At 40.5% G+C, this 144,179-nt stretch overlaps 1 protein-coding gene across 1 annotated transcript; it reads left to right on the plus strand.

Annotated features, from left to right (window-relative positions):
* The first annotated feature begins 29,114 nt into the window (after positions 1 to 29,114).
* On the plus strand, positions 29,115 to 93,078 carry HECTD2 (HECT domain E3 ubiquitin protein ligase 2). The gene is made up of 21 exons (XM_045854653.1): positions 29,115 to 29,371; positions 43,471 to 43,600; positions 58,514 to 58,655; positions 59,372 to 59,474; positions 59,856 to 59,945; positions 64,776 to 64,840; positions 68,000 to 68,045; positions 69,150 to 69,259; positions 70,695 to 70,843; positions 71,402 to 71,525; positions 72,755 to 72,851; positions 76,812 to 76,919; positions 77,757 to 77,889; positions 78,818 to 78,906; positions 82,495 to 82,653; positions 85,638 to 85,712; positions 86,405 to 86,492; positions 86,579 to 86,685; positions 88,231 to 88,346; positions 89,163 to 89,306; positions 90,676 to 93,078. The coding sequence occupies exons 1-21, from the start codon at positions 29,234 to 29,236 to the stop codon at positions 90,794 to 90,796; spliced, it is 2,334 nt and encodes a 777-aa protein (XP_045710609.1). The 5' UTR covers positions 29,115 to 29,233; the 3' UTR covers positions 90,797 to 93,078.
* Positions 93,079 to 144,179: the final 51,101 nt, after the last annotated feature.

The following is a 144,179-nucleotide window of genomic DNA, read 5'->3' on the forward strand; positions in this document are numbered from 1 at the left end:
TCTTACTACGAAAAGGCACCATGCAGGCAGCTAAAACGAGCGGAGATCACGGAGGGGTAGGGAAGTTGAGAAACTATTTCTGGCCCTGTGCAAACTACCTTTACCGTCATCACTTAAACAGAAGTCTAGCTTCTCCAGTTCTCTACTTGGATTTACTTTAACACAATCATCAGAACTGACAAGGGACGAGTTCCAGCTCAGGATAGGAAAAAAAAAAAAACACCAAACCTTTGATTCTTTAGCCCAAGTTGCTAGGCAGCAGCTGTTCCCACGCCAAAGGAGCCAGCTCTTGCTTTTATCAGCAGTTGTCAATCATGCCCAGCATGCAAGAGCCTCCAGGAAAAGCTCGTTTTTCTCCTCTCTCTTGCTGGTCCCATCCACACCAGTTTTGTGGGATCTCTTCAGGACCACACTTAACTCTCAGGGTTCAGTGACTCCCACTTCACACCTACAACTCAGGAAGGTGTATCCCTTTCCCCAAACGATGCCTCTGCTCATCGAAGGCTGCCTGAAGTTCCAGAGGGCTTCACTCTTCCGGCCCAAAGACTCTGTTGTACATTGATATGCAAATCCAGGCCCTGTCATGAACCAGTTTGGGTAAATGGATTTATCAAATCATTTCCACTGAAAAGGAGGGCATCATAGATAGAGGTGGGGTGAGTGGTGGTGAGCAGAACAGCACCTGGCAAGAAAGAGAGGAGCAGGGAGAGGAAAAGGCAGTGACAAAGGGAGCAAGGAGGCCAGGAAGAGATGTTGGAACCACTGATGATAAACCAGCCAGCTCCTTAGTTTCCCCAATGGCTGGTCTTAATAAATGGCAACTATCCCAGTCTTTCACTAAATAGAACCCATGCCGCATCTTGCTGTCCAACCACATAAACCAGGAATGGGAACCAGAGGTCAAGATGAAGGAGGGTGTGGAGGATACTGCAATGCACTGCCAGAATCCTGAGAGACCTTTTATTTCCAGCTGCTGGGACTGCTACCAGCCCCTCACCCTCAGCCATCAGCCACCTGTGGGCATTGCCTGAGGCGGAGGAAACAGCCTGACCAAAATCACCTCTTCTTTGCAAGTGGTCCCACATCTAACTCAGAGGAATAAAGGCCCTGTCCATGGCACTTCTGCAGTTTCATCCCATCTTCTTAACTCCCATATGGTTGGCTGAAGCATCTACTAAGACTGCGCCACAGTCAGCTTCTCCCTCTGCTCAATCTTGCTTCCTTTCCTTCTCTTCCACAGGGGTTGATTTCTAAAAAATCTGCATGCCAATCTCCATCTCAAAGTCTGCCTCCTGGGGAACCTGAACTATGATGGCCAGGCCGGGAGGCCTCCATTTCCCAGAAGAAGCTTACCCCATCCCACACTGTTCCACAGACGCCAAGACCAGGGTGTCCTAGGCTGCTGTAATGGCTGCCTAATGCTCTGTGTAGGCTGCAACTGGGAGATCTGTCCCTAAGGGAGGCCCTGAAAGCTTAACTTCTCACACATCAAACAACAACAAACACAAAAAGGTGATTCACTTCATTTAATAAGCATTCACTGAGCATGAACTCTTGAACAAGGACGAAATTATTTGCTGCCATCATGGCCGTCATCTTCATGGTCAACGCTGTTACAAGTTCATATTTCAAATGCTATCTCCGGGTCTGGTGTTCTGGGAATTAGGAAACAAGTTGCTATCCACCCATGTTCCCGTTATGGTTTCACAAACTGAGGTGCTATCCCCATTCAGTCTTTGCATTTCCTGATCAAAGTATACTTAGTTTTCAAATTGTCCAGCTGTAGCTACGTCCCCATCTGCTTGATCATTCCCATTGCTTTCTCTGGAATGGCTTCACTTAAGCCGGGTTTTTTGAGTCACAGTGACCCTGTGTGTTTCCTTGTTTCCTAGATGTGGCTGGACCAGAGTTTGGAACCAGGTAAGATTATATTCTTTTGATTTGTTTCCAATGGTCTCATTGAAGATGTCCAACCAGACTTCATGGTAAAGCTACTGTATGTGGCCATGTATAATGCCCACTCTGTTTTTGTGTGCATTGTACAGGGGAATAGTATACCCATTGTTATACTCATGGTATGTAATCATTATACCCACGGGTAATGCCCATCCTTATTTTTCCCTCAAAATTTTGGATGAAATGTGAGCACTTTACATGCAAAATACAGGTATTCACTGGGTCAGGAAGACTTTAGGGCTTCTCTGAGCATATGCAACAGCTCAAAGTCCATCCCATGAGCAAAATTTTAATAATTATATTTCCTCACACACTGCATTATATTCACACTCATGGACATTCAGATGCTCATTTGAGTGCTCTGTGATTTTCTATGCTGTTTGACATTTCACTCCCTTAAACAATTTAACATCTTCTATAAACTAAGAAGCTTGACTACAGATGTGCTTTGCCAGGATGCTCCTAACCTGAGAAGTAACTGAATCTTCTCTGACTACTCAAGATTCCACTATTTAGACCTCCATGAAGTGCCCAGTTGCCTACTTTTCATTCCTTGCCTTTAATTTGTATCACTTTTCCTTTGCAAAATCATCCCACAAATTTCACGATGATGCATGCTGGAGACTGAGGCAATGTGGTGGCAAACATAAGGCCACCCTAAGATGTTCACTAATCCAGACATATCATGGACATACACCTGGAATGGCTTCCCCATTTTTCCCTTAGTGCTGCAGTGGGGTCGAACTCCTTCACAGCCCCTAAACATGCTCCACTTTCTGGTTGTGAGCTGACCATTTCCGCTGTCCTGGATATGACCTCTTTAGCCTTCCTCAGGTTGAATTCACTCCCTAGAGATTCCCAACAGACTCAGAATAAGAACAGGACACAAAGGTTCTTGGGCAAGTGTCGCCAATGGGACGTGGACAAGTTACCTTATAACTTCCGATGTAGACAGAATGACACCAGTGAAACCTCACTATTGCATTCAAGATGTGATGAGTTGGCAAATTCTGGGTTACTTCTCAAACATACTTTGGACAAAATCTTGGGATTCTGCTCCTTATCAGAGACTGTGAAGAATAATGTGTGCAGAATTTACAATATCACAAGGAGCGAAAGCACCTATTCTCTCATATTGATCTATGAAGAACTGGGAAATGGTGCATTTAATAAGGTATTATTATTAAATCTCTATTCTTCCTGGCTGTGAATCATATCTCTAAATATAGATTTGCGTGTGTGTGCATGCATGCAATTGTGGCATCTTCTCTGTTGACTCAAAGGATTTTATTTCAACTTTTCATTTCTAAGAAGTCACCGTGCTCTCCTATTCCTGTTTGCCTGAGTCACACCCCCCTCCTTTTGCTCCCTGTGAGATAACAGGGACAGATTTGCACGACTAAAGTACAGGGTATTTTCAGAAACAAGCTACTATAGTTAGCCTTCTCGGTGGGAATCAAAACCACCACATTATATTTCAGGACAAAGTGTCTCATCTAATGACTACTGACAAGGTAGCGTGCAGTTCATGCATCTTGAATCATAGATTTTGAAATTTTAACCAAGATTCAATGGTTTGCTCTTGTAAATTTCTAGATACACCACAAATATGTTTAGGTCATTGGTAATAATAAATGATGATGATTGAAGAAGACAATGACAATGATAAATAGATGAACCGATTAATTTATAAATTTGAATGCAGTTGCTTTAAATATTAACTTGGTTATCTCCCTGTGCTTAACCTACAGAGTGCCAACTATTTTTATTTCTTTGTAAGTATTACTTTATAGGACACTCAGTGCTCCATCATCACCCAGCCATGCAGCAAGTGGTGGAAAATTGGCAGTTCAACCACTTGGCATATAGCAATGTATGTGGTAGCACTGTAACAGAAGGAGACTGACTAAAAGCAGTGTTCAATCAAAGTGCTACATTTATGCAGGTCTACAGACAGGGAATTTTCAGACCTCTGAGTGATAAGAATGGTTTGCTTGTCTATGAGATTATTAACTTCACCACTAAGAGTAAGTTGTGAACATTTACAAGAACCATGCATTAACATAATTTTGTAGATAGTAGCACTGTCTTTCCCATTCTAGGCAAAGCCAGTTCCTACTCCACGCTTACTCTGGTAAACTAATGAGAAACGTAGACTCCCAGGTTGTGGGTGAACAGCAGGGTAAAACAGAGCATGGTCTGGGAATTCTTACTTTCTGTTAAAGCATGAGTGTCACAATTTAAACCGTGATAATGCATGATCAAAAATAACAAGGGGATTGTGTACTTCATGTTCATTCCACCTCATGCCATTTAGAAGTTTTCAATGACCATTTATGATATTTTCCTGTCTTCTATACTAAATAAGATGTTCTTTTTTCACTTTTCTCCTTTCCTTCTTTCTACCCTTCCTTTTACCCCCCACTCCCCTCCCCCTTTTCCTCCCTTCCTTTCTTTTACTGGAACATATATTATTTTTATATGATCTCCAATTGCTAACTCTTTCTAGAGAAAGACAGCTACAAAGAGAAGACTTCGTTCAAGCATGGACATTTTTTGTTACACTCAGAGCTGTTTGTTCTTTTGGCATTTTCTGAATAAAGCTGAAGAGACAGTGTGTCTACCGGCATCTGGTCTGTAGCAGATTGCCAGACTACAATGTTATTCCAAGGGTCTGGAGATTAGAGTAAATGAAAGAGCTTTCCCTTTCTAGTTATGTTTATTACCTTAATTATTTAGAAGGAAGAAAGGGAAGGAGCATACAGTTGCCATATGCCAGGCACTTTCACATGCGGTAAGACTGTCTTTTTCATCTTTGTTTGCTGCCTGGATATTTATTTGCTCTTGCTTTAAAGAATGAAAACTGACTTGTGAAAGCCAAATATTATTAAATTATTCCAGGCTTCCACAGGAAATTTGCCTATTGAAACAATTCCCCTAAACAGTCACAAGAACCACTTCTCGCCCATTTTGGGGGATCATCCCATGTATATAGTTTTTAAATCCTCTAAGCACCGGCTTTTGGCACCGGAACACATTTTGTTCTGTAGGTATGTGTACACGTGTCAGATGTCAGGGAAGGAAGTCAGTTGTTGAGGTGCAAGGAACCTCAACTGGGTGGAACTGAGGTTCCAGACTGGGTGGACAGACCTGGGTTTTAGGCTCAACTCTGCCTTCCTCTTGCTGTGTGACCTTGCGGGAGTAAGTTCACCTCACCGAGTTTTAGTGGTCTCATCACGCATTAAAGACTTTATGTCTACAGTGGTTTCACACACTTCTCATATTCCTCCTAACTTTTCTGTAGCTCTTCACTGGATGTCATTTGGCCCATAAAGATTCATGATTATATCTTCATTGAGGAAACTATACTTGGTCAAAATAAAAGTATTCCCTTTTTTTACCACATAATTGCCTTTTCTTTTGAATTCTACATTTATCTCATTACAATGACTCTTTTCTTTTTCTAACCATTTTGATTGACTCATTGGGGTATAAACATGGAACAGCTCTATCATACAAATAGTGGTTATCAGCTGAACTGAATAAACTGTTAACAATATTTTGGTCTGCTCTCATACTTTGCAGTCTCTCTTAGGTTATTGGAGTACCCAGTCAAAATAGTCGTCTCTCCCCTCCTCCAAGCACAGGCTAGAGCTGTGCTCCTCTTAGCTCGGGAAGAGAATCTGGGGCGGGGTAGGGGTGGGGTGTGGATCAGCAAAACACATGTTATACTCTCTGCCCGCCATGGTTCAATGCTTCTGTCTATGAGGTAGGGAGAGTAACTGCTACTCAGAGCTTCATTTCAAATAATATTACTTGAGAAATTACTACTGCTATTCATTTATTTGAATCACTTCCTATGTTTCCCAAAACAGTGGTGAATAATCTGAAAACTCCCCGTAAGCATTTTAAGCAAGGTAGTAACACAACCAGATTCATATTTTCAAAAGACTACTCAGCTGACAGTGTGGAAAATGAGTTTGAAGTGAGTTCAGAGTGAAAGCAGGAAGTCAGATTAGAGGGACACTATGAGAGTCCAAGGACACCATGGCAAGAGCTGGATCAGGGAAGCGGCAGCCAGTGGGTGACAAAGTGAAAGGTTTTGGAGGTAGAGTGACCTGAACGGCTCCTCCTGTGCTGAGCTGGTTAGTCGGAGGTAAACAGTTGTAATGGTGCCAAGTGGAGAAGTGGGAGCCGCTACAGGACTTCTGGTGGGAACACGGGGATGTTAAACTGTTTCACTTATTGGGGAAGGGACACTAATAGAGGAGATAAAACAACAATCCTTTTAACGTGTTTACAGCTTTTTCCTTGTTTGTTGTCAGTCCCTGAATATCATGTTAATTTAATTCTTCCACAGCAGGTAACTTTTCAGGAAATTTCTTTATTTTGTGATAACAAAGAGTGAATAGCGTTGGCTTGCCTGAGATGAAGAGTCAAAACTGGAGAAGCCACAGGATCAGCATGTGCTGTTGTCTAGGTTACCACCTGGTGCTCCAACTTCTGCACAGCAGACAAGTAGCCCTGAGGGTGTCACAACTCAGAGGGATCCTGCTGCTTGAAATAAATGCATGAGTGTCTGGTGCCCTGACACTCCAGTGCATAAAGCGAATGCCTGCCAGATGCAGTCCGATGAACTGCTGTGTGATTTTAAACCAGTGACTGCATCTGAGTAGGCCTCAGTCTCCAAAGCCATAAAATGTAAGGCCAGTGCTAGCTCATTTCTAAGACACTAAAAATGTTTAATAGTTCAAAGGCTGTGTGTGTGTGTGTGTGTGTGTGTGTGTGTGTGGGTGTGTGTGTGTGTGTGTTTCAAACAGGACAAAACAACCACCTGGGATGACATGTCTTCTTGCTTTAATTTGGTTGCCCGAATCCTCTATTGTATAGGTAACTCAAGGTTCTGTGAACGACCTCAGATTCTGAAAGCTCACATTCAGCAGTTTAATCTCATTCCAGGCTCCCCACTGCTTAGTGTTAGTTCATTTTGTAAACCCCAATGATTTTTCCAAAAGCTGAAACAAATAATAAAATAATATTATGTTGCTATATTCAAAATACTTTGGTTGGTCTTCATAAGTCACAGCTGTTATCTCCAAAATTTTAATTATTCATCCATGTCTGAAAAATATGAGCATGCAACTCCTATAATAATATATAATGTTAGTGATATATTTTATGTTGTTATTTGATTATAAGTGACTATTCTTGCACACTGCACTAATATAGTGATACAATAAAACTAATATAAAAACAGAAATGTTTAAAAGATGGGATAAAGGTCAAGTAAAATATTGCTATGTTATTTATGGATTTTAGAAAAAAGAAACATTTTGTTTTCACTAAAATAATATCCTGGTCCTTTTAAAATAAGGGAGAAAAGTCTTTTGCATTAGTCCACATATTTGTTATTTCAGGTATCCTTCATTCCTATGTATATCCAGATTTCCAGCTGGTTTCATTTTCTTCTAATTTAAAGACCTCCATTTGAGATTTCTGGTAGTGCTGGTCTGCTGGTGGTGAACTTTTTACAGCTTTTATATGCCTGAGAACAGTCTTTATGTTGCTTTCATTTTTGAAAGATATTCTTGGTGGGTGTGTATAGAATTCTAAATTTACAAGATTTGTTTTTGGTTTTGTTTTTAAGATGTTGACCCACCATCTTTTTTTTTAAACTTGCATTACTTCTAACAAAAAGTCTGCTGTAATTCTTATCTTTGTTTCTCTCCGTGTATTTTGTGTTTTTATTCTGGTTCTTTTCACAGATTTTTTGCTTTATCACTTATTTTAGTGAATTTGATTAGAATATGCCTTCGTGTAGTATCCTCCATCTTTCATCCGCTGTAGTCACTGAGATTAATGGATCTATAGACACACAGCTTTCATCAAATTTGAAAATGTTTCAGCCATTATTCCTTCAAAATATTTTGCCCCTTCCTCTCCTTTGAAAGTCTAGTTATGTATATAGTAAGCCATTTAAAGTTGTTCCAGAACTCTGATACTCTTTAATGTTTGAATGCAATAATATGTTTTCAGGTTCACTAATTTTTTTTTCTTCTACAGTATCTAATCGCTTGTTAATCCCATTCAGTATACTTTTCATCTTAGACATTATATTTTTAATTTCTAGAAGTTCAGTATGGATCTTTTTTATATCATCTGCATAGCTTCTAAAACTGATCGTGTTTCCCTTTATATACTTAAACATATGGAATATATAAATCATAGTTATGTTAACATTCTTTTCTCTTAATTCCATCATCTGTGCTATTTTTGAGTCTGTTTCTGAGTGAGTTTCTCTTAATTGTGGATTATCTTTCCTATATATTTTCATGTCTTGAATGTTTTGGTCAGATGCTAGACATGGTGAGTTGTATATTTTGGCAGACTGGATTGTTTGTGTTCTTTTTAATGTCCCTAAACTTTGCTCTGGAATGCAGTGGAGTGTGTTAGAAACAGTTTAACCCTTTCAAAGCTTACTTTTAAGCTCCATTAGGCAGGAACAGAGCTACCTTTAGTCTCAACAACTAATCTCAACCAAGGACAATTTTGACCCTAAGGGAAGGGGACACTTGGTAACGTATGGAGACACTTTCACTTGTCACAACTGGTGGAGTAAAAGTAGCACTAGGGTCTAGCAGGTGGTGGCTGGGCTTGCTGGGGCCGCATAACCTGCTCAAATGTGCGGGGCTGCTACTCCACCACGAAGAGACATCTCCCCTGTGAGACCATCTCCGACTCCCCCAGGACAACGTCACTCTCTTCTCCCTCTAGGCTCACCACAAACATGGTGGCAAGACCACAGACAGCTTTTTGGAGAACGTAGCAAGCAGGCTGTACTTCCCCTTGACTCAAGAAGCCCTCTTCGACTTTCCCATGTTGGGAGGACAGGTTCAGAGGAGGCATCAGAAGCAGTGACTGAGAACAAGGGCCAGCCTCCACCTGACCTCCTCCCCCTTACTAGTGACCTGCCTGGAGAGTTGCCTGAGTGGTCAGGCGTGGGTAAGGTACACAGAAGCGTAAGCCTTCTCTGGAGAGGATGGGAAAACTGAGCAGGAGGAAACAGCTAAGCCAAAACCTGGGACTGGCTAGGTGAGGTCCAGAAGTCATGGGGAAGTCAGGAGGAATCAATCAGGAAAGCAGAATTTCAATGTCATTCTAGAGGGGGTTGGGAACACTTCTGTTGGCACTGGCCCTCTTGGGGACAGTAGGGAAGGGGGAGGGACTCACTAGGTCTCACCTGTTTACCAGGCAGAGTTACCGTTTTTCCGGCATATGGCTGTCGTCTCTCAGTTCCTCGGGATCTGCCCAGGCATAGCTGACCCCATCCTCACTCTCCCTGCAGAGCCCTCCTTGTCAGGGCCTCCTGCCACTCTCCACTTTTAGGCCTGTGAAAGCCCCCAAATCTAAGTTCTGTTAGAGAGCTGGGAGGCCCCAGCCCATGCGTCCACCTGAGCCTGACCAGAGAGTCAGGCTAAATAAAACCAACACTTAGATCCCCGTTGACTTCCTATGTTGACTGTTCAATGGATTAAATAAGCAAGGAGGAGGGGCAAGCCATTGGCTTCCTAGACCTCAGACAGTCAATTGAACAGGGTGAAGCGAATCAACCAACGGACTTCACTTAAAGAATGACTGAAAAGGAAGTGAATGGTCAGCCATTTAGGCTTCATACATTTTATGGAGAATTTACTTAAAATGCATGCTCAGGGCCCCTCCTCTGAGAGTTTGATTCCTATAGATAAGCCTGAGATGACATCTGGGAAGCTGGATATTTTATTTCCCGGTGAACTAGGATGCAGGTATTTTCAGATCAGACTTTGAGAAACAGCAGCCTAGAAGATAAAAAGGGGGAATGTAAAGCATCTAACACTGCTTGGATCATCGAAGTCCTGCCTGGGAGACCCTCTGTGCAGGCTGCATCCCTGTGGAGAATCCTGTAGCAAACCCCCCGTGCTCTGGGTGTGGCTCATCTACAAACTTTCCATCATAATTTGACTTCCTTTGTCAGTTGCCCGCAGGGGGATAATCTACTGACAGATCTACTGACATGAATCTCTGCTCTGTCCACAGCTGCCTTTCTCATCGTACGAATCAATACACTGGCATTCACTTATGTTTTCATTTCTGTGGCTCTGCTTACTACTGGTCCCTTCTGAAAAGCAGAGCTTCTCTCACGTTGCAGATGAAACCGTCTTCTGTTATTGCAGAAACTGAGCCTCACTGTGAGCTGATCAGTCTCATGCACTGACACGTCCAGAAGAATGTTCAGAACAGTAACTTCCTGTTCAAACCATCTGCTCTCATCCCAGCAGCATCTACCCTACTCAGAGCTCCACCCCCACCCTCTCGGCCTTTGTTCTCAACTCCCAAGACCACCCACTCTCTCAGCCCTCTCCCAGAGCCTTGTGGAGCCCCCTCCTTTACCCAGTAGTTCTGAGTCTCTATCACCTCTTGCCTTTCAAACACCTCTGATCTCATCTCTTTCCCTCCTTGGCTTTTGGTCTGTGTTGTCAGTCATTTCAATCTAACTGCTTTCTGTCCTTTTTTCCCCACCAAGTGCAGAGCTAGAGCTTCCAGTCCCTGCTAGTAGTGGAAGTTCTGGAACAATAAAAGGCCCTTTTCGGTTATCCTTGATTAGTGCGTGTGTGACTCCAGAGAGGAGTTGGCTATGTGCCATGTTCCAGGGAAAGGGGAAGGGGAGGGAAGGGGAAAAACTCATCCACCAGCAAGACCCTGCCTGTGCTCAGTTCACTCAGTGAACATCACCCTGTGCTGTGACTTGGCAGCCAGCTAGCTTTGCTGGGCGGTACTCCTTGTGAATTGCCAGAACCCATGCATTAGCATCCACCCTGCATCTCCATTCAAGGAAAAGAACAGAAGAAAGGCTAAATGAGATTAGACCAATCTTCCTTCCCAGGGAGTCCTGGGCTCTTAATAGTGGCCTTGACTGACAGGTTGCTCTTCAAGCTGTTTACCTCAATAGATGAGGGACAGCCCCCACCAGCTCCTTTTCTTTAGCAACCTGCTATTTAAGCCTCTCCTTTGTTCCCTCTATGGAGTTTGTCATCCTGCCCTGTCAATTTCTCTAGCCACCATCATCGTTCTCATTGCTCGAATTCTCATTGTGACCCGTCCTGGCTACTTACAGGGCCTGATTTCTGAGTCGTCTCTTCTCTCACCTACGAGAGCAATCTCCATGATTGTCATCATCTCCCTTGCTGGCTCACAGTCCTCCTGGGGTGGTCGGATCCAGGGCCCCCTTCCCTGGTCTCAACAACCTCACTCCCCTGTAACGGACCTCACTTCCCAGCACAGAGTCCTCTGCATTCAAGCCCATCTGGATCCAGTGTCCCAAGGCTTCACACTCACACTCGCACCTGCCTGTAGTGCCCTTACCTGTGCTCTCCCTTTTCAAAATGCAACCTCAAACCTTGCCGTGTTTAGAGTGGGCTGCTAGGATATGAGGACACTGTGGTGCCACGGGGTCTAAGTTTTCAGCTCTGAGTCTTCCACCTTCCAGCCACGGGACCTTGTGCAGGTAACTGAACTTCTCTGAACTTCAGCATTACTAGACAATAATCATACTTCACAGGGCTTTGCCTTTCCAACAGTTTGTTAGAGACCTGCACTTGTTGAAGGATAAATCAGTAATTCCAGCTCCTGTCTTCCACTGTGTCACAGCAGCTTTCCTCTCCTGGTCCTTGAACAACAGGTTTCTAGGAACTTTGGACTAAAGAACAAATATCATTTCCAAACACTAAAATATGCAGCCAAATCTGAATACAAACCTAAAAGCTTCTCCCTCTCCCCTGCTCTACTCCCTCCCCACCCAATCAGGCTTGAATTATGGCTCTGGACCTGCTCTCCTGCACCCTGTCATGCCTTCTTGCTCTCCCACTCCCCTTTGCCTGCTTCTGGGTCTTCCAGAGTCAGGGCAGAAGGAGGGAAAAAGAGAAGAAAAGTGGCCAAGCCTTTTTACTACACTGATGCTCTATTAGCTGTTGATGCCCTCTGGCATAACAGAAGACTAAGGCCTGGCTATTTTGTGCGGTGCAGATGTGTTGATTTTTGGAGGCCCGCCTCAAAGACCTCCGCATCATACAGTTCCCCAGACAAGGCAATGCATGCTACAGTCGGCCTTTTGATCCCACAGCCCATAGCACACATCGCATAGCCTCTTCTTGGAAAAAGGCCTACTCAGTGGGTTCTCAATAGGATAGATGGAACCCAGTTATCTTCCCCAACATCTAAGGGGCCCAGGAAAATCATGTGTATCTTTACAGACGAACACCACGCACGCAGGCTGTCGCCCACACTGTCTCTCCTCCCCTGCCACTGTGGGCAGCTCCAGCCTTCAGAATCCGCAAGCGAAAAGCAGCTCAGCGTCTGCAGCACAGCCAGCAGCCAGCGGAGGCAGAAGTGGCCAGTCTCTTCTTGCTGCTGCTGCTGCACCCTAGTCATTTCCTGATCCCATTTCACTTCAGGAAAAGGTGGAGCACAGAGCTTACCCCTAGGTCCAGATGTCTACAACTCTTTTGCCTCGATGACATTTTCAATCATCTCTCTCGTCCAGTCTTTACAAAGGCTAAAGAGGGGCTATGGCAGTGAGAGATGACAGGTTAGTGTGGTGCCCTCTCAGTCTCGCAGGGATGTCTCTAACGACTCCAGGTAGAAATAAGGGGCTACTTAGTATCTCTTGTTCTCAGATTCGGAGGCCTTATCTAAAAGTCCAAGACCTCAGGAAAAGTCTCTTTCAACATTCAACCTCTGTGGAGCAAAGCAACGCCAAATTCCCTGCACAGAGCCAGGCACAGCACGCGCTCAGTAAGTGGTCATTATTGTGTGGCTGTCCTCTAAGAGTGGTCAAAGTAATATATACACACGAGGCAATCTGATGCTGTTCCTCTCCCAACTTTGTGTAATATTTATCTCCACACGGCAATATAAACCCATTATCTTATTCAATCATTCTTTCATATGCTTATGCTTTGGATTTTTAATTAAAAAGGAAACTGCCTGAAAGCAAACATTGTTTTTTCTTTATTCCCGAAAACATCAAAAATGGGGCTGAGCATGTCGTAATTACTTAATTATTTGTTGATTAACATCTTTTCTACTTTTTTCTTTTTTGATGTTCAATTATATTCAATTTAGAATTCTATTAAATTCTTCTTTGGTGATTATTTTATTGTTTTGTGGGCGCAGTCTGCTAGACCAAAAAAACTGTCAATTGGCCGAGTGCGGGTGTCCAGGTGCTTCCTCCTCTGCCGCCCCCTTTTCAGTTCAGTCCCAGGGCAAAGGTGAGCACACAGGAATGGCACAACACGGGTGGCAGGAGAAAGGTGAGGCCCCGTGAGGATCTTGTGTTTAATAGAGGATGGGGTCATTAGTGACTCTCTGAAAACCAGCTTAAGTCTTCGAGGCTCCTACAGGGGATATTAGACAGATTGAGGGTGAGGGCTCTAAGCCAAGGTCAAGCAAGTCCAGTTCAAATTTAAAGGAGAGTACCTGCAGGGAAATGCTGGGCCACAGAAGGAGAGGGAGTATTGGAGCAAGTTTACAGATCACAGAAAAGGCACTGATGTGGCGTGTCTTCAACTCGACAAGAGGTACCAGGATTGAGAGTTGAAGCAGAGACTGGCCTAGAACAAGCATTCTCCACTGGAAGTGATTTTGCCCCTTAGCAGACATTTGACATTGTCTGAAGTCTCTTTTTAAAGATTTTATTCATTTTTAGAGAGAGGAGAAAGAGAGGGAGAAAAACATCCATTGGTTGCCTCTTGTAGGCACCCCCTACTGGGGACTGAACCCGCCACCCAGGCATGTGTCCTGACTGGGAATCAAACTGGTGACCTTTTGCTTTGTGGAAAGATGATCAACCTACTGAGCCACACTGGTCAGGACAGGAGACATTTTCGATTGTTATGACAGGGGGAACTACGGGCATCTAGTAGGGAGAGACCAGAGATGCTGCTAAACATATTGCAATGCACAGGATGACCTGCCCACATCCCCCACCCCCTCAAGAGCAAAGGACTACCTTGTCCAAAATATCAGTAGTGTCAAGGCTGAGAAAGCTTGTGCTGGAGACAGGCAAAATGGGAAGTTAGCATGAAACAGACACCCATTAAAACTAGCACAAGTATTTCCACCCTCCCCGTTATTGTCCATGTGTCCTTTATATTTGTTCCTACAAATCCTTCACCCTTTTCCCCTGAAATTCTCTCCCCTCTCAAAAAGAATTAATTTTAAAAAAAGCTAGCACAAGTGAAAATTGGGAATTACTGATAAGATCAGGCGAGTTTTCCAGAACCCAGGTTTGGAGGTACGGCTCACAGGAACTAGACAGTGATTTGGGAGCCATTCCCTCTGCCTTGCTCACTCCAGGACCCCAGGCTTCCCGTCTGCCTTTGGCTCTCACTCCCCCTCCACACTGCCGCCCAGCACACAGCCCACCCTGATTCTGTGGCAGTTTGCAGTCCAGGTGTGAATAGCAGCATGCATTGCAATCACTGTGCTTATTTCACTTTTCAAAGGGAGACCCAGGTTGGCCAGACTGGCCAGTGAATGGTCTGGCTTTGAGTCAACAGTAATCAGCCGCAGCCAGAGGGCAAGATCTTGTGCATTTGGCAAGGCTGTGGCAGGCACGGCAAGAAGCTTTTTTGTTTCTCTGATAGCCATGAAGGAAAAGCACACGGAGGGAAGAGAAGTCTGAAGAGTTCAAACCAGGCAGCCTGAGGCCTTGATAGTTTCGATGGCCAATCACCCGCCAAGAGCAGGTTCTCTGAGCAGTGGGGGCACTGAGAACTGAAAACTTGCAGCCTTGGCCTAGTGACCACCTCACTGTGGCCCTGCTGCCATGGGTAACTTGGCATATTTTACCATGCAGGTATATAGAACACACATGCATTATACTCCCCATAAATAAATGACATATATGTGAAGGATGTGTGTTAGCAATGATTATCTCTATGCTATGGGATTATGGATCATTTTTGTTTTTCTATATGTCAGGAACTGAGACCAAGGAGAAGAAAAATGAATTCTCAAATTTTAAAAGATAATCTACTTTCTCCCATCTTTTAGAGATGAAAATTGCCCACGTTAAACTAGTACATGTCAGCAGATTAACTTTCCTCACATAAGTGCACGGGACTATTAAATTGAGTTATTGCATTGCTCTGGATTCCATGAAACACTCAGAAACAGATCGGTCTCTTCAAGTCTAATTACCGGCTACCAAGGACTATAGCAGCCCACCTGGGAGGACACTGTATAAGATATAGAAAAATACATTTTGTATTTCTTTCTCCACACTTGGGAGGTAGGAGGAGAAATTAAAAGAGGTGAGGAATGCAAATAAATATGAGTAATTATATCTACACATATGCACTATTTTTTTTCAGAGTGTTTCACTGTACCCTGGCAAACGTGTATTCTGTAACCACACAGGATGATTGGCATCTACCCTGAATCCATACCTTACCTGTCACGCTGCTCCTGGTGTTCCGTGTAGGAAAGCCGCAGGAAGGGGAGGGGGTGGGGCATTGGGACAGGTTGCATCTGCAATGGTAATTCTGCTGTAATACTTATTAAGCCCAAACTCTCTGCCCTCTTTTCTGTGGGTTAGAAATGTTTGTCTCTGGTGTCAAAGTAAATTTATTCCTTGGCATTTAAGAGAAATACCCAAATAACATAATCTCAATGCTTTGCATCGATTCCAGTTTTTGAGAACTGAAGGAGAGTGTGTGTGATCGTGTGTGATTGTGTATGTGGGTTTTATGTGCGTGTGTAAATTCTTTTTCAAGGCTCTTGAATTGTACTGAAACCATTGTTATTTCTTAAGAATAGATCCTTCCTAAATCAGCCACTCATACTTTGAAACTGGCCGGGGTTTAGAATAATTTGATGCATTTTTAGTGCCAAAGTTATCTTTGGAGAAAAGTTCTACACACCAAACGTTCACCCCAGAAAGGGGGGACTCTAAAAATACAAATTTTTGGTTGTTTGTGCCAAGAATCCAGGCTAGAGAAGTGAATGTATGCCTGCCCAAGTCAGAGAGAGAGGAAAATCTGTGGTGTCCCACAGCACAGCTCTACCACTGCCATCGTGGCTTAGACCCTGACCTTCATGCTGCCGTGTGCTCGCTGACCTTGCCGCTCTCCGAGGCACGCTGCCATGTGAGAGCTTCCTTCTCAGCTAAGCAGAAGGAGGAATGGACCCAAGACGGCCACAGCTGCCGAGGAGCTCGGTGCATGGATGGAACGGGTCAAGATGGAGTGAAAATTTGTATCATACTATTTGCCGAGAAACTTTTCCCACTTTTTAAAGCAGTTGTGTAGTCTAGAAAATATATGATTTTCTTCAAGAAAAAAAACTGTCAGGGGAATATCTGTGCATATCGACCAGGACTGGCACCGTGACGTCGCGGACGATTGCTGCTGCTCTGACTAGGCTGGGAGGCGCTGGGGACTTAAATAGTCATTCTGACTCAGCTTTATCGGGAACTCGGCTAAGCTGCTTCAGACAGAGGTTACGGTTTTTCTAAGAAGCTTTGGTTACCTGGGCTTCAAAGCCCATTCATTTCACAACACTGCATCCACAATACACACAAATAAATGAGCCAGATATGGAAGATTCATTTGATCACAGATGTGGATTTTGTCTTCCAGCCTCGATAATTTGTATTTCTTCTTTCTGGAAAAGTGCTCCCCATGCTGCCTCTCCTCCCCAGCTTCCCCACCCCCAACCCCCATGCACGTGTTCTCTCATTTCCCACAAGACACACTCTTACTCGTCTTTCCTGGCGCAGTGCGAGTGCCACTTCACCCCAAGGGCCAGCTCGAGTTCACTCCCTTCCTGGGTGCTCCTTCTTTACCCCCTCCTACCTCACAGCGCGTTCTAAGTTGAATTGTGGCTGGTTTACTCACCTGCCCCCTCCCACCTGACAGGCACTTCTGGAGGGCGGCGACTGAGGGCTTTACTCCCCGCATTCCCTTTGGCACAGGGTAGACTCTCCATAAATGATGGGAGAGTTGTCAAGATGCCCTTACCCACAAGGCTGGGGGAAGGTCCACTGAGAAGAGGCATATAAGGCTGAGTTTCAAAAGGGCCTTCCTATGTGTTGGGTAGCTCTGGCAAAACAGAATACACATATACCTTGTACTACTGTGTTTGTATCTTAGTGCACGTTTGGAACAGATGATGCTTGCCACAATGAACGAAGGGAGCTGGGAAGTGAATGCATATTCACTTCCTTCATCTGATCCAGGGACTTTTCATACAGTCTTATCAATCCCTCTGGCAATCTTAGAAGTACATATGAACACCTCCATTTCCAGATGAGAAAACTAGAGCTCAGAGAGGCCAAGACATTTGCCATGTCACACAGCAGGTAAGTGGCAAAGCCAGGATTTGACCCTAGTCTGCCTGCCTTCAGATTCCTACAGGATGGGATCTTTGCTTTCCTACAGGGTGCTGCTTTTGCAAAGGAAAGAATCTTGGGTCATAGCCAGTTACCCCACTTACACCTCCACCCCTGCCCTATTCCACAGACCTGAAAAGTGGGGGGTGGGCCACCAGGAGATATCACCCAGGGCATGCAGCCCAGTGGTGGCTGAGCTGGGGATAGCCCAGGACTCCGCACAGGTGTTGACTGGATGCCCAGAAGCCAGGACGGGGCTGTGTTCTCTGCACAGCAAAAGGAAAAGATATTCACCCTCAAAGTCAGACGGCAAATCCACAAGCCACTGAAGTCTGATAGTTAAGTGTATTTTTTCAAGCTCCAATTCTTTCCCCACAAGTGAGGAACATAAGAATTTAAAAAGGGATAGTAAAAGAAAATCAATATTATATACCCAGGAAGGGGAGGCTGGGTACTGTCCTGTGTGTTATAACAGTAAGCTAAATTATTATTAAGAAGCAGTCATTTGCTTAATATTGTATAAATTATATTTCACATTAGATATAATGTTATATATTGTTTTTATTATAATGATGAAGTCTTCACTATGATGTAAATGCCTCTTTGACTAGTATGTCCCAACCTTTCTAATATATGACCTATACATTTGTGAAGTGTTTGTGGGTACAGGTGGAAAAGCAGGATTATAACATCAGGCTGAAGCACATGTGAATCTCACATGGAAGGTACACTCACTCGTCACCTGAACACATCGTGCATTTCAATGGTTAACAAAGGACTAGCTCCCTTTACTGAGGCTGCTCCTTCAATCATGAACCGACACCTACATACATACACACACCCCTGGAAAATGATGCATTTTTCAAGGTCATGCTCAAGTGTAATGTGTTTCAAAAGTCCTGCCAGACATGCTTAAGGAAAATTAATTACTTCCTCTGCATCCTCACAGATCCTTGTACATACTTCTGCTGTGTTTTCTTTCACACTGTGCTATGGTAAATACCTCTACTCATAGACCAAGAAATTAACAAGGGTAGAAACTGTGTCAACATCTCGGTATTCTCAGAGCCTACCTCAGTGCTGAGCATACAATAGATGCTCAGTAAATGAACAGGACTGAAAGGAAATGTTTATTGCACTTTACACCCTCATTTCACCACTAGAGGGCAATATGATCAAGATTACAAACACCACTCAAGCAGTTCCAAGTGAATAAGAAAAGTAGCTTTTGAAAAGATGTATCTTATTTCTCAGATTCTTTGTATATTTTTGACATGCCTTTTATTCAATTTTGTATCTAAATTTGAGGAAACATTCCAAAAGTGTAAAAAGAACACTTGAAACAGAAGCTAAATGCCAGAGTGTCAAGGAGTCTAGGAATTAATTGCCTGGCATGGAGAGAAGAAACTATTGGCTACCAAGGAGACTGGAGATGCCCCTTGCTCCTCTCAGATACAAGAAGCTGCTATCTTAATAGTACTGCTGTATCTTTTCACATTTTAAAATGCCTGACCCTTCACATTAACCCCAAGGTGAATGAAGCATCATGGCATTTAAGAAAATACCGAGGGACAAGAGAAGAAGCATTTATGGGGTGAGTGCTGAGAGAATACAAACCAAGCACGACTTTCAGTCTAAAAAGTTTCTGCATGTCTCTTTCTGAGGCATAGCAATTCTGTGCCACAGCTGGTTTTCCTTCTGTCTAGATTTCAGGTCCTGGATGGGACAAGAACTCAAGGGGCAAGTTTCTAATGAGGCATCCATCTCCTTTGTCAATGTAAATCAACCTTGGAAGAGACTCCTGTCTCTTGTGGCACTGCCATGGTGCCAGATGGTGCTGCCTCCGCAAGACCCTTCCCGACCCTCCAGCTAGAGCTCTCCACCGGACTCACTCCCACAGTCCTTTGTGCCTCCCTGACCTCCTACCTCGTGTTCCGTTTTTGTCGGTGTGTGCCTTTACTCTCCTGGACTAGCACTCCTGCAAGATCAATGCATGTTTGTTCACCCTGATCATCCGAAGAGTGTCTATTAATATCTTTCACAGAGTAGGTGTTGAGTAAACGTTGTTTCATGAAACTGAGTGGAACTGAGTTTGTGTTCCAATACCCGTAAATCTCAAGGCTGCTTTATTTATTTATTTTTTTAGCCCGTTTCCACTTTGTTTTCACACACAGCTGATGTGGCAGTAGCACTTATCCGTTTTAAACTCGGGTAGGTTCTTATGCGACCAAGAACTTTCCTATCATAAACATTTCGAGCCCGTGCCACGGCTTAGCTCCCAGTGACGCACAGACGCACCTTAGCGACGCAGCAAGTTGGGCTCCAGGCCCCCTACAGTAGCAAGCAGTATCGCAATAAAAAGAGTCGTAATCTTTTTTGCTAATAGAGGGTCTTCGTTTATAAATTGTAAAAAAATGCAACACCAGGGAAGCGCAATGAAACAAAGTGTGCTTGCACTTATTTAACCTAACTAGTCCCCTCATCTGTATTTTCAGGGGTGGGGTGTCTAGGAAAATAATGATTTTTTGGAAACAAATTAAAAGCTAATGTCCCTTTTATTACTTTCCTCTGTCGACAAAGCCTGTGTTTTGAATGATTAAGCCAATCTAATTGCATTTATACATACAAATACGTGTATTGTTATCTCTCTAATGAATTCAAAACATAAATAATTGGAAACAGTTGAATATGATACTGAGTTGATCTCATTCTACACAAATTATTTATTTTTTTCAATAAATGTTTAGGTGCCTAGTGGGCATCGAGTTCTGTTCTCGGTGTTGGGGGTAAAGATAAGTAAAGAGATGTGTACCTGCCCACGTGGTCCTGAGGCTCTAGGGGGCTACAAACAGTGAGAGCCGATGGTTATCAAGCCCAAGTAAATCTGTGTAGCAGAGTTTGATCATAAATGTATGGCTTAACTTGGGCCTTTAAAAGTGCAAAATAGCCAGTAGTCTCACACTTCCCTGTGTCTATACCCCCTCCTCTGTCTAGGGAACTAGGAACTAGTGGACTAGAAGCATTCTGAGGACCCTTTTACCTTGAATATTTCAGTTGCATTTTTCCTAAGTATCAGTTTTCTACTGTGGTATAAAAAAATAGCACTGCTACAGACACCACCCATTTATTATCCTACTGTTTTGTAGGTCCGAAGGCTAGTGGCCTTGGCTGGGTTCTCTGCTGAGGGTCTCACAAGCTGAGGCCAAGGTGTTGGTTGGCCGGCTCTTCTGTGGAGGCTCTGGGAAGACCTCATTTATAAGCTCATTCAAGCTGTTGGCAGATCCGGTTCCTTGCAGTTGTAGGCTGAGGTCCGTTTCCTGGTTGGCAGTCACTGGGGACCCTCTCTCACTCCTTGCCTTTTCACGGCCTCCTCCGTCATCAAAGCCAGCAATGGCGTTTGGAGTCCCTCCTACACTGTGAGTCTTTCTGACGCCACTACCAGTCAGAGAAGGCACTCCACTTTTCAGGGCCCACCTGGACAATTGTGATTAGAGGCAGTCCACCTGGACAATTGTCCCAACTTTAGGTCAGCTGTGTCACATAACGCAATCAGGGGTTGAGCTCTCCTCACACTCACAGGGCCTGGATAGCAGGGCAAGGCGTCTCTGGGGACCTTTCAGAAATCCTGACTACCCTACGACCAGTGGCATTTCCACCTCAAGCGATCAGTCCTTTAGAGACCTCTGCTGCCAGACAGAAAGGAAGGTTTCAGACTCATGCCACAGAGAAGGTTTTTAGAATCATATGAGACCATTTTACTTAATCGACTGGGGGTCTTTCCCCTCACACTCACACACACACACACATGCACACACACGCACACAAGCACCCAATGGAGGTCTTTTAAAAGTTCACGTTGGAATTTTACAGAAACTTTTTTCAGATTGTTTGGTCCCTTTTCCTTCATGTCCTTTCCTTAGAAAACATCGTTTTAGGCTGACCACAGATACGATGAGCACGTTCAAGTAAAAAGAATATTACCATCAATGAGCTGTCATTTGCTGAAAACTTGTATGCCTAATTGTCTAAGATGTAGGATGATAAATGGTATGGTTTTTTGGCCATTTTTATCTCCTATTCATCAAATTTTAGTATTTCACTATTTCATCGACAGAATAAGTTATGATGAGCTAATATCTGAAAGGCCAAGGTGACATAATGGTGCATATCAATTTTTATACAGCATTATTTTTCACTTTCTATGGAGTTGAAGAATAAAGGAACTATAAGTTTTGTTTAAACTTTCTTATCTATTGACTATCTGAGGTGACAGTTCCATTTTCACTAAGAAATGATTACTTAAAGCCCATTTTCTTCACTTCACCACTTAAGAATCTTAACAATTGTCACCATGGCTGCAATGAAATCATTTCTATGATATCAAAGCAGAAAATGTATGATTTTAAATTTCAAGAGCATTTATCTATGGCAAATATATTATGAACAAATGACCCAAACCTTCAAAACATAGTTCATTAAATATGACTTAAAGTTTTCTTATGAAACTACATATTTTCCATAGGGGTTTTCCAGACTAAGTTTATGAGGTAACACTTCTACCCTCTGAAAATGATATCTCCCCAAACATTAGACGAAGACCATCACCACCTGCTTCAGGATCACTCAGAACAGCCTGTTTAAAATGAGGATTCCCGGGCCCTCCTCAAAGTCACATAACAGTGAGGACTTATTTCATTGCAAGTAACACAAAACAGACCGATAAAAGCAAACACACACACGCAAACTTTTTTCTAAAAAAAGAACAAGAGTTTATGTCAAAGGAGTTGAGTGGCTTGCCAATGTCATTAAGCCTTTGGGTTCTTTTTTCTTCCTTTCTCTGCAGCCTGCATGGTGTCAGCTTCATTTTGCAGAGAGGTATCCCTAGCTCCCGGCGCACCTGCTTCCTCTACCAGAGCTGGGCAGAGAGAGGAGCTTGTTCCCAAAAGTTCCCCACGTAAGGAAGCATCCTCCCCTAAAAGTTCCCAGAAAACATTTGTTGACCTCTTGTTAAATCAGCTTGGGTCATGTGCCATTCCTGAGCCAGAAACTGTGATCAAGAGATGGGTTTGTGCTGATTAACCCTGAGCCATGTGCCGACTCCTGCCACCAGACATGGAGACACAGTTCTGAAAGCACATTGGGTGGGAGTGGGGGGTTGTAGTCACCAGAAGAAAGGGAGATGGGTGTTGGGAAGACAGCACAGTGCCCACTGTACTCTCCAGACTCTGCAGTCGCAGGGATGGCACAGTCACATTCCAGACAGTCCCAGTCTCACAGAAGACAGTGTGAGCGCCTACCCTCTCCCCTCCACCCCACCTGATGATTTTGCAATGTGACAGCCCTAATCTCTGGGTGAGGTCTGAAAGTCTGCCTTTCAAGAAGCTACCCAGAGAGTCCGCTGCACACAAAGTCTGAGGACCACTGCACTGCACTGTAAACTTCTTGGGGGATGGTTTCATCCTTCTTGTATCCTGAGCACCTAGTCCAATCTGTTGCCTGCCACATAGTGATTAATAATGTTGGTTAGTTAGTGATGGAATTACTGATTCTGTCACCCGGATAGAAGTGGTCGGGAAGGCCTCCCAGCACGAAAACTTTCAGTGGCACAGTACCTACAGCAGGAGCATTGAGGGCGTCGACATTGGGTCTGGCTTCTCTGGGCTTACAGACAAGGGTCTCAGCAGCAGCAATCAACAACAGAATCTGCCAATACAACAGGACCATGGCTGGGAATACAGACTGGTCTTTAGAAATGGGTTTCCAAAAGAGCTTTGTAATGAGTATGATTATAAAAGCCCATGATTTTCAAGGTAGTCGTGGAACTTCATGACTTTCACTATGTGCCTCTTTGTTGATGGCATTTTTTTCAAGAAGTAGATGTTCTAGTGCCATTTAGTGTTCTGCCACTAAGCAAAGCTCCTTCATGATGAAGTAAGGATCAGAGATAAGAAACAAGGGCCCACGATCATCAGAATGCATCAGTGCAGACTATGAGGCCAGGAACTCCTAGATGTTCTGGAAGGTGTCCTCATACTAGCAATCCCCATCTCACAGGACACCCTTTCTTATGAAGAAAAATATGATAGAAATAGAGTTTCCTCAGCCCTAGCCAGTGTGGCTCTGCTGGTGGGGCATCATCCCACAAAGCTAAAGTTGCCAGTTCGATTCCTGGTCAGAGCACATGCCTGGGTTGTGGGTTCTATCCCAGTTGGTTGGGGATGTAGAAGACGTAACCTATTGATGTTTCTCTCCTCTCTTCCCCTCTCTCTAAAAACAAATAAATAAAGTTTAAAAATAATAATAAGTAGAGTTGCCCCAGGAAGTTTTGATGCACCTGCTTTGTTTCAGGAGGAGATTTACCAGGTATGTGCAGCCCATTAGTGCTAACACCTATTGCCTAACTAGTGACATTGGGAACCCCAATTTCATATTTGCCTGCCCTTTAAAAATCAGCTCTGTGTTTCAGTAGCACAGGATTTACTAAAATCTTTCCAGAATGTCCTCTGTTGCTCTCCTAATCAAGGCATGATCATCACACAGCAACATTTGCAGATTCCCAAACAGCAGGGTCTCTGAAGCATTTAACATGCAACCATTCAATAATGTTTTTTTCAGCCTGTGGGCCAGGAGTTTACAGAAGATGAGGGATCTTCTGTATCAGTCATTAAAATCCTCTGGGGGCAAAGGAATCATTAGGCAAAGATTATTAACTTGGATTGCAACCTTAATAAAGGGTGATTATTTCAGTATCTCTAGTAGAAAACATTCTATCAGGATGTCAGGCAATGGGGAGGTGCTGGATAGGGCTTCATTCAGTAACAGTCCTTTATTGTGACCAAATCTATCAGCTTATAACATCCTAATTGGTATACAATTACAGCTCCTCAAGAGGAATGAAATGCACGTCTATTCCTGCCATAAACACTTTTTGAGCAACTATTCTGTGCTTTGTGTGATGAATTTACAGTTTACTAGATATCATTCCTTGATTTTCCCATTTTGAAAAGGGGGATAAGTCCCTACTCTACAGCAATGTTGAAAGCAGGTTCCTGACAAGAATACGTGAATCAGTCCTTAGGAAGCACTTGCACTTTCCCGGTAAGTGCTCATCAAGTTAAATTTATTAAAATGCATCATAATCTGCAAAGCACTTTTGTATTTTTTTTTTCATTTTGTTTCATAACACTTATGCACAAATAAGGAAAGTAACTCAAAGACAAAGTGATGTTGCCAGGGCTTCATTAATTAGTTAAAAATGGAAGAACCAGAATTAAAAGCCAATTTTCACAACTACTAATTTTACTTTTCAAATATCTTGAGTTGAAATACTGGAGCCTCTTTTCTAATCCTGAAGAAGTTCATATGCTTTTACAGAGGTTATTATAATTTCTTAACTATTAATCCTAGAATTAAGATGGCACATTTTATGTGATTGCGGTTGTGTCTTTACAGCTGAAACAACAGGGTAAACCAGGCAAAACTCAACCACTTGACCGGTTCTGGGGCTTGTGCGCACGCACGCTGCGTGACAGGAACGTGCTCAGCTGCGAATGACAAAAAACCAACTAACGTGGATTTAAACAAGATCGGAATTTGTCTCACAAAATAAGAAACCCAGAGCTAGGCCGTCCCAGGTGGTGTATCGGTTCCATAACTTCAGAAAAGTCCCCGGATTCCTTCATCCTTCCACCGCACTGTCCTCCGTGGTTCGACATTTATCCTCACGCCTGCAGCCTCCTGGTTGCAGGGCTGCAGCGCCTCATCCGCACTCAGGCTCCTTTCAGGCGGGTCGAAGGTGGCAGAAACCAGACCAATCATCTGAATGAGTGACACCCATCCCTAGAAGCATTCTGGGAACTCTTCTCAGACACTGTCTCCAGAGACCCTTACTAGCCACGTCAAGAAAATATCTGATTTCATTTACTCTGAGCTCACTGAGTGCCTCCTGGACAGCACACTCCAGGTACCGTGCTGTAAGTGCAGATTCGAGGAGTGGTTAGACACGGCCCTTCCTCGCTATGCTATGACATGTTGGGGTAACAGACAGCTGAGATGTAATGTGATAGGTGTGTGAATGTGAGTGTGTGCAACATGCTCTGGCAGCAGAAACAGTTGATTCTAATCAGGACATTAGGAAAATGGCTTTTTTGTAAAGAATTCAAGTGAGTGCTATACTAGGAATTTCAGAGTTTTGCTATGAAAGATTATTGAAGTGTTTTTAAACAGAGGACTGTCAAGAAGTTATGTACTTTGAAAAGGTCATTCTGTTAACAATTGCAGCAGGCAAAACACTGAAGGCAAGACCAGCTGACAAGCTATGTAAATAATCTGGGTTAGAGATTTGAGGGCCTTGAGATCAATGGCTATGGGAATCCAAAGAAAAAGAATCGATTCAAGAGAGGTCTGATTCAAAATATAAAGCTTGATGATCATCTGTTCTTCCGTCTTGGCTGTATATAACATTGTGCAATGAAGAAAAATCATTCTCTGAAGTCAGATTTTCCACACCACTGGGGGTATTCTAAAGAATGAGTTGTGCAGATTCAGACAGTAGGTCAGCATGTTCTGTTTTCATAAAAACAAACCATGAAGCATTATGTGTGGATAGATAGGTGGACAGATTAGACAGATGACAGATAGATTTTGTAAAGATATGAACCAAGGTCTTAGTGATTATCTGACATTGGGTAGGATCCAGAGTTTATTTTCTTCACTTTGTCAATCTGTATTTTCTATCTTTTTATATCATGACAATGTGTTGTTTATGTAATAAAGAAAAGCTATTTTTAACAGTAATTTCAAAAAGCCACAGTCGTTAAACCTGAGGAACTGTAACAATTTTTTTTAACAATGTGGACATGGCTAAAATAAGTTTATTTCTCCAAGTTTACTACTTGGGGACAATGCTCAAGTTGAATGTGAAAAGACATTTTCTTTAAAAAAAACAAGTTCACTATTTCATTGCTATTCTGTCTATAGCTATTAGTTATAACGCACTCCTAAAAGACCTCTTGGAACTTACTTTGCTATTTATTGTTCACTAGATTGGCATCACTGTACATAACCACATAGAACGTTATCTATAATCTAGACCTTCCATTACCTTGTAATTTGGCCCTTCCTTTGCTCCCATGGAAATAACTGGCTCTCTAACTTTCCTATACCTGCCTCTCAAACCCATCTTCCCCACAGGTATAATGAATGAGTGCAGGTCTTCCATCCAGGCTTAGGGAAGGTGAACGGTTTCTCCTGCCTCACTCCCAGCGGACGCTTGCATGCCATCGCCATTGCACTTCTCTCCAACACCTGGCATAGCTGAAAAATATCTTCTCTACACTTCATACAGAACTTTCTGTCTGTCCTACTCCACAACCCTCTCTCCCCAACCTAGGCCCCCAGAAGCATGTCGGTGCTAGTAGGGAACGCATCTCTCCAATGCACTAGTTCCCTGGAGCCATCGCTGCAGCTTCCAGAGCCCCTCCCACCCTCCAGCTCCCACGCTGGAGTGCGTGTGCATGAAGGAAGGATGGGGTGACGCACTGAGAGCAATACATTTAGTAGGAAGTTAAAAAAAATCAACAAACCACTTATTTTCGGTATGTAACTCACAAGTGGATTTATTTAGAAATGGATTATCTCCTCTGATGCAGTAGCAGAAATTAAAATTTCTGACTTGCCTTGTTTTGCCAATATTTAGGTATTTTTTTCTATTGGATATGACTACAGATACAGACACACTTTTATTTTGTCTCACACTCGAAAAGAGAAAGCATAAGGCATATAATTCTTATCCAAACGTTATAATACGAATTACTAAATCCAGGTGAAAACAATAGGAAAGAGAATACTTTCTCCCCTAGGATTCTATCAGCCTAGCTTGGCAGCACAAATATCTTCAATTGTAGTTAAAATAAAGGTTTTTGTTTATAAAATAGCATTTGAGTTTTTACTGTACTAAAAGATCAGCATACTGACCTGCTAAAAGTGTGAAATAAGTGTACACTTCTCTGTCTAGGATGAGTATTTCTGAGGTTTAAGAAGGAAAGAAAATTCTAAAAAATAATTTTTAAAAATAGTAAGGAGGAGAAAGCTTCAAAGTAGTGCATGTATACATAATTTCCCTCCAAGACTAATTAGCAATAAAATACTTTTTTGATGACTATATGGCACTTACTCCCTACCAATTAACATTTAAAAAGTTATGACAGCAACTATATTAAAACTAGAAAGCTTTTTTATTAGTAAAAATCAGAATTTTTTAATTTACAAGGTAATCTTGAACACTGATTTTTATATTCATCACATTGTTTGCTTCAGATTTGCTTGTTTCAAATTCTGGGTTTGAAAACAGGCAACCTCATCCCCTGATGCACTGTGACTAGTATTCGGTTATGCTAGTAACAGAATTACGTCACCAATAGATTAACATCACCCTTCAGTTTGTTTCAGATATATTTGCTTCAGTTTTGGTTCTTATATTTGGATCTGGGTATCCTTGACCTGAGAATTCACCCAATCTTGCTTGGGGCGGAGGGTAGGGGGGAATGATTGAGCAAAACAGAAAAGGGAGTCATGGACATGGACAACAGTGTGGTGATGGGTGGAGGGGGGACGGAATGGTAATGGAATAGAAAAAAAATTCATCCAACCTAGAATCAAATGAAAAAAAAAAACACAACCTAAAAATCTGGAGGTTTTTGTCCAGGGATTTCCTATTTTTAATAGGGGATACAGCCCCTACTCTCTCCTTCCCCTTAGATCAGCAGGTGTCTCCGCCCCTCCTGCAGACGGAGAAAAGGAAAGCAGGTGGCAATAAAAAAGGGAAGGCAATTGTCTTGGTGGCTTTGGGGTGGGGGTGGGGCTTTGTTTTAATTTCATGATTAAAAGCTTTCCTCTTGAATTTTAAAGTTCTTACCCATGTGAATGATCTGACATTAAGGCTTATGCAGCAGAGTTTGGATCTGTCCATCTGTAACTTACAAAAAGGAAAGGAATAAGGGATGCAGGAGAGAACAAGATGTAGGCGCGTGGGAACGGGAAGAGAGAGGCGGACTTGGCAGTCAAACGGGCTCTGGAGGAACAGGAATGGAAAGTGTGGCCTGGCCGTCAGGCCCACTGATGGAGAAGGTGGAACCCACGACGTCTCAGTCTCCCTCCCCCTGCTTTTCCTCTGTAGATGGGGGCCCTCGGAGCCTCCAGACTGGGCCGGTCGCCTAAGAAAGAAAAGGCTGTCTCCTGCGGATGGGCAGGCGGGCAGTCAGGGATGGCAGAACGCGCAGCCGCCCCTCGGCAGACCGCTGGGCGCTGGGGAGGAAAAGACCCCAGCCCAGACCCCGCAGGTCTGGGCGCCCTCCGCCCCGGCGTTCCGCGTGGGGGAAGCTTCCACGCTCGCCCCGCCCCACAGGCGCCCCAGGGGCGCGCTCCGTCCCCGTCGGATCTTCGGCAGGCTTCGCCTCGTTCCCCGAGTCCAGACCCTCCAGTGCGGACCCTCCACGCCGTCCCCCCCGACTGACGGCAAACCACAGGGCGGCGCGGCGCCTGCCGCGGGGCCTCCCACCCAGGCCGCCGCGAGGGCAGCGGCGCCCCGCGCCCCACACCTTGCAGCGCGGAGCCGGGAGCCGGCGGGGGCGGCCGAGCGGCGTCAGCCGCCCGGGCGCGCGCGGGGGCGGGGCGGGGCGGGGCCTCCGGGCGCGCGGGGGGCCGGAGCGCGGCGGGGGCGGCGCGGCGCGGCGCGGCGCTGCGGTGGAAGCGGCGGCCCGGAGCCCTCTCGCGGTCGCGCCGGCAGCAGCGCCAGCCTCAGCCGCAGCCTGGCCGCCGCTGCCGCTTCGCGCTCCCGCCGCCCGGCCCGACATGAGCGAAGCGGATCGGGTGCCCTCGCCCGCCGCGCCGCCGGCGGGCGCGGTGGCGGCGCCGGAGGAGAAGAAAGGGAAGGAGCCGGAGCGCCAGAAGCTGCCGCCCGTCGTGTCGGCGGGCGTCGGCGCGACTGCGGTAGGTGCTGGGCGGGAGTCGCGGGGCGCCCCGACGGCGGGCAGCGGCCGGGAGGGCGAGGGACCCCCGGGGGCCGAGTGTCCTCCGGGGATCCCGGGCTACCCAGGGCTTGGCGCCCAGCCCCCTTTCCTGGGGCCGAAAGGAAGGAGTTGTGCCTCTTGGACAGCCGCGACCACTTCGCCAGCTGCACCTTCCACCCTCGGGAAACGAGGTGGCCGCGTCCGCCGGCTGTTTTTGGTTATTTTCTGGTTTGTGGGCAGTGCATTTTCTCTAAGGAAATGACCAGCGTCTTGGAGTCGGCGTTGTCTGCTGGATGAGGATAAGGTGTCAGGCAGGCGGGAGTGGGTTTTCCACCGAGCTGCCTGCCTGCCCGCCTGCCTGCCTGCCTTTGAGGAGCGGAGACTCTGCCTTTTTTTCCGCTTTTCTTTCCTTCCTCCTCCAAACTGAACGGGCTCCGCGGCGAGTTTCCACTTGTGACCCTCCGTTGCTGTGAGGGTAGTGGGAGGTAGATGCCTCGGTGATGGTTTTATTAACATTTTTCATATGGTACAGACATGTGGCTTAAGGTGGGGAGCCTTTTTTAACCTTTTTATTTAAATTCAAGTTAATCTAAGCTTAACAAGGCTGATTTCCCAGCCCGATTTTCTTTGATGATTATTTGATGAACACTCTCGGGCTTCAGACTACATATTGCCAGATGATGTAATGGCCCCCTACCTTATTTTTGCTGGTGGATAGGACTGGTTACTTTGGAAAACACATAAAAAATTAACCTCTGATATTCTGAGATTTTTGTTTGAAATAATATTTAAATACTTTCTGAGAGTTTGCTTCGGTACATTTAAAGGCCACTTTGTCAAGCAGCTGCGAGTGACAAAACAGTAAAAGTTAGAGAGCATGGTACATTTTCTTGATTCCTATGTGCAATTCATTTCTTAAAACCTCCTTCTTACGTGCCTAAAAACTTAAGAAAGTAACATTCTTCTTTAAAGTATCAGGAGTAATGTTTTGATTTGGTACATTTTTCAAAGATAGCTGAGGACTGGTACCTGGAAACCGTTAGAATGAGGTCTTTATGTTGCATCAGTGCAGCAAAGTAGACAGTAATAAAATGACCTTTTAAAATATAGGTACAGTTGATTGGAAAGTTGGGGTTATGGTTACATCTTTGGCAAATCCTTTGAAGGAATTTGTCACCCATCTGCTGGTAGAACCAGTTCCTTCTGTTGGTCCCCTGGGCTTTCAGAGCTCATCCAGGGAGTTCTTAAATTGCCAATAGCTAGTGTTTCCACAATAGCTATTCTAAGTCAGTTGTTTGGGACAATGAATGCATGCAGTTTCAGAAACAGTAATGTGAATGGGTTTAGGTCCTCAAGTGAGCACCCTCCCCAAAACATTCCTTTACCTCAGTGTAATTGAGAAATTGAATGTTTAGAGTAAAAGCTCGGAGAAATTGATACAGTGTGGACACAGGTCCATATGGACTGTTATCTGAAACCCTTGGGGCTTTGGAGGTCAGAGTTTTTCAGATTTTAGAAAGGTAATTCATATTACCTTTCAGTACATACATGTAATATCCACAGTGAGGTCCTGGCTAGTTCTCGGTAATCAAGTGTATTAATAGCTCTTCAGTGAACAATATGTGTGTTCACACTAAATGAAGTCAGATTATAAGTAGCTTAATATCAGTTCAAATCAGGTTAGATTGTCACCAAAAGAGCTACAAAAACCTTCTAGTTTCAAGAGCTTATAGGATTTGGAAGTGTGAATAAAGGATTATGGGTTTGCACTACAAGTCAAACAGAAGAAGAGAATTTAAGAAGTTTTTTTTTTTTTTAATCTTGACTTAAGCCTTGAAAAGACACAGGTTTAATTAGAGAAGGAGGATAGATAGAAAAACTTGAAATTTTGAAGGCAATTTCTGGTACCTAGAAGGTCTTTCAGGGTTGGTACCTGTTTTTTGTTTTGTTTTGTTTTGTTTAGTAAGACATTCAGAATTTATGGCTCTTTGGATTGACAGGTTTGTCATTGGCACTGAGGTTCTGAATCATGACAGGAAGGAAGAGGACTTTTTCTCAGATCTTGCAGCATGAGTTAAAAGAGCAAGGGAGCCCTGGATGATGAGTAGCTTAGCTGTTTGGAGCATCATCCATACGTGCCAAGGTTGCCTTGGATCCCAGTCGGGCACACACAGGAAGCAACCAATTAGTGAATGGATGGGTGGAGCAATGATTGATGTTTCTCCTGTTTGATGTGTCTCTGTCTCCCTCTCTAAGATCAATTAAAAAAAAAAAGAGCAAGGGGAAGGTGATGATGATGATGTGTGTATATGTAAATGTGTGTATATACAATATTTGTCAAAGAGAGATGTCCAGATCTGGAATTCTGAGTTATAGCAGTAAAAAGCGTAGGTCAAGGAAATATGTACTTGGTCGTCTAGAGCCGGGGTGTCAAACTCATTTTCACCAGAGGCCACATCAGCCTCACAGTTGTGCTGTGAGCAAAGGGCTGGATGTAATTTTAGGACTGCATAAATGTAACTACTCCTTAACGGTTAAGCGAGAGCTTGACACTGCCACTGGGTAGAAACAAGGTGCGGCGGCCGGATAAAACAAGGTGGGGGGCCTTGTGTTTGCCACTTGTGCTCTAGAGGGCGAGAAAGCCAGGATACTGGGATGATGACTGACTTCGCCCTAGGGTAGGAAGGCCTGGGTGTCGGGGCAAGCAAAGACAGCTGGTGGCTCCTTTGGTTGTTTTTCAGCCTCCACATGGATTAGAGTTTCTGGAGGTTTGCTTAGGAACCTGATTGCCATCAATAACTTTTTTCTTTGAGGCAGTTTAGTGTTCCTTCCTTTTTACCCCAGGTTAACAGCTCTATGTAGACTGAGTTCATGACTCAGATAATGTAGTGCTACAGTGCTAGCTTTTTCCCAAAAAATTTTTTAAAGATTTTATTTATTTATTGTTTTTTAGAGAGGGAAGGGAGGGGGAGAGAGCGAGAGAGAGAGAGAAACATCAATGTGCGGTTGCTGGAAGTTATGGCCTGTAACCCAGTCATGTACCCTGGCTGGGAATCGAACCTGCGACACTATGGTTCGCAACCCGCGCTCAATCCACTGAGCTATGCCAGCCAGGGCTCCAAAAATTATTGTGTCATATTTTTATGAGAATTTGGAAATAATTTAAAGTGATAGCTCCCTAAAATAAGTAGAAGGCCAGGTTATGAAGTTTAAAGACAGGTACAGGGGTGAGATTGAGGGTGCTGGAAAGAGGAGACCCAAAATGTTTGGTCCTAAGATCACTGAAGTGTGAAGGAAGTCCATTCTAGCCAGGAAGTACCTAACACAATGGTCTTAAATCTGATGGACCACAGAGTTGCCCTGATAGCATGTTAAAGTCTCAATTTCCAGATCTCACCCCAGAGAACCATTTTTTCAACCTTCGAGGCACAATAGAATCATCATGGGGAACTTCTAAAGCCATATTTGGCCAGGCCCATGTGCAGGCCCATTATACCAATTTCTGGGCATGGAGCTCAGGCATATTTTTTTTTAATTACCAGGTGTAGCTAAGATTGAAAATTGATGTTCTGTTTACTGAATAGAAGAATCTCTATGGAATCTGTATTTTAACCAGCCTGCCCCAAGTCTATACTTATTTTAGGGAGCAGCATTTGAACTGGACTAGTGAAAGTTATGGAGACACAGCAGAAAGCAGGTGTGGCAGGGGAATGGAGAGAAGCGCAGCTAAAGTGGTTCTGCCGGAGATCCCCCAAAGGCTTAAGATAAAACCCTCGAGGACTATCAGTGTCTGGGTCTGGTCTCTCAGCTGTGGAGAGGTGATGCAAGCCCACAGGGTTGAGGGTAAGGCACTGAAGTAGTGCATGGGTACGAAAGTCTAATGATGGAATATTGAATCTACTGAGGTTGACAGATTGGAGTGGAACAGAATATTATAAATTAGCTGCTGATGTAATACAGAAGCTAGAAAAATTTGTGAATGGGGAAGGAGAAAAATGGTCAAAGGAAGAGCAGGAATAGCAGTGACAAGTGAGGATGAGTTTGTCTACTTCAACCTGTACACCAGGTAAATAGGAAAAAGGGAGATTTTCCATGGGAGAGGGTAGCAAGGAGTGAAGTTGGGTTCAGGGAGGAACCGAGTTTTACTTAGGTCAGAGAGGTGAAGGGAAATGGATGAAACCAGTTTTGGATTTTAAAGGGAAGTGTGCCCCCAGTGAAGGCCAGGAGACTTGCCAAGCAGGTGGAATGTGAGGGAAATAGTTGAGGGAAAGCACAAGGTGTGTGGAGAGGAGTTGACAGGAAGTCAGTGATACGAATGAGAAGTCTGCATGTGTTATGTCAGATGTACAGAAATGGGCTGTGAAGCCACTGTGCCAAAATGTAACTACCAATTATTGAACATCCATTGTGTTTAGCTTCAGGGTAGATGTTACAGAAAACACAAGGACAGGAGTTTTTTGGTTTTTGTTTTTTCAGAAAAAGGTTCCAGCCTCAGGGTAGGCAGGGCTAACGTATGAAAACATCACAAAGCAAAGCAGTGTGTAAAAGCCACATTGAGCCCCAGAAACAATTTACACTATAGGAGATCAGAGAAAGGAAGTCGGTGTTCGCAGAACTCGTAGAAAGGCCTTGAAGTTAAGGTAGTTATTTAAGCTGGCTGGCCATTGAAGGATGATAGGACTTGGACGGGCAAAAGAAAGTGGGAAAAGCAACCCAGTGGGGAAAACAACATGAACAAAGCTTAACGGGAAGAACTGGGGAGCAATAACGCAAGCCCAATGGAAGCATGCTGGGAATGTGTGGGAGGTGAGTACGATTGCATGGGGCTGGAGCCAGATCACTAGGCAGACAAATTTGGACATTTTTTCCTGCGGTTAGTGGGAAGCCATTGGAGTTTCTTAAATAAACAACATAATGAAATCAGCGGTAGTGATTGGAGGTACTTAGACTGGAGGAAAGAGGAGGAAGAGAGCAGTGGAAGGAGCTTTTCGTTCATTCCAGAGATGAAGGGCACATTCACTAGGGTGGTGGCCATGTGTTAAAGTGGAAGGGATGGAAGAATCTACGTGATGTGGGATCTTGCTAGATAACAGGAATGAAAGAGAAGGAAGTTTTTAGAGAAGAGAGTGGAGCGTTTTCAGATGAGTTCTCTTAGAGAAAAATGTTTACATAAAAAGGCAATCCAGCCAACAGCACTCCAAATAAACACATGCATGTGTGAACTCACATAAACCATGCCTATCTAGGTGTCGGGAACAGCCTCCTACATGGAAAATCTTGTACACTTTGTCCATTATGTTCTCAGCAGGAGGTGGGATGGCAGAGAATGAAAGCTGTGGGGGCAAAGGTGTTTTAAGCACTTAAGGGAATCACAGATGCTACAAAAATACATCATATATGTGTATTTCCCTGCTTTTTCGCCTGCTTTCCCCCCCTAATATTATAACTTAGTTCTATGGGTGAAGGAACCCTTCTTACACTGTAGAAATGTTAGACCTATAAGCCTTATGTTAATAACTACTTGTTCTTCAGTTGATATTTGTCACGTGGTGACATTTTGTAAGCTGTCAGAAAACATTTTGGGGGAATGAATATAATAAATGAACATGCCTCTTAAAAATAGAAATTACTGACATTTTACTAGTGGAGTCTAATTGCAGTCAATCTAAAGTTTGAGCCTAATCATTAAGAAAGCTACATTTCAAATAAACTTGGTTTGAGCCATATGTTTTTATTAAAGAATAGGAAATTGGTCAAGGAATTGTGACTGCATCAAATCACACATTTTAAAAATAGTCCTTTCCTGCATATGGTTAGTCTGTTGATGCAATTTCTTCTTTTCCTATGTCATAAAGGAAGTGAATAAACTCTCCCATGCCACCGTGCCTTTCTGATAAATCCTGAAATTTCTGAAATCAGACCAACATTTCTTTTATATTAAGTCAAGTTCATTTTCAGTTATCTCTAAGATCGGTTGTATTGTGATTTCTTTTGGTGTCACAATTTTGTTTCAGAAGCCACTTCCTTATTCCTAGCCTCCGGTGACAGATGTGATTTATATCACCTAAAGGAGGCAGTTTCACTTGGATTGGTGTTATTTAGTTTGGGAGAGAAGTTCTCACCTTGAAAGTAGCTAATTTTTCACATCTTACTAGAAAGATGTAGAACAAAGTTAGCACTTCTAATTTTATAACCCAGCATCCTAACAGGGAACTGTGAAAAGAAAAAAAAAACATACAAGAAAGAAAAACAAAACTTTACCCAGTAACAGGGCCTAAAATAGCCTCCTTTGTAGCCTCTCAGTATAGTTGAGGCCTCTCATCTGATGTGGCCCTAAATGGTGATTTACGTCAGTTTATTTCAAAAGTTGGTAAAGCGGAGTATCTTAAATGCTTTTTATTTTAACTTACAACATAGAAGGATATATATTTTTTTCACCAGTCTTTTGATACAATAACCTTTGCCCAGTATCTCAGGAAGCCACTCAGTCTTTTGTAAAGTAGTTTTTCTGTGCAGCATAGATGGTCCCTGGACTCAATGAGACTGAAACAATTAACCTACCACTGAAATATTCAACTCTGGATTCAAAAAATAAATTTCAGTGAGGTGTGGCCAGCGGTGTTCAGATTGTCATTGTTACCTTTCCAGCAAAACCCTTCTTCCTAAACAATGCAGGGCAATTGTGAATCAGGATAATAATTCTATTCTTTTTTCCTGAGGGTGCATGTTGGGTTGGACCTAGTTTAGGAAAATCTAGATCAGCACTGTCCAGTTAGAAATATAATGTGAACCACATCTGTAATGTAAAATTTTCTAATAGCCACATTAAAAGGAATAGCAATAAAGAGATAAAATTACATTTATTTATTTATTTATTTATTTATTTATTTATTTATTTTTAGAAAGGGAAGGGAGGGAGGGAGGGAGGGAGAGAGAGAGAGAGAAACATCAATGTGTGGTTGCTGGGGTCCGTGGCCTGCAACCCAGGCATGTGCCCTGACTGGGAATCGAACCTGCAGTGCTTTGGCTCGTAGCCTGCACTCAATCCACTGAGCTACGCCAGCCAGGAGGAGATAAGATTAATTTTAATAATATATTTTATTTAATCCAGCATATCCAGAAATTTACCATGTCAACACTTCAATATAGATGCTTAATGAGATTTTTACCTCTTTTTATACTAAGTCTTTGAAAACTGTGTATTTTACACTTACTAGATATCTCAGTTTGGACTAGCACATTTCAAGTGCTCCATAAGCACACGCGGCAATAGCCATATTACACAGTGCAGATTTAAATGATATCTTTTTGTCCTTCCAAGGTTTCTCAAATTCATCCTTAGTTCTAACTAACCTCTGTCCATGTGTGGCAGTCCTCCAAGTGTGGTCCTCCACTTCCTTTTAGAGGACCATAAGGTCAAAACTGTTTTTCCAATGATATGAAGACGTTATTTGTCTTGTCTTCTTCCTGTCCGTTCTCTCATTGTTGGCAGTGTCACTTTCTGGAGGCCACGTGTCACATGAGGTCGCAGAAAAGCTGAGTGCAGAAGGAGGGATCAGAATCCAGCTGTCTTCCATTAAACCAGACACTAAAAATTGATTTACAAATGTGGAACAACACCATTCTTCTCACTAGGTCTTTTTTCTTTTGGTTTGGGAAAATAGTTGTTTTTCCATAAATGGTTTTGTTATTTTAAAAGGCATTAGTACAGATATACAATAATTTTTAAAATTGTAAAGGAGTCCTTAGACCAGAAAGTTTACAAACCCCTACCCTAATATATGTTGAATTTCCTTTCTACTATTACCATTAATGCTTTTTACTTGGTGTTAATAATAACAGGTATTATATAGAAGTGAATTTTCCAACTAACCAAGTGCTATTGGACATTTCAGAGTGCCTCATCATTATTTATTATATGGAACGTTCTCTAAAGTGCATGACGTACATTCCTCTCAAACTGAACATGTCCTGGTGACTGGATCCCCTGAGACATTTTGCCAGCAGAGCCAGCGGAACCAAAGTGGGGCCACTCTGCTTAGTGCTTGCTGTATGCTGTCTCTTCAGTAAATAAAACCTCTTTCAGCCTGACCTGTCCAATCACATAGCTAGAATGCAACATAATTTTCACTTTATATAGTTTAAAATGCAAGCATTTCCAGCTTGTTTGCAAAGCTAGTAGTTTAAAATGTTACAGATAATGAATTTCATAGACACAGAAATTCCATTCAAAATATTTTCATTCAGAGACTAATGTAGTGAGAGACTATGACTTTTAAAAGTTTCATTATGGAATAGAATCAACAATTATTCTTTTATCAAATTTGTTTAAGAATGTGAACAGAAATGTTTATCTCCTAAGGTGGCTTTTGGGGATAGAAGATGAACAAATTAAGTTTTACCAGAGTTTGAATATAATAGAACTTGATGTTTAATACAAAAGCCATCATGGAAAACCATGAATAGCCTCCTTATTGGCATTTGATAGAAAAATATGACAAGACTCAACCCTACTTAAAATGTAACTCAGATGTAGAATGTCCCTCAGTAAAAGTTGAAAGCAGGAACTCATGTATTACAATAAAATTTTAAACAAAGTCGGTAATATTTAATTATGTGTTAACAGGAACAAAACAGGTACTCTTAAGTATTTGCCTATTTAAATTCTTTGATATTATTTTGTATTATAATCTTACCTATAATCCATGTGATTATATAGTCAAAAGGACTTTTGTGGTCTGTGATAGGTACTTGTGAGATATGAACATGAAATTTTTCTGATGTTTACTAAACCCATGGTCAGCCTTTGATTAGAGTCAAGTCTATTGTTTACTATGCCAGGGTTACATATTTTGAGTTCTTTCTATCAGTGAAAGAACTCAAGTCTTTTAAGTCTTTCTTCAGTGAAAGTGTCTCCCCCACTGTGTTCCTTGTTTGTACTTATCTTCTATCTGTAACAGCTGGTTGGGTATCCTGCTACTATCTGTTCTCCAGCACATCCAGCCCATGTTGGTGGACTGGCCACGTTCCAGGACTTCTGTAGTGTTCTCCTTCTGTGGGATTCAGAGATAACACTTCCCAAACTCCCAGCAGACGAGATGTAATAACTGGTAGATACAATTCTTAGAAGACTTGTATAGTAATGTTCTCTAACCTTTAATTTAGTCTGAAGTTTGATGCCATATTAATACCCAATAACTTCTTGGTTTGATTCTTTAATTTTTGGTTAATCAGTTTACTGTCACACAATGTACTGCCCTGCTTTTCCTCACGAAAGTCTTAGGTTATGTGTAAGGTTTCTCTTGGGTGTGCTGGTATGGAGCAACTGCTATTTGGGGGGTTTGCTCTTATTAATCTGTAATGCACTGTCAACCTATGAAATGGTGCATGATTAACTTCATGTCATCTCAAGTATAAAGTATCAAGAGCACAGTCACATGACAAACAAGAAACGTAGTGGATGAAGGTTTTTATTTCATGTTGTTTAAGCTTTTTTGATCACAATGAACAGAAAATCAGGCCATTTATGCCTCCTTCCGGAAAAATGAGATTTAATGGAATAATGCACACAGCTTAGAACCAGAAAGCAAACGGGAACAAAAACCGTCTGTTCTCTGTGCCTGGGCTGTTCTCTCACTCTTGGTTGGTCACTCTTTTCCATGCACCTCCACCTAAGATTTGGGGAGACCTCCTCTAATTGACCTCCTGGGAAGAACCGTTGTCCTTCATGCCAGGCCACCTGTGTGGCCTGCAGAGGACTGCCTTGCAGCTGAGCGGCATCTCTGCTCCAGTCCGTAGCCATTCCTGCACAAGGAGTAGCAGTAATGCTCCGGGGACCAGAGAAGCAAACTTTGGATTCGGCAGCTGTGTATCTTCCCTCAGACCTCTTCCCCTTCCAGCCACTGGCCTGTCTCCCTTTCCATAAAGCTCCAGGGCAGAGCAACCCCAGCTCATTGCTTTCATCTTCTAGTTTCCCATTCATTTGCCCATCCATTTCAGAATAGTTTCTGCCACGCCATTTCTCTGCATCTGTTGTCTCCACTGTCCCTGTGATTTCTCAGTTGCTCATTCTTGTAGGCTCATTTGAGACCTCACCACTCTTCCTCATGTAACATTGTTGACCACTGTTTTTCTTGAAACTTCATCCTTTCTTAGTTTTTAACAGAGTACCTTTTTGGATATCTTACGTCTTTGGCCATTCATTCTTAATCTTTGTCAGCTCCAATTATACATGCCAATATTTCCCATGGTTCTGACCTTATATTCACTTTACATAACAACTGATACATAACAGTAGCATCATGATGACCCTATCAATTAGAAGAATATTGTTATTTTGGTATGAGAAGCATGCCTTTGCCTAGTGAACATTAGCTCCTTTTCTAGTCACTCACAAATCATATATTTATATAATCCACTCTAGAGTTTTCTTCAAGTTCTTACAGATTCTAAAATTATATATGCCCTATTTTGGGGGAGATATCTGGTATGTCTAGTCTCCTGAAATTTGAAATAAGTCATTTTACTTTGTTTATTCCATTTATTTTGCAATTTATGGAAGGGTTCTCTGATTCTCATTGTGCTTCACACTTGGACCTGAGCTAGCCGTTACCATTTTGCCATGGCTTTGGTCCCGGCGGTTTTTCTTCATTCCCTGTTACTGTTGTCTCAGCTAAGACTTCATTTCTTCCAAGACGCCTGGGTTAGCTTCTCGTATTAACTCCCCTTCCGTCTGCTCCCTACACCGCTGCCAGAGGGATTTTTCTAAGGTGGAGATGTGATCACCCCGCACCCTGTTTCAGTCCTCACTGATTTTTCTCTATCCCTTCCCAGGGTAAACCTTCAAGAAAAGTCCCTGCTTGCCTTTCTAGTCTCATCTCACTGGGCCGTTTTCAGTTTCTGATTCTATATTCCAACTACACTGCTCCCTGAATCTTATTGTTGATCAGTCTCAGATAACATCCAGGAGATTTATCAATGAAAAAAATGCCCTCGATATATTAAGTTATTGTAGATATTTACAGTGAAGAACAAAGCTCTGTCACTGAGGGGACACTCATCAACCTCGTTTCACACATTGGTTCCTTTTATTAATTAGCACATATAAATGAAGAATACAATGCATCAAATCTGGCATTTGTTTCCATTATTACTTAAGACATTCTAATAGAACAAAACATACCAATGAGCAAACTTGGCCCAGTAGTTAAAATCCTTCCTTAAGTGTTCTAATATTTATGGCAAGGAATGATTTACTTTTTCAAATGTATAGTTTATTTTGGTTTTATTTTCCTAATCAACGTTCTAGTTCTGTGAACTTGAGCATATTGCTTCAGTTTACCAAGATTGTGCAAATTATGTTATTTACTAAGACTGTTTTATAGAAAAGTATTGTGTATCATTATCTATTTATCTCTTTCTCCAATTTTCCCTATTCTCCTTGGGAATCTACATTCTAAATCTACTAAAGATTAGAACTGATGCTTGTTAAATGGCTTTGTTGATTCCATCAATTACTTGTTATTTTTTATTATTTGGAGCTTTCACAGGTGAGCTAAGCAATGCTCTTTGGGACCTCCTTTTATTAAGAAGGGGTAGCAGAAGGGGGAGGAAAATAAAATATCAAGCCTTTCCTAGATTGCTAGGACATCAGAGTTTCCCTAGCGTACTCTTAGTTTTTCTGCTTCTGTTAATTTTCTCTGGTAAGGTGAGTTGCTCCTAAAGTACACTCAGTATATATCTACCAAAGTTTAGAAGATAATATCAGCCACAAAGGTTGTGAAAACAGGCTGATATGTATAGCACACCAAGTATCCATGGAAACCCTAATGCGTGAGAGTTACTAAAGTAAGAGACCCTGAGATTTCGTTGTTTCAGTGCAGATGTCAGGGCCATTCCGTCTCAAGTTTGAATTCCCACCTACCAGCTCTGTGGACTTGGACGTGGAACTCTAATTTCCTCATTGTTAAAATGGGGTGGGGATACTTATCTCATAGAATGTTGTATTAAAGCACCTAATAGACCACTAGGCATACACCAAGTACTCAGTGAATGACTTGCTTTGCTATACCACAGGAGTAATCATTTATTGAGCGTCCATTGTATGGCAGGTTCTGTACAAGAGCCTGGGTAGGAGATATTGTCTATGATTCTGAAACTCAGATTTGTAACTAAAATCTATTAGAAGACTACTTAATTTCAGTTAGGCAGTATGTTTAACTTTTGTAGGCTGGATTATGTAGGCTAATCCTAACAGAAATATTAACTCAGGTTTCATTGAGCCTAAATTTAGCCAAGAAGCAAGCAAAAAGCAAGTAAAGCTGACAAAAAAAAATTCTATGAACAGGCAAAGATATCACACACAAAAAATTGCATATAGTATTTTCCTCATGGAAATATTCCTCAAGTTCTTATTTAGTATCTGCCACGTCTCTGTTGCTTGTTAGTTGAATGACTTCAGGTGAGTCTCAGATGATCCCAGTTTCCTCATCTATGAAATAAAGGAATTAGATAATCAATTTCTAACTTTTTCATTCTCTGTGTACAGTATTTGAAATTCATTCTTTCTGGTTCTTTTCTATACTAATCTCTGTTATAAAAAGGGAAAACAGAATAAATTTACTCTGAAGTGCAGGATCTATGCACAAGACTCACTGGATGTCATGTTCTGTGATGAGTAAGGAATTTTTATCCAGCATGAAGGGTCAGTATGAGAACAGTTATAATTTCAGTGGAGTAACTTTAGTGAATCACAAGCAATAAATAAGAGTAATTGATTTTTGTGGAAATGGGGACCACTAGAAAAAGCCTTGTGGAGAAGTTATGATAGGACAGCTTATGCTGCATTTACAAAGTAGCCCCAAGTTGCAGTGCTCGAAAACTTTAAATATTCATTGTTAATGGTGTACTCTAACATTGGTCAGAGTGGCTCTGCTCCACAGTCATCCAGAGACCCAGGCCAGTGGGTGCTCTAACATCTCAACTTGTATCCTCCACGGTGTCACAGTGGGGGAAGAGAGAGAGGAGCTCAAAGTTTGCCCACCTTCATGCCTTAAATGCATTAGTACTTCCTTGTCCCCAAAAGTTATTTCTATTTGTGGCCTATTAGAATTAAGCAGATGGCTCCACCTGTCTGGGAGAGAGTGGAAAATGTGGCAGAGTGACTATTTGGTGAGGGTAAATGTTTTTGATACACGGCATATAGCGGATTCTAAAAAGACAAGTGGAAATCAAGCTCATGACTGGGGAAGGAGGAGATGAAAAAGGAAGTCCCTCCTATTAAAGTAAAGAAATTACACTAATGGAGGAAGTGCATGTTGAGGAGTTAATTACTATATTCCATTAAGCATCTGGAAGGTAGAACGTACCATAATCTGGAAGGAGCTGAGAGCTGAGGATATGGATAAGGCAACTCTGCAGCTAAAATACAGATCGGTTATACCCTGTGAATTTTATACTTATTTTGTGGGAAGTGTGTTAATGAATAGATCCTATGCTGCAGGAAGATTGCTCCATATTTTTTTTTAATCCTAGTGCACCCAAAGTATAATCACAGTGCTTAAAAAGAAATGAACTCTTACGGGTTTATCTTTTTACCCGAACTTTTAAAATTGCATCAGAAGGCAAGAAAACCCTCAATGAATTGACCTGAGAAGTATCACATGTACGTTAACTATTGGAAATATTTGTGGAGGTCAGAAGAATAGTGTTTTCTAAATACAGAGTGAAAATGGCAGTCGACTGGAGTGTGTATGTTGTGCAAAAAGCTCTGCTAATTATTTTATACGCATTATCCCAGTGAAACCGCACAATAACCCTGTGAGGAAGTTACTATTATTATTCCCATTTCCAGATTTTATTAATTTGTAAGCAGTTAGAGTATATTATTTTTTTCATTTTGTACACTATAATAATTTGGTCCTAGGTAAGGTAAGTCAATGTTATATACATGTTTTATCTATTTATCCTATATCTACCATGAAATTAAAATCTATTAGAAATGTTTATGATTTCTACAATAAAATAATTTAAATATAGCTAATAGGAATTATGCTGCAATGTTAACTTTTCTGCTTTTAGGGTTTGGACAGAGGATCCAAAGGCCAAACTTCCACTTTCAGCAGTTTTGTTTCAACTGTCAGCCAGAAGAAAGAAGCCGCTGAAAACAGAAGTTCACCTACACATCTTGTTTTCCCTAACATCAAGAATGGTAAAATAAATAAATAAATAAAGTAATTACAGTTATTAGAAGTACACATAATCTGTATATCTTGACTAAAAATGTACTTGCAAACTATTGAAAAAGTAAATTTTGCCCTGACCGGTATGGCTTGGTTGGTTGGAGCATTGTCCTGAACCAAAAGGTTGCAGGTTCAGTTCCCAGGCTGGGCACGTACAGGAGGCAAGCATTTGATGTTTCTTTCTCACGTGGATGTTGCTCTCTCTCTCTCTCTCGTCCTCACTCTCTGAAAGCAATGAAAAAAATGTCCTCCAGTGAGGATAAGAAAAAAAAGAAAAAGTAGATTTTGATTATCCAGCATTGCTATGATTGTTTATGGTAGGTCAAGGTAATTAATAAAATGAGAAAAAGAAATAAACTGTGTAAATATTTACTGAAAGAAGCAAAGTCATGTAGAGTAAGAGTGAAATACAAAGCTCATGAATAATAAGAAAGTGTGGTTAGGGAGCCAGACACAATGCAAATACATGAACACTCAGTAGATTTCCTTTATTTGAGCAGCAGTCAATTAGCAGGCTTAATGGTAAATATATTAAATACTTAGAAATAAACCTAAAAGAAAGGGAGCAAAGAACCTATGTGAGAAAAACTATAAAACTATCAAAGACTAAAAGGTGGTATGAATACAAAAACTTAACATAAGTATTATAGTGATGTAAGATACACCCAGTTTGCTTTCTACCTTTAATAAATTTCAACAGCTTTTGGGGTGAAACTTAAGAAAATGATGATGTATTTGAGCTACAAGAATAAATATCTGGGAGGATTCAACAAAAAAATAAGGGAGCTCATTCATCATGGTACCATATATTATAAAGCTGCATGATGATAACACTACCACCAAGATAACCAAATAGGTGTAAATAAATCACTGAAGAATATTGTGCACAAATGGTATTAAGTTATTTAAAAAATGGTATTAGGCCAACTGGCTAAACTGTTGAATACAATAACTTCAGATTTTTAAAACACTGTAAAAGTACTAAAAGAAAACTTAAGGAAACTCTTTTTATAATAAAATTCTTGGAATAACAATTGCCAACAGCCATAAAACAAAAGCTCTGTCAGTTTGAATATAAAAGAAAACTTCTATAGGAATTTTTTAAAAATCATAAACAGAGTTCAAGAACAAGTATCTCATTAGTGAAAAACATGTCCTTGACTCATTAAGCTCATTAATAGATCTGTAAAATGAACATTCCAGTAGGAAAAAAGCAAAGGGTATAAACAGACTAATCAAAAAAGGAAATATGAACAATTAATACACATGTGAAAGGAAGCTCAGTCTCACCAGTATTAAAGAAATACAAATTAAAACAAGGAGTTAACATTCACCAACTCAGTTGTAGAGAATAAAAGGATTTGTATCTGCACTGTTGTGTGAAGAGTGTAAAAATTGGCACTTTTATGAGTGAAGGGTTTGAAAATTGATAAAACCTTTCTGGCAGGCAAATTATTGACATATATTCAAATTTTTAAATGTTTATATAGTCGGTGACTCAGTAATTCCATTTCTAGGAATTTATTCTAAGGAAATATCATAGGTACAAAGATAATATGGAAAGAATGTATATTATTTATAATAGTTATATTGAAAGCAAGCTCATTGAATAGGTTAACTAAATTATGGTAATCCGTATTGTAAATACTATATCTCTATCAAGAAAAATGTGGTATGTATATTAAGTATCAAGGAGAAATGCCCATAATACATTGTAAAATGAAAAATGCAAGTTACACACTAGAGGTACAAAATGACTCCAATTTTTTCAAGTGTGGGCAAATCTGTTTTACTTTTTTTGAGCATATAAAGAGGTAGCAGAAAACATTCTGTTAATGGCTTCCTCAGGAAAGTAGACTGGGAGTATATTACTAATGTGTTCTATTTCTGTATACTATTCTATATCATTTTATCACAGGAAACATACATTGCTTGCATAATTTCAAGTGCCTCTTGCTCTGTAACAAAACAAACCTGCAAAAGTTTAAATGTCCCTTACACCGAAACGGACCAAAACAAACCTAGAGAAGTTGAAGGATGTAGTTTCTGGTAAATTGACAGTGCCCACAGGCTGCATGTGGCATCAGTTATTTTGCAGAGGTTTTTCGTTGACATCCCAAATGAGTACTAGACCTATTGTACACTCTCTCGGGTTAGCATGTACATTATCTCATTTATCAACCTTTGCCTTTGATAACTTCTTTCCTGCTTTATGTACACACACAGATGCGCACACTTATTCCATCACCCCAGTCTTACCCCAGTGAGGCAGCAACGCCGATAGGTCATGGTCCCCCAACACACAGCAACACACCCTATAATTGTGATACCATTATAGAAATAAAGAAGATGAGCCTGAAGTAGAAATTATTTCCTCATTTTAAGGGTAAGGAAATTAAAGCCACAGAGAGTTTTAAGTGACTTGCCCTGGGTGAATTTACAAAGCTAATGAGTGGCAGAGATGGAAAAAAGACAGGAGAGCCAGGGTCATTTTGGGTAATGCCTTCATGAAAAGGAGAGTTGGTGAAAGAAGAGGAAGTAAGCCCTGACGGAGATAAGAGAACTAGGCCATTCTATAACTTGGAAATCGAGGAAAAAGAACATTTCAAGAAGACGATTTGGTCAAGAGTGTCATTGCCAAGAGAGGACAAGATGAGTAAGCAGTGGACGAAATAAGGATTTGTCACTGAAGAGAACAGTTTAATAGGGTATTATGAGGAGAACTCAGATTGCAAGAAGTTAAAGGGTAGATTAGTGTCGAGGATGTAGCAACAATGTAAGCCACCTTTAGAGTAGCTGGAACTGAGAGAAAGAAGAGAACAGTGGAGCCTTGCAGAGCAGTGTGGTCACAGGAAAGGATCTGACAGAGAGGGCGTGACTCAAGTTGTGTTAGGAAGGAACATAGGATGGTAAATGAACAGATGGAATAAAGAAGCGTTATGAGGATGTGATCAAGGAAGAATACTTGGACTGGAGCTGAGGTGCTGGCTCCACAAGGAGAAAAGCACACTTCATACTCAGACTGTGGAACAGAGAGAAGAGAGGCAGTAGCGGGTGGAAATGGAGGTGGGAAGAAACCCACTGCTTGCCTTGAATTCACTAGTCTCCTTGGGGAGTGTGTTAGTTTCCTAGGGCCACTCTGTACCACAAACTTGGTGGTTTGAAACAACAGAAATGTATTGTCTCATGGTTCAGGATGCTAGAAGTCTGAAATCCAGGTGTTGGCAGGATTGGATTCTTTTGAAGGTTCTGGGGGAGAATCTGTTCATGCGTCTCTTCTAGCTTCTGGTGGTTGCCAGAAATCCTTGGTATCCCGTGGCCTTTAGACACCGTACTCAGATCTCTGCCTCTTTTTTCACAAGGCATTCATTTTCTCCTGTATGACTTTTGTGTCCAGAGTTTTTTCTTCCTGCAGAACACCAGTCATTGGATGAGGGCCCACCCCAATCCAGTATAACTCGTCTTAAGTTGATTATGTCTATGTCTATTCCCTAATAAGGCCACATTCACAGGTCTATGGCTGGGGGGTCTAGGACCATAACATATCTTTTTGGCAGACACAGTTGGGCCCACAACAGAGGGTTAGGAACCATAAGAACCCTGAGATGTCTGGTGTAGATAAGGATAAGGAGGCAAGAAGAAGGGATGGATAGCCATAACCTTCCTTGTTTGGACTGTTCATTCAGATTCCTTAGTCTTTGATTCCCCACTGATTCCTATTCTCTCTATACTAATGTCTTGAACTCTGAGCCCAGCTTGCTATCTTGTATGTGCACAACTTGCCTGCCTCCTCCTGGGGTGGATGTTTTGACTCTGAATATGGTCCACTTGCCTGAGCTCCCACCAGGTGTCTGCTTCCCTCTCATCTGTGCTACTCCTGTGGAGTTGGGTCTCAGTCCCAACCTGAAATCGAAGTACTGGTATACACCAGTCTGGAGGCATAGACCTCTTAGCAGACTTCCTTTACCTTATTGGAACTTCTAGTGCAGACTTCTCCTAGCTGTTCTTTCTGGATGCCACCTGAATACAGGTGTGGCACGGAATTCATATGTCAGAGCTACTGTAGAAGGCATTCTTTTGTTGAATGGGAATTAGTCAACGAAGTCTTCCAAATGTAAGCATGTTTATAATTCCTTGATCTTTTGGGAAGCCTCTTTTACTTGCCAATATGATGGTTTTCTCAACGATGCATCATTCTTGGCAGTTAGTACAGTTTTCCTCCCTCTTCTCTAGTAGCAAGACCTATGCTGGGTATTCTCTAACAGCTTGTCTCCCCGTCTGATCTTCAAGTGGTATTAGAGAAGCTTCAGAAACCCAGCGTGGGCTTGCCTAACAGCTGAGGGATGCCTTTCCTCCCTGCAGATCACATGACTTGGTATGCCTGTCGAGTTGGCTGTCCTTTTCAAGATCAGCGCAGTGTAGGAGTTTTACCTACTATAACAGCTGCTGGGGATGACGCATCTCCAGAGAAACAATATACATGATAAGTAATGGTGGGGGGAGGGGAGCACTGTGTTCTCCCTTACTGCTTAGTATCCTCCTTTCTAAGTGATTATGCTCCTTTCAGACTTTTTCAAAACATCTTTAAGCAGCACAGAACATCTTTAAAAGAAATGAAGTGATTTCTCCCCAAACCTTTTAAAATATCTACATTCCTGGTAATTTGGGAAAGAGTAGACGGGGCCCTGGTTCCTCTCCCAGCTCAGGCCATTCCATGAGTTTGCTCTGGAAGAGCCCACCGTGATACAGTGAACAGTGCAGTTCTTGCACACTCCAGAGAAATGCATCCATGATCTCTGCTACTCTGAAACAGCCAAAGGGAGAACAGACTAGTTGAGCTCAAATAGTGATTGGATCTGTATATGGGGGCCTATAATCTATTCACAGGTGAAGTACCACAGACTTTTCACAGTTTCTCCAAGAGCAACTTGAGAGGCAGACAGGGAAGAAACCTGGCGCGGGACTTGCCACCTGGCAAGAGAAAAAGAATTGGCAGTATTTCTTTAAGAGTCCTATCCTGGAAGGATTATCTCCAAGGCCTCAAATGACCCCATCTCCAGGTTTCCTTGGAGAATGAACTGATTTTGGACTAAATCTCTAAGATGCTTCCCTAGATCAGAGTGAGTACCTTGCCCTTGGCTTTTCTTAACCATGCCTATGGAAGAGGTGTATCTGTCAGGGAGTTAGAATAGCTTGCTGTGTTTACAGTCATACCTCAGTACTACTCAGCTTCAGAACTCATCAAACCTTGTACTTGTTGCATTTTGATAAGAAAAAAAATATTTCAGCACTCGGTGCTTGCTCACTACCCAGCGCCCCTCTCTTGGGATGAAACAGAGGTAGACGTGAGTCTCATGGTAGCTCACAAACAGTTTAGTACTCATTGGCTTTAGCACTCATCATGAGTTCTGTAACGAATTAATGACGAGTACCGAGATACCACTGTGTTTATTTACTTATCTGTGTCTACTGGTCTGTAAGCTCCTTAAGCTTTTCTTTTGGAGAGAGAAAGGGCTATCCTTTTTATTTTTTATGTTAATTTTTTGAATAGGTAATATATTTACGTGTTTCAAATATCAAAACTATAAAACTATGTTTCAGATGTCTTACTTTCACCCTCTTCCCTGCTGTCTTTTGTATTCTTTCCTGTGTTTTTTATGCAAGTGAAAACAGATATAAATATATAGTCTCATTTTCCCCCTTTTCTTAAAGAAAAGGTAACTATATACACATTGCTCAGCACCTTGTTTTTTTAGTTAATGTATCCTGTACTTACTTCTATATCAGTACATAAAGGAGCTTCCTTATTCTTTTTTACAACGATGTTACATTGTATTGGACATACTATAACTTCTTTAATAAGGTCCTTTTAAAAGAAATGAGTTGTGTTCATTCTTTTGCTATTGTAAACTAAGTCACAATGAATGACTCTATACATATGTCATTTTGTTCATATGTAGGTGTATCTATAGGATATTCCTAGAAGTGGGATTTTTGGGTCCAAGAGTAAATGTATTAACAATCTACTTGAGTCTTGAATTCATCTCTGTGTCTTCAGGATCCGGCTCCCACGGTACATAGACTGTTTACTCAGTAAGTGATTTACTCTATGAGGAAACATTTGGGAGGCGCTTTCTCTGGGTTTCTGGCCAGTTTGCCCTGTTGGAATGTCAAACCGATCTCAAGGCTTTAATAAATTCTCTAAGATGTGCCCGGTATAAGGCATCTATTCCATTAGAGATAACCTTCTATGAAAAGGACTTGGGATATTTTTATAACTAGACCCATACAAACACACACATCATTTAGCTCTGTAAGAAAAAATACATCTTCAGAAACCAATGACTGCACCACTTTATTTGGCTCTGATGGCTAACGTCCTGTGAGTCAGAGTTTTGTCCTCCCTCTTTCTTCCTTTCTCTCCCACCTCAAGTTTATTTCTTTCCAAATGTTAAAAAAAGTCATCCTATAGCCCATGATGTAAACACCACCTGTTATGACTAATTCCCTCTGGTCTCTCCCGGTTTTAGCTCCCCACTGTGGCTGAAGTAGCCAAAAGCAGTGCCCAAGTGCTGGATTAACTACTACCAACAACTGTCGTTGTCACCTTAGACAAACTTAGCTCTCATTAGCTTTCATTTACTCAATTGTAGAAGGAGGAAATGGGGCATTAAAGTTGTAAAGTATCTTCTACACCTAAGGTTTATGATTTAAAGGATTAATTTTTCAACATACTGATTTTGTTTGATCCCTGTTGAGTTTTGTTTTCTTTGACATTTCATGATTCACTAGCTCCTACTTCCACATAAATTTAGGGTTCAGTTTTGCTACTTTTCTTTTTACGTGGTAGGTTTTGCATTATTTGATAGTGGAAATAACATGGGTTTTGTAACTTAACAGGGTCGTTTGAACCCTGGCTCTGTAATTTACCAGCTCAGTGATCCTGGAAAAGGTATTTGACCTCTCTGTGCTGGTTTTCCCCTCTGTAAAATAGGAGAGTAAAGTAACTACCTTATGAGGTATAAGGATAAATGGGAAAAAAAATTCTGGAGTATTCAGTGCCAGGCCTTATGAAATTCAGTAAATGAGTGACAACACATACTGCTGAGCAGTGACGTTGTGGGGGAAGGGAGTGTAACAGGTAGGCTTTTCCCTTACTCTTCACCCATGATCAACTGCACAAATTAAAAAATTTGGAACATGTCACACATGGAATGAACTAAATACTTTTATATGGTTTTAATAATAATAAAGTGAAAACTCATAAATTTAGCACTCAAATCAGGAAAAGGAGCGCTACCAGCCTCTTAAAAGCCCCAATGAATTCATCCCGGTAGCATCGCCCTGCCTTTCTGTCCAGAGGTAACTTCCGCTCCCTTGACTTGTTAAAGAAGCTTGGCACAGTGAACATACAGTACAGTGCGCAGATGATGTGTTGTAGAACTATGCACCTGAAACCTGTATAATCTTGTTAACCAGTGTCCCCCCAATACATTCAATAAAAAGGAAAAAAATAGTTTTGTTACCAACTAATAGACACAGACAATAGGATGGTGGTGACCAGGAGAAGAGTGTGGTGATTTGAGGGAAGGGAGGAGGGGAGGATGAGGAAGGCTGGAGGGTGAAATACATGGTGACGGAAGGAGACTAGACTTTGGGTGGTGAACACACAGTGCATCATACCGATAATATGTTATAGAATTGTACACTTGCAACTTAATATAATGTTATTAACCAATTCCCCAATGAATTTAATTTAATAAAAAATAGTCATGTTACCTTTGTATATTTCCATGAACAAATACTACTTGGTTTTGAAACTTAGTTTTGAAAAACTGAAAAGCAAGCACAAACCTAAATATGTAAGATACAGTACTTGCCACTATTAGGTGAAGATTCCCAGGAAATTATAATATAAACAGAATCTCAGGATGAAACCTGGCTCCATCTTTCCCAAGAACACATAGTCCATTCTGCGGAGGTCAGTGGACAAGGTCATGAGTAAGTCATGGGACTCAGAGGACAGCTACTGGGATAGCTGACAGACGCGCGATCTGGACTATGTCTGTAGTAGATGTCTGGCAGAAATATGGCCTCTCTAGCAGTCAAGAGGACCCTGCAGGGAAGCAGTGAAGTGAACTGAGTGTCCTCCGCTGATTCAGATAGCAGAGCAAAAAAGTGATTTCCTTGCCCACTGTCTAGACAAGCCGAAGTATAGATAATGTGGGATAGGCTCACCTTTCATTCTATCTTCAGTTAAAAAAGAAGAATACATGGGTAGTCAGAATCTTGGTGATAACAGGCATTAAAATTATTCTGTTCTAGTCTGTGTAGAGTATAGCTTTTATCTAAGGTCATTCTGATCCTAGTTCTTTATATCTCTCTACTTTTTACCTGTGTATGTCTTTGGAAACTTATAGAACCATCTCTTTGCCTTGGGGTTTTGAAATTGCACAGTGCTGTGCCTGCATCTGCATCTGTTTCCATCCTTTGTGCTGTGTGTTTGGTAGGCCCTTTACGTCTAGCAGCTCATGTCCCTGACTTCTAGTAAATTTTCTAGAAATTTTGTATTGCTGACTTCCTCCCATCTGCTTTTTCTGTCCTTTTTTCCTGTAGGTCCTCTATTACTCAAAAGCCAGACTTTATGAACTCCTAATTTTTTCATTTTTTGCACTCCTACTTTCCATTCCTTTGTCCTTTTTCTCTATATTTTAGAGAATTTTCTCAAAACCCTTCTTTTGACCTTCTGTTGAGGATTTTATTTATAATGTGCTTTTAATTAATAAGAATTTTTCCCACTAAATATTTATTTTTTAGAGCACCATCTTATTTCCTGATCGTACTGTCATCTCTCTGAGTAAATTAACGATAGGTTTTATTCTTTCCATTGCATGATTTCTGATTCTTCCAAGTCATTTTTGTGTATTTGTTTTAGTTTCTGTCTTCCATACTGAAATCACCTGGCAGCTTGTTCACTCACATACTATAGGCCTGGACCTTAGGTGGGTTTTAGCTGGAACACCAACACCTGGCCTTTTCATTGGCTGTTCGGCTTTCTTACAGCATGGTGACTGGATTCCAAGGGTGAGCATCCCCAAATAGACAGGCAAGCAGAAATTTTATTGCCTTTCATACCTAGTCATACAGCATCACTTCTGCAACTTTTATGAGCAGGGAGCCACTATGTGTGGCCCATATTCAAGGGTAGAAGAATTAGACTCCATCTTTTAATGAGAGGAATATCCCAGAATTTATGGACTTATTTTAAAACCATATAATGTGAATGTAAAATGTACATTCAGGAAGAAAAGCCAGGTCTTTGATTCTTCAGAATTTTTTTCTGATAAAAAAGGCGTAACTAAGATCAGGTGCATAGATGGTAGATGCATGTTAAGTTCCCACACTTCTGCAGTCTGTTATAGGTCATTACATAGTTCACCCCAATGGGTAATTTTTTTTAACTTTTTGATTGGTTTGTAAGTCCTGTCTGTTTTGTTCTTCAGTAGTTGTAGAGGTAGAAGTTAGAAATGATTAAACCTATTTTTGTTATTTTTTATTTTCATGGGAAAACACTATTTGAAAAGCAAGCATTTTCTTAGAGCATCATTACATTAAGCCGCTCTGAGTAAACACATCCATACAGCACCATTTCCCTGAGGTGGCCCTTGAAGTTCTCTGGAACCTTGGGAATGAATGGTTTGGGCCACTGCTTTCCTTTTATCACATCAGAACTGAGGCCTCAGGAGTTCCAGTGCCTGGTCTGACACTATGAAAGTTAGTGACTTGTCCATCAGTAGGACCCAGTACCTTACTTCCAAGGCTGGTGCTTTTTTCAGACGAGATCGGGTGTGTTCAGGTTGGTATGGCCATACACTGGTGCTTTTTTTCACTACTTATTTAGTTACAAATTATTTGAGATGAAATTTAATGTAAGGCATAGGATTTTGCAAGAGTGTCAACAGCAGCGAACCTTTTCTATCAGCGGTACCTTTCCAGCAGTAGGGGGATAAGGAACAAAGGCCCGGGTTCCTCTTCCTGAACACCCAGCCAATATAGAGACTCTCATTTTCCTCTGACACTGCTGTTGTCTCCTCTGCTGGCCAGCCAGGAACAGTCTTCAGTCTCCTAATCATGTGGCCAGTTTCAAATGTCTGTCTTCGTTTTGGAGGCTACAGTGTGGAGAGCTATGTATTACTAGTTTTCAACTAGAATCAGCCTATAATACAGCCCCTTGACAACACTAAGCTGGCATATTTGCCTGATAATCTCAGACCCTTATACGTAGTTGTATTATGATCTTCACACTTTTAAAAATATACTGCCAGGCCCCACCATAACTTTACTCTTCTTGCACTGGCTCCAAGTGTTTTACTTAATGTTTCTAAGCAACCAACTAAAATTGGCAACATTATATTAAAAGACAGGGAAAGTGATTACTGCTTATCATTTTAGCACAGAGCGTTCCCATGTATTGGCTGAATGAAAACTAAATGACAGGTTTTCACTGATAAATATATTTTGGCCTTTTTCAGTGCGTTACAATATTCTATATTGCAGAAAAAGCTCATATGGTGGAACAAAGATCTGCCTGTTCTATTTATAATATTACTTTGAGATTTAATTAATCTCTCACCACCACAGTTATTGATTTTCTCTTTTGAATTAGAGTTTAATAACCATCTGGGAGAACAAGCTGAAAGCCTGTCTCTGGAAACAATGCCTTGATATTCAGGAACATAGAGCAGCTGTGAGCTGTTATTCTTCCTTTCTTAATAGCTGAATGTCACATCCTGTAGTTTGGCTTTCATTCAGTAATGTGAGCAAAGGATTCTGCTTTATTTCTGACTCAAGTTCCATTAACGTAGTACGTTAACATTTTACATTATTCTTCAGTCCAAGTTACCTTCTGAACTGAAAATAAATTCCATCTGGCCCTCTGGTTCTAACCTCATCCGGAATCCTCTTGGCATGGCATTACTGTTTCTCCTGCATAAGAATTTTACTGCTCTAAGGCTTTGCCAAAATCCAGTTCTCTTCCTAATTAGATTTCACTCTTCCACCTCAGCATGGTATTAATAAAAATGAGTGGATATGAAAAGGTGCATATATGCTCTGTGAGTGAATAAGTTAATTTATATTTGAATGAGTATGTTTGTATCTAATCGTGGGTGTTTCTAGCCAGGTTGGGAAAGGTGTGTGTGGGAAGGCATGAGAAAGGATAAGTCTGCTGAAGAGGAAGAGAAACCAGAGGAGCCTCAAAAGATAATTGTAATAGGACTGGTTGGTGTTGGAGAAGGAGACTGTCATCTATTTCTTCCCCATTAATAAAGATTTTCAAGCACAATTCATAAGAAATCATTTGTTGAAATAGCTAATTGAGCTGAACCATCCAATTTGTGCTTAAAGTACAAATTACTGAAAATTGGGCATTTCCATGTTTAATAAAGGTATAAAAACCAATTATAGAACTGAATTAAAGAAATTTAATTATCTGTTTTATATCATCAGCTCATTCCTCTCTCCTAAAACTGATGAACAGTGAACCTCAGTGTGATCCACAGACTAGCAGCATCAGCATCATCTGGGAACATGTGAGAAATGAAAATTCTGGAGCCCCAACCCAGCTCAACTGAATCATAAACTTTGGGGGGAGGGCCTAATAATCTGTTTTAATAAGCTCTCCAGGTGATTCTGTCATAAAGTTTGAAACTAGTGCTATTGAGTATAAGAAATTGGCATCTCTGTACTATCTGATAATATGAAATTTACCTTAATGTATATCCTAACACCAATGAAATGTATTAGTCTATTGAAGTCAGTGATAGACCCTAAGGATAGATGCTTGACTGGGAGAGCGGGTACGAAGGGAAGGAAGACCTGATAGTTATGTTACTGCTGTGATGATTGACAGAGGTGTGTTTGCTTACTCGACAATACATCCTGATTACATTAGAGTAGAATTAAATCCTGGATATGCACATTTCATTAATGTAGAATTTAGAATCCATAAGATATTAATATATTCTATTGATTTGGAAGTATTAATACTTGAGTGAATATAATAACCAATGCAATAAAATGTTTTGAGGATTTTGGTCTCAACAGCACGAAGAGAGAACAGGAATTAGTGAACTGTAATATAGAGCAATGGAAATTACCCAATCTGAACAATGGAGAGAAAGTAGATTAGAAAGAAAAAATGAATTGCTTGGACACCTGTGGGACTATAACAAAAGATGTTACATTCTTGTCTTTGGAATCTTGGAAGGAGAGGAAAAAGAGAGTAGGCTGAAAAGGCACTCACGGAAATGACTGAAAGCTTCCTTCCTGCATTTGTCCAAGAAACATAATCCTATAGGTGCAAGAAGCCGAGCAAACCCCATACAGCATAAACCCAAAGAAATCCACATCAAGACGTATAATTAAATCTCTGAAAACTAAAGACAAAAGAAAAAGTTGAAAAATAGCCACAGAAATATGACATCTTATCTTAAAAGGAAAAACCATTCAGATAACAGTAGATTTCTCATCAGTAACCGTGGGGGCCAGAAGGAATGGGCTGAAAGAACTGCCAACCTAGAAGAATCCTCTACCTGGCAGAAATGTTTTCAGGCATGGAAGGGATAGCAAGACATTCTTGATGAAAGAAAGGTAGGAATTTGTTGCCAGTAGACCTATGCTAAAAGAATGCATTTAGAGGTTCTCTAAACAGAAAGGAAACAGCAAAAGAAGGAACTTGGAAACATCAAGAAGAACAAGATAAGCAAAAAATAGGTAAATACAATAGACTTTCCTTTTCCTTTCATGTTTTTTTTAAAGATTTTATTTATTTATTTTTAGAGAGAGGGAAGGGAGAGAGAAAGAGAGAGAGAGAGAAACATCAGTGTGCGGTTGCTGGGGGCCGTGGCCTGCAACCCAGGCGTGTGCCCTGATTGGGAATTGAACCTGCAATGCTTTGGCTCACAGCCCGTGCTCAATCCACTGAGCTACACCAGCCAGGGCCCTTTCATGTTTTTTAAGTGATGGTTAACCATGGAGACAACATTATAGCACTGCTGTGGTTCTACATGCATGCAAAGAAAATATTTAAGATGGTTCTAAACAGAGAACAGTAAAGAGATATGAAAGGAGGTATGATTTCAACTGGTAAAATGATGGCACCTGTAGACTATGATAAGTTATGTGTATATAATGTAGTATGTGGAGCAGCTTTTCAGAAACACTGCAGATAAATCAAAATGGAATTCTAAAGTGTTCAAGTGACCCACAGGAAGGCAGGAAAAGTAAGAGGAAACAAAAATGAAACTGAAAGACTTAAAGCCTAACATATCAATAATTAACAAATAGTCTAAAAGGATAAGCGGGACAAATCACCAAAACCGTAAGGTCTCCATGGTGTTAGCTCTGGGCAAGTGTAAGCAGAAGGAAGCATCTGAGAACAGGAGACTGCAAAACGAGCAGCAGGTACTCATTGGAGAGCTGAGGAGGCCGGTCAAAGAAAAAAGACTGACACTGGAAGGGTTCCGCCCAGAGCGGATGAATGCAGAGGGCCCATGCTAAATCAGAAGGGAGCTTGTGAATTCTCAAAACTGACTAACTAACTAGAGCCCTCCCCCAGGCCAGAGCCCCATACTGAAATTAAAGTTGATTAATATGAGCAGCTTTGGGACAGTAGAAACTAAGGAATGAGGGAGGGTACCTGAATTAGAGTGGAGCCGGGGAAACGGGGCCTGGAAATCTCAAAAAGCAAGCTACCGTGTTTATGGGTTCCACATGAAAACAGAAAGGGGGCCCACACCTCCTTCTACAAGTTTGGGAAAAGTCATTTCAAATAATATTGGCAACAGAAAAAGAGCAAAATCAAATTCTATAATTTTTAATTACAAAATTTTTTGTAAAAAAAGAGAAAATAAGGAAGAGCAACAGCCCCTTGAACAATGACCGCACTTCAGAAACAGCCACAGAAATAGATAAAACCCTATTTCAAGAGGGGCTAAAATTCATTAAGAAAATATGGCACTCAAAAGAATGCAGAATTGTAAAAACTGAGAAATGAGGTGACAATGAAGGAATTAGAAATATTTTAAAAAGTAAATTAGTAGGAATACAAAAGTAAACAAATGTAAATGCCTTAAAGGAACTAAATGAAAAGGAGGAAATAGTTAATATTTTTAAAAATGAAGAAAGAGATAAAAAGAATTCCAGGAATTAAAATCGATATGAACGGAGTCTGTCTGACACACAGGTAGTTGGAGCAAGAGGGCTGGCAACCCTGTTTCTTGACTGATCAGTGGTTTCAGAGGGGTTTGCCTTGTAATAATGCGCTAAGCCACACATTTGTTTCATGAGGTTTTTATATATTTGTTTTAGTTTATAATTAAAAGGTTATGAAGTACAACAAAAAGACAATGAACTGGCAACTATTTGCAAAAATGAAAATAAAAAATGCATCAAAATTTCATGCAAATTGAAAAAAATTCATGAAAATGCTAAAACTCCCATAAAGAATTGCTGAGAATGCAAATAAGTGATATGGGCATATTCAAAGAGCTAATGAACATTAAAAACATTGAATGTCACTGAAATATTCTCTGAAAGACAGCTTTTGGGGAAAAAGAAAGGGTAAGAAACTCTGTAGTACATCCGTGGATAACTTTCACTATACGGTGCAGCCTAGTGTCTGTTGTGGGAGAAGTCAGGTGGGGGGAACAGACCTTCCTGTAAGTGCCCTTCACTGTGGTAGGTTTCTCTGTCATAGGACCCCAAGGTGAATGCAATACAAAATAATTTGGTTTTTGTTCATGTTGAACTAGCCTGGCATTTTATAATTTGGAAAATTTTTATGATTAATTACATCGAATACTTTTTTTTATACTTCACAGTGAAAGACCCACCACCAGTTTGCCTTGATGTTAGACAAAAGCAGCGTATCTCTACAGATGATGCAGTATCTTCCGAAACGAAGGCCCCAGCTCCTCCAGAACCTGCCCTTCCTATCCAGCCCAAAACTATGAAGGACTTTCAGTAAGTGTCAGCCCACTATTATATGAAGACATAGAGTCATCTGTATGTCAGTACTTTATATAATGTAATATTTTGTGTGAGAAATTGAATTTGTGGATCATTATTAGGTATTAGCCAAGAGTGAAGACACAAAAGACTAGATGTCTCAAGTGGAAGGCAAAAACAAATGTACAGATAACAGGTGTGGGGTAAATAACGTTACAGCAAAAGAAACATTAAATAAGAGAATATGAGTCAAAAGAGGGAAAGCAGGAGATACAAGTAGTGGTGAAATAATAGCATGCTTCCTTTTTAAAAAATAAGATTTCATCTACTGTGTGACACATAAACTATAAAAGCTGTGTCACTACTAAAAAAGAATCCAGCTGGATATTTGAAGGACCAAGGCATAATGAGAAAACAGAAACAGAATGTAAATAAGATCTCTCAAGAAGTTTGGTTTTGAAGTGAAGGAAACAGTGTGAATTTTAAGGAGCATGTCAAGAAAGAACTTTTTAAAAAGCAAGTAAATGGGCAAGTTGAACTTGAATTAATATCCTAATCTAATTAAGAATTGTAAATTGAAAAACCGTGTTTACATTAACTGGAACATATTTCTGTATTCAGTGTCAGTATTTCAAATAGCATGTTTGGTGACATTTATTTTTAAAGAAGTAATGCTGTTTTATCTAAATAATATTTCTTTCCATTAAGGTTAGTGTATGTTTTCATTTCAGGGAAGATGTAGAAAAAGCTAAGTCATCAGGAGATTGGAAAGTGGTACATGATTTTTACCTAACAACATTTGATTCTTTCCCAGAACTAAATGCTGCATTTAAGGTAATAATACATAAATGCATTTTTAATTTTTAATTTTACCTAATATGTTTTCTACCCAATACTGACTTAAGCAACTGTTTAAAAGTATATGTATGTATTACTTTATGAAATTACTTGTATCACAAATAAATATTACTTAAGGGATCTCAGAGATAGATTTTATTTATATTAAATATTAATGTTTAACTTCATGATTTCAGTTTTAAAACAATGTTATTAAAATAATTCTTATACATTCATTTCAAGTTTTAGCAATTTTGCTCTAAAAGTTCTTATCATCACACTAAAAAATATTAGAAATTATGTAGGAGCAGGTTCATATATTACAATGATCAGTCCTTAAAATGTTATATACACTTAATTCTTTAACTGAATTTGCAGAAAGATGCCACCACCTCGCTTAATACCATTGAAGACTCTGGGATTAATGCTAAATTTGTGAATGCTGTATATGATGCCTTACTTAATACTGTAAGTATGATTTATGAACACAAGCAAATAGTATCATTCTTTGTCTCACATTTCAAAAACAGCTACACAGATATTATAAAAACCACTGACACAAATATTGTAAAAATCATTCTGATATAATTTTATAGTGAATTTAGTTAGAATTGTTAGAAGGTTAGGTTGTTTTTATTTTTATAACTAAATGAGAATTAAGTAGAAAACACATTTATGTCCAGTCCTGGTTTAGGAAGGCTTGCTAGAGTAAAATTATGCTTTACTTAAGCAAAAGGAAGTAAGTTACTTGACTGTATTGGCATTGCACTGACTCTAAAGATGAGTGTTTGTCAAACCTTACCATGTATCAGAATCACAGGAAGGGCTTCTTAAAATACAGAGTTCCAGATTCAGAATGTCCAGGATAGAGCCCAAGAATTTGTTCCTAACACGCTCCCAGGATGTGTCAATGCTCCTGTCCCAGGGACCACATTTCGAGATCCCCACTGCTAGAGACCAGTTTGTGAGGAACTTACGTCCTTTCAGTCCATGTGCGTGGTGTTGCCCTCCAATTACTTAAATCTTACTTAATTTCTCTTGGTAATGCTTTGTACTTTTCTGAGTAAAGGTTTGACATATCTTGTTACATATATTTCTAAGTACTTGATTTTTTTTGCTGTTATTGTAGTTTCATTTTCTAATTGTAATTAGTATATGGAAATACTTTCATGTATTCATCTTTATTTTCCTTGCTAAATTCATTCATTAATTCTTGTAGTATATCACCAGATTTATTTGGAATTTCTATATAGACAATCATGTTGTTTGTATAAATGAGAGTTTTATCTCTTTCCAATCCTTGAATGTATATATGTAAGTATGTATGGTTGTAAGTATTTGCCTTGTTGCACTGGTTAGAATCTGTTGTACAATTTTGAATAAAGTAAATAATAGCACAAACATCTTTGCTTATTCCTGATCTCAGTACTTCACTAGTAAATATATGAAAGGGTAGTTAATAACCTTTGACAGAGGAATAAAGATAATACTACACATCCATTCAGAATTAGTAAAAAAAAAAAAAAAATGTCGAGAACCTTACCAGAGGAGTTCCAGCCAAGATGGAGGCATAGGTAGAAACACTTTGCTTCCTTGCACAACCAAAAGAAGGATAACAACTTATTTAAAATCAGTAAACAACCAGAAGTACCAGAAAATCAAACAGCATGGAACTCCAACAACCAAGGAGTTAAAGAAACATTCACCTAGACTGGTAGGAGGAGCGGAGACAGGAGATGGGCAGCAAGCAGAGAGGATGCGCAGCAAGGCGGTGAACCCAGCGGGCAAGGCAGGGCTGGCTGCATGGGAAACTAGAGACTGAAAGCTAGCTCTAAAAACTGCAGGGGTTTCCACGGCAGGAGAAACTCTGTCTCACAGGAGAGTTTGTTGGAAAGTGGGGCTAGAGCAGAGCAAGCGAGTGGCATTGTTCCCTTGCTGACCCCTTCCCCACAGACAGTGTCACAATGCAGCAAAGAGGGTTACCCCATCCTGGTGAGCACCTAAGGCCCTAACCCCTTACAGGCACTGTCCCCTTAAAAGGCACACTGAGAAACAAAATATGGTCGAAATGAAGGAACAGATCAAAACTCCAGAAAAAGAGCTAAGTGACAAGGATACAGACAACTTATCTCATGCAGAGTTCTAAACACTGGTAATCAGGATGCTCACAGAAATGATTGAGCTCAGTCACAAAATGAAGGAAGAAATGAAGGCTACCCAAAGTGAAGAAAAATATACAGGGAACCAATAATGAAGGGAAGGAAACTGGGACTCAAATCAACAATTTGGATCAGAAGGAATAAACAAACATTCAACCAGAACAGAATGAAGGAATAAGAATTCAAAAAAATGAATAGAAGCTTAGGAACCTCTGGGACAACTTTAAATGTTCCAACACCTGAATCATAGGCATGGCAGAAGGAAAAGAGGATGAGCAAGAAATGGAAAATTTATTTGAAAACATAATGAAGGAAAACTTCCCCAGTCTGGCAAAGGAAATAACTTCCAGGAAGTCCAGGAAGCTCAGAGAGTCCCAAACAATTGGGCCCAAGGAGGAACACATCAAGGCACATCATAATTAAATTAGCCAAGGTAAAAATGAAGGAGAGAATCCTAAAAGCAGCAAGAGATAAGCAGACAGTAACCTACAAAGGAGTTCCCATCAAACTGTCAGCTGATTTCTCAGAAGAAACCTTGCAGGCAAGAAGGGGCTGGAAAGAAGTATTCCAGGTCATGAAAGGCAAGGACCTACATCCAAGATTACTCTATCCAGCAAAGTTATCATTTAGAATGGAAGGGCAGACAAAGTGCTTCCCAGATCAGGTCAAGTTAAAGGAGTTCATCATCACCAAGCCCTTATTATATGAAATGTTAAAGGGACTTATCTAAGAAATAGAAGATTGAAAATTATGAACAGTAAAATGACAACAAATATAATTATCAACAACTAAACCTAAAAAACAAACTAAAACTAAGCAAACAATTAGAACAGGAACAGGATCAGAGAAATGGAGATCACATGGAAGGTTTTCAGTGGGGAGGGAGAGAGGAAGAACAGGGGGGAAGGTACAGGGAATAAGAAGCATAATTGGTAGGCATAAAATAGACAGCGGGGAGGATAAGAATAGTATAGGAAACAGAGAAGCCAAATAACTTATATGTACAACCCATGGACATGAACACAGGTGGTTGGGGGGAATGCTGGAGGGTAGGGGGTCCACAGTGGAGGGGAGATAAAGGGGAGAAATTGAAACAACTGTAATAGCATAATCAATCAAATATACTTTTTAACAAAGCAGCGGGGGAAGAACCTTACCAGAACTGGCAGTATTGTGGAGCAACTAGAACTTTCGTGACCTGATTAGGTTGGTATAAACTAGGACAATCACTTTGGAAAACTGCTTGGAATTATTGCTAACACTTAGCATGTGCGTACTTGTGACCCAGAAGCTCCACTCCAGGGATTCTTCTCTGACCTCTGACTTGGAATGATGTTAATGTTTTATAGGCACTGCAAAACCAAAAATCTGCAACACGAGGGAAAAATGTCATACAAACAGAAAGAAAAAAAACCTAGCTATACTTAACATGATACTATAACCGCACTTTAAAAAAAAAAGAAAATTAAGCCAAGTAACTTTTATACACAATACTGTATCTAACTTCGGTCTAACTTACAGATTTAAAAATCTGTAAACAAATCTTCAATTTTCCTTAGTTTTTGGTGTTAGGGCATCATGATGATGGGATTTTAGTAGATGGACGTGTATGTGTGTGTGTGTGTGTGTGTGTGTGTCTGTGTGTGTGTGTGTGTGTGTTTATTCCCTGACCCTGTTCACTGAAAGGGCCTAGAAGCAGTAACACCCAGTAGCAGTGAGCATTTGAGCACACACGTTTCTAAACACCATTCCTCACAGAAAGGAATTAGAGCTCTCTAGAGAAATGGCTCATTGCTGGACTGAGGGAAAATACAAGATGGAACACATCTAGTTTTTACCATTAAAATGATGTTGTCTGTGCGTTTTTTGTAGATGTTCTTTACCATATTTAGGAAATTCCCCTGTGTTATTAGTTTTTCTTTATCATGAATGGGCTTTAGATTTTGTCAAATACTTACACATTTATTGATATGATTATATGATTTTTCTTCTTTGGCTTATTGATGTGGTGAATTACATTAACTGTTTTCAAGTATTGAACCAGCCAGCCTTACAGACATGGAATAAATACCACTTGGTCATGGTGTATAGTTCTTTTTATACATTGTTGGATTTGATTTACTAATGCTTTGTTGGGCATTTTTACATCTGTGTTCAGGAGAGATACTGATCTGTAATTTGTTTCTTGTAATATTATCTTTGGATTGTTGTTAGGATAATGTTGACCTCATAGAATGAGTTAGGAAATACTCTGTCGGCTTCTGTCTCTTGGAAGAAATTGTAAAGAATTGGTGTCCTTCCTTTCTTAAATTTTCAGTAGAACCCACCAGTAAAATCTCCTGGGCCTAATATTTTCTGTTTTGGAAGGTTATTAATTATTGATTTAGTTCCTTTAATAGACATAGACCTATTCAAATTATCTACTTCTCCCTGTGTGAGTTTTGGGAGATTGTATCTACCAAAGACTTGGTCCATTTTATCTAGGTTTTCAAATTGTGGGCATAGACTTGTGCATCAAGTTCTTTGTTACTCTTTTAATGTCCATGGGATCAGTAGTGATGATCCCACTTTCATTTATGATATTAGTAATTGCTGTCTTTTATCTTCCTTTCTTGATTAGCCTGGCTACAGGTTTATCAACTTTAGTAACCTTTTCCAAAAATCAGCATTTGGTTTCATTGATTTTTCTCTATCAGTTTTCTGTTTTCAGTTTTATTGATTTCTGCTCTAACCTTTATTATGTATTTTCTTCTGCTTACTTTGGCTTTGCTTTCTTGTTTTGTTTTAATTTCCTAAAGTTGAAAGCTTAAATTGTTGATTTTAGATCTTTTTTCTAAAATACTTATTCACTGTGTTTGCCGTATCCCACAAATTTCTGTGAGTTGTATTTTCTCTTTTTACACAGCTAAACATAGGTTTACAATATGATCCACCAGTCACACCCTAGTTATTTACTCAAGTGATTTGAAAACTTAGGTCCACCAAAAACCTGCACGCAAATTTTATAGCAGCCTTATTCAAGATTGCTAAAAATTCGAAGCAACCAAGATCTCTTTCAATAGGTGAATGGATAAACAATCTTTAAAAAGTCACATAAGTAGCTATTCCTGATTATCATATGATTTTCTTTTGCCTACAGCCTCAAGACATTCAGAAGACAGTATTAAAGGGGATCATTAACAGCCTGTTACGAGAATGGAAAGGGTAATTTTAGCTAGTCAATATAAATGGTTAATTTACATATCTCATGCATGTTTAATACATATGTATGCATTTTATTCTGAGTCAGTTTTAGTTGTAATAAAAACATAGATGAGAAAGAAGTTATAAACCATGTTTTACAAAGTTTTTTAACTTACTATTTGTGACTTCTCAGGAAAATCCATAGATGGGCTTCAGAGGATCTCTGAATCCTTTAAATTGTGCATAAAATTTGTTGTGTACAGACATGTGTTGCACAGATAAGGCCTGGGTAGTTACATGTAACCTAGGATGAAGTAACATGGGCATTCAATTTAGCCTTGGACTTCCTGGTAGAGCAAAATTTTTTTGTTGTTGTTTAAAAAATCCTCACCTGAGGATATGTTTATTGATTTTAGAGAGACAGGAAAGGAGAGGAAGAGAGAGAAATATCGATGTGAGAGAGAAGTATCGATGGGTGCCTCCCATCCACACCCTGACCTGGGATCAAACCCACAACCTCTTGGTACGTGGGATGACGCTCCAACCAGCTGAGCCACCAGCCAGGGCCAGAGCAGACTTTTTTTATTTCTAATATAAGGAAGTGTAAGTTTAGCTACTAAGATATTTTTTTCTTGGAACTAAATATTGAATCATCTTATAAGGAATGATGGGCAATACAACTGATAATCTTTTGAACTGTGAATATGTAGAAAACAAAAATATACTTTTAAAAGTACATATTATTTAAGCTGATATTATTTAAACAGCACTGTAATTTAATAGTTTCTGTTAAAGCCATATGAATACCATTAAATTATAATTCAAATATTTATTTTAAGCTAGTTTAAAAATATTACCAAACTAAAATAATGTTAACTGTACCCTATATATTTTAATAACATTGTTCTGATTTTCAAAGAAATTCTAGATTACATAAAATGTTAAAAAGTCAGAGTAATATAAAAAAAGGAAAAATGTTTACATTTTGCAAATTTTATCTAGTCATCTTTTAAAATAATTGAAATCATGCCCTGGCTGGCGTAGCTCAGTGGATGGAGCGCAGGCTGCGAACCAAAAGGCCCCCTCTAACAGGCAAACCCACAAAGCTTCCTTTCTCTATCAATAGTTTATTGACTATTATGGGCTAGGCACCTTCCTAACAGTTTTATATGTATTTCTCATTGAATCTTTACTACAATACTATGAAATAGGAAATACGATTATTTTCATTTTACACTTGAGAAAACTTAATTTATAGAGAAGTTAAGTAAATTGCCAAAGTTAACCCAGTAAGTGCCTCAGTCAGGATTAGAACCCAGGCAGCTTGGTAAAGAGCCTGTGATCTTAACCACAATTCTCTACCCAGAATTCTATACTGTACTGAAATACTAGTGCATGGGACAGAAAATTGGAAATTGTAAGGGCACAGCGACTAAATGGAAAAAAGTAGGACTCTTGGATCACTGGGAATTTTAATATTTATGAATTGCCTTGAGCTTTTAAAAATATTTTCAAATATCATTTCTAAAACAAAACATTAGTCCCATGGAGAAAATAGTCCAGAAATTATGTAGACTATTATAGACAGAAAGAGTTTAGATTTGGTTTAAACTTAAATAATTTAAATCATTATGCAATTCAGGTAATTCTTCCACAAAGAAATATTACTAAATAAAAATGTTTATATAGAGAAATATATATGTATTTTTTCTAATTTTAATATATGTAACATATTTCATATTATGTAAATCTTTACATTGTAGCTTTATGTTTTGTAAAGGTCATCTAGTATATTTTGGACAGTGATTTATGTTTTTATATTTATTTTATAACTATAAAAGAAAAGTAGATCAATACTTGGTCATTTTATTTTCTTAAGGGGAATTCAAGGAGATAGTTGGAGGTGAACCATTTTTTCCCCAACATTTAATATTGAAAAATTTCAAGCTACAGAAAAGTTAAAGAAAATGAAAATTCATTCACTTTTCACCTGGATGCACTAGTCTTTAATCTTTGATTTTGTTTTCCCTCCCTCTGTGTGTAATTTTTTAAAGTAAATGAAAGATGTTAAAACACACTTCACCCCTAATTACTTCAGCACGTTTCCTAATAACATTTTTTCTCTGCAACCATCACACCAAACACATCGAATATTCAGTTAATAATAAATACTCTTTAAAATGTAGTCCACATTTCCATTTCCCCTGTTTTCTCAAATCTCTTCTTTATAATCTGGGTTTTATTTTTCAATCCAGGATCCAATCAAGGATCATGAATTGCATCTGGTTATCATATAGGTGAACGAACCATCTGTAATCCAAGAAGTTACTTCCGAGTATTTGCGAGTGTATTTGACAGCTCTTGAGAGAGCGAGTAACATTCATGAGCTTTTGGAATAACAAAACCTAGCCTCATATGTGCAAATGTGAAAATCCAAACTGACGTGGAATAATCAAAATTTAGTTATTTCTCAGAGGTATTCAAAATATGATTTTCAAAAAAAAATTTAATTTTTATTTTTAGAGAGAGGGAAGGGGAGGGACAAAGAGACTGGGAGAAACATCAATGTGAGAGAGAAACATCAATCAGTTGCCTCTCGCAAGCGCCCGAACTGGGGACCGAACCTGCAACCCAGGCACGTGCCCTGACGTGGAATCCACCTGGCACACTTTCAGTTTGCAGGACGATGCCCATCCAGGCAACACTGGTTAGGGCCAAAATATGATTCTTTTAATTAGATATATACTAGATGTATTCAAAGCGTGATTTGGTTTGCACGCATTTCTACATCTGTCACATTAGTAATAGACCTATAAACACAAGCATTTGTTCTTTCAATGTTTTTGAGATCTCCGTTACCCTTTATTAAAACAAAACCATAAGTATTCTAGAATTGTTAATTATTTTTCAGACTCTTCACTGTTTCCAGAGTTAGTTATGGTATTTACCTCATAAAATGTAATACCCTACTCAGTTTTTAGGTATCTTCAGAATCAGCCTAAAGTAGGCAGAAAGGAACCTATATTCTCAGCATATTATGGATATGTTACTGTCTCAGTAGTAATACATACTAATTTATGTCTAGTTTTTGCCTTTTAGCAATTCAATTCTCACAGAAACATTTATTGATCATTTTTTATTATATACCGTAACCTCTGATCAATTATGCTTCTTTTTCAGTCCACGAACAAAAGATGATCTTAGAGCATATTTTGTACTTTTACAGGTAAGCAAGCAAAAATTTAGTTGTCTAATTCAGATCTCAATCTATGCATGTATAAGTGGAATGATATCAAATATTAAATAGTATTTTGAGCAGCATTACTGATACTTTTTAGGTTATAGTTACTTGTAACCAGAGAATTACAGGTATAATAGATAAACAGATAAACTTCTTGCCTTCCTGCTGTGGTATTCAGGAACACAGAATGGAAGTATATCTTCCTCTTCCAGTCAATCTCCTTTCTTGTAATTAGAATTAATGGTCTCCAAAACTTGCTTGTATTAAATATTTTCTAAGTAGTAGATTTCTAGCTTTTCAATAAATGCTTAAGTTAGAATATGAATGGAAAAATCAAAGTGGTTGTTTATATTTGTGAAAGCAAACATGATGAAGTTTTTCTTCTTGAGAGCTACAGGTTCATAGATAGAAAAAATAAGGTCTACACAAATGAAAAGCAATTTTTAGTTCTCATTGCCTTTTTAAGAAAGAATTATCACCATAGCTAACATACCACATTTGTGTCATTCTTTACAATTTAGAAAAGATGTTCATTATATATTATTATCTCATTTAAAGAAAAGAAAAAATACTACAGAAGACATAGTGTTTAGTTCAATATTGTGTCCAATAAAAGGAAACATGCAGGATAGGATTAGAGAAGTGGGGAGAGAGGAAAAAATAGAGTAGGGGAAAGGGAAAATAGACAAGAGGTAGTTGAGAAACATAAGGAGGGCAAATAGGAGGAGAAAGGCAAAATTAGAAAAAAAAAAGGTAATATGTATGTAGAGATAGTGAGTGCTAGAAAACAGCCTGCAGCTCAAGAGCCTGAGTACTGTGTGCTGGCAGTAAGCTCTGCACTCCCAGACCCAGATCTGTCTTAATTCCCAAGCCCATGCATGCTCTTCCCGCTCTACCACAGTGGACGTCCAAGTCTCCGTGGGTGGGTAAATAACTAAACAAGCAGATGATTGTTTTAAAGGATTTCACCTAGTTTTTCATAACCTCAAATTTCATTTTCTGAACTTACCACGTAGCTCATTAAATTCAGTGTTTTTCCTTCACGTGTTAACAAAATTTTAACACAATTACCTTTAATATCTTTTCCAGAATCCTCAGTTTAATAACACATCTACGTATGTCATCTATGCTCACTTGCTACGACAGATAGCCGCCTTAGTGGAAACTGACCATCATTTCTTAGTTCACTGGTTTAAAAAGTAAGTCATTCTATCATATTAAGAACTTTTATAATCTTACAGTTTTAAGTTTGATGTTAGTAAAATATATGAAATATATTCAGTCTTAAAAATGATACTCATATTTCACAGTGCTTCAAAAGGCACTTATAAGCCTATATTTTAGTACTACATAGAGGATAATTAAAAATCTGTTTCTAATGTAAGTAACTGTTTTTGCTTGCGCAAGCTATTCTTGAGCTTTCTGTTACTGCTTTTGCTTTTACATATTCCTGTCACTGGTTTTTCATGTATGTCAAAGATGGTGACTGCCTTCGTTCAGACATTAGTATTTTATTTTTGTCTTATTTCCTCTCTGCATATGAATAAGAATTTCACTGTTACCACATGGGGCCTTTCCCTTCCCCAAAGCATTATTGTAAGGTGTTGGTTAGCTATTAATATCAATTTATAAAGATACTATACTTTTACCATAGAACTATACTCACATTAACAATTACTTTTCTCCATGATTGGTAAAAGTTAAAGAGGCAAATATTTTCAAACTTTAATTTAAAAATGCTGTCGATTCTCATTATTCACAATGGTATGTTCTGTAAAATTACTGCGAACAGGGAACTAGCGAATACTAAACTATTGCTCCTAAATGAAATGAGGGTGAGGCTCCTGTGAGCTTTAGGTCACCATTTTCATCAACTAATACAAATCCTTGCTTTAGTTGTATTTCGACTTAAAGACACCTTATTTAATATAAGTTGCTGTTTCATTAACACTGAATTTATAGCCAACAGCACTATAACTCATCTGAATGAATTTTATCTAATACAAGTATATTTTCTGTATGGCATATGACAACCTTCTTAGACTTAGGAAGGCTAGACAAAACTTTAACACTGCTTTTGACCACCATTTTAAAACAATAAAATTACGAAGGAAAAGCAAAAAAATTGAAAACATGATCCTAAGAAAGAAAGAACACACACTAAGTGGATTGCATACAGGCCACTTGCGTGCAGCACGAGTGCTGCTTCCTTCGAGTTCAGCTGGGAATGTGCACATTGGGCAACTACAGTTTCTTGCCACTGTTTGCACATCCACAAATGGCCAGAAAAGTGCCACAGTTACTGACTTGGGGTTACAATTAATTTTAGCAAGTAGGTGAATTTGCAGATACAGAGTCTGCAAATGATAGGGTTGACTGAATGTGGAAAGCCTTAAAAATAGAATGTTTTATACTAACTTTATAGTAATGTTAATGTTTATTTCATATTCAATTAAGAAACAATATTCCAGGTAAGATTTTCCATCTTTTCAAATGTTTGGCAGTTTATGAAATAGAATTTGGGGTAATATTCTAAAAGTTGATACATATAGAATGCACTTTACTACCTAACAAATATATTGCCAAAATAGATAGTGTGAATTTTGATGGGAATTATTTCAAAATCTTTACCAGATTATCCCAGAAGAGATTCAAACAAGTGGTTGAAAGATTGCTGCAATTTATTTCTTTACGGCTGTTTCCTGCAAAGCCTGAAGAATTTCCACCGATAACGAAATGTTCCTGGTGGATCCCATCAGCATCTAAAGTGCTGGCTTTACTTAGTAGGTTTTATTCTATCCTCTTTACTTTTCTTTTGTTAAATATTGGAGACATTTCCATAAAGATCTCAAAGTACTGTAGAGGCATTTTTACACTTTAAGCCATTTCTTTGATGAGAAGAGTTGTGATTTGTTTTGATCATGGAATTCATGGTTGATTCATAAGCATGAAAGAGCTCTACGTTTTTTATTGGGCAGTATCCTGTGCTGTGGCTATCAACTGCATATAACCCACTAAGCAGCAGAAGACAAGAACTTCATGAATCCCTGAGGGGTCCTGAGGGGAGAACACACGTACGAGGGACAGAGCAACACAGGAGCCACCTGCACACCCCCTTTACTATGCTGTTATCACCCCCACCACGAGTTCTTTTGGACACAACAAGAAATTGTTGGCCCCATTTTGACCACAATTATAAAACTGCCTTTACCATTTGGAGCTACAATTGCTTAAAATAGGAGTAGATAAAGGCTACCGGGTAGATATTAAAAGGTTCTTATGATTAGAGTGACTCCTGCGCATGTTGAAAAAGGTTGTTATGTTAGAATTTACCTTTACAGATACTGCAAACAATTTGGTTCACCCTCCCCTCATTCCTTATACTGATTTCTATAACTCTACATTGGATCACATTGATCTCATGGAGGAGTACCACACCTGGCAGAGCTTCGGGAACTCTCACAGGTATAGTCAGACGCGCATTTGATTGCTCACCTAAATGAAATACTATTTAAAGTAATGACTGGGTTTTAAGTGTGTATAAATAAATTTAAACATAGCCATACCTTTACATATAAACTTATAGTTTAAAGATTCAGCCTTGAAATACTGTATTTGTTAAAGCATTTTCTTTTTCTGTTACATTTTGAATTCATGTGCATGTTAATTTGGTTTTGGTTTGATTAATAACATCCTTTTAAGAAAGGAAAGGTACTGCGTTAATATGCAGTTTCTTAAGGCTTCTTACTCTATATGCTGATATCTGGGTCAGGGATTAACAAACTTTTTCTGTAAAGTAGTTAGTACATAGTAAATATTTTTGGCTCTTTGGGCTATACAACCTCTGGTCTATTGTAGCACAAAAATAGCCTTAGGTGACATATAGTCTTAGACAACCTTTGATAATAGTATTGTATCTTTACAAATACATCTCATTGCATATTTACTACACCATTAAGTATAGAACTAACAGCAACATACTTCTCCCTGACTATTATTTTATATTTTTTGAAGATTTTATTTATTTATTTTTAGAGAGAGGGAAAGGGAGGGAGAAAGAGAGGAAGAGAAACATCAATGTGTAGTTGCCTCTCACATGCCCCACACTGGGCACCTGGCCTGCAACCCAGCCATGTGCCCTGACTGGGAATTGAACTAGCAACCCTTTGGTTCACAACCCGTGCTCAATCCACTGACCTACACCAGCCAGGTCTCCTGGACTTTTATTTTATTGGTTTAAATTTATTACTTTGCTTTTTATAGTTATTGTAAGATTTCCTCATTTCTGAAGCTCACATATCAGAAATATTCATATAATAATGGATTCTTCCATTAATTTCTGTACTCAAATTTTCTGCCCTAATCCTCCCTCACCAACACTTCTGCCTCTTGGTTCTGGTGCTGGCCATATTTTTCACAGGTGACTAGACAAAAAAGGAATTTATTTGTATAAAAAATATGAGTGATTAGCAGATAGAACATTAGATATAGCCTCCTCGAGAAAATAAAGGTACTGCACACCTATTAATGATACATACTTCACAGGGTTGTGGTATTAAAAGAAATGATGTAAATGGTAAGACACAATTCACAAGTAATGTGTGTTATTCTTAGAAGGGGTACCTTAGATTCCCATAGTATAATTTTGCTGAAAATACACAATTTTGCTTTTTCTGTTTTCACTTGTTGGGCAGGTTTTCCTTCTGTCAATACCCATTCGTTATTTCTATAGCTGCAAAAAAAATCATTATTCAGAGAGACTCAGAACAACAGATGATAAGCATCGCAAGGGTAAGCCAGCTACATAAGCATATTTATGCCAACTATGAGCAATATAGTAAATAATTTAATGAATAAATCAAATGTTTTGTGACTTGTTATAGTATAATTAAGAGATGTTGTAAGTTAAATTCACATTATATTCCCTAAAAAAGGGCTTAAACCTATGTATGATACAGGAAAAAGATACCCCTCATCAACTTCTCATTCTGTTATAAATATAGGAGGAGGAGTAAATGCTTCTCATGGGCCCAAAGTACTGGGAGCTTGTTGGACATCACTTTGTAGATCCCGTGTTCTGGCATCAGTAGCTAGGAGGGTGCTCACTGGCGCAGACTAGAGTGAGTGCAAGGAGCGTCCTTAAGAGCAAGGCCCTCAAGCCGCTGAAATGTTTTCTTGGTTTTATGAGAACCAAATAGAAACAACCCCAAAATTAGAAGATGTAATAAAACGTATAATCTTGGAAAACTCAGAGATACGTCCAAAGAAGATGAAAGATATTTTATTGCTGCTTAGGAAACCAAAGTGCACAGAGTCACATGGAACCCGGGGCCGTGGTGAGGCTGGCTTTGGGCAGGTTCCAGATTAGGACAGAGTTGGTCTCGGGGCCACCCGTCCCCCTGCCTGCCACTCGTGTTTCAGCACAGCACGGCCACGTTACACACTTTACCTACTAGATATCAGATTGAATGAGCTTTTTTATGTTAGAGCCCTGGACTGTACATTTAAATGCACATATATTTTGAGTATCTGATTTTGTGACATGATCACTCACAACTTTAAATATTAGAAGGAAGGTTGGTTGTAGTCTTTTTAAAATAAAGAGACACATAGAGTAAAAAGAAATGATTTCCATGTCTTGCCCAAGAATATAAAAAGAATGCTAAAGCCTACATTATATTACTTATAAATAGCATAAAAAATAAGAATTATTTATTCTTTGGTAATTCAGTTTCCAGAAGGTATTTTTTTCTGTCACAGTGCTAGACAAAAGATCCGAGTGACAGTTGACATCCCAGTCAGCTGACATCAAGTATGGGAATATTAGAAGAAATTTTATTGCCTACGTGTACCAAGGGAGTTCCATAGCCACACTACCCTCCCCTCCAAAAAAAGTACATTTTAATAGATATATTCAGTACCAGAAATATTAATCTTGGGTAGATATTGGCTCAAAAATTACTCTGTATAGCTAGTCATTTTGACTTTTACTATTAAGTTGCATTTATGCAATTTCATATGCCTTTTTAGTATTTTTTTTTACATCGGGCTATGATTTTTTTCTATTTGTAAGAAAATATCCAAAGAAGTAGAAGTTTTTATACAAGTTCCTCTGAGCAGTTTTCTGCTGTCGCTCACATTTTTAAAAGACCAAATGTCTTCATTGGTGGAACTTTTTTTCCCATTACAAGAGGGCAAGTGGCAGCTGTAGCTTGTCACAGGCTGCCTTCCCCGGACCATGGACATAAATTAGTAGGGACTGAAGGGTCCGTGGCCAAGTTCTTCTTTCCTAACGTTTTGAACTTGTAAACTGCACCACTTGGAATTAATAACTGGTGAATGTTTTGACATGAGGACAGCCTTACCGGTAGTTACTGTAAGCAAGAGCTTATGTGGTATATGAGGGGGGAACTCCCCAGACCCCAGAATTTATTTATACAAAATTGTGTATTTATTCTTACATGTTTAAAATTCAGTCATCTTCAAAGTGCTCTCCATTTGGTACAGTAGTACACCTATTGAGGCATTTGTTTCCATTACCCAAAACGGTTTTTGAACTCATCGATTTTGATGCCTTTAGCTCTTCTCCTGTTTTTTGTTTCACCTCTCCCATATCGGCAAAATGTTTCCCTTTGAGGACTTTTAATCCGGGGAAACAAATGAATGTCACTCACAGTGAGATCAGGTGAATAGGGAGGGTGGGCACAGGCTTATCGTGCCATTTATGGTCAAAAACTGCTGAATACTCACTCAGCACAGGGTGGGCAGGTGTGTCATAAGTCACCCATCATGAAATGGGCAAACGTGTTGAGTCTTCAATGACAATTCACAGAAGCCCAATGCAGCCTCCTACAACAACATCAGCTGCTGCACTGACGTACATGGGTTCCTAGAACACTCACATAGCCGGGGAAGTCTGTACTACAAGGGACCCATCCTCCAGAAGATAATTCCAGTTTTTGGTGGGGGCATCCCCCCCTCATAATATAAAGTTGCAAAAGAGATCCTTAAAATAACTTCCTCTTCAGACTATATCTAAAATTCTACCATTGTTGAGTTATTTCTTTCATTTGAAGCACTTTTTATTAAATATGAGTTCCTGATAGAAGAAATAGCCACTAAACCTTGTCTTCCATTACCATCCTAGTATAAATGTGTGTTGGCTATTTCCTGCTTCCCAGGAGGCAGACTGGGACAGAGGATAGGAAAAGGTCACAAAACAGGCCTGTGACACAGAATACTATCCTGGAAATACATATCTGAGCATGAAAGAGAGGACCCAGAGAAGAAGAAAAACTGTTGAAAGCCTTTAGAATTAGATATTAGAGAAATGAAGAAGAGCTCTGAATTAGAGTGTTTATTATAGTAACTACCAAAGCATGAAAGAAGGCTTACTAATATAGATTTGGGGTATTAAAATGTTATCCACTGAAGCAAATTACTGTACATATTTTAAGTGTCTGAAATGATAATCTTTAATCTGCACAATAATTCATTTTCTTTGCTACCAAAGAAGATGAGGTAGGCTGAAAACATTTAGATACATTAAATACATAAGCATGTAGACTTTATGTGATAAAGGATATGTATATATTCCGTATATTTTTATTTTGTTTTTAAAGATTTTATGTATTTATTTTTAGAGAAATGGGAAGGGAGGGAGGAAGAGAGGGAGAGAAACATCTATGTGCAAGAGAAACATCGATTCTTTGCCTCTCGCATGCCCCCCAACCAGGGACCTGGCCCACAACCCAGGTGTGTGCCCAGATTGGAAATCAAACCAGCAAACTTTCAGTTTGCAGGACAACACCCAACCCACTGAGCCACACCAGTCAGTGGCAATTCCTTATATTTTTAATGTGTTATTTTTTACATACTCATTGCTTATATTTTTAAAAAAACATTAAAAACATTAATTTTTTAGTCACCCATGCTTTCATTACCCAAACATAATTATTGATACTATCATAGATAATAAAAATTATCTATTATAATAAAAATTATAGATAATACTTATATTATCTTTTAAGGGTAACAGAGTTCATTATTATATCCACAATTTTGTTCCCTGCTTGATTTTGGTTGTGTCTTCCTCAGACATTTTCCATGTTATTCATTGTGCATAGTTTTTATGACCATCATTTTTGATAGCTATATTTTATAGAGATACAAGTTTAGGATATTTCTAAAGTTTTGCTTTTATAGTAATGCTATGATGAACATCTCACTATATGCAATATTTTCTAACTTTAGAATTCCTGGAAATGGAATTATCTGGACAAAGGATATGAGAACATCATTACTGTTTCTGATAAATACTGATAAACTACTTTCTAAAGTAGACTAATTATGCTGATTGAGAGTAATTCTGTATCTAAAACAACTTAAGCCAAATTTATCATCAAAATATAAGCCTTGTTTCAAATGTTCCTACTCTATATTTATATTTATTAAACAGAAAACCTTGCTACTTAAGAGATGAGACACATGGAAACTGAAACATAACACTCTTTTCTATAGAAAGTGAATTATTTTTGGTCTTCCATTTTGGCCCCCCTTTGGGTTACCATTGTTCCAAAATGAAATATTAAGGCATTTTCATAAGTCAAAGCCTATATAACTGAGTTTTAAAAATTGTTTATATGAGATATGACATAGAGGAGAATATGTGATTTTTACTAGTGTTTAAACATTTTAAATAAAATTACAGTTTAAGTAAAAGTGAAAGTGTTTACTTTCTTATTTAATTAGCAAAGTCTGGTGGATAAAGTGTCTCGAAGACAGAGACCTGACATGAACATGTTGTTCCTGAACATGAAAGTGAGGAGGACACACCTGGTTAGCGACTCTCTCGACGAGGTACAGACCATCTATTCCAAAGTGACACTAACTGATTAAAGCTCTAAGTAAAGTCTCTCTGTGAGCTGTCTTTTATTTCTTTATGCTAGTAAGTGTGCTTCCCTATGTTTTGATACCATAGTTAAAATCAGTTCTGTATTCACAATGAAGTCTCATGCTCATTTTTATATGTTTATTAATGGTTTGCTGTTAATTCTCCAGAAAGGGATTTTATATAGAACAACTTTAAGTAAGTCATGTGTATGTATGACTATGTAACCTAGATTGCACGCCCACCTTTTTTACTGGCTGGGTGTGTGACAAGTCATTTTAACTTCGCCAAGCCTCAGATTACTCATCTAATAAAATTAGAAGTCTGATCTACAGGGTATATTGTTCTGTCTAGGGTGAAGCATACATTGTATGCACATGTATTACAGAGTTTCATGTATGTACAGTTTTCAGCCAGATCTGCATGTGACTATTACAAGATAAAGGCTGATTTAGTTATGGGATTTTTTTAAAGGTTAGTATTGAAGGCAACTTAAAGAAAAGGAAATGAATTACTTTATATTGCACACTGCTACCTTAAAATCTTGGAGCCAATATGAACCTGGGAGGCAGTAACCTTGGACCAGAACCTCACCTCTCTAATTCTGTTTCTTGCTCTAGAACAACAAACAAACATAATACCTAGTCCACACAGTGTCTGGCAGATGTATTGGGTGGATGAATGGGTGGGCGTGTTGTGACATTGTGAGTAAGATTCTGACTGCCTAACACATTTCCCAGAATTAAAAAAGTTAATTTCCCTTTTCTGCCATTTGTTCTCCTCTACTGTATAATTTCTTTAAATAGTTAACCCGGAAAAGAGCAGACTTGAAAAAGAAGTTGAAAGTTACATTTGTAGGGGAAGCTGGTTTGGATATGGGTGGCTTGACTAAAGAATGGTTCCTCCTTCTGATTCGCCAGATTTTTCATCCAGATTATGGTGAGTATTTAATTTTTATGGACAGTGTTTTTTCCTAATTGTTAGATTCAAACAGTTACTCTTATTTTTAATTTGCCCTATGGTTTTACCAATGTTCTGTTGATCAGAAATCTTGAATAATTTTTTAAAGACTTTTATTTCTATTTTAAAAACTGACCAAATTGATGATCAAAAATGTCCATTATTTTATTGGGAATCCTACACAAAACACATACAGACTTGAAAGTACACATTTGTAAGGGGGCATCCACTTCTTTCCTGAATAAGCTAAATGCGTGAAAATTGGTCATTGAAATAAAGAACGTTTAAAGTTAAAAAAGCTATAGTTTGCTCTTCTGCACTAATATCTGAAGCTTCTTTCATGAAATTACAAGCCATTTTAATAAACAAATGCATTAATTTTTAAGACAAAACTAAACCTCTGAAATTTAAATTTGGTTTTGTTTTATTAGAACATCTATCTTATTAATTTTGGTTGATTTTCTTTACAGGAGAGTTTTAAGTGTTATTCTTTATTTGTCTATATTTTGTATATGTATATGTGTGTATGTATGTATATTATATATATCATGCTTCTGGTAATGGGAATTGGAGATGACATGGAGAAATTGAAATCTCCACATAATCATTAAAATCAATTTTTATTGTAGCTAATAAATTTTAAAAGTATATTTTTTATAGAAGAAAATCAACTGATTTTCTGAGTTTCTGTCTTCTTACTCTGGGTTTCCACCCTTGGTTCAGGATACCACTGAACAGTAAGGTGTGCCTGTGGGGCCTCTGTACATATAGATGATATACTTCAATATAAAGGATGGTTTATAACAGATTACTGAACTGTTTTGCATCTAACAGAGATGTCATGTATATTTTTACCACTCTGATTTTCAAATCAGTCACATTAATGAAATTATCTTTCTTTTTTCAGGCATGTTTACATATCACAAAGATTCACACTGCCATTGGTTTAGCAGCTTTAAATGTGATAACTATTCAGAATTCCGATTGGTTGGAATTGTATCCTTTAAACTTTCCACTAGGAGGTGCTAGTAGACTAGAGATTTTTAAAAATTTTTTCTGAATTTTGGAAAACTATACTTATTAAACATTTTATTCAAATTAAACATTCTTGTTAATTACTAAGATTTTCAATAATCTTTATTATTTGTAATATCATAGCTATATAATGTCAGCAGATTTAATTAATTGAAAGGAATGGCTGAATATTTTATATTTCTCTCTGAAAACCTTAACTTGAAATAAAAATGTTTATTTTCTATTTCATATTTTGTCAAGTTTATCAAAAAATTAAGACTTTTTAAAAATCAGTGTATCTTTTCTATTTGTAATGAACTGCTTTTCTGTTCTAAGTACAAAGTGAAAGGACTAACAGAAAAATAGTTTACTTCACTCTGTTTACTAAATTGAAATTGTGGAAATTAAACCTAGGTCTTTTATATGCCCCACAAACTCCAAGGTACTTAATAAAAATTAAAAGTTGAAAGGAATTGGAATATTTTAAATATATGGCATTATTTCATAATGTTTTTAAAATTATATCATTCCTGTGCCATCCTGTGGTCCCTATCAGGTGTATTGGGGAGGCCATGCATGTATTGGGTGGGAGATTGGACAAGATACCTTCTACATTAGCCTTTTTAACTCTAGGAACTATAACTGTGGAAGGAAGGGTGAAAGAGTAAATGAATGAGCAAGCACTGGAGACACATAGATTAAAAGAGGGAAAAAAAGTATCCACCTTTAAGTTGTTTACCAACTTAAGTTGATGGGCAGATGACCTTGTTTACCACCTTAAGTTAGATGGGCAGATGACCACCACCCAAGGTAGTCTGTTCTCAGTCAAAAGACCATTTGACGTTAAGAGAGAAGGGGTTCTGAGAAGAAAGAGATTCAGTATCGTCTTCCCACAGAAAGTAGACACGTAAAAATGAAACCATTCCATCTGAGTAACACGGGGCTGCAGAGAACAGGATGTAGAGTGACAGGATGACCGGGAAACAGGCTGCATTGCACTGGACCTGGCCCAATGCAGTGTGGGGGGCCACCTGACTGACGCAGAGGACACCCTGGGAGTTAGGGAAGACACCTGCAGAAGAGTTAAGGGCCATCTTATGATGGGCTTTGAATAGCTGTCTTTGTTGCATTTGTCGAAATTAACCCTGAAGAATGTATATGGACATTGAGACACTAGATGGAAGAAAAGCTTGTGGAGACAAAACTATACACTGAGAGGGTAAATTTGAAATTTTGTGTATATTGTCATGTCTGAAGGTCCAAAGTGCCAAGTTTCACAGCATAAAACACAACAGTTCTTAGACTTTTGTTTTTATTGTATTATTTACAGTAGTCATTTGTTAAATGTTACTTCACTGAAACCCTGAGTTATTGATGCTTCTCACTATACTCTGAACTATCTGGATTTTCTGAAATATATTTTTTCATACTTTATATTCTTATCACAACCTAGATTTGGGTGATATTTTGACTTACTAATATTTGTATTATACTATTAGATCTTACTTAGCTATCACATTTTTAACTAGTGTTATACATAAGGTCATGAATTTGCTAATTGTTTTCTTTTGCAATAGACATTAGTTTCTATTCAGTTATTACCCAGAAGAGCATACTAAGCATATTCACATATGTCACATATTTCAAGTTAAACAATTGAAGTTAAGTTCTCACTTAACATTGACAGTAGGTTCTGTGGCTTTAAGTGAAATGACATATATATAATGAAATCAGTTTTACTATAGGCTAATAATTGATATAAACAAGAGTTAAGTTCCTGCAGCATCTCATCAACATAGCAAAACAACATTGAATAAAATGTTATTCAAGGTGCTGCTGTAAATCTAAAATTATTATAGTCACCATATCACATTGTTAATGTGTACTTTTCTCCCAAAAAGTAAACTGTAGAAAATAAGACTGATGCCCCCACAGCACGATAATATGTAGGAAAAATGTGAGGTGATAGTGGGTAGTGATGACGTAAGTGGCTGGGAGATCATGAGGAGAACTAAAAGTTGAGAACAGGCAGGTGATTGAAAGAATTTAGTTGGTTCTGTACACATCTCCAATTTTTAAATTTCAGCATCAAAAATTTGTTCTAATAGTTCCAAAAGTCTTGTTTTTAATACTTCCTTTTCAAATTGTGAAGACCTCGGAGTGTCCATGAGATTTTACAGTAAAACCTGTAATAAGTGTAATTGTTTAAGATTGCACGATGAGACAAATATCACACTTACCGAGTACAATTGCTCATAGCGAAAGGGGCGCTGAAGCTGAGAGCAGGAGCAGTGTGGTGTGGGCAGGGCTTCTGCACTCTGCTCTGTCGGCACCTCACGGCGCCTCAGTGACTGCAGAATTCCCTCATCCCCATTCCTGCCTCTCCCAGAGCTCGCTGATGTGGTGTGAAATGCAGCATGGTCTGCTTCTGAAAGTTTCCTGTAGAAATGCCTGTCAGCCTACGTCCTCATCTGTTAAAAACTCACCTTCACAGTTACAATTAAAAGAACTTTTCAAAATACAAAGTGCTTAGAACTGATACTATACAGATGATCATAAATGGGAACTACAGTAGTATTGTGGTTATTGTCGTCATTGCTGTTACACAATTTGAGCCTCTTTTTAGTATCTTTCCCTTGAAAACACTGCTCACAATCTCCATTAATATGGTTACCTATAAAATAGCATATCTGTTTCTTAAATTATTAACCTCATTGTGCTTTAGCAAATTGAAACACTGGCTATCTTCTAATTTTAAAAATTGTTTGCAATAATTTGTCCAGCCCATATTTTGAGATTTCCTTTTGAGCCTATAAAATTAATGACTTCTTTAATAACTTGACATAATCATCTTTTTTGACAGTTGAAATATGAAATTTGTTCTAAAACCCCTCTTTCAGCAAATGGATGTAACATTCTGCCATATAACTGAGAAATAAAATACAGTTGGGCAAAGTTTACCCATAAATATCTGTAGCTTGTTAACTTTAGACCTTTGAGTAAACTCCCAAGTAATAAAGGCTTTTCAGATATTGCTGTAGGAAATTGTCCTGTTAACTTATCAACAGTGTGTATATATGTCTGTGTGTGTATTCATATGTTTATTCAGTTCAACTCTCTTTACATAGTCTGCATTTAATTTTAAGATAATTAAAATGGTCACCAAAATTAGTAGTGTGTTCTGCAGTGAGTTCTGAATGAATTGCTGCTGCTACTTATAAAATCACCATCTTGGTTTAAATATAAAAATTCAAGTTTTGAAAATGCTTTATATGTTAAATAATTTATAGATATGTCTGAAATTACCTGTTGTGATCTTAGCTAAAATTTTCTAAGGAAATCATTAAGTACTATCAACTGAACCCCTCCTTTTTACATGACTCTTTGTAGTCAAGTAATTATATTATGTAAAATAAAGGGGAAATAAAGGAAAGGAATGGAAGTAGGTGGGATTAACTGGAAAGTCAGTGTAAGATCTGAAAGAAGTATGCAAGAAATAGACTGATGTATAATTCAAAAGTCATTTGTTGTCATGGATTTATGTTAATACTTAACATTTAGTATGCATAGCTTATGGGATTAGCTGTTTATAACAGCATCACCTTGGATATTCGCTTCCCCCCCTGCTGTTACAAGAAATTATTGAGCCCTCCCATCGTTCCCACGGATCAGAATACGCCAGTAGGCATCTGCAGTGTTACCACTGATGACTTATGTCAAATTATGCCTGTAAGTATAAAGTTACTAGCAACTTATTCCTTAATGCTAATCTATTCTGCCTACACAGTCTTTCTCCTCCAAATGCTATTTTTATTTTTAAATATGATTTCTGTCTACTTTTGTAACCCATCTAGCTTTCTCCTTCCTTATGGAGGCACATCTCCCACTTGCAGCACTCTTCAGCTCTTATAAATATTAGAGCAGGCTTTGAAGTCAGAGACAGATATTTGAGCCCCAGCTCTGCCATTTTATTAGCTCCGTGACCTTGGCTAAGGTCTTCAAAGTTTCTGAGCTCTACTTTTCTTCTGGGAACAATGAGTAGTAAAACTCATGTATCGGGGGATTGCATGAAATAATGAAGCACTTAGTAATTGATTACTTCCATCAGTCCTTATTAAGATGATATTATACAATATCAACAGTGTATGCAACATCATCTCTAAAATCAATACAACATGAATTTCATGGGATTATTTCATAGCAGTCCTCAGTTCAAAATTTGTATTTCTGATCAAATTTAATACAGTTAAAATTATTAAAGAAATGGAGAGTATATACACATCCTCCTGATAATCCCTTATAATAATATTTTTTTACTGCTTGCTAAATAGAGCAGGCTTTGCTTAAGAAAATGAAAGATTTGCCTTCTGTAGTCTTGTATCTGCAATATACTTAGCTTTGACCCTGGATGATTCACTTAATTTTCTTATCTATGAAACAATGGAAATAGACTAATCTCTCTGAGTTACCTTCTCATGTTAGATTTTTTTATTTTTTTGTCACATTCATTTCATTTCTGCTAAGTTTCTTACTAATTTCATAATCTTATTATTGATTGTTGTCAGTAAATTGCTTCATTTTATGATTAAAGCTATTTGAATTTGGCTTACTTAGATCCAGCTTTTTTTAGTTCATAGTGGATATTTTATGAATGACTATGCCAATATGCTGTTTTATATTATGGAGCTGAGGATTTCACTGAGCTAATATTCTTTTATTAGCTCTTTTTTTTTTTTGGAGATTCTTTGTGTACTTTTAGAGAAAAGGGAAGGCAAGGAGAAAGTGAGGGAGAGAAACACCAATGTGAAAGAGAAACATCAGGTGGTTGCCTCTCACCCATGCCCTGACAGGGGACCCAAACCCACAGCCCAGGCACATGCCCTGACCAGGAATCGAACCGGCCTCCTTTTGCTTTGCAGGACAGCATCCAACCAGCTGAGCCACACTGGTCAGGACTTATTAACTCTTTAATAATGAGTCCAGGTTGTGCATATACTATGAGACCAACTATTGAGAAAACTAAGTTTCTGTGTACATGCACCTATAAAGATTGAAAGGAAGAAGAAAAACTGCTGCTGTGTTAGGATAGTGGAAAGTGGTAATTTTTAAAAACATTTTATAAATGGATTATTCATTTATTAGTAGCATCTATTGAACATTAGCACCTAATTTCCATGTCATATATGTAAAGAACATATCCTAAAATTTTTAAATGCTTTTTTATTCAGTTCTTTACCATATGTATTTGGATACTGTTTTCATGAAGAGTGAACAGGAAAGTGAAGAGAAGCATATAGTAGATATGTTTCTTAAAGATAAAATCTGTGAATATGAGACAAAGTACAGAAATTAATCAAAATATTCCTCGATGGTGCCTTCAGTATTGTGTTAATAAATGCAATAATTTCCCATGACCACTCTCTCAGAGGTGGTCTGTGACTCAAAGCATCAGAATTGTCCAGTAACAGCATTGAGAAATCTTCCCGGCAGTGTGAAAACTACAGTTGAGGGTTTGTGTTGAAAATGGAGGAGAGGCAAGTATAACCTGGATCAGTAACTGTACTGTTTCTTAGTTCTGCTAAAGCCACTCTCAGATATGCTCTATTAAATGCAGCCAGGGTATAGAAACTGTGCAAAAACACTAGTCTGTATTTTCACACACTCCTTATTACAGGTTTACAAAATCATTTAAAAAGTTAAACTGTATGGATAACACATAAAATTTTAGAGATAGCATCTTACAATTAAGAGTCTAAAATTGACAGTATCAGTGAAGACAATTCTCAACAAAAATTGGGGTCTGAAACCGCAAAGGCTGAGGTGAGAGGTCTGCAGTCCCGACGGGCAGGTCTGAGTGTATGACCGCATGACCTACTGACGCTGTGTCTTGTCATTGAAAATGGAATCTTTGAAAGATGGTAAGCCCTTTACCTTGGGTTCATTTCCTTGAAGTTCTTAATAAAAATAAGGAATCTCCTCATTTCAATTTTCAGCATCCACAATTTTTATTAGTAATTGCAAATCTATGCCCATCTAAATCTGTATAAAAGTTTGTTTTTAATAGGACAGAGAATGTATTATGTATGTAAGTATGTAAGATCATTCTAACCATGCTGTTCTTTATTTTGTAATAATTGAAAATAAATTAAAACTTTTTGTAAATCTGAAAAAAATGTTAATACTTGGTTGTTCTGTTTGTAAGTCTTTGCTCCTTGGTAACATGACTTGTAACGTAAACTGGGAAAGTGTTTTCCAGTGTTCCCAGCTTCTTGGGAAAGAAGGGTGTTGTAACTGGTGTATAAGCCATTTACATGCATGAACTCTGTGTTTTTATGTTTAAAAGATGTATCCTAAAATATTAGCATATTGTAAGAATATAAATTAAAAATGAGAAATACGACAAATTGACAAATAGTAATGTCACAGAAAGCAGTGAATTATGATGAGAATTATGCTCTTAGCTTGCTGCCTAAGAATAGTTTGAACTGGATATTTCCTCTCATATGACTTTTTCCAAAGGAAAGGTAGATAGTAGAAATTATTAACAAGCATTTTGTGCTCCAGAAAATGCATCTCAAATATTATGTTTATTTCAAACTCTGAACATTTATCTGCTCTGTCTCACAGGTAAGTGAGCTATAGTAGACCTGCTTAACTACTTTAGTTAATACTGTTTGGTTTAAGAAACACAGGTAACAGATTTGTGTTTACAGGAGCTGGCCCACGGATTAAGTGAACTCCTGTCCTATGAGGGCAATGTTGAAGAAGATTTCTACTCCACATTCCAGGTACCGCTGAGGGCAGATAGCTTCCCGTTAACCAGGTGCTTCATATGTGAAAATCACCATTTGTTACGAAACACTCATTATTAGAAAAGATAAGCAGGATTAATTAACCCATACTATCCCCTATCTTAAGGAGCTTAAACCTGATAAAGTGGACAATGAAGGAAACCCTTGTAAAGGAGCAGTCAATGTAAATGCTTAAAGAAATTCACTGAGGGTAAGGGTGTTGCTCTGCTAGGCAAGTGGCACATTCCCTTGATTCCAGTACTTTCTCAGAGCTTTTCAACTTCTAAAAATTAGCCTCTCCTTCTGTACAAGAAGTCAGGAGCAGAGACTAAGGGATCAGACCAAAACACGCTCATTGCTCCTCCCGGAACCATGACTGGGAGAGGGGAACTACAGTGACCCACCCAGCTCCAGAGGGCACTGCCTGGGTGGCCTCACAGGTTTTGTGAACATCAATCAATCAAGTACATAACTGTTCAGCAGAGTTAAGTTAAAGACCTACTTTTCGACCTCACAGTAGTTTCATGACACCTAATTCCTAATCCAAATATCCAAAGAGCTTAGTATTTCCATAGCTTGTATATTTGGGTGGGAAAAAACTGCCTTTTAAATTTCACAAAACTGTTCACTGAAGTCTGTTAGTATATCAACCATACCAATAAATACCTTGTGTTGGGATCTCCCATCAGGTTTTTCAAGAAGAATTTGGAATAATTAAGTCCTATAATTTAAAGCCAGGTGGTGATAAAATTCCAGTTACCAATCAAAATAGGAAAGGTAAGTTAGACACCATTTCTTAATTAAAATGCATTAGTGTTTACCATTTCCTTCTACCTTGTAACAGCTGGAAAATTGCTTTTCAGAGTATGTACAGCTTTATGTTGACTTTCTTCTCAACAAATCCATCTATAAGCAGTTCGCTGCATTTTATTATGGATTTCATAGTGTGTGTGCTTCAAATGCCCTTATGGTGAGTTTAAATCTTTAAATTATACTTTCAGTTAGGTTTTTGTAATACGGTAAAAACTGACAAATAGTTTCTTAGATATTTTAGCAGATAAGCTTTTAAACTAGAAATTTTTTCTACTTTTTAAAGGTAGAGCTAGAAATAAAAATAATCCTCCCATTTCAGCCTTAACTCTCCAAAGGGAAAAAAGACCAGTCAGCTCCGTTTTTTCTCCCTTGTACTATGTCTTGTACTACATGTCTTGTAGGGCTGTAAAACATGTCCCCAAGCACAGTGGATGAAGAAGACCTGTGGGCTCAGGGTCTTAATACTAAAGGACAAAGCACAGAAAGTAGTTCACACAAAAGCTCCAGAGCAAAAGCCACCTCTTACTGACTAACGAAAATGTTTATGACTGCTGCTTCAAGGGTCCCTCTGTGACTCTATGTTGACCTTTACCCACAGGAAGTAGTTTGTCTCCAGAGTCATGAAGGACTCCGATTGAGTTATGTAAACCATGTGACTGTGGGCCAGCTGCTATCTGGAATACCACACTGAAATAAGATAAAAACATGGTGTCCTAAAGAGCTGGTGCTGTTCACCCCAGCTACCCAGGGCACACTCCATCACATACTTCTGTTTCCCCTCGGTTTTATTATGAGGGTTTGGAGGAAGGTCTTCCATTTGCATTTATTTTTCATAGGAGAGCTTGTTTCAGAGTAACCTTTGTCACATGTTTGTTGTTGGAAGTACCTTTGAAAACGCAACATTTCGTTGAGCTCTGAGTTTTGTCTGTGACACTCTGGTAGTCGTGGGGGTGGAGGGAGGGGGAGTAAGTATTAAATGGCATAGCTTGTCTTCTCTTTTTCAGTTTTAATCTCTTTAAGTGGAATACAACATATGTAGGTAAAAAAAGTGTACCACACAAGCAGACTGTAACCAGGTGCCTACACTCTACAGTGCACGCACCCTGTGCACGGTTGGGAGGGACGCTGGGACTCAGGGACACTGGAGGGAGGCGGGCGGATAAGTATAGATGCTGGGGGAGCTAAGACAGTTTCAGGCTGAGTTTGGAGCAAGAGTTGTAATTTGGATTCATGCTTAGTCATCTGCTTGTTTTTCTGGCCAAGTGCTAATTACTGTTTGCAAAAGGGAGCACCCTAGTAGTTTGACAAGATTTATAAACCTTTAAAAACAAAAATATCTTACCTCAATAGGAAAAATATAAATGGAGATTTTTCTTTACAAAAATGGTTTGATTTACTGTTAAGTCATGATTTTTTGGAGTTTGATTCAGTGAAAACAGTTCCAATTTAACTTTTTATTAATTTTTTAAAAGATTTTATTTATTTATTTTTTAGAGAGGGAAGGGAGGGCCAAAGAGAGAGAGAGAGAAACATCAATGTGCGGTTGCTGGGGGCCATGGCCTGCAACCCAGGCATGTGCCCTGACTGGGAATCGAACCTGCGATGCTTTGGTTCACAGCCTGCACTCAATCCACTGAGCTATGCCAGCCAGGGCCAATTTAACTTTTTTTAATTATCATTTTTGATAAATACATATTGGCAGCTGCTTCGTCCAGATGAGGTGGAAATTCTGGTGTGTGGAAGTCCGGAGCTGGATATGCACGCCCTGCAGAGAAGTACACAGTATGACGGCTATGCGAAAACCGACTTGACTATAAGGTGAGCACTTCCGACCTCTGGCAGCGAGGCTGCAGAGGGGGAGTGAAGCAGAATGTGGTTCCTTTACTTGTGTAACTTACAGTCTTGGAGTCAAGTCAGCTGAAATACTGCGGTGTTCTACACTGCCTTATTTTACTTCTAAAAAGTAATGTGAGAGTATTAAATATGAAATAACTTAACAGTCCCCCGGGAGAGAGTGATATAAATAAGTTTCTACAAAAGTATAGAGATTATGCGTTTAAGAAAATGACTTTGGCTCTAGAATTTCAGGCACTTTAATAGCAGTGTGCTGAAAAATAAGAAAATTGTCTGTTGTACTTACTATCCACTGTTGGGCTGATTTTATAATTTTATAAAAATGCATTTTTATAATAATGTTAGTCAAAAATTTAATTCATAGATAGAAGCTTTTCATTCCTGAGTTTCACAGTAAGGCACCATGCGTGTTTAGGGAAGGTTGTTTTCCTTCGAACTTACTTTATATTACTTAGTCCAGCGATTTCAAACTTCCTTCATCTTATGGCACACGTAAACTAATTACTAAAATTCTGTAGGACACCAAAAAATATATTTTTTGCCAATCTGGAAAAAAAGGTATAATTTTAATGCATTTGCACAGGATAGCTATTGTTGTGTTGGCTGTTGTCATTTTTTTCTTTGACAGTCTAAGGGAAAAGAGGTCAGTGTCCCTGACTAAATAGTCAGGTATTGCATATTTTAAAAACTCTTACGGCACTGTTTGAAAATCACTGCTTTATTCTGATTTGCAGGATTTTTTCAGGACGTTTTATATACATCTCCTTTGGTGTTCTCTAGATACTTCTGGGATGTTGTGCTGGGCTTTCCTCTTGATCTTCAGAAGAAGCTGCTGCATTTTACTACAGGAAGTGACAGAGTCCCTGTAGGCGGAATGGCTGATCTGAACTTTAAAATCTCAAAGAATGAGACTTCTACTAATTGGTAAATTTCCAGAGTATAATTTTATTTTTAATCTACAACATTGCTAATAATAATATGTTTATAATTAGAGGCTTTTTTTCTTTTGAAGCCAACTTCATAGAAAAATCTTGGGAGTAAATATGGTCTTGAAATGAAAGAGGCTGTTGCTTAAGGTCCTGTATTAATTTTTCAGATATACCAATACGAACTGATGATAACTCCTTTCCATTAACTTTTTGCTTTGCTAAGTCTGTTGCTTTGTAGTCTCTTTTAGAACTAGCTTGCTTTTAGTAGTGTATTGTCTAACCTTCATTTTCATTTAAAGGTGTTTTTATCAAAAATACTAAGGTGGGGGTTTGTGCTATTATAATTAGTACTAGAAGTGCCTGTAGTACTAATCCTCTTTTTTCTTTTTTTAATTTAGTGCTCTTTGTATATGAAAGTGGTGATGATAATGGCGGCTTTAATATTTTCCTAATAATGTTGATGGATTAATACTGACCTACTTACTTCTTTTCCCAACCATAATTTCTAAAGCTGATCCTTCATTTCTAAAGCTGATCTCAGTGGACGCTACATTGATTACAATTATTTTGTTCTGCTGCCCCTTAGATTCCCTGAGTTCTGTCAGTTCTTTCCATTTTGGAACAGGAATTTTTCCTTTCCATTCCCACTGCTAACACTGACAACTGTTCTCATGGTGGGGAGTTCATAAAGCCAAGGGTCTAAGGAGTCCGTAGAAACCCTGAAGAAAGATAATGATGCCCCAGGTGGAGGGTTTGGGGAGCTGAACAACAGGATCCGGAGGACAGTGTTGGGTGCGCAGTGAGGGCAGCACATAAGAGTGTGGGTATCAGGTGACTCAGAAGTGTTCTTTTGTTGTTTGTTTTGTTTTTTACAATCAAGACTGAAATACTAGTTATACTCTAGTTAACAGTTATACTCTATACTATTCTGCTAGGTGTTTTATATAAAAGGCTCTCTTAATCTTCTAAACAACCCAATTGGATAGTTTGCCCTGTCGTGGTGATGAAGGAACTGAGGTTTGGAGACATGAAGCCACTCGAATGAGGCCCCACAGCTGATAAGTGAGGAAGGCAGTAATCGAGTTTAGATTTGTCTGAACCCAAAAATAATGCCTCCAGAACAAAGTCTGCGTGAGAGTAGAGACAGTGACTATCCTGTCCGTAAACCCAGCCTCCTGTCTGGGAATGGGCCTGACACGTAGTAGGTACTTCATAAGTATTTGTGCAACAAAGGAAAGCATGAGTCTTCTCTTGGGAAAGTAAAAGAGATTTGGATGTGTGTGTCCCAGTATTTTGAAAGTTGCTTAGCAGTCATTCTGCGTGTGTTTTAATGCTTAGTATCTTTAAAAAAATTTTTTTCCTAGGTTGCCTGTGGCTCACACCTGCTTCAATCAACTTTGCCTTCCCCCCTACAAAAGCAAAAAGGACCTGAAACAGAAACTGATCATTGGAATTTCAAATGCAGAAGGTTTTGGACTTGAGTAACCTAGAAGACTTGAAACATATTTTATATGTAGCATTCACTTCCCTCTTATTGTGCCTTTAACCTTTTCATGTTTTCGTCTCAAAACAACTTAACAGAGCTCACCAACTTTAAAATACTGACTTTTTAAAAAAAAAAATCGAATATGAAGTATGTTGGTGGAGGCATGATTTTCTAAAACCACAGATATTGCTTGAGTGGGGAAAAGACCAGATGGCAGAGACAGGTGTGGGTTCGGCCCTTCTTTTTTATAGCACTTTATCATTCTCAATGAGTAGTTTATCACGGGTGTTCCGCTGGGGAGGCCGGGTGCAATAAAGAAAGCACTGATGACACAGTGGAACCCAGTATAGAGTGTGTGCCACTGGTACATAGTAGCAACACAGAGAGCTACATTATCATTAATGTAAGGCATGTCGCCATATTTTCATATAGAGGTAAACAACAGTATAATTGCAAATGCAATTTACAGGGTTTTTCATATACTGGTTTTGGTCCTATAAGGTTCTTTTCAACTGTTGCCGAAAAACATGTAAATAACTACAGAATAAGCCTGAGAATAATGGGATTTTGATAGTGCAATTTATTGCTAAAGATTTATTTTTACAAAGTAAATTCAGGGTTTTAGATGTGTATACAGCTTTTACAAATCAATAAAGATGACTGTACTAGAGTGTAACTATTTTCAGACTAATTGGATTCAGGTTATTTTCTTTTTAGTATTGTTAGTCTGCATGCACATTGGCAGTAGTAACTTTGAATACTCTGTAATATTTGTATAAAGATCATTTCTTCTTAAGGGTTGGGATATTAAAAAAGAAATCAGATAACTAATCATTGATAAATGAAGTCAAGTTACAAGCACAAAAGAAAATGTTTTTATATATACTTTGATGTACAAGGCTTATTTGTAATATTTTTGATTATCAGTTGTACTGAAACACTAATTTTTGGAAAAGGTTAGGATAAGATATTTGACAAAAGTGAATACATATCATTTCTGTCAAAATGACATACTTGGTGTAAAATAATCAGGTTCAACATTTTGATCAAAATGTTTGTTTTTCACTGGATTATGAATATAGTAAATTCAAAAGTACCCTTTTGGGAGTTCCTAACAAAGTAACATGTAAAAAGGAAATGTATTTTAAATCAGACAGTAAATGGTTTTCTTTTTAATTTACAGCAAATGAAGCAGTTTTATTAGCATGCTATAAATATTTCCTAATCAAGACTTCTCTATGTTCCTTCAGAAAACTCTGAAGATATATTTGCAATAATAAGGAAGCCAGCATTTAGTACCAGCATATGGTTCACATGCAAATAATACTTTCCCACAATTTTTTCTGAGCTATGTTATTTTCTTACCGCTTTGCTTCCTGCACCCAACCAGCAGAATTCTTTTAGGGTGAAGGAACTAATCAGCTTGTTTTCCTGCGGTTCTGAAACTAGGCCATGAATCTTGGTTTACTGCTCTCTTTGAAATAGAAGTTTCTGCTTTTTCGTTTAGATATACTATTTAAAGGATTTTCTTAAAAATCTTGGAAAGCCTAAGAGAGTTCCAGGCATGTTGGTTTCATTTTGTTTGCTCTGTTTTTAATCTATATGCAAATAAAACTGCTTCTCTCTTACACTGCTTGAACTAGAAAGTAAGACGTTTAATGTAGGTTACTACTAACTAATAAGCACAAAAGAATCACATATAAGAAACCAGATTTAAGTGTTTTAAATAAAATGAAAATAAAGTTTTTATTTGGTAGAGATGGGAAATTGTAATGGCTTTGTCTGCATGTTTAATGACGTGCTTGTATAGCAATAGGTATGTCGTTTTTAAATAAGTACACAAGCAAGCCAGATTTTTAAATGACAGAGTCCATAAGTAACTGGAAAACTTTTGTTGTCTGTTGTTAAGTTGAAATTTGTAACCATTTATCACTTAATTGCACATTGCCTTTATTTATTTATGCTGTTTTGGGTTTACAGTGTAATAATACCTCATTTTCTTAAAAAAAAACACTACTGTTATATTTTGTTAATTTAAACAGCTAAAAATTCATGTTATTGCTTTTTATATAATCTGTTAATGAATTCTTGGTTTTTTGTATCTGCCACAGTAACTTAAATCATTACACAGTATTTATCATCATTTACAAAATGTCTTATCCTTTTTTAATCTTTGCTTAGTCATATTTTTGTCTGTATGATCAGAGGTTTTTAACCTGTTTTTTGTACAAATCTGTATTGTATTAAGTTGTTAACTTCTGGGTAAAATTTTTCAAATATTAAAGTTATACAATCAGTCAGGTTTCAGTTTATTTTTAAAATATTAGGCAATTAATTAAAACCATAATTAAAATGTTTTATAAATGCAAACATTCTCTTCTTTCTACTGTCTCTTTAACTAGTGCTTAGGAAAATTGCTAATATATATAGCTTCAAAAATGTGTGCTGTGATTGCCACCAAATAGAACCAACTTCTTTACAGTGACTTTCATTCTGAAACAGTGTACTATGTCCTGTGTCTGGATGGTCACACACATATTCCACCAAAGTAGTGTTATGCCATGGAGCCCACCCAGAAATGAAAGTATGACATTTCACTGGCTGTAGATAGACGACTTCAGATCTTAAGTATTTCTCCCCAAAACTATTAGTGTGGCCTTTTCTTCCTTGCCCACATTGCCTATGCTTAAGAAAAAAAGAGAATATGAGAATGAAGGGAGAAAATGTCATGAGTGGAAGAAGACTGTGGCTGAATGGAAGAAAGACTAGGGTGGGTTTTCACAGGGGAGGGTACAAGATCAGTTCACCCAGACGGCCACATAGCCCTTAGTCCAGAGTAGTAGTTAAGAATTGTACTGTGGCCCTGGCAAGTTAGTTCAGTTGGTTCGAGTGTCATCCCAATATGCCAAGGTTGCAGGTTCAGTCCCCAGTCAGGACATATAAGAATCAACCAATGAATGCATAAAAAGTGGAACAACAAATCAATGTCTGTCTCTCTCTCTCTTTTCCCACCTCTCGCTCTCTGCTGCTGCTACTTCTGCTGCTGTTTTGTCATCTTCTTCCTCTGTCAAATCAATAATTTTTTTTAAAATGTATTAAAAAGAAGGGATTGTACCAGATTGCCTGGGTTTGGGTTTACTGTTTCCTGGTACAAGTTACTTTATGTCCCTGTGCCTCAACTATCAAGTGAAAATAATTTGTAGAATGGAAATAATAAACCTACTTATTTCATATAGAGGGTTGTAGGGAAGATTAAATGAACACGTGAAAAGCACATATTACCTGGCCCACAGTAAGCAATATAATGTGATACCATCTTACAACCACTGCTTCTGAAGCCTTCTGGAGGTTTTTGACTATGAGACACTGAATGCAACTACAGATACCAGAACACAAAGTGCTTTTGAGGCATTAAAATTGTGTTCAGATATTTGTTACTTAAAACAGTGCTTTAGAATTTATCCTTGTAGATGTCTCAGTAGGCCAGGGTTTTTGATAACTATTTTACAGATGTGTAAGGATACAATTTTAAAATTCAAAAATAAATGAGTTTATTGTTAATAAAACATTTCAAATGTAGATGAAATTTTCAGTGAGTAACATAATACAACCATGTTCCTACTTGTTTATACCTAACATTTTAACATTCTGCAGGAGTTTTTAAAAATAAAATGGGACAGATGGAGTAGAAGCCCCTTTCTGAGCACTTCTCCAGTTTCAATATACTTTCTCTCTTTTCCCCATTGAACTGCATTTGGTGTGAATTCTCCCCACAGTTTTATATTTGTATTACAAATGTGTCTCTCCGTAAACACTAAACTGTATCATTATAGTTGCATATCTAACATCACACTCTACCTTTACAACCTTTTTACACAACCTTTTACACAAAGGTTGCACAACCTTTTCTAGGTTTTCTAAACCTAGAAAATTGTCTTTTCTAGCTTTATCCCTGATTATACATTTCAATATAATTCACCAATTTTAATGTCAGAATAGAATCCTATTAAGTGAATATACCACCGTGTGTTGATGCATCCTCCCACAGACTAACACTGAGATATTTTCTCCGTTGTGAACAAGGCATGGACAAGCACCTTGCCCATGGTGAGTGAGCATGCACCAGTGTCCCTGAGTTAGAGCCCAGATGTGGAATGGCTGAACCACAGGTCTCACATCTCCAGCTTTACCAAATATTGTCCAATTGCTCTTCCCGGAGTGGTGGTTCCAGCATTAATTTCCACCACATTGTAAGAGTTGTCATTTCTCCACAGTCTCCTCAACACTTGGCTTTAGCCAACCGTTTTTTGTTAGACCAGTGTGTTTTCATTTACATCTCCATAATCGAGCACCTTTTTGTACATTTACAGGCTAGTCAGATTTCTTTGTGAATGGCCAGTGCAATGTTCTTTGCCTAATTTTTTTTTTCCATTTTCTTTTCCTCATTGGTTTTTAGGAGGTTTTTTTTTTCTAGATATTGATCCTTTGTTAACAGGAGCAACATTGCTTCAGTATAAATTCAAGATCTGCCACCAACAACTATGTGACTTTGGACAAATAACATCTCACCTCAGTTTACCCATCTGTAAAATAAAGAAGTGATACATAATTCATACAGAGGTCTGTCCAGAAAAAGTCCAGCCATTTTTAATATAATGAGGACAGTTTGCATGACATCAGTGTAACTGGCAGCCAAGGAGAGCGGACTGGAATGCACATGTGTGAGCAACAATGACTTCACTGTACTGGTTAGTGGGAGTGGTTAGATGCTGTTGAGTGAGCATGTGTGCTGTGTGGTCATGGCATTCAAAATGACTGAGCAAGACATCCAAGATGGCAGAGGAGTAAGTGGAAGCTACACTAACCTCCTCGCAGCACTAATCTGGAATTGCAACTAAATTGTAGAGAAATCATCCTGAGTAACCAACTGAACATAGGCTGGAAAGAAGATATATATAATGAAGGACAGACAGAAGAAACCACTTCGCCACAGTGAGACTCTTAGGGAATGCAGAGGAGGCACAAGAGGGCTGGCGGGGCTCCCATGGGCAGCAGCTGAAGTTCTGGAGGGATATTTCAGCAGCCAGGTGGTTCCCCTGAGAAGCGTGGGGTCTAAACCCCAAGCTGGGCTCCCCAGCCTACAGTACCTGAGCCTAAAAGGAACCCAGGTAACATCCATTTGTGAAAAGCAGCAGGGTTTCCATCTGCCAGGGAAAGATGGCTAAAGATGCAGAGACACTTAAAGGGCCAATACACAAAATTTCATTTGCAGCCACTTACCCTGGACTCTGGCAAGAGATGCTTGAGGAGAATCTGGGTTGGTGGCTCTAGGAAGAGAAGTGAATGAACAGCCTCCAGGATCCCTGTGCTGAGTCATTCACCATACCACAGAAGCCATCTTTCTCAAGCAGAGCACTCCCCTCCAAGAGGCATCAGCCTGAGGGGAAGCAATAGCCCTGCCTGCAGGAATTACTCTGCCCCACCCTATGGAGCTTAAGCCAGGCTGCTGATTACAGCTTGATTAGTTTAATAACTAATTAGTTGAATAACTAAGGCTGAAAATACAAAGAAGCAACCAAAGTTGGAAGACAAAGCAAAAGATCCCAAATGAAAAAACAAGAGAATTCTCCTGAAAGAAAACTACATGAAATGGAGGCAAGCAATTTAGCAGAGAGTTTAGAGTAATGATTATAAGGATACTCAACAGCATGAAAAAAGACATAGAAACCATAAAAAAGGAGCAATCAGAAATAAAGAATACAATATCTGAAATAAATAATACACTGAAAAGAATAAACAGTAGGTTACATGAAACAAAGATTCAAATCAGTGATTTGGAAAATAAGGTAGAACAAAATAACCAGGCAGACCAGCAAAGAGAAAAATGAATTTGAAAAAATGAGGAGAGCTTAAGAAACATTTTGGACAACATGAACTGTAACAACATCCATATCATGGGAATACCAGAAGGAGAAAAGAGTGAGCTAGGGATCAAGAACCTATTTGAAGAAATACAGACTGAAAACTTCCCTAGTCTGGTGAAGGAAAAAGACACACAAGTCCAGGAAACTAAGAGGGTCCCAAACAAATTGGATCCAAAGAGGACTACACCAAGATGCATCATAATTAAAATGACAAGGCTTAAAGAGAAGGAGAAAATCTGAAAAGCTGCAAGAAAAATGCAGATAGTTACCTACACAGGAGCACCAATGAGACTGTCATCTGATTTCTCAACAGAAACATTTCAGGCCAGAAGGGAGTGGCATTAAATATTCAAGGTGATGAAAATCAAGGACCTACAACCAAGGCTACTTTACCCAGCAAGGTTATCATTTAAAATTAGAGGAGAAGTAAGAGGCTTCCCAGACAAGAAAAAGCTAAAGGAGTTTAACATTAAACCAGTACTGCAACAAATGTTAAAGGGCTTGCTTTAAGAAGAAGGAGAAGAAGAGAAAGAAAGAAAAAAAAAAAACAGGAAAACAGTCTAACAATAAAATGGTACTACATACGTATCTATCAATAATCACCTTAAATGTAAATATTTTAAATGCTCCAGCCAAAAGATATAGGGTAGCTGAATAGATAAGAAAACAAGACCCATGTATATGCTGTCTCCAAGAGAACCATCTCAAATGAAAAGATAGATACACATGGGCTAAAAGTAAAGGGATGGAAAAAGACATTTCATGCAAATGAAAAAGAAAAAAAAGCCGGGGTAACAATATTTATAGCCAACAAAATAGACTTTAAAAGCAAGGCTGTAGTAGAAGACAAAGAAAGACACCACATAATGATAAAAGGAACAATCCAACAAGAGGCTACAACCCTAGTAAACATTTATGCACCCAACATAGCACCTAAATATGTAAAGCAAATCTTAATGGACATAAAGAGAGAGTTGAACAGAAATACAGTCATAGTAGGGGATTTTAATACACCACTGACATCAGTGGATAAATCTTCCAGGCAGAAAATCAACAAGGAGATCGTGGCCTTAACACACTAGATCAAATGGACTTAATTAATATCTATGGACCATTTCACCCCAAAGCAGCAAAATATACATACTTTCCAAGTGCACATGGAACATCTTCTAGGATAGACCATATGCTAGGACACAAAACAAGTCTCAATAAATTTAAGAAGATTGAAATCATATCAAGCATCTTCTTTGATCACAATGCTATGAAACTAGAAATCAATCACAAGAAGATCGCTGGAAAACACACAAAGACTTTGGAAGCTAAATAACATGCTATTAAACAATGAATGGGTCAACACCAAGATCAAGGAAGATGTCAAAAGATACCTTGAAACAAATAAAAATGAGAACACAACAATCCAAAATCTGTGGGACACTGGGGAAGCAGTCCTAAGAAGGAAATTCATAGCATTACAGATCTCAAAAAAAAAAAAGAAAGAAAATTTTCAGATAAACAATCTAACTTTACACTTAAAGGAACTTGAAGAAGAATAACAAACAAAGCTCAAAATGAGTAGAAGGAAGGAAATAAGATCAGAGCAGAAATAAATAAAATAGAGTCTAAAAAAGTGATATAAAAGATCAGTGAATCCAAGATCTGATTCTTTGAAAAGATAAACAAGATTGGCAAACCTTTAACCAGACTCATCAGGAAAAAAAGAGAAAGGACCCAAATAAATAAAATGAGAAATGAAAGAGGAGAAATAACTGACACCAAAGAAATACAAGGTATTGTAAGAAAATATTATGAACAATTATATGCCAACAAATAGGACAACCCGGAGGAAATGGATAAACTCCTAGAAACATACAATCCTCCAAAACTAAATCAGGAAGAATCAGAGAATCTGGATAGACAGATTACATCTAGTGAAATTGAATAACATCTAGTGAAGTAGTAATCAAAATACTCCTAAAAAACAAAAGCCCTGGACCTAATGGCTTCACAGGTGAATTTTACCAAACATTCTGAGAACACCTCTCCTCAAACAATTTCATAAAATTCAAGAGGAGGGAAGGCTCCCAAACTCATTTTACGAGGCTAGCATTATCTTAATTCCAAACCAGATGAAGACACTACAAAGAACAAATATTATAGGTCAATATCCATGATGAACATAGATGCTGAAATCCTCAACAAAACATTAGCAAACTGAATACAGAAATACATCAAAAAGATCATACACCATGATCAAGTGGGATTTATTCCAGGAATGCAAAGTTGGTACAACATTCACAAATCAATAAAAGTGATTCACCACAGACACAAAATGAAGGGGAAAATTACATTATTACATCAATAGATGCAAAAAAAAAGTAGCTGATAGAATCCAACACCCATTTATGATAAAAAAAAAAAACACTCACCAAAGTGGGAATAGAGGGAACATACCTAAACATAGTAAGAGCCACATAGGACAACGTACTGCCAGCATCATACTCACTGGGTGAAATTGAATAACATCTAGTGAATGCTTGAAAAAACTACAAGCTTTCCCCTTAGGATTGGGAACAAGACAGGGATGTCTGCATTTACCTCTCTTATTCAACATAGTTCTGGGAGTCCTGGCCACAGCAATCAGACAAGAAGAAGAAATAAAAGGCATCCAAATTGTAAAGGAAAAAGTAAAACTATTTATCTGCAGATGACATGATACTGTATATAGAAAACCCCAAAGATTCCACTGAGAAACTACAAGAACTAATAAATGAGTTCAGCAAAGTAACAGGATACCAAATTAATATCAGGATGTCAGTTGCCTTTTTATATGTGAATAATGAACTAACAGAAAGGGTAATTAAGAAAACAATCCCATTCACATTCCTTAAAAAAGAATAAAATACCTAGGAATAAATCTAACCAAGGATGTAAAAGACCTATACTCAGAAAATTATAAGGCACTGAAGAAAGAAATGGAAGAAGATACAAATAAGTGGAAGCATATACCATGTTCATGGATAGGAAGAATTAACTTTAGGATGTCCATACTATGCAAAGCAATCTATGGATTCAATGTAATTCCTATCAAGATTCCAATTACATATTTCACAGCACTAAAACAAATATTTTTTTTAAATTATATGGAACCAGAAAAGGCCCCACATAGCAACAGTGATCCTGAGAAAGAACAACAAATTGGAGGAAGAGGAATCATTATACTTACTATCAAACTATACTGTAAGGCCATAGTAATCAAAACAGCATCATTCTGGCATAAAAATAGACACATGGATCAATAGAACAGAATAGAGAACCCAGAAATAACCCAACACTTTTATAGTCAATTAATATTTGGCAGAGGAAGCAAGTACGTGCAATAGTTAAAGATCATTCAATAAATGATGTTGGGAATGTTAGACAGATACATGCAGAAAAATGAAACTAGACCACCTTCTTACACTACACACAAGAATAAATTCAAAATGGATCAACAACTGACTTATTATACCAAAACCATAAAAATCTAGAAGAAAACATAGGCAGCAAAATCTTGGACATTGCTCATAGCAATTTTTAATCTGATATATCTCCCCAGGCAAGGGAAACAAAAGAAAAAAATAAACAAATGGGACTACATCAAACTAAAAAGTTTTTGTACAGACAAGGAAATCTCAACATAATAAAAAGACAACCCACAGAATAGGAGAACATATTCACTGGTACATCTAATAAGGGGTTAATATCCAATATTTATAAAGTATTTACAAAACTCAATACCAAAAAAGCAAGCAATCCAATTAAAAATGGACAAAGTTCTCCAGAGAGGACATACAGATGATCAATAGACATATGAAAAGATGCTCAGTGTCACTAATCATCAGAGAAATGGCAAATTAAAACCACAAAGAGATATCATTTCACACCTGTCAGAATGGCTATCAATAATAAATCAACAAATAACAAATGCTGGTGAGGATGTGGAGAACTGGAACCCTTCTACACTGTTGGTGGGAATACAGACTGGTGCAGCCACTGTGGAAAGCAGCATGGGGATACCTCTGAAAATTAAAAATGGATCTTATCTTTTGAGCCAGCAATCCCACTTCTGAGAATATATCTGAAGGAACTTAAAACACTAATTTGAAAAAATATATCCACCCCTATGTTCATAGCAGCATTATTTACAATCTCTGAGATATTGCAGCAGCCCAAGTATCCATCTATGGATGATTGGATACACAACTATGGGACATTTACACAATAGAATACTACTCAGTCATAAAAAAAGAAAAAATTTTTACCCTTTGCAACAGTATGGATGGACCTGGAGAACATTATGCTAAGTGAAATAAGCCAGTCAGAGAAAAACAAATAGCATATGATTTCACTCATATGTGGGATCTAATGAACAAACTGAACTAACAAGGCAAATGGGGACAGACTCATAGATGGAGCACAGGATGCCAGCTAGTGGGAGGGGAGAATGAAGAAATGGAGGGGCTGAGTAAAAAGGAAAAAGCACTCATGGACACAGACAACAGTGTGGGGATTGCTGGGTAGAGGGATGTATAAGGGGACTAAATGGTAATTTAAAAACACAATAAAGATAAAAGGAAAAGAAATGACTGAGCGAGTAGAGCAATGAATCTGCATCAGATTTTGTGTAAAGCTTGAACATTCCTCCGCAGAAACTATTTGGATGATTCAGAAGGCCACAGCTGTGGGCAACTGATGATTGGCAGCACCATCATGACAAAACTCCCACTCATGCATCAGGTCTCATGAGGAGTTTTTTGATGAAACATTAAATCACCCAGGTGACTCAGCCTCCTACAGCCCAGATTTGGCACCCTGTGACTTCTGCCTTTCCCCAAAACTAAAATCACCTTTGAAAGGGAAGAGATTTCAGACCATCGATGAGATTTAGGAAAATACAACAGAGCAGCTGATGGCAATTGGGAGAACTGAGAGAAGTCCCAAGGTGCCTATGCTGAAGGTAACTGAGGCTCACTGCCCGATGTACAATGTTTCTTGTACCTTCTATCTTCTTCAGTAAAAATGCCTCTATTCTTTATTTAGTTGCTGAACACTTCCGGACAGATCTTGTAGAGTTATTAAACAAACCTAGGTATAAGTATCTCTAAGTATGTGTGTGTATACTTATATGCATATATCATAAAAATATATGTAATATGTAAGTTAAATAAGTTTATAAATTTATGTGTATATATGAAGTATATATACATATATACTTATACATAAACATAACACTTATATATAATGCATTTAACTTACATATATAAATAAATGAGTATTTATATTTATGCCTGACCCATAATAAGCATTGGGTGTTTTGTTATACCATTACTATTATTGTTATAGTTCATGCATTACAAAGATCTTCTAGTATGTAGGCTGACTTTTATCTTTTATAATAGAATTTTAAAATTTTAATGGAGACCACAAAAATGAAACTTTTGTTATAGTTGATGTTTGTTTAGATTTAACTACATACAGTCATACCTCAGTACACATCGGCTTCAGAATTTGTCAAACCCTGTACTTGTCGATTTTGATGAGAAAAAAATATTTCAGCACTCAGCACTTGCTCGAGGCTCCTCATACTTGCTAGAACTTGTATAAATCAGTTTAGGTACACGTTGGTTTAGGCACTCATTGGTTCTGGCACTCATCACAAGTTCTGGAACAAATTAATGACAACTACTGAGTATCACTGTATTTACAACTTCTTTGCATACCATTTCCTCATCTATAATTCTATACACTTAACTCTGGGATCCATCTTCTTTCTCTTTAATTATATTTATTAGAAGCTCCTTTAACGAGTTTGTTAATAGTAAATTCTTTTTTCATTTGCCTGAAAATCTTTTTATTCACCTTTATTCATGAAAGATTCATTAAACATGTATTTCCCTGTTGATGGTTCATTTTCTGTTAGGACTTTTACTATTTTAATCCATTATCTTTGGGTTTCATTTTTGATTATTGAAGTTAGTTGTCAGTATAATTGTGATTTCCTGGTAGATATTCTCTTTTTCTCTGGCTACTTTTAAGGTATTTCTTTTCTCATGAAACTGCAGAACCTCAAAGACAATGTGTATATTGTATATTTTTATCCCTTAGGAATCATTATGGTTCTTGAATTTATATCTTCCAATTCTAGAAAATTCTTCAGCCACTTTTTTCTGTGAATATCGTCTTCCCTGTTCTCCCTAATCTCCTATTCAACATATGTTGGACCATGTCATCAACTATTCCATCTGTCTGTTACCTAATCTGTTGATTAACAAACACACTGAGCTTTTTTTATTTCAATGGCTGTATTTTTCATTTCTAGAAATTCTTTCCTTCTTCAAGTCCACCTGCTCTTTTTTCATGTTGTTCTTTCATATGTTTTTGTTGTTCTTTAGTAATTTTCAGCCTACTTGTTTCATACTTACTTTTAGATTGTTCTACTCTCTTCAGTTCTTGAAGTATAATTCTTTATATGTTCATATACTGGCTCTCATAGTGATTTGTTTTCTTATGTCTTTGTAATTCTGTGTTTTTGCTCTTTTGATTTAGGTTTGTGCCTTGAATAGTACAAATGCCCTCCCAGAGGTTCACATTGTTCTCAACCAAGGCCCTTCTCGTCTTCCACACCATTTTTTATGCTAACTTCTTAGATTAGGTTCCTTTTTCACTTGTGTAACTTTTTGACCCCTCACCTAGAGTGGAACAGCTTAGAGCTATGAGTAGGGTTTTTCTGTCCCCATTTCATAGGCCGGAAACATTTTTAAACTCTAGGCTGCATGAGCTGAGATCAGTGTTGGCTCCTCACAGTGAATCAGGCCTAAGGCATGTCTATTGAGCTTATGTAGGCCTTAAAATACATTGGAGAGTTCATCATCCTCATGAGTCACCTAACTCTGCTCATTACTGTTGGCTTTTTATTTCTTCCTCATTTCCTATAACTGATGATTTCCCTTCTTTTCAATTTTGGACATTTATATTTTAAGATTTTTATAGATATATGTTGTACAAAATTTAAAGAAGTTAATAGTAGTAAATGGCCTCTTCCATTGCAGCACAGACTGCACAAGCATGCCCTGTATCCTTTTTCCCCAACCAAGGTATAAAACTTTTGAGTATATTGTTCTCTGTAGATTATTTGCACCAGTGTTTGTCACGGCCACTGACTTGCAGTGACCGTGGAATGCTGCGGATGGCTCATCGAAATATGAGAAAAACATACCAGAAACAAACAGGTCCTGTGGGAAAATAGGAACGGAAAGGCCATTCCCTCTAGTGGGGAGCACCATGGCCACCCTCCCTAGGGGAGAGCACCCCTAAGGGAGAGCGCCCCATTCTCCCACCTGAGCAGGCTTTTATTGGGTTCGTTTGCATAAGAATTCAGGTAAAGCTCATTACTCATTTCTGGGAAGTAAGGATCAAACAAGAGATAACAAGGAAGTCTGAGAATCTATTTTGAGTCAGGGTCAAAGAGCTGTAAAAATCTTTAAGGAACAAGCTTACTTCTTCCTTGGACCCTTATCATTCAACTGAGAGCATTCTAAAGAAAACAGGTTTCACAGGATTTTACATATTCTTTCTTAGGCCTGATCACCCAGGAACCCGCCCTTTCCAGCACAGGGCTGCACCACCCTCCATCATTGTTTCAGGCTTAGGTAGAGCAAGGGAAGTAAGGCAGCCAAGAGATTAGGAGATTTTCTCACAGACAATGAGGACTCAGGCTATGTCAAAGCCCAGGGGCAAGGGTCCATCACACCCTTTTTCTGTAGCCCCCAAAGTCCTTCCTTGGGGGCCTCCCACGTGATTGTGCCTGTCTTAGATCATTCCCCCCTTGGGGAATCTTACCCATCATTGGCTAACTGACCAAGCATTGGGGGCCAGGCAGGATGAAGTAAAAAGAGCAGAAGCGGTGTTCCTGCCAGGGAGATAAACTTTTGTCTCCTTGCTGGCTTACAGTCCAACGTCATTCCCTCAGCCTTAGCCTTGGTGGGGATTACAGCTTCTGATACCAGGCAGGGCGGTTCCCAACAAGTGTTCATTAAAATTTGTTAATTTAATATTTTTTTAATCCTCACCTGAGGATATGTTTCTTGGTTTGAAAGAGTGAGACATCGATATTAGAGAGAGACATCGATGTTAGAGAGAAACATCTATCAGTTGCCCCCTGTAAGTGCCCTGATCCGGGATTGAACATGCAACCTAGGGTATGTGCCCTGACTGGGAATCAAACCCACAACCTTTTGGTGTACAGAACAATGCTCCAACCAACTGAGCCACGCTTCCAGGGCTAACACTGGGTGATGTTTCACTGGAGTATGGATCTATGTACAGAAAAGCTGCCCAAGCCTTGCTCTTCTCTCTAGGTCTCCAAGTATTTTGGGCCTGCTTGAGCCTAGGCACAATGCGCATGTGATCTTCTGGTTCCCCTATGTCAATGGCCACCCTGACAGACATCCACCATTTTCTAGCTTCTCCATTTGTCTGTGGGGAGGTAAGTGCCAAGGGGAAATAAGTCAGAGAAGACTAAGCTGATGTTACAAATAGATGCCCCAAACTCAGTGGCTTTGTATAACTGTCCATTTCTAACTCACTTACTGTATTTTTTGGACTACAAGACACACATTTCCCCCCCCCCCCAAATTTGGGAGGAATAATGGTTGTTAATGCTGCTGTTGAGTTCTGTTTACATTTACATTGGTGAAATATTATGTTACTTATGTTATTAAATATTTTACTACATTTTGCTTCAAAATTTTTTCCCATTTTTCCTGCTCTAAAACCTAGGTGCATCTTATGGTCTGAAAAATATGGTAACAGTTCTAGAAGGCTGTTCAGCTCAGCAGGGCAGCTCTCTCCTTCAAAATGCCCAGGCTCTTTCCATCCTGTGCTTCCACCATCCTCTACAGCTTCATTGACATCTGTGTCCAGCAGGCCAAAGGAGAAAGCATGATGAATTACTAGAAGGTTTTCATGGACCAGGGCTGAAAATGGAACACACTGCATGTGCTCACACTGCACTGGAGAGAATTTAAGAGAGTTGCAGACCAGATTCTTAGGAAATAGGTGCTGACATGAAGTCTGGGGCTGCACAAAATTTATTAGGAATCATGACCTGTGAACAGATGGGGGAGGAAACAGAATTGGGCAAAGGGAGAAGTCAAGCTGTAACACAGTCCTGACAAAGCAATGGCCAACCCAGTGGGGAACTCTAGAGCAAATAGTGCTGCTCACAGTCTTCCTCTATTGGGCCAAGATGGCCAGGCTGCTCTGTCCTGCCTCAGGCAGTGAGGCGGAAAACAGTCATACCTTGGAAGGGTGTGACATTGGGCAAGGTGGCTTACTGCAGCTGAGGACTACCCTGATGGTGCTGACAGCCAGAGATTGTCTCCTGACTGCACTTTCTACCCCTAGGCAGCAAGACCTTTCCTGAATGACGTTCTGTAGACACACCTGCATGTCTACCATACCTGACCACACCTAACTGCAAAGGAATCTGAAAAACATAACCCAGCTCTGGGCCTAAGAAAAGGGGGAAGCAGTGTGGTGACAGCCAGCAGTCAGGCATGATGCCAACACGTCCTCTACATTGATTTTACAAAGGAGCCTGTTTGTGGGTGTTAAGGACACAGCAAGTGGCCTGATCTCTGATTAGCCAAGAGTGTTTACTCCATCTGCTAGAACCCTAAGGGGAGCAGCCCAACGGGCACAAGAACCTAACCCTAGCATAATGGCCAGCAAGTGCATGGACTGGAGGTGCTAGGTCAATGTGGCTTTTGTCTCCAGCTTCTATTGCTGAAATCAGGCTTCTCTGAGAGTGTGAACAGCCCAGCTCATCAGTGCCCTGAGTAAAAGGAGAGATGAAAATGGCCCCTGTGTTACACAACTGCCCTTGTTTATATGTGGGCCTGTCAGCCTTGACCTCTAAGGCCCTACAATCACTTCCTGAGCCCAAGACAGAAATCTGGAGACCTAGAAAAGAACCCTCAACTTTGTAGCAAGTGACCTACTTTTCTCTTCTGACTGTTACTTCTGAGCTTCCAGTGATCAAAAGAAAAGTTGGGAAGCTTTCTGTGCATGTCCCAGCTAAGGACACAGCCTCCATCCCCTCACATGAAAGCACTGGGAAATTCAAACCAAACACAAGTTCTGACCAGCCAGGTAGCTCCTGATCTCTTGGAACCATGGGGAACTAGGACCAGGTACCACCCCACCTCCCTGAACAGGGGAACTGTCAAGATGGGTGAGGGTCAGAGAGTTGCAAAGGAGGGCCTGGCTGGATAGGCAAATCTGGGCCCCGTCTCCTCCTGCCATCCCTCAGTGATGCCCAAAGCCTGGTATTCCCTCTAGGAAACAGAGGATCTATCATAGAACCAAGGGTAAAAGTCCATCTCAGGGCCCATGCACGTCCTCCTGGAGACCAGTGGGCTCCCCTCTGTTATTTTTCTTTTTGATTTTGAAAATCTAAAATGACTTCTGCAAGCTGACTTTGGCCTACCCAAGGGCCATGAACAGTATACTGAGTTCCATGTTAGTTCATGAACATCTGGAACCACAGATGTGTCATGGTTTTAGTATTTGTATTTGGATCCAAGGGAGACCAAATTGCATCTCAGCATGCAAGACACACAAACTAAGGTAGGTATACTAGTTATCACTACGATAACAAATCACCGCAAGCTTAGAGGCTTAAACAGCACAAATTTATTACGGTTCTGAAGATCAGAAGTGTGAAACTAGGCTAAAATCAAGGTGGCAGTGGGCTGCACTCCTTCTGGAGGCTCCAGGGGAGAATCTGCTTCCTAGTCTTTTCCAGCTTCTAGAAGCTGCCCGCATTCCTTGGCTCAGGGTCCCCTTCCTTTATCTTCAAAGCCAGCACCGCAGCATCTTCTAATCTCTCACTCGGCCCTCCTGCTCTCTCTTTCTCTCATAAAAGCCCCTGTGGTTACAATGGGCCCACCAAGATAATCCAGGATAATCTGCCCATCTCAAGGTCCTTAATTTACTCACATCTGCAAAATCCCCCTTGGGACATAAACTAACATAATCACAGGTTCCTGAAACTAAGACATGGATGTCTTTGGGGGCCACCACTATGCCTTCACAGACAGTCTTCCATTTGTTCAAACAGTCCAGCCGAAGACAAAATGGACATAACAATAAGGAATGGTCAAAGCGGCAAAGTGAGTCTTTTCCATTTACTCACTGATTTCCTGTAACAACCCACCTATCATTCCTGTGGTTTTTAAACTTAACTACATCTAAAGTATTGAAAAATAATTTCCTATGTTCTCTTCCTAAACACAGCATAAATGATATTGAAAATAAAAGAAAACAAGCTTTATAGACTTCATGGGTTTCTCCCTTTCCCAGCTTCCCCAATGCATTATGAAGACATCTTCTTATTGAAGGGAAAGAAATAGATAGGCAGGTATTGACAGGAAAGGTGTCCAAAATGCATAGTTAAGTATGAAAAGCAACCTTCAGAGCAGCATGTTTAGTGCGATCCCATTTCCATAAAATAATAGAGGTGTGTTTGTTACCACACAGAAAATACCCACAAGAATCCCAACCAAACTGCTAACAGTGTTATCCTGTGGGCTGCAGGCTGCAGGGAAGAGGCAGTGATAGGACCCTAGGAGAGTTTTACTTTCTAAATCGTAATTTCTGTAATGTCTGATTGTACTTATACTGTATGCTACACATATTATTGTACAATTATTATTTTATCTATTATATCTAATTCTTATATTGTATTTTATCCATTATATTACATATTATGTATAAAGTATTATGTATAACTATATACAATAAACACTTGTAATCAAGAAAAAAGTAGGACAGTGCTTATTTATGTTTAAAAATTAAGAGGCTCTTCTGAAATAGAACTTTTTCTGGAGAATAGCATCAACCAACACTTCAGGATTCTGCCCGATGTAAGCTTTAGTCCTTGCCTCTGAGTACTACCTACTCCCTCCTTTCTTTCTTAGAAAACTTAGATCCGCCCCCTGCCATTGCAAACATAGGGAATGTAGGTCAGGTAATAAGTAACCAGGGTTTATTTTCTTTGGAAAATACCCAGCACAGTCAAGCAAAATAGGCCAGTTCCCATTTTCAGAGCAGAATCCTAGAGCTTTGTCCAGGGGCAGAACACCAAGGTCACAGAAGCAAGCCCCTCATCGTACCCGGGGGCCCGGCACTAACTAGGTCACCCACTGGTAAACAGAAGCCCTGGATTGAAGCCAGGTCTGTGGGACTCCCGAGCCATGTTCTTGCCACCCCACTACTGCACATGGTCATTCCTGGTGGTTCACGCTGTGCTCCAGAGAGCTGGCAGGGCCAGGTATGCAGTGATGGCTCCAGGCATGCCCCACTTGGCCTTGAGCTGGAATGCTGGTGACCATGGGGAGTGACGGTGAACATCTGTCACCCAAACAAGCAACCCAGAGATATGTGTGTCACAAACAGATCAAAGGTTTTGGGGGTGAGGGAACGTGGGCTGCTCTTGCTCCAAAGTGGCACCACCTGCGTTAACTCCCCAGCCTTGATGATCTGTTACGTGGCCTTTGGCTCTTTAACAAGCAGGCCATTCTCTAGAGTGAACTAAATGTGATATGTCTCATAGGCCCCAAGATGGTTCTGGCCAATGACACCATGAGTGCAGACAAGTGGGAGCAGCTTCCAAAAATTACTGGGAGTGTTTACATCACCCACCCAGCACTGGGTGAGCTGGAAGAGTCTCATGCAGAAAAACCTGAGATCCACACCAGGGGTTAGGACAGGAGGTTATAAGATACAGCAACTTCTGGCCCAGGGCTCACCAAGGAGCAGGACAGAAAGGCAGCCCAAATCCTAGCCACCTTGGAAATGCTAACTGGTGTTTTCTTACCAGAGTCTCTGCTGGTGTTGCTGTGGCCACCACACTCTCCCCCAACCAGGCAGGATATGCAGTGGAGGATGGTGAGGACACATCGCAGGGTGTGACACCCCCAGGGTGTTACCACCTGTAAGCAAAGCATGACCCAGAAAGTCACCAAGCTTCGTCTTCCAGGACCCTGAGCCCCAGTGCCATGCCACGTGGATCCAGCCACTGCACTGCTCCATTCTCTGGAAAGCTGGAAAGAGGCGCTTTGTTCCACAGGGTGAAATGAATAAGAACTGGAGCACCTACTCTGGCTCGGCATTCTTTCACAGCCAAAGCCAACACCTCCAGAGCCATCTAGAATTTCATTCTCATCAGACCCATCTCTCAAGGGCTCACCAGTGGTTTACACAATTAGCGGTTTCCTGTGTCAGAGGGGTGGTCTTATCTCACCCAAGAGCACAGAGAGGGCCTTGGAAAAGAAGCCACCATCCCTGCCCCACTCACTATGCACCACCAACTGCATATAAGCCCGTGCTTCATAAGTGGTCCACCACTGAGAATCCTATTTGGGATGGCAAGCATTGGAGAGTGTAGGGTGGATGCGAAACCAGATCTCAGACACCAAAAAGCTCTATCTTCCAAATGGGGGCATTTTGTTTCTTCTGAGTTCTGATGTTCAAATGCCTGGAGACTATAGTGAGGTGATTTCTGCACCACTAACGCTTGGCTTTTTAAAGGCCTGCTTCTTTCTTGCCCCTCTTACTGTGGCCAATTATCACAGCCTGGCTGCCAGGGAGGACAGAGCACACAGGACCTTCTAAGCTGAGTCAGACCTCAGAGACCACCTAGGAAGTATCAGAGTCACACCATCGGGGGCTTTGTATGCAAGATCACAAAGCGCTCCCTAGTGGAGCTCTGGGAGTCATCTCAGGAGGGTAACTGCTTTTGTGTCTCAGATTTTCAGTTTCACTACCCAGGGTGTGCCAGAAAGCAAAAAAAGGGCAGGTGATACCCACGGCCCACCCCCCTTGGCAGTCTCCCTCCCTCCCTCCACCTGGAGAGCAGTGACTCATCCCAGCACCTCCCTTCCCTTCCTAAGGCTTGAAGATTCCTCTGTACAGCAGCGTGAGCTATGGAAGGAGCTAAAATAGGCCAGGAGCTAGGCTAGGAGCCAAGGGTAGGGGCAGGACAAGGAGAGGAGATGGGAAGGACGAGGACGAGGACATGGAGAGCAAGAAGCAGAGGAGAGGATAGGAGAAGAGGTCGTGCACCCACCCTTTTAAATACTACGCTGTGAAGGAACAGTAAAGAACTAGCTGGACACTCCTCACAGTCATCTGTGTGTGTGCGCATGCGTGCATGCGTGCATGCCTGCGTATGTGTGTATTTGTGTGCATGCACCTGTGGCCTCTTCGCAGAGGGAAGGGAGGTTTCCACTCTCGCTGGGGAGACCTGGACTGCACCAGCAGGAAGGAACCTTCCCGAGAAGTACGGAAATCAGCTAAGAGACAAGCTGCTTTGTTTGACACTGGCCGCCTGGCCTCGGCCTTGCAGTTCCCCCATGCCTCTTTGCAAAACCTCCAGGCTTCCAAAAGTAGCAACAGTCACCCGCCCAAACCAACCCCTTTAGGGGAAGAGGAGCGACCTGCCCCACACTGCCACACACCTGGAAGGGCTGTGCTCTGTCTCCCCTGCAGCTCGGCCTTCACCAAGACACTCTTCCCCTTTTTGAAGTTTCTTGGAACTCTGACAGCCATGTCCATTCACAGGAAGGACTGTGGTTGCATCATAACTGATCCTTGACAGTTGCAAAAGGATTTGGCACTCCTGGTTCCTCAGAGCCGGGTGGCCCAGAGCTGAGGCAAGTGATAGGGATGGAGGTGCCCCGTCTGTCTTTCATGCCTCTAACCAAGCAACCGCGCAGCATCGACGAAACACTCTGTGGTCAGAGGGGTGATGGGGGTGAGGGAGGTGTGATGGGCAAACCAGTGACAGGTCTTTCTGGTGTCTCTGAAAAAGAAGTCCAAATAAGAACATGGGAGTGATGGATGCATATAAAGCATCTGAGACTGGATTACTGGTTGGAATCAAAGCCCCTCATATCTCTTGTCCACTTCACTGAACTTCCTCCTCCTCCCTAAGTCTTTGTCCAGGCAGTTAATACCCAAAGCTCTAGGATCTCCACCCCTTACCATCCACTCATGGGACCTTTGTCCCAATTCACCGGCCTCTGCCTGTAAGAGGTCAGGATCCTTCCTGCTAAGGTCAGCCCCCAAAACTCTGCCCCAGAGCTCTACACCCACACTTGTCTACATAGCCCAGTTCAGGGCTACCTTCTCTGCTCACTTGGCATGTGGGCATGGAAAACACAGGAATGAACTAAGACCCCCAGCTGCACCCTAGCAGAGCTCTCTACCTGGTAGACAGCTAGGTCTATATGCACTAGTCCCCTAGAATTTATGGTACCAGGTGCTGTAGGAGAGAATTACCAAAGAGCCACGGAATGCCAAGAAGGAAACCAACATTTCTAAGTAAGCAGACCCAGGACAGCTAAGGAAGGGTCAGAGGGTGAAAAGATGATGAGTGAGGACTTCTGGCTAGGCAGATTAGGTAACTCTTCCACTTTCTGCTGTGTGACTGTGTACCTGTTAACATCTCTAATGTGTAGGGATAATACCCACCTCACAGGGTTACAGAAGACTTGAAGATTGTGTCCTTGGTGCTTGCTCCAAGCACCCTTGTGGATGCTCAGTAGGCATTATTTCCATGGAGGAGGAAACAATGTAACTTCTCAGAGGCCAAGGCCTAGAATAGAGTTTAGGACATGAGCTACCGAATCAGAGAAACTGAGTTTGAATCCTGACAAAGTATGTGGCTTTCCTGAACTTCAGTTTCCTCATCTATAAAATGGGAATGATAACAGGACCCAAATCCGGGGCCTGTTGGGAGGACTAAATGGAATAAGCATAAAGAAAATTAGTTCAGGTCCTGGCATTTAATAAGCACTTAATGAATGTCGACAATCATCACAGCTTATGGGCTCATGCAGTCTGGGCCAGCTGGTACATGTCACTCACTGGCCCAAATGCCTATTAGAAGAACGTGGAGTGAGGGTCTCTTGGAGGCCACAGAGAGAACCAACAGAACCATGGGATTCTGGTGAGTCCTTTCACAAAGGGATCACTCTGCCAATGTCACACGGGCTCAACTGATTTCAACAGCTTGCCTGTTGGCTCCTCCATTCCATGAATTCCAGCCTCTGTTTGTCTGAAACTTTCTTCCTGATGGGTGGTTTACCAGTTCAACTTTGAGTAATTAATAGTGTCATCAATATAGTCCACCAATTCTTCCAGTCACTCTAAAGACCAGTGAGGTTGGACTTTGATCTTGCTTCTGAGCTGTTGTGATAACACAACAGTAAATAATGTCTGTCCAGCATATGCAGCATTTTTGCCACACGTTGTCACAGTCAATTCTCACAACAATCCCATGAGACCCATGAGGCAAGAATGTCCCAACAGGTTAAGATCAACTGGACCTTCAGCAGCTGCTCTAGTTTTTCTAAATTGCTTTGGGTCAGCAATCTGGAGAGGGGATTACCTTGGAAATTGCTGTTCATAGAAACACCCTGCTGTGGGTTGATTTGCCGGTGGCTTGGAGAACTAATAACCACCCCTGGGGAACACCAGGCCTTCTATATCATCAACTTTCTCATTGCACAAATGAGAGAAATTGAGGCCCAGAGAAGGGAAGCAACTTATCCAGGATCATAAGGTGGTCAGTGCAGGGCTGGAAACAGTACCCTAACATTGTGTTGACCACCTAGTAGGTGTCCAAATTAAATAGTACAAATAAGGTTTCTTTATTGCAGAACTTGTCGGTCTTGATTAATAATGTACATTAATTTCTACAAGGAAGATTATTTTTTTAAATTTTTCTAAAATTTAAGTCCTCCCCCCCATGAATACTTATTAACGTTTTCATAAATAACACAAGTGGGGTTGGTATCATCTTGCCTATTATTTGCATTTAAAAAGAAATTAGTTCTTAAGCCAAAAGTCAATAAGGATTAAGAAGATAAAAACAGGGACTTCCTCTTGAAATGAAAAAAAAAAATAAATTCCAAGAAAGATTCATGTGAGCACAAGATTACCTTGTCTCCAGATCATTCTCCAATACCCAATGCCTGGAACTTGGTTACTCACCTATCAGCAGGTAAAACTTGAGGGAGTATGCCAGATTATAATCTTTTTTTTTCAAACATTCATTTTTTTTTTAATTTTTTTAGAGAGAGGAGAAGGGAAGGAGAATGAGAGGGAGAGAAACATCAATGTGTGTTTGCCTCTCAAGTGTCACACTTTGTGGACCCGGCCTGCAACCCAGGCATGTGCCCTGACTGGGAATCAAACCAGCAATCCTTTGGTTCGCAGCCCACACTCAGTCCACTGGGCTACACCAGCCAGGCAGGATTATATTCTTCAAAGATGGCTTCAAAAATATGTCTTGTCCCTACACATTCTCTCTTCTACAAAGCAATTTTGCCATGTCCCCATCAGGAGACAGAGTCAGTTTCCTTTCTCCTTCAGTCTCAGTGGTCTTGTGACTGCTTTGACCGATAGAGCATGGTAAGAGGTAACATTGAGTGACTTCTGGAGCTGAGTCATAAAGACTGATGCAGCCTCTACCTTGCTCACTGGCATACCCAGGGCCATGTAAGAAGTCCAACTGCCCTGAGGCTGCCATACTGTGGGGAAATCCAAATCACATGGAGAGGCCCATGTAAATGCCCTGGTCAGCATTCCTGGTCTTCAAGTCATAGCAGCCAAGGCAGTAGACACATGAGTAAAGGCACTGCAAATTATTACAGTCCCTACCTGTCTAATCACCCAACCTTTGAATCTTCCCAGCTGAGGTCTCAGATGCCACGGAACAGAGACAAGTCATTTCCTTTATTCACTGTCTAAAACCCTGACCCAAAGAATATGTGAGCATAATAGAAATGGCTGTCATTTTGAGTCACTAAGTTTTAGGGTAGTTCGTTATACAGCAATAGTAACTGGAATAGGGAGAGTGTGTATATAATATAGCCATGTGTGGGCATATTTAAGTTGATGGTGTAGGTTGGAATCAATATTGTCTTTAATATCAATAAGTGATTCTCTCCTGTACACTTTTTTGATTGGCTTCAACATTTTGATTGGGGACCCATTTATCCAACAATACATATTAGGATCCAATTATTTATGAGATCAAAGGGAAAAGGAAGTCCCTTTATTTATGAGATCAACAGGGGAAAAGGAACAGATGTGGTACCACCTCCAGGGAGTTTGTGTTCCGTGTGGACACTTAATGAAATGCTAGTAACATGCAACTGGAAATACTCAACAGGAGGGAGGGACCGAGGGTGGGAAAAGATAGAGAAAAGCCTTGGTAACCAGGAGATAAATAAAGCTCTGGATGCTTGAAGCCACAGAGACAGTAAGTCAAATGGCTTAAAGTCGGAAATGGTTATCCAACCAGTTGCGAATTTGAAAAGCCCATATGTGGTACAACATTAAGCTGCTATTTTAGAAATTCTTTCATCTTTTTCAGAGGCATTTCAGGAGCCCTTCCTTCCTCTTGGAAAGCAGCCAGTTCTCTGCAGAAATCACTTCATCAGCAGGAGCTGAGGCATTACGTACGCAACTGTATAATTGTGGAAGTGTAGCTTTAAAAATATCTCCTCAGAAAATACATCACAGGGCAGTGTTTCTGTAAGCACCAGCTGGGCAGCCTTGGATGCACTTTTTCTCCTTTTTTTCTCCTTTGAAATGTCAGAATCCTGGCACATGCAGGTGAGTGTAATTCAGTGACGCAGACACCGGCCCACAGCGTCCTCGGCGTCATGGATGAGACATGAGACATTCACATGGACTACCGAGTCCTGTGGAGGAAAAGGGACGGCATGGCTACCCTCTCAAGGGGAGGATGCCTCGGAGTGGCCTGGCCACTCTCTCTAGGGGAGAGTGCCCCGATACTTCCCTTGACAGGTTTTTATTAGGATCAATTTGCACAGGGATACAGGTAAAGCTCATTAATCATTGTCAGACAGTAAGAATCAAACAATAGATAGCATACAAAGAACTCTGAGGGCTTATTCTGAGTCAGGGTCTGTTAGCTAAAGGGCTCTAAAACTTTGGGACACAAACTCATTTCCTGCTCGGGCCTTTATCATTTAATTAAGAGCATTCTTAGCAAAGCAGGTTTCACAGGAGTTTATGTATTCTTTCTCAGGCCTGATCATCCCAGGAGCCTGCCCTTTCCAGCACAGGGCTGCACCACCCTCTGTCATTGTTTCAGGATTAAGTCAGGCAGAGGAAGTGAGGCAGCCAAGAGATTAGGAGACTTCTCCCAGACAAAATGAGGACTCAGGCTTTGTCAAAGCCGAGGGGCGAGGGTCCATCATGCCCTTTCTCCATAGCCCCCCAAGTCCTTCCCTGGGGCCTCCACATGATCATGCCTGTCTTAGGTTGTTCCCCTCTTGGAGAATCATACCCATCATTGGCTAACCGATCAAGCATTGGGGGCCAGGCAGGGTGAAGAAAAAGCAGCAGTGGTGCCCCTGCCAGGGAGATAAGCTTTGTCTCCTTAGTAGCTTATGGTCCAAAGGTCATTCACTCAGCCTTAGCCTTGGCGGGGGTTACAGCTCCTGAAACCAGACAGGACAGTTCCCAACAATTCAGCATTGTTGATTTTCTTAAAAGATTGATGACTTCACTTTCTAGGTTACTGGAATTTTTTTCATTATCACTAGTGTCCATGGCACAACTAGCATTCTCCTAGATGTTCAATTGAACTCAATTATTCATTGAGCATTTGTGTGAGTCATTATATCAGGAGTTGAAGATGGAGTTATGAGCAAAGCAATCATAGTCTCTGCCTCTACATAACCCACACTCTAACAGGGACAGCAAACATTAGACAATTGTAAAAGGAACAGACACTACAAAGGGAGAGGAAGGTGCAGGGTGCAAGCAGGGGCTAGAGACATTCACTCTAAGAAGACACCAGAAAAAGGAGTAGGAGGTAGCCAGATGGGAAAGGGTAGCAGAGCTGGTGGAGGAAAAAGCATGGCCTGTTGACACAATGGGAGTAGAGGGGGGCCAAGCAAGATGGCAAGAGGCTAGGACTCTGGAGAGAAGCAAAGACCAGTGAGAAGTCTTAGGAGACAGGGAGAGTACAGGGACTTTTAAGGATGTAGTTTCTGTACTGTGCTGCTACAATTTAACAAGTTCTCCACCCACACCACCCCTGCTTCCTATTCCCTCAGAATCTCCTGAGAGCTACGTGCAAGTAGTGTTTGGAGGAAATGAAGGGAAATGGGCCGTCATCCACGTGTGGGTGGGCACTTGAAGGAGAAAGGCAAATGGCCTTGAGAAGAGGATGTTGAGACTTTACAAAAGCAGGAAATTGGAACACGAGGGAACCATGAGTACTATCCAGAGAAGGGCACAGGGCGCCAGGGTTTTCCACAGCATGTGCAAAGGGGTGTTGAGGCATCTGTAGTCATATACCACCGGTCTGATAAATATATATTTGCAGACTTGGGATTCTAATTTGAAAAATAAGTCTACGAAAAGTAATTGAGCTTTCTGGCAGTGGTGAATTCCCTACAAGAACATGCCTCTCACAAAGGATCTGCTTCATCCCTTCATCCCTCTCCAGAAGAGAAGAGGAAATAGAGGAGGAAGTACTTTGTGCAGAGCCCCAGTTCTTATGTAATGGATGTGAAATGCTCAGTGCTATGAAATCACCCGCTTGTAGCCATGCACACCAGGGTTTGGTGTGTTGGCTGCTCCACTGTCTCTGCCAAGTACAAGAGGAAAAGCAAGGTTTACAGAAAAGGGCCCCCTCCTACGGAAGCAGCACTAAAAACACCCTGCATCAGGATGACTGGGAAACCATCCTAAAATACATATTTGGGATATATTTTTTAAAAAGCAATTGAGAGAGTCAGAGAAATTTGAATATGAACTGATATTAGTGACACTTAGGAATTAACTATACTTATGTGATAATGGCATTGTATATGGATGGGTTATTTGGGGGTGGGGATTCTAGTTATCTTTTGTTACAGCCATATACTGAGGTATTTATGGGTGAAATAATATACCACATCTGGGATTTGCTTTTGAAATGTTTGGGGGTAGGGTGGGGAAACATACTCAGAAAAGTCCCAGACCCAGATGGCTTCCCAAGAGTATTCTACCAATTCTTAAGAAACAGATCATTGCAATGCTATTTAAGTTGTTCAGAATACTGAAGATGTACTCAATCATTTAATCTTTGCAACAACCCTATGAGGCAAGTAGTAAGTATCCTTACTTTACTTATGAAATCATTAAGCCACAGAGACTAAAGAATCTAGTCCAAGGCCACACAGTTGGAGATCATGGAGATCTGAAACCAGGTGATGCAATCCCAACACAAGTGCCCCTAACCTAGGGCTGCCACATATAGTCCTTGGGAATAGCACCCCATGGAGTTGTGCAGAACACAGCACGAACTTCAAGAATGTTCATGTGGGCTTACTTTAACCGTATGCTGTTCGGCTTTTCATAAATAAGTAAATGAGTGAATAAATACATGAACAATGAATGAATGAATTCTCTTCTTTGATTCTTACTAGTTTTAGTTTCACTCTCAGCAAAAGTGTTCGCTAAACCTTGCCTTATTCTCAAGAAGGCTGAATGCAGAGCTTTCCCTGCCAACACTGTAGTGATTGAGTTCCAGCAACCTCTTAGCTAACTCTGTTTTACTGCTGGGGAACAAATCAATTGTCAAAATTGCCTGTTGAGAAATGAAGTGATGTTGGCCTGGTTCCTTTTGACTATCCTGGCTTCCTCCAACTGACAGGGACAGTAGTCAATCCTCTGTCAGAGACCCTGGCCTGAGATCAAGGAAAAAGCCATGAACACAGCGGGTGCAAAAGAAGCGAGAGGCCTCCCCACCCAAAATTACTTACCTCCTCGGATTTCTTCTGTGCCTGAAACTCCTGCCAGTGGCTTCTCTTGCCTGGATTAAGACCCAGTCAAAAAAAATGTGAATCTGTAAGCTGAGGGTAAAAGCACATGGATAACCCTTGGTAACACTTGAACATAAACACACTGATGATTTCCTCATCAATGAGCTAAGAGAGAGTAGGACCAAGAAGAATGGTGTCCAGATGAGCACGATGAAGTGAGAGAGGAGCCCCAGAAGTCCCAATCTGGAGCTATTCATTGAGAGGAGCCTGCCTCTGTCCGGTGCCATTGTGGAGGGAGGGATGGCCTGGAAGGATGGGAGACCAGCAGAAGAGGACCTGGGAGACTGGGAGCTATCAGAGAGAAGACTGAGAGAGGGTCGTGACGGATGTGTTGGCTTTCATTTTTGCACATCCAGCGCACTCTCACATGCTCTTCCCATTGTATTCTTGGGGAATTCCTCCTCATTTCATAAAGTCCCTGGTGAGACTGTCAACCACAGTGTCTGAGCTCATTCAGTGAATTGAGTATGGTGTGTGATGCAGGCTAACCACTCTTCCATGAGATTGCCACATGGACACAGAGATCAAGGTCTGCCATTAACACCTGTTTTGTTAACTTCTAAATTTAAGATTTCCAAACAATTCAAACTTATAGAAAAGTCACAAGAATAGTACAATGAACTTAGTATGCCCTTCACCTAAATTAACATTTTGCCAAAATTGCTTTATTATTTTCTTTTTATCTTCTCCTTCTCTACCTATTCTATTCTATTTTGTGCTATTATAGTATTTTTGTTACTATTGTTTTAACTATTACTGTATTTGAGAGTAAGTTGCAGACATCTGGATCCTTTATCCCTATATACTCTGCATTTATCTCTTAAGAACAAGGACATTCTTTTACATAACCACAGGACAAAGATCAAATTCAGGAAGTTTAACAATGAAGCAATACTATTAGCTAATATACAGTACATTCCTTTATAACAGTTTTTTCCCATCCAAGATCAAATCCAGGATCTATGTTGGCATGTTTCATTTAGTTTTCATAAGCGAAAATGAGTCTTTAGTTTCATTTAATTTGAAGAGCTTTTTAGCCCTTCTCTGCCTTTTATAACATTGGCATTTATATATATATTCCAGTTATTTTGCAGAATGTTCCTGAATTTAGATTTGTCTGATCATTTCCTCACGATTGGATTCACTTTTGGCAGGAGTAACCAGCAACTTTCTTAACAGTCAAGTAAGAACAGCCAGTTGGAGAAATGAAGCCTTACAGAGACCACATGAACAGAGAGGTAGAGAAAGAAAACCAACCTTGATAAGCCCCTTGATCTAATATAATTGAAGCTCCCTGAAGCTCTGGACATTCTAGTTATATAAGCCAATACACATTCTTTTCTTTCCCTTTTTTTGTTTTGTTTTGTTTTGTTTTGTTTTGTTTACCTAATCTGAGTTGGGTTTGTGGCTATTCTGACTTATCTCATACCTTAGCCAATAATCTTGAGCCACACAGTATTTTCAAAAAGCCCTAGATCAATAGGACCAAATGAAGTCTGACCAGAAGGACATAACCAAGGCATCCCACGTGAAACTGATCATAACCCTTGCAACAAATCAGAGGCCACAGCAGCAGGAACTACTTTCACTAGATTCCCACCCAAGAGCTCTTGCCTCTGGAGAAAACTCATAGCCTGCCACAGTCTGTCCAAGACCTAGTGACACAGAGAGGAATCTGGCCTAGTTATAGTCCATGGATATGGTCTTTCTCTTTTCTCTGCCCCTGCTTCTTCTCCAGGACCTCCTCATTGGGGCCTCTCCTTTGTCCAACAAGCTGTGGTCACCAGATGTCCTATCTCATGTACTTCATTATGTCTCATTACTATCTCATTATAATCAATACAGTTATACAGTAGCCTTAGCCTCTGGAAGATGAGATTGAGTGGGTATAGCCCCCTCTCCTACAAAGGCATTTGACTAATCTATGCTCCTGCCTCACCCTATTGGGACCACCATATTGGACCATTTCTTCTAAGTTCCTGCTTTGTCAATTATAACTTGCTATATTTACCCTTTCCATATTGACATATGGAAAGTATATTAGTTTCCTGGAGCTCTCACAGCAAAATACCACAGACTGGCTATCTTAACCAAAATTTATTTTCTCCCAGTTCTGGAACTAGAAGGCCAAATCAAGATATTGGCAGGTTTGGTTTCTTCTGGAACCTCTCTCCTTGATTTCCCAATGGCCTCCTTTCTCCCCATGTGCTCACATCTCTTTCCCTGTATGTGTCTGTGTCCACATTTTCTCTTCTTACAAGGACACTGGTCATTCTAGATTAGGGCCCACCCTGACATCCTCCTTTTAACTTGATCACCTCTTTATAGGCTCTGTCTCCAAATACAGTCACATTTTGAGGTACTGAGGGTTAGGGCTTCAACATATAAATTTTGAGGGGACACAGTGCAACCCATAACCAAGAGAGTACATATTATATTACTTAGAAATGCATGCAACCTACATCCAACTTAACAATTACTTATTCAATCAAAGAATTTTATTATCTCATGACTAAAGAAGTGTGGAGATATTTTGTTTCCAGAATTGTGCATTGGGTTAGAGATATTACCAGGGACCTACTGCATTTTTCAGACTATAAGATGCACTGAGGTTTTAGAGGAGAAAAATAGGGGAAAATTTTTGAAGCAAAAAATGTGGTAAAATATTTAATAACATAAATAACATAATAAATATTTCACCAATGTAAGTGTAAACAGAACTCAACAGCAGCATTAACAACCACTATCCCTCCCAAATTTGGGGGGGGAAAGGTGTGTCTTATAGTCTGAAAAATACAGTAGCTCCTTTTCACCTGTCCCCATGCTATCTTTTATGTATTAGAGTTTTGTCCTTGCACATGTCACAAGATGGCTACCACAGCTACAGATGTTATCAGTGCACTCTCCTCTTGCAATTTATTGGCTGGAACTTAGTCATGTGGCTAGTCAGAACTGCAAGGGAGGCTGACAAAGCAAGGATCAGACAAAGAAGAATGGGTGGTATGTAGAAGAGAGTTAACTTAGTAAGCCTGAGACTATATCCTTAGCAAGGCCTGCTTATGATGCTGGCCCTTGGCTAACATCTAGAAACTTGGGTTTGGGGAGCATTCCCACCATTCTCAGAGCTTACAAGAGTGGCTCACCATGCTCACTGTGCCAAAACTGTATGTGCAAATAACATGGCTTTGCTGGCTTCTGGGAGTCTAGAACATTAGTACATGCTAGGCAGAGTGTGCCTGCAAGAGCAGGCCCCAGTGAAAACCCTGGGCACTGAGTCTCTGATGCTCTGCCCTGGTAGACAATGTGTCACATACACTGTCACAACTCGCCGGAGGAATTAAGCATGTCCTATGTGACTCCACTGGTAGAGAACTCCTGGGTTCCTCTGGACTTTGCTCCACACACACTCCCCTTTTCTAATGTGACTTTGTAGCCTTTTCCTATAATAAATCTTAGCCATGAGTACAACTATGTGCTGAGTCCTGTGAGTCTTTTTTGCAAATCTCTGGACCTGGGTGTCACACAGGTGCTCCTAACCAAGGAGCTGCATTAGTGTACATGATATTCCAAAAAATCCACCCGGAGGACCAGCAGATGTGAGCATGCTGTGGACGTGCCATTTATCACTCATGTTACAGGGGAGCGCCCAATAGCAGGGAGCTGGGCAGGAGAGACGGCACCCTGCTTCCAGCCTTGGTGCTACTTTTAGGGTTAGGGAGGGAGCAGTGGCAGCAAGAAGGGAGCTGCAGTAGTGTGTGAAAGTGCTACAGGGTTTAATAAACACAGGGGCCCCGAGAAGCCTGGGACTCCAGATACAGGCTGTTGTCCTCACTCTTGAGGGCTGCTGGCCAGGCAGCCACCTGTTCTCTGAGGTGGAGGAGCCACGTTTGAAGCTACCCCACACTGGGGGTGGGCCTGGAACCTCAGACACAGGTAGCCACCGTGATCATAGATTCATCACCTGGAGCTGGTCACATTGGAGGTTTGTCAGTGGAGAAAAGGAGTGGAATACCTGCAGGGAATGACAAAATGATCCCTCAGACATATGGATACTTCAGCGCCAGATATACTGACTGAAAACACCTGGACACCTAAAGACATGTGGAGAGCTTTTGTCACTTGTGACTAGTGATTCGTGACTCATTCCAAAGGTAATGAAGATATATGTCACAATTGGAACAGAAATCTAAATTGTAAGGAACCTTACTGATAATGTCATTCAAATCTACCTTCTTTGGTCTTTTATTCTATGGAAAGAAAGGTCACAGCATTATTGAAAGGAAGTATAGGAGAAAATTCCAAATGCCAGTGACATGACGACCAGCGTATTAACCCATTGGAGGTAGGTTTGCACTCTGAGTGATGGTGAATGGTCCCACACTTGTAAGTATTGGAGGTTCAGTGGATACCCCTAAGAGGCACAGGGTTTCTGGTCTCTGAAATTGGCTGGCGGTTCAGTAATTAATTCTTATATCACAGAATAATAAAAAGAGATGACTCTCAAATCTGTTTTTACTCTGATCTTTTCTGACTCTGAATAACCAACCTTGTGTGGAGAAAATAGAAATGACTCCATACAATGGAACATCTGAGTGTTTTCCACAGTGTTGGCAAAACCCAGCATGACAAAATGTGAACATAGACACAGAGAGTGATATTTGGCTAACGAAGACCTTGGAGGAAAGTTCTGGACTATTGAGGCACTCTGCCTCCCCCAAATCTCTTTGGCTATAGTTTTCCCATTTCAATCAATTAATAATCCCAGTTTGGGTTTGAGACAGAGAGAGAAGAAAGTGGAAGGCATGATCTGTGCCCTCACAGAGCCTGCGCAGAGCTGGGGACAAAAGCAATTAGAAGCAAAGCTGTGGGTCCTCAGAATGGCGTACACAGTGGGGGTCAGGGACTGGGGTAGTCGCTGTGGGCTGAAAGGACCAAGGAAGCTGGCTGTGGACAGGAGTTGAACTAGGTCTTGAGAGATGAATTGGCTTCAGATGAATGCAGGAGGGAATGGGAACTGTGCAGCAAAGCAAGGCACAGAGGCAGAGATGAAGCCAGTACAGTCAGGGCTCACCAGGGAGGCTTCCATCGGGAAAGGAGCAGGAAACCTGGCAGGTAAGTGGGATGAGGCCAGGGAGAGAGGATATTTAAAACAGATCGAGAGTAGAGCAAGGAGTTTGACTTTGATGGGCCCTGCCAGCCACAGCGGCAGCCAATGCGGGCTGTGGGGCAGTGGCGTGGCTGAGGTCCAGCCGAGGTACACAGGGAGAACTGGGATGAAGAGAATCACCAAGACATCCCCTGAGCCCAAAACAGAGGCCTGGATTTTGGAGGCTGGAGGATGAGAGTCAGCCAGAACTAAGAAGACGGACAGATTAAAGAAGCTCAGATAAAGGCAGAAGGGCAGAGCTGCAGGTTTAGGCACAAAGGACAAAGAGACCAGGAGCCCTGGCTCTAGGGCTTTCTTGCCAGGAGACCAGCATCCCCCCTTGGGTAGGCTGGAGGACACTAACTCACAGCTGCTGCCCATCTGCATTAAAAGCACATTTACACCCTGGGGAGGTTAGGAAATGGCTTGGCAAGTCCCCCCTGGCTTTTTGGAAATCCCTCTGAAGAAATGTCCGCTTCCCCTCCCCCCACCCCTCCTTCTCATCAACCCCCCTGCTCTCTCCCAGGATCCTCATTCCCCACCCCCTTCTCTGTCTCTCTCCTCTTGCTCCCCTCTTTTCCTCCTCCTCTTCGAACTTTGTAGCTTCCAGAGGAAAAGTGGCCACAGTCCCCTCCCACTGTGCCCCCAATTCCTTGAGGACAGACCCACCCTCTCACAGGGCCCAGAAGATGTCAGGAAGATACCAAAACACCTCTGCCTACTGCTCCCACCAGGCTGGCTCCTTGCAGCCTCGCCCCCAGAAACTTTCCAAAGGAAAGGGTCCAGTGACACAGAGAGCCCCTATTCCTCTCAAAACTCCCCAAGCTGCTGCCAACCAGCTTGGGAGGAGAGGGGACACAGTGACATTTAAGGCAGGAAGGACATCAGCTCACTAGGACAGCTGGCTTCTATTGCAAAGGGACCAAGTGGTTTTGATCTCATAAATATTTTTTGTTTCTTGTTCATCCAGTGAGTATTTATAGAGACCCCGCTGTCTGACAGGCCTGTGCTGATTGCCGAGCAGGATACAGAGGCATGACAAGGCTGTAGCCTTGAGGAGCAGTTGATCCCCTGGCTCAGAGTCTGTGGCCAGGTGCAGCCGGCACAGCCCTCTGTCCTTCTTGGTAAGTCTCCTCAAGGGGGCAGGGCTGCCTCTCCTTACACACACGGTATGACCCACCCAACGCCTGGAAAAAATCATTTTATTGCCCAGTTAGTAGGAATGGACTCTTGCAGCTCTAGATGGGAATGCAAAGCTCCAGGTCCACACAGAAACACTGAGCCATAGTCAACTCAATGAGTAAATCCTGATGCTGGTGAAATCCTGAATCTCAAAAAAGAGATCAAGAGAGAGGAGGGGAAAAGGGAGGGGGAAAGGAGAGAGTAATTGCTCTGCCTGTGGAAGGCATCTGACCTACATAGGCTGAGATTTCTTAGCCTTCTTCCTTGGGCAGCTGTCCTCCCAGAAAAAAAACATTCCCTACTGTACACAGTGCTCTGCACTCTAGAGGTGCCCCACAAATGCCGTGCAAAGGAATGTGGATTTTCCCAGAGAAGCCTCAAACCACTGGCCGTCTTGGCTGCAGGGTGGCGATCTCTACTCCAGCCTATCCCATTGGTAATTTATCCAAAGCCATTTTGGTTAAGCGAGGAGCCCTGAAACAGCCCACACCTGCAATGCAGATGATGTTTATTTCAAGACTTACAAGTAAGGGGTACATCCTTGAGGGTTCTTTCCAAAGATCAAGGGTTGGAGGCTGTGACCAGTGTTTGGAATTTGCCCCTAAAGTACTGTTGTCCCTGGAGACTTCCTCTCCCATACAAACACATGCACAGAAACACTCAACACGTATGTACATATGTGTTTATGTTTTACCATATTCAGATGCACACATAATGATACACGCTTTCTTCTTTTTCTCTTTTAAGCAAGCTTTTTATAATTAGGTAACAGGCTTTCCGCCATAAGGCAACTATTACAGAGATACTGCTTTAAAGTAATAATCTCGATCCCTCTATGTAATCAGTGTTAGCAGTGTGGGGTGTATCCCCTGTATCTTTCTCAAACATATAAACATTCATCAAGGGTTTTTAGATCTAAAAAAAGGATCACTGCTAAACTTGTTTTTTCAGCAATTTGCATCTTTAACACTATGTTTTGGGAATTCCTTCCATTCAGTACATGTGAATCTAACTCTGTTCAATGGCTGCACACACACACACACAATCCACTTCTACTTGTGCTGACACAGACACATGTATATAATATACACATATACACACAGCCCATCCCACCCCATCCCCAAGGCTTCTCCTGCTGGCACTGCCCCCAGCCTGCCAAACCTGATGTTACTGCGGTGTGGTTTCCCCTCCCAACCACCTTTCAGGCCTCACTGGCTGGTCTCGCATAGGTGGTTAAAGGCCGTCCACCTGGCTCAGGCTGAGCATCTGAATAGGCTGCTCGTGAATCTTGTCAGCCCCTACTCAGACTTCAAGGGTAAAATCTTTAGCCTGGGAACATGGACCAAGCTCAAGGCCAGGCAAACATATGTGGAGGCTGCTATAGTGATGGGAGGGAAGGGAGGAAATTGGCCAGCCCAAAAAGAAGCAGGGGGTCTCTCCTAGAGCAGCAGCAGGCCCCTCGAGCCCAAGGATGAGAAACCTGGCGTCCATCTGTGGTCATGACATCGATTCACTATATGACCTCCAGCAAGCCTTTACCCTCTCTGAGCCTCTGTTTCATCCCATAAAACAAGAATGTTAGCTCTGATGGATGTTCCCAATGCCCTTCCAGCACAAACGCTGGGTTTGACCACTGAGTCCTGCTTCTCCCTCTGTGCTTCCCGGGAACTCCTTCCGACATCTGTCCTCCCCTGGTATTCTGCTCCCTCCACCCTCAAGTTTGAGGGTCACTAGGAGGGAGCCAGTGAGGCCAGGGGAGAGGCCGGGTCTGACCAGATAGGGTGGCAGAGAGCCATCTTGCAGCCCAGAACAGAGTGGGGTTTCCTAGGCCAGGGCAAAGCCTCGCCAACTCCTCCCCTGGCAGGAGTGTTCTCACTGTGCTTCAGAACAATGCTGCACAGTAATTACACTGGTGATACCACTTCACTTTTAAAAAAACGTAATATTTCAGCCAACTCTGATCACTTTCTACCTTGCTAAGTGAGTGCTTGTCTGACCTTCCCATATTGAACTGCGGGCCCCTGAGTGCAGTGTCTACTACTTACTCATCTCTACTTCCCCGGGGTCTAGATCATTCCTGAGATGTACTAAGTGTGCAGTCAATATTTTTGTCATACTAATTTATTCTAATTACAAATGCGATACACTCATGTTGTTTAAAAATCGCAGTAATTAGTATGTGGCAAGTTTCCCAAAACATTTGTCTCTCTCTCTCTCTCTGTCTCTCTTTCTGTCTCTCTCATATATAAAACTTTCTATTTCTGATTTTCTGAATCCCAGTCTTCTGGGGTCATAGTCAATTCACTCATTCTTGCCTTCATTCACCAAGTAGTTATTAATTGTTTACTATGCACTAGGAACTGTGTTTATAGGTATATTTAAAATACTGAGCTATAACTAAATTTTCTACCACTGCCTTCTTCACAGGTATTTTCAACCCCCATGATGAAGACAGAGAGTGAGAATGAGTCATCCTCAGATTCAGACAGTTGCACCTCAATATTTCACCAGTGCTGACTGGCTCCCTCCCTGCCCACTGCCCACATACCTCTATCTGATTGGCAGCCATTTGGGCTAGGAAAAGAAAAAGGGGCAGAAAAGACAAGAGAAAAAGCAAAAGGTGTTGGCAGGTGACCTTGGCTTTCCTTGGCATGGAATAAATTATACCCAGAAAAACTAGGGCTCTGGGTCCTCTCAAACCCACCACACCCAGCACCACAAATGACAGACCCCTGCAAGAAATCTTTGAGTACTTTGTGAGGGGCCATCCCCCAGGTGCATTTAATCCCAGTCTCGCCCAGCTGGTCTCAGCCTTAACTGTTTACCCGGGCTGGTTTCTGAGCAGAATCTGTGGCTGCCCTCAATTCAGGTTACTGGCACAGCCTCCAAGTATTGACTGACTCAAAGATTATTGTTGAGCAAACAGGAGTGTGTTAATTTTTAATTTCACTTTGTTGATTGATGGTCAGGCTTCTTCTTTCTCCTGTGACCTATAATTACCTGGTCAGAAGAAACATATGGTCATTGCCCTGCAATGAAAGTCCACTTGTCTGGCCCTTCCGGCCCAAACTGGACTTTTTAAAGCAGCTTCCATATTGATTTGGCCTCAGACAGCAATTAGAGAATTAAGAGATTTCCTCTTAGCTGGGCAACCTGGAGCAACCTGAGATCCAAGCTTAGGATCCTCTAAGGATTAAAGAGGAATTCCCAGTGGAGGTCTTCCAGCCTTGGGCTTTAGGGTAGAGATGAGGCCTTTCTTCTAACAAGAGAGAGGATATGACAGAAATGTTTTCCTCTGTGGCCCCCAATTAATGGTAAACCACCCCTTCCATAGACACCCCTATGTTCTGGAGCCCAGGCTGTTCTCAGCAGACTCCCCCACAGCGCAATGCAAGGGCAGAAAACAGCAGTGATGTCTTCCTCGCCCCATCCTCACCCCTTCCCTGTGTCCCTCAGTTCACAGCGATCTCATGCCGTCCCTGGGAGGTCACGGTCAGCACCCCACGGGGTGGAGGAGGAAACAGGAGAACTGGCCTGCCCAAGGTGGCACACTTCGTATCTTCAGGGGGCACAGTCACTTAATGCAAAGATCTGCCACACACTTCTCTTTCCCCTTTGTTTTTTAGGGCCAAAGTGGTTTCAGTTTGAAAACCATGATGAATTTAACATAGATCAAGCAAAGCCACAGAAGCAACTTTTCCCATCTTGGAAGGAATAGATTCTTCTATTTTATGTCCTTCATCTACCCTGTCACTGACTATGGTGAGAACATTCTTAACTGTCCTTTGTGACCTCAAGCCACTTTCTTGTAGGACAAAAAAAGAAAAAATAAAAAGCCAGAGGAATGAAAAATGTGGTCAGAGCCTAAGTAAAACTTAAATGTTCGTCAGAGACCCACTGAGCAGGGATTCACTCAGTTGGTTATTTTAAATAATGCATCCTGGAAAAAAGACTGGTTGAGCACATGTGATATATAAATATACATCTCAACTTCATTCACAGATGTTGGAGAGCGACTAAAAAAGGAAGGGAAATTTTGGTCAGTGTTCAGAGATGAATATACCAAATTATACAAGCCCCACAGGATTTGAGAACTGAAAGAAAACTAAGAAATCGGTAGAGTTAAGTCAAAACTTGTAAACTCTTTCTGGAGAGCTACTTCTGAGTTTCCTTGAATTTTAAAATCACAAGAGACGTAATTCTTGGTGTCTCTGGAGAAGAAAAGGGTGGAGTTTACTGAGCACATAATGCTGTTATTACCTGCTTTCGGGTCTCGGAAGTCTCCCACTGCCTATAGGAGCATTTTTGTGGAACAGCGAATTCGTGGGGTTCTCCCCTACAGAGTTCCGCACAGTCACACGTGTCTGGGAGATGCTACATGTCTTCTCCTTTTTTTGGATATTTATAATGTACACCCACAGAAGAAGCCCCAGAATAAAGAAAACCTCCTTAACTTTGTTTAAACCAAGCCCTCAGCCTTACTTTATGATTATATCAGGTAGCATACAGCTGCAAGTGACAAGCTCTATCTTGAAACTGCGATAAACAGTAAGGATGGTAATGGTTCACTAAACAGATGTCCAGTGAGGTAGAACAGGCTGTGAAGGTGTTTGCTCAGGTTTTTCTCCTCTGGCATCCTCACTGTCTGCCTCCTCTCCAGGGGGACGCTGAGGTGGCAATGCCGGGCACCATGCTCAGGCCTGGTATGTGACAGAGGAGGAAGACACCATGTCTTCATAAGGAGAAACCTTCTTATAAGGTGTCTGGTATTTATTCAGGCCTCATTGGCCAGAACCAGGTCCAGTGACCACTCCTGAATCAACCATTGGCAAAAAGAATGGCATTCCCCTCTGCTCAATCCCCGTTGAGCTTCTCTGAAGCAGGTGGCTGCATGGAGCAGAAATACGCTTCTGAACAAAACCAGAGCTCTGGTAGGAAAGCAGAGGAAATGGGTAGGACATTTGCCCACCACAACCACCGACTCTGTTCTACACCCGGCACTTGAGATGGTTAGTATTACGTGTCAACTTGACTGGCCCACAGCGTGCCCTGACATGGGGTCAGACATTATTCTGGTGTCTCTGTGAGGCTGTTTCTGGGTGAGATTGATATTTGAATTGGTAGATTAAGTAAAGCAGGTTGCCCTCTCTGATGTGGGTTGTCACAAGGATTAAATAAGCCAGTACCTGTGAGGGTTTTGAACAATGCCTGGCGCACATCCAGTGCTCAATGAATGTGAGGGATCTTTCTGGAATCCCACAGCATTTTGCATATCCCTGAACAAAAGTGCACTTTGCACGGCAATGAGTTACTTGCTTACACGTCTTCAAAGACAGGAGCTCTATGGCGTTCCTCCTTGAGACAGCACAGCAGCACATGACGAGTGCTCAACAACTGCTTTGTCAATTAATGGTTGAATGATCTTCACATTTCAGGAAACTGAAATTCCAAAACAGTGAAGAGAGTTTCACAACATAAGATGGGAAGTGCAGGAATTTAGAATCTGGGTCTCTCCACCTCTGAATTCAGGAGCTTTGCACAACACCTAGAGATTACTTCCCGCCACCAGAATGACTGACTTCTCAGTCTTACAAGCTCCAAAAGCACGACCTCCTGGGAACAGTGTGTGTACTCCTGGCCTGCTGCTGTGGCAACCCAACAGGCTCATGTCTGACCCTTGGCCGGCTCAACCCTTCTCACATGTAGAGTGAGGCTCCTTTCCTACCCCACGAGCCGCATGCAGGCTTGTTTGCACCTCTACACCTCTGTCCAACTTCCTTTACTTCTCAGTCTGCAACGGGCATTATCTACTTCTTTAGCTTGGAGTCCAACATAGTCAGTCCTTTTTTTTTAATTTCAATTAATCCCTGGAGGTCCTATATACTTTTATTCAAACCATATTTCTCTCTGTTATATTCTCCTAAAATCTATGTAAGAATCCCACAGGATTTCTAAGTACAAATAAAACAACTTACATTTCCCTAAACCATTTAGAGTATTTGTTTACTCTGGGGTTATACCCTTATCCCATGTCTTTACCTAAAATAGGGATTATAACTCCTGAAACTATACCAATTCAATGAGCCATACTCCCAGGTGATTTTAATGATGCCAAAGCCGTACCTTGTGTTGAGCCTAAGTCACAAAGTCAGACTCCCCATTCCCTTATGGTAAGCTCCTATCTAGAGACCTTAGTGTGATTTTCTGCCAGTCAGTGAAGGTCCTGGCCAACCCAGGCCACCCCAGGCCACCCCAGGCCACCCCAGGCCACCCCCACCAGATTCTCTTCAGTTCCAAACTCTGTAAAAGAAGGTTATGCTCCCATCCTTCCCCACCCAGAGGATTCCTGGGCCTCATATGCAAATCAATCCAACATTCTTCAGAGTGCTGCAAACCAAGGACAGACGCAGCTGCCAATATGCCACAAAAGAAAACAAGTCCCCATTACACATTTCTTCCCAGCCAATAGGTGGCTGCTATATTTGCTTAATAAGGGACACCACTTGGGTGACCCTCCAGGAACCAAGGTGACCGGTTGTGTTCATCTCAGAGATGTGCTGGCTGCTTCCCACTCTAAGTTGTTTTTTAGCTTGTCCCCTGCCTAGTCACACATTACATATCTTATCCTGGAAAGGATATATCCTGACATATCTTATCAAAGGCCCTGGAAAATCTAAAGTAAAGCCTCTCTTCTAAAATTTCTATTGTGTTTTATATAGTCCATCTCCTGACTTATTCATTTATTGAACAAATGTTTATAGAGCATCAACTGTGAACCAGGCTCAGCCACTGGAGATGCAAAATTAAATGGGCCACAGCTTCTGCACACAGAACGTGCCTAGCAGTTGGACTTTGTATCGGCCTATGGTGGTGAGCATGACAGTTGCCAAAGCCTTGTGCCCACAGCTGTAATGCCAGAAGGCCACTCAGTCTATTACAGTTAATCTGCTGGGTGATAGATAATGTTGCAGCTTCGATCAAATTGCAGCCCAGCTTCTGCCTACCCATGATCATTAATATTGCTTCCTTCTGCCTCCCAGCCTGTCAATACCTGCTCCATTTGAAAGGACTGTGAAAACGATCTCCTACCATCCCTACAGAAATATTTATAAGTGATAAGGCTGGAAGCATCTTAGTTGAGACCTACACACTCAGGATTGGGTTGGATTTCTGAGAAGGATATAACCTGGTGTATTCAACAAAAAACTAATTCAATTTCACAAATATTTATTTAGCAGCTGCTACATGAGGAGTCAATTACAATCATCATTTTGGGCTTTCCCTCTTATTGTTAGTTGGGACTAACAATAAACCTATTATACAGAGAGTTGTTTTGTAAATACAAATTCTTCTTTGAGTGAATGGGAAGCAAAAGAAAAAGAAATGCCTGAGAGTGTAGTTGAATGAGATGCTGGACATCGATAAAACTTTCCCCAGGCTCAGGGGGGCCAGGCAGAGGAAACACGGCAGGTTTCCGAGTGAGTGCAGAATTCAGGAGAAGCATCCAATAGTACTTAGTGGCTGCAAAAGAGCTGGACTCGATGTCCAGCCAGAAAGAACCCATTTTACCCAAGAGCTGGCACTGAGCAAACAAGCTGGCCAGGCTGGACGATGAGTGGATTGCACTCAGCCGTGACAAGCTGGACTCTGAGACACTGGAGCGCACCTGTAAATTGCCTGTTTACATATCACATATGCACAGAAATTCCTCACAGGGGCATCAAATTTAGCTCTGAAAAGGTCTTATGCTTCAGCTGACTCACCACACAACAAGTTTCAGGGAGAGAGAGGAACAAAAGTCACATCTTAGGTCTTAGCTCCCAGGTGAGAGAAGGAAAAGGTTTCAGTTCCTTTGGGACTGAGTGAACGGGGTAACCTCTAGTTTGAAGTTGTCGCAGGTAGTGTTATCATCCAGGAATTAATCAAGAGCTAAGATAAGAATTATTTGTCTACTGGGGGAGTGACCAGGAGGTATCTGATAAGGGGCCAGTTGGCGGGGACAAAGCAATCACACTGCGCACTTGGCAGGGTCCTGGCTGCAGCCTGGCTCTGTGCTAAATGGTGGATCCCACGGACACCCTCACAGTCCCGGACTGACTGGCATCGGCGGACTGAGAGGGAGACCCTGCCTGTGTGAGCTTTGAAGCAAAGCACAGTTTTAAAATCATAGCTCATTGTCAAGGGTCCCCCACCAAGAACCCTGGAGGAAGGACTGGCCAGGACATGTTGATCCAGTGTTATGCCTCAAGGTTCCATGGAGCCCCCACAAGAGGGAGAAGCCATTTTTTGCCAGAGACATCATCTGGAGTTTAGCATAGGTCAGCTTTCCAAAGCACACAGGAAATTAAAAGAAAAGTTTCTAGGGAGATGATAGGTGGATGGTTCTAAGGGCAAGAGATCAGAGTATTAGGATGAAGGGAAGGGTTAAAAAGTAACAATTGTGGAATATCTACTGTGCGCTGGCTGTTTTATGTGCTTTATCTCTCTTATCCTGAAAAAAAAAAAAAAAAAGACTGCTCTGAAGGGAATGTGACCTCTCTGCATTTGACAAATGAGGGAACAGATTGAAAGAGAGAGACAGCTGCCCCCAGATGCTAGTAAGCGGTTCAGGGTGCAAAGCCAGCTGTCTTTTTTTTTTCCCAGAGTCTGTGTTTTTCCCAATTAGACTGAAACTCTAAATCAACAACATCAACAACAAACATTAAGTGTCTACTATTTAATAAGGCCAAGACCTGGGCCCTGTGGGCACATACCAATATGAACAGCACACAGTCCCTGGCTCACTGGCTAATGGGAAATGCAAACCTCTTATTACAATGGTGGGGAACTAACAGCACCTAAAGCAGTCTATATTCACAGCTCCTTGTACTCCTCTCCCCAAGGTCACCAGGTCGGACTGGACTGGATTTCTTGCTGGTCCACCTGAGTCTGGCTCACTCCCGCCTTGCAGTCTCTGTATTTGCCCCTCCTTTTGCCCGTCCGAAACTTCTTAGTTGATGTCACTTTCTCAGAATCCCTCCCCTATCTTCTCCGCTCCTATACACACACACACACACACACACACACACACACACACCCCCTCACTGCCTTTGCCTGGTCCTGGTTTTAGTTTCTTCCTAACCCTCAAGTGCAGGTTTTGAAGCCTTGCTGCCTGGATTCCAGTCCTGGTTTCACCACTTTCAAGCTGTGTGATTTGGGGAAAATCTGTAACTCCTCCAGCTACAGCTTTCTGTCTGTCAGCAGACACGAAACTAATTGTACACAGTGCAGAGCAACAGCTACTGTTTCTATTTATTAATTTGTCTATTGTGTTTCCTCCTCACTAAAACGTAAGCTCCATGAAGGCAGGGATTTGGACTGTTCACCACAACATCCTCAGGGCACAACACGTATAGGCCACATTAAACATTTGTTGAATGAATAGCTTTCTATGTGCCAGGCATGGTTTATCCAACTTAAGTTTCACAATAACTCTGTAAGGAATGAACTATTACCATCCTCATTTTACAGATAAGATTCAGAAAGGTTAACAATGTTTCCTGAGACCACAGACCTGAAACACAGGGAGCCAGGATTTGGACCAAGGGCCAGCATGATGTTATGCCACTAGCTCCTAAGCCAGGGAGGCTGCGAGAGTGCAGCGAGAGAAAGAGAGAGATGAGCAAAGGGCTGTTCAAAGAAGAAGGAGAGCTGGTTGTTCTGTGACCTTCAGTTTAGGTGTTCAGGCAAGGCTGGGTGAAAGGAGGGGGATTCTGAGTGGGTCTCTGAATCATAGGTAACATTTATAGGTGAAGATCGAAAGGAAAGCATTTCTGATGAAAGAATGAAGGAGACAGAGTACAACCCTGAAAACAAAAAGCTCTGAACTTGTTTAAGAAACAACAAGTTGTCTGACTAGGACATGACTGCGCCAGGGTGTGACACTTTGACTCATTTCCAGCCACAGCAACTGATGGGGTTAGTGCGTATTTGTGAAGTGATGCCCGGAGATGGAATTATGCAATAACAGCCTCTTCTGTGTCCAGAGGTAGCAACAGCAAGTTACCTTGGAGCAGATTTTTATATTTATGAGAAAAACTACTTGAGGGACCATTTGTCCATGGAAAAGAAGGAACAGGGAATTTTTCCTGGAATCTAGCCAAGGCTGTCCCCTTCCTTTGCCTTATATGTAGAGTCCAGGGCACTGGGGCCAGAAGAGAATGAGAAGCAGCTGGCAAAGGAGCCCTTCTGGAAGGGAAGGAAGCACCGCCACACCCATCTTCCCGGAGAGGAAGGCTAGAATTGAATAGCCCTGACTATGCACCACCCCCTTGCCCCAGGAGGAAAGAATACTATTAGTCCCTGGAGGAACTTGCAACAAGGTAAAGACGGCCCTGGGCTGGTGTCCTGGGTTTCATAAAAGGTTAAGGCAGTTGGTGGGTTACAGGGTGAGGACATAGAACTCAGGGTCCCTTGGACCCCAGCCACCCTGACCAGGATAATGCTTCAGAAGCACCCACGGAGAACTATGGCCCTGGGTCCAAGAGTGCTGCCCGCTGCGATCACTCAGAGCTCTCTGCACTGTGGGACCAATGTCTGTGGCCAATGGGATAAATGCTATAAACAAAACAGTGGCTCTGTTAGAATAATGGAACATTCCAGTCCTCTGTCTGCCTAGATTTGGGAGTGGTATTGATAGCCACTTGTGATTTTTGGCTAATTGTGAAGGAGGTGAGCTTCAAAAGGAGGGTATCTGACTTTCTGCTGCTGAGAGCAGAGGAGCTAGAGCAACTAACTGAAAAAATATATATATTCTCACATCTGGGAATATATCCAAAGGAGCTCAAAACACTAATTCGAAAGAACATAAACATCCTTATGTTCCTTGCAGGATTATTTACAATCACCAAGATATGGAAGCTGCCTAAGTGTCCATCAGTAGACGAGTGGATAAAGCAACTATAGGACATTTACACAATGGAATACTACTCAGCCATAAAATAGAAAAAAAAAATTTTACTCTTTGCAACAGCATGGGTGGACCTGAAGAACATTATGCTAAGTGAAATAAGCCAGTCAAAGAAAGACAGATACCATATGACTTCACTCACATTTGGAATCTAATGAGCAAATTGAACAAGCAAAACAGAGACAGACTCATAGATAGAGGAGAAGCTGACAGCTACGGGGTGGGGAGGTTAGGGATGGAGGGAGAGAACAAAAAAGAAAAAGGACTCATGAACATGGACAACAGTGTCGTGATTACAAGGGGAGGAGATATAAGGGGGGTAACTGGTAATGGAGAAAAATAAAAATTAAAAAAAATAAAAATGAAATTGAGATGTGACCCTATTTACACTTCAACCTAATAATGTGCTTAAGGTCTTCCAAAAATGAGACAGACATGCCCCATCAATATTCTACAGCAATAAAGCAGGTGGCCGGTGAGGTGCAATATGATAGGAGAGGGAGGAGCCTGAGAGAAACTGGGCTTGGCTACAAAGAGAGCATCAGGTGGGAGGGGCCCCAGGATGAGGAACAGTGTCAGGACAGCAGGAGGAACATCAAAGCGGGCTGATGTCCTGGAAGAGACACTTTGTCTCTGAAGACCACCCTGGCCGTCGCTAGTCCCCATCTTCCAGCTCAAAGATTATAGAGATATTTAGGACAGACTTGAATGGTCACACGGGGATTTAATTTTTCTGTAAGGCAGATTATCCTAACACAGATTGTTTAGAAAGGTTGTGAGATCACATTCCATGAAGATAAAATAACAATATTAAGAGTGATTCTCACTGGTCATCAGAAAAGGTTTGCGCAGGGCAGTGGTTGTCAAACAGTCTTAGTCACAGAAATATTCATTAGAATAAAATTACACACAGAATGTCAATATTTAAACTAGGGAAGGATGGGCAATTTGGAGGGAATCAGCGGCAAGATCCACTGAGCCACAAATACCAAGACTTTTTCCATTGTACCTCCCACCCCCTGCTATGGGGGCCCTGAAGGGCCTCATAGGACTAGCCAGTGCTTTGTAACATACAGTTTAACAGCTAGTAGTGTGGGAGATGTGGTGTAGCAAAATAGTCCCTAAGTCTAAGTCCCTTCTTTCTCACAAATCTTTACTTCTAACACAGGTTTTCGAAACACGGTTTTGCCTGCAACAGAGAGGGTTCCTGTCCTCAGCTGCTATGTCAGACCCAACTAGAGCAATGGGTCACAAGTCTCCTATGGGCCTCTCTCTGGCCACTTGCTCATGTCCATATGAGCAATCCCCTGACAGTTAGCTAATGCCCAGTGTTCCTAGGCTTGGCCATATCTTGGCATTGTTCCCAGTCTGAGAAACTTCCTTCAGTGATAGGCAAACTGAAGCGGTGTCACTCCCACACATTTACACCTCCTGCAGCCAAGCTCATCTTGAACTACTCCCAAAGCGCCCTCAGAGAGGACAGCTTCTTTAGAGTCCTGCTGTGCCAAGTGCCAGAGATGCCATCACAAGGATGACTGTGGAGAGCCAGACTCTGCCCGTGGAGGAACAAGAGATGAAGGGACAGACACTAGCTCAGACCCCAGTGACAAGGCCCAGATGAATGTCCAATAACTCCACACTCACTAAAGCTTGTTCACCATTGGATCTCCCAAGCCTGGCTCATTGCTTAGCACATACGGATGCTCAGCAGATTCTTGCTGAATGAATAAAAGAATCACCAAGTTAGGAGACAAGGCTTTCTCTGGCCTGTCATTAATTAATGTGTGACTTGGGACAAGTCACATCTCTTTGGACTTCAATTGCCCACTTAAAAAATTAGATAGTGAGATCGTGTAAGTTGTTCTATGGTACTCAGAGTTCCTGAAGAAATAAAATATTGTCCACTAAAAAATGAATATCTAAATTCCTAGGAATCCATTCATTTTTGTTACTTGGGTTTTTCATGAGGGGTTTTTTTTTTTGAAACTTTATTTCCTGAACTATTCTTAACCTATTCCAAAGGGATGATAAAGTCAAACTGAAAAAAGGCGAAATCAATTGCCACTTAGTTCCACCTTCAGGTAAAACTGTGACAGAGACTAAGATGGGTCCCCCTGTCCTCTGCAGATCCCTCACCCTGACACTACCACCCTTAGACACACTGTTGAGTTGGAACAAGAAAACACCTGGAACGTAATCCGGGCACAGGCCTCCACACCAAATCTGTTTTTCGTCATATCCCCTTTAGAACCTATTATGTCAACTGATCTGTGGGATTAACCAAGCTGTGCTCATGTCTTAGCATCACAGGGCTGGTATCCAAGGCCCAGAGTGGGAGAGTGATTTGCCCAAAGCCAGAATCTAAATCCAGGTGTCCCAGTTCTTGGCCAGGGTTCATTCCACTAATGGGTACTTCATACCCTGGCCTGTACATGAAGATCTCCCAGAGGGCTGTGTAAAGTACTGTACTCGGGCTCCACCCCCAGGGTCAGATTTAATTTGTCTGGAGCCAGGTCTGGGCATCGCTAAGTTTTTGAAAGATGTTTATCAAAGTCTAACATATATGCAGAAAAATGAATAAATTATAATGTATATGATAATGAATTTTCACAAACACCTGTGTACGTAGAAGAAATCAGAAGGTCTCTAGCACCCACAACTCCCACCAAGGAAATTGCTATCATAATTTCCAACACGTAGATTACTTTATGTAAGGGAAATACGCAGAATGGCCTATTTGTATGCTTGACTTCTTTTGCTCGGAATTATGCTTGTAAGATTTATCCATATTTTCACTATGATTACAGTTTGTTCATTCTTATTGCAGTACATTATTTCATGGTGTGAGTATAACACAGTGTGCGATCCATTCTATTGCTGATGTGTCCATTGCATCAGCACATCACATCTGAGTAGTTCCCAGTTTGTGGGTATTATAAATAGTGTACATTTGCACACATACCTTCTGATGAACATATGTACACATTTTTTAGCATGTACTTACGAATGGAATTACTGTGTCATTAGGTATGCCTAGATTCAGTTTTGGTAGACACTGTGAAACAATGATCTAAAGTGATTGTATCAATTTATACCCCTAACCTGAATTTTATGAGAGTTTCAGTTATTTCTACATCTTCATCCATGCTTGGTATCACCAATTTTATTATGCTGTCATTCTGGTGAGTGTGTGAGTGTATTACATTGTTTTAAGTCCCACTAGTGATTCTAATGGGCTACGAAGAATCAGAACTTCTATTTTATCCCTGAACTCATGACCACTTGAGGTTTATGAAAATGTTCTTACTTTTATAACTCAGTGCCCCTATGATATTCTGTAAGCCACCCCAAAGTGTTAGGCCACTACACTCAATGTTTTTAGAAAAACTTTTCCTAATGTATACAAAAAGTAAATTGATGGATAAAATTTTGCTTAATTTTAAGTTCTCCAGTAATTTTTTCTTATATTTTCGGCATCCACTGCAGCCTTCCACTAGTGAATGCTAGCAGTCAACAAAATAAACAAATAGGAAGTAAAACAATAATCTCTTCCATGGAATTCTAGAATATGCAATTTGCTTCTGTAAGTTTTTTTGGTGACCACAAACATTCCTGCTAAGTGTACAAGTTTCTCTGTGCTAAAGATATCCTTAGGGTCCCTCACCTTCCTCTGTCAGATTTCACTTTCCTCACAGCTAGGGAAAGGCAGCCCTATGCACCATGTGATCTTCTCACAACTACAGCTGATTGGATCCAAAGTAAGCACCTAACTCAGTTAGGGCCAGTCAGATCCTCTCCCTTCCACAGATTAGGAATTAAGATTTCAAGGCTGATCATTTATTTGAAGACATACAGCTATGTAAAATTGGAACCAAAATTGACACCAAGTTATTTGAAAGCCACATAAAAGCTGGTATGACATTAGTATGAGCAGAGCTTAGGAGTATACCAACAAGAGATCTTAAGAGGAAAATTAAATAGCAATTGCACAAAATAACTTCAATCTCAAAAGCCAAATTTTAGTTCTCTGTTACCAGGGCAGCGCTAAGGAAGATGGATGTCAGCCTCTTCCTATCATTAAATCAAAAAGGCATGGAGTCTGAAAGAGAGAACCAGACTCAGGAAAAAACTCTTTGCATGTTAAGAATAGTAATCCTGAAGAAGTCCTCTAAAGTAAAAGAGAGAAATGGAAATTAGTGGTTCAGACACCACTGATAGTAATTTAACATACATCAAACATCATTGATCATGGTATTTGACATTGTTGAATATTACATATCATGATTTGGTCATTTGTGTTGTCTTTATGGTCTACCTTAAGGAATGTAAGGTGATTCATTAGTTTTGATCTACATTGTCATTTAGTGTCATTTTTCTCATATTGTTCTAAATTCTTCAAATACGAATTCTCCAGTCATGTGGCTGTTTGGCACAGTACCGGAGGTACTGGATTAACAGAAAAGTTGTGACACAGTCAGCAATGGTGCATTTAACAGCTTACTGCTTTACTTTTGGTAAGCGTCTGTATCAGTCTGGATAGGCTAGGTTTTGCCACAACAAAACTCCAAACTATGAATGCCTTAAACAAGCAAAGAGATATTGTTTTGCTCATGCTACGTTTGGTGTAGGTTGGAGAAGAGCTCTGTTTTCATACCAACCCTGAGACTCTGGCAAACAGAGGCTGTGTCTCAAGGTGGACTTCCATAAAGGCTGCAGCCCGGGGAGGGGGAGGATGGGAATCGTATGCTGATTTTAAAAACTTTCCACTCACATTTATTTGACTAAAGCCCGTTATGTGGCCATGCCTATGACTAGCAATGGAAAAGTGCAAGTTCATTGTGTACCTGGAAGAACCAGAATATGTGTGGCTAGTCTTAACAATGAATGCAGTGTGTGTGATCACAGTGTTATACTGTGTGCTTATAACACAGCTAGCTTTTCTGCTGGTAACATTGCTTCTTATTTGTGTGATGGAATTAGTTCATGGTGTTCCACAGGTGCACTGGCACCTCAGTTCATTTGAAAACTGCTGGCCTAACCTGGGGTGGGGATTCCAGTTAGACGGGAAGCTACTGGGGGCTGGCTGAAGCTCACATGTATCACACCATACAGGTACCCTTGTCCACCATGCCCTTGGCTAGTCCGCTTCCCAGTCTGCTTCTCATGGTGTAAACGGAATATTGTAAAGCCCCAGTTTGGGTTTTGGTGAGGCTGTAACTAAAGAAATGGAGCAAAATAAAGGGGCCGCTCTGAGGGAAAAGAACCTAGTCTGGTGTTTTGAGTCCTGTTGACCAACCACTGTGATACCTGGTGGGGCAGGGTGAGTGGTGGGGGTGAAATTACACTGCAAAGCAAACAACAGTCCCTGAGAAAACCTTCGCATAGAATCTTCAGAGCTCCGGAGAAGAGGACTTGAAAATGTCAGGATTATGCAGCCTCAAAGATCCTTCCCTGTGGTAGCTCTAATGCCAGAACACTTTACATCTAAATCCCAAATCTAAAGAAACAGCCAGGGCACAATCCTTCTTCCCTGATCCCAAGCTTGGCCCTTGCAGGCCCCAGCCCTGTCACTCCTCCCAGCACCAAAAAGTCCTCTTCTGCCGGCTCCCCATGTCCTGAAAACTGAACTGCAATCCTAAAGTTCTGTCCCCAAAACTGCCAACAATGCTGACATCTTTTGCCTCTTCATACGAGGTGGCAGGCCATGCCTAAGATTTAGAAATCCTACAAGCCCACAGCCTTCTGTTTCTGTGTCCGAGCTCCATTTCCACTTCTTTCTTCATCAAGCACAGCCTTTTTATCATCCAAGTGTCATAAGGGTTAGGAAATCGCTGTGTAAAGAGGCTCTCGTCCCATCTGAAAACCCCTTGGTAATTCTCCAGGTAAATAATGAGGACTCTGGGGGACACTGGGAATGCCTCTGGAATGTTAAACAAAGTGGCTTTCATTCTGGCTGCCTTGCTGCTGCTGCTTCCGCTCAATGAAGGGGCTGATTGTGCTGTTCTTGGGTGTGTCTGGGACATCACTTGCCAAGACAGCCCCAGGCCTTCCCTTGGCCAGTTGAGTTGGTTTCATGTCAGGGTGTTTCTGGTGGAAGAGGAACAAGACCTTTATTTTAAGACTCTCGTAACAATCAGAAACACCCTTTTCAGCCACTGGCATTTAAAACGCTGCACTATTTGCCAATAAGCCCTCTATTTATCTAGGTCATTTGCTTTGTCTTTCCTGAGCCATTCTGCAGCTGCTTTCTGTTTACTCACAGAGTGGTGGGGGTCCTAGGCATCATCTGGGAACTTTCTAGAAATGCAGAACCTCAGGTCCCTCCCCAGACCCACTAGATCCGAACCCACAGTTTAACAAGGGCCCCAGGCCATTATTCTACAAAACTGTAAAAATTTGAGTGCCTTGGTCAATGGTGAGAATCTAGCTGTTTCAGAAAAGCATGTGACAGAGAGGGCACTGGTCCAAGGTCGGGACAGCTGGCTTCCTGTTCTGACTTGGCCACTAACTCACCTAGTGACCTTGGCCAAGTCACCTAACCAGTCTGGAATCTTGAATGAGCTGCACTCCTGACTCTCCAGGTTCTTGCTCTGAGGACAGAAGACAGAAAGGCAAGCTCTCTCCCATGTGCTGATGACGTGGTTTTATTGCCGAACACTTAACAGGAAATTGTCCCCAAGATATAATTACTACCAAAAAGAAGAGCTCCAGAGCAGCTACCGTAGTCATTTTGTTTTGTTAACTGTCCTTCAGCATTTAATTATTTTATCTCATGCGAGTCTCTCTAGGGCAACTCACTTCATTTGTCTACCTGAGGGTGCCTTTGGTCACGTCTTGGCAGTGGAGCTCTCTTAGCTTCAAAATATGAATAATCATATCTAGCCTGCCAGTCACACAGGGCTGGCATGAGGATCTGCTGAGAAAGCACCTTGAAAAGTCTGGGGTGCTGCCACACACACTGCAAACTGATGGAGCCTTCTGGGGGAAGGCATTTGGTCATATGAAATTTTAAAACCTTTAAAATACACATACCCTTCCCATCCCATCAGTCACTAGGTGTAGATCCTGGGGGAAAAAATCATGGATGAGTGAGAAGGCTCTTCATCCCCATAGTGTTGTCAATAATGGTGAAAAAATGTAAATAACCTAAATGTTCAACCACAGGGAACTGGTTAAATAATAAACCAATTGTAATAGAATAAGCAAGAACAATATAAATAAATACTAAATAAATAAATAAATAAAACATTTTCCCTGGGAAAAGAAAAAAAAATAATTTTTGTTCTGGAAAATAGTTTTAACAAATATATTTTAATTCCTTTGAACAAATATACCATATTTTGCCATGTATAATGTGCTCCTGTGTATACTACATGCCCATGTTTTTAGCCCAAACTTTCAGGAAAAAGTCTTTCATTTTAATTTTTTAATTCACTTTTTTATTTATTTATATTTAGCTACAAAACAAATTATCATATTCCAAGGTATTATTTTACATATGGATGTTATTATTGCTTTCTAGAGTTAAACTTCTAATGCATAAACATAAAAGAATTAAAAACACTTATATAGATATGAAATTAGTCCTACCCATGTATAATGCACATCCTTATTTTTCCCTCCAAAGTTTGGGCAAAACGTTCTCATTAAACATGGCAAAATACAGTAAATCATTATGTAACATATAGTCATTTTTTAAATTAAGAAAACAACATTTTCAAAATAATAATGATGAACCATTAATATCAAATAGTAAGCAGTGGTTCGCCCTGTAACAGAATTGTACGAGCCATGGAAACAAATGAAGTTGAAGGTAGGTATCAAAAGACACAGACAGCTGTTGGTGATTTCTCACTCATTAATGAAAATATGCTGAAGACTAGTATAAAGTATGATTACATTCCATTCAGAAATAAAGTGTATAAACACACATAGGAAAAAAACTGAAAGCATGTGCATTGCGAATGCTGGTACACTCTGATTATGAGTACTTTTATGTTCCTCATTTTCCTTATCTGTATTTTCCAGAGTGCAGGTACATTACAATTTTAGTAAGGAAAAGGTATTTTTAAGAAAGAAAGTCATAGCACTCCTTACAAATTTGAAGCACTGTTTATCATCATTACACTCATTAGTGGAGAGAGCCCCCTCTGACTGGGGGAGCAGGGACCCAAAGGACAGAGCCCCACGTTGGCTGCATTGCTCCTCACACCCACCATGAGA

This window comes from Phyllostomus hastatus, unplaced genomic scaffold (assembly GCF_019186645.2).
Source record: "Phyllostomus hastatus isolate PE091 unplaced genomic scaffold, TTU_PhHast_1.1 phas_scaffold_1066, whole genome shotgun sequence".
In the NCBI taxonomy this organism is placed as follows: Eukaryota; Metazoa; Chordata; class Mammalia; order Chiroptera; family Phyllostomidae; genus Phyllostomus; species Phyllostomus hastatus.

Coding starts and splice junctions, on each gene's coding strand:
- HECTD2 (XM_045854653.1), top strand. CDS start 29,234: ATGAGCGAAGCGGATCGGGTGCCCTCGCCCGCCGCGCCGCCGGCGGGC. Junction 68,046..69,149: donor CATATTTTGTACTTTTACAG/GTAAGCAAGCAA, acceptor TATCTTTTCCAG/AATCCTCAGTTTAATAACAC. Junction 78,907..82,494: donor AATTCCGATTGGTTGGAATT/GTATCCTTTAAA, acceptor TAGTATGCATAG/CTTATGGGATTAGCTGTTTA.